Consider the following 127,115-nt stretch of genomic DNA (forward strand, 5'->3'; position numbering starts at 1 on the left):
CATTTGAAGGGGGTTTGTTATCAGTGTTTAATAAACGTGTTAATCGTTATAAAACCCCTTGCCTAACTCATCTATATTATTGTTGCCCGAATACGTAACATAATTATGGGGGCTCGTCCGGGATTGAATTATTTGAGTTTAAAAAGTTTTTTGCATTTTGAATCGGTGTTTTGGTGACGGGGATTGCTCGATTTTTTTTTGTTTGATTGGCTTGTGAGTGGTATTCGGCAACGATGAATATTGATGAGTTTCTGGAATCGCCAGTCGCGGATTTGTTAGCGAAGGCGAAAAAAACTGAAGTCTCTGAACTTGCTAATCGGTTGCATCTTAAAGGGATCTTGCCAACTACATCAAAAGCTGTAATACAGAGAAAGATCGCATCACATTTTGTGGCTTCGGGTCATTTTGAAGAATCGATTTTAGAATCGTTTCCAATAAGTAATCTGGAGATGCAGTTGCAAATTGAACAAATGATGTTAGAAAGGTGTAAATTGGAAGCTGAACAGAAGCAAAGAGATTTTGAATATGCAATGGCTAAATTAAGGTCTGTAGAACAGTCTGCTGATTCTAAAAAACCGTTTGTTGCTAGCCAAGAAATTAAATTGGTCCCTCCATTTAGTGAAACAGAAGTGGAGAGATATTTTCAACATTTTGAAACTATTGCTCGGATGTCAGAGTGGCCGAAAGATAAATGGTCAGTGTTATTACAGAGTGTAATCAAAGGCAAGGCACAACAGGTTTACACAGCTTTAACTGCTGCACAAGCATTAGATTATGATATTGTGAAAGAAAATATTCTCAAATCGTATGAATTGGTCCCAGAAGCGTATAGGGAAAGATTCAGGAGTTTGAAAAAGTCTGTGGAAAAGACTTATGTGGAATTTGCCTATGATAAAGCTATGTGTTTTGAGAGATGGGTTTCTTCTAAAAATGTAAATGAGGACTATGAGACATTGAAAGAGCTGATTTTGATGGAGGAATTTAAAAGAAGCATTCCTGTTGAAGTAAGGACCTACTTAAATGAGAGGGATACTGATAAATTGCAGGACTGTGCTAGATTAGCTGATGAGTATGTTTTAATCCATAAGAATAAATTTCCTCAGGGTAGAATTTTTAAGAGGAAAAATAATATGGAGACTCCAGGTAAATTAGAAATTAAATCAGAGGTTAATGAGAGAGGTAAGGAGGAAGGAAAACCTGTGAAGGAAAGACAGTTTGGTCTTATTTGTAACTATTGTAAGAAGCCTGGCCATGTAATAGCTAACTGTTTCAAATTGAAAAAGAAAGAGAAGGATGCAGTTCCGGATGCTTGTGTGCAACATACTGAAGCACCTGTAAAGTTACAGGGTTTGGTAAACACAAATGAGGATTTGTTAGAGTCTGACAAAGTTAGAAAGGGATATGATCATTTTATAACTGAAGGGTTTGTATCCTTGAAAGAAGGATCTACTCTGGTGCCAATAAAGATTCTTAGGGATACTGGAGCTTCTCAATCACTGATGTTAGATAGTGTGTTGAAGTTTAATGAAGAGAGTGATACTGGTGAGGTAAATTACATAAGAGGTGTTGGAAGTGATTTTATGCCTGTACATTTACATGAAGTAAATTTGAAGTCAGGGTTAGTTACAGGATTTGTTAAGGTAGGATTACAGCATAGCTTACCTGTGAAGGGTATTTCTTTATTGTTAGGTAATGACTTGGCAGGTGGACAAGTTTTTCCTGAAGTGCATTTGACAATGGAATCAGAGGAACCAGAGGTGAATTCTAACACAGATTCTTCCTGTGTTGTGACTAGAGCTATGGCTAAAAAAATTGATGTGCAGAATGAGGTTGTTACTCATGACTGTTCAACTCAGGATTTGAGTTTTGAGGATGTGTCAGAAACTTTCTTACCTTCGTTGTTTGAACAAGATTCTGGGAGTAAGTCTGACTAAGAAGATTTATCTTTGTCTCGGAAGGAGATGATAGCAGAGCAGAATAGAGATCCTGAGATTGTAAAATTAAGGGAACAAGCTTTACTAGGTAGTGAAATTGAGAAGGTGTCAGTAGGATATTACTTGGAAAAAGGAGTGTTGATGAGGAAGTGGAGGTCGCCTACAATTCCTGCAAGTGAGGAATGGAATGTTGTTTACCAGGTGGTTGTTCCTAAAGTTTATCGGAATGAGATTTTGACTTTAGCTCATAGTGTGCCTTTAGGTGGACATCAAGGGGTAAGGAAAACTGTGGACAAGATTTTAAAACATTTTTACTGGCCTGGTTTAAGAAAAGATGTGGCGATGTTTTGTAAGACGTGCCATACTTGTCAAATTGTGGGTAAACCAAATCAGGTTACACCAGTAGCTCCATTACAACCTATTCCAGCATTTGGTGAACCGTTTTCTAAAGTTATTGTAGATTGTGTTGGTCCATTACCAAAGACAAAAACTGGTTATCAGTATTTGTTGACTATCATGTGTACTTCGTCTAGGTTTCCAGAGGCAGTACCACTTAGGAATATAAAAGCTAAAACTGTGACGAAGGCTCTTATAAAATTCTTTACTTATTTTGGATTGCCTAAGGAAATACAAACTGATCAAGGTAGTAATTTTATGTCTGGATTGTTTCAACAGATAGTTTATAAATTGGGAGCTAAGCAAATTACTTCGTCTGCATACCATCCAGAATCGCAAGGTGCCTTGGAGAGGTTTCATTCTACTCTCAAGAATATGATCAGGACATATTGTGTGGAGAATGAAGGTGACTGGGATGAGAGTATAAACTTACTTTTATTTGCAGTAAGGGAATCGGTACAGGAATCTTTAGGGTTTAGTCCATTTGAACTTGTGTTTGGACATAGAGTTAGAGGACCTTTAGCTTTATTGAAGGAACAATGGATTAGTAAGGAAGTGCATACTAATTTGTTGGACTATGTTTTGAAATTTAAGGACAGGTTACATAGAGCTTGTAGCTTAGCCAAGGAAAATTTAAAGTTGGCTCAGGAGAAAATGAAGACTTGGTATGATAAGGAAGCTAGGATGAGGATGTTTAAGCCTGGAGATAAGGTGTTGGTTTTTTTCCCAGTGCAGACAAATCCTTTACAAGCTAGATTTCATGGACCTTATGAAATTGTGTCTAGAGTTAATGATGTGGATTATGTAATAAAAACTCCAGATCGTAGAAGGTCAACACAACTTTGCCACATAAATATGATTAAACCATATTTTGAGAAACAATCTGATACTGTGACTGTTGTGGTTAGTGAGAATGAGTTGGATTTAACTGGGAACATGATAGATGATTCATCTGACTTTCATTCTAAATCTAACATTGTTTCTGTTAGGTTACCTAATTCGACTATTTTGGAAAATATGGATGAGAAATTAGCACATTTACAGCTAGAGCAGAAACAACAGATGAAGGAATTGATTTTTAAGTATAAGGATTTGTTTCCAGATGTTCCGAGAAGGACTACTATAGCTTCACATGATGTAGATGTTGGAGATGCCAAACCTATTAAACAACATCCATATAGAATGAACATGGAAAATGTGAACTTGCTGAGAAAGAAATTGAATACATGTTAGAGAATGATATTATTAGACATTCTAACTCGAATTGGAGTTCGCCATGTGTTATGGTGCCAACACCTGATGGTAGTATTAGGTTTTGTACGGACTATAGAAAGGTGAATGCTGTAACGAAAACAGATGCATATCCAATTCCTAGAGTAGATGATTGTGTAGATAAAGTTGGGAAAGCAAAGTTCCTTACAAAGATTGATTTATTGAAAGGGTATTGGTGTGTTCCATTAACGGACAGAGGTAGAGAGATTTCTGCATTTGTAACTCCATCTGGGTTATATGAGTATAATGTTCTTCCATTTGGGATGAAGAATGCGCCAGGTACTTTCCAGAGGATGATTAATTCTGTGATTCAGGGATTGAAAGATACTGATGCTTATATTGATGATTTAGTGACAGGAAATGATACTTGGGAAGCACACATTATTGCGGTGGAGAAATTGTTTGAAAAGCTTTCAAAAGCTAACTTAACTATTAATTTGGCCAAGAGTGAATTTGGACATGCTACTGTGACTTACCTTGGTTATGTTGTGGGTCAAGGTAAGGTAGCTCCTGTTCAGGCAAAAGTTCAGGCAATTTTGGAAATTCCCACTCCGACGGGGAAAAAAACTCTCAGAAGGTTTTTGGGAATGGTAGGATATTATCGGAAATTTTGTAAGAATTTTGCTAATGTTGCCCTTCCATTAACTAACCTTCTGCAGAAGAATGTAAAGTTTGTGTGGACAGTGTTTTGTCAGGAAGCATTTGAAAAATTGAAAACAATGATATGTGAACAACCTGTGCTTAAGGCACCTGACTTTGAAAAACCTTTTTCATTAGCTGTGGATGCTAGTGATGAAGCTGCGGGAGCAGTATTGATGCAAAGGAATGAGGGTGATGAGGTTGATCATCCAGTAGCTTACTTTTCTAAGAAATTTAATAAGCATCAAAGAAACTATTCAACAATAGAGAAAGAATTGTTATCTCTTGTTTTAGCTTTGGAATATTTTGAGGTATATGTTGGTACAACTCAAAAACCACTTATTGTTTACACTAATCATAATCCGTTAGTTTTTCTGAGTAAGATGAAAAACAAAAACAGAAGATTGTTAAATTGGAGTTTGATGTTACAAGAGTACAATATTGTGATAACTCATATTAAAGGTAAAGATAATGTGGTTGCTGATTGTCTATCTCGATGTTGACTGTACAATGTTTTTTTTGGAGTGGTTTTTTTATTGTAACACTCCTACTGTATTATATATTGTGTATGTTATAATTTATACATTTGTTTTTTTTTGTAAGTAATTGTTAAAAATTTTTGTTCTTGTCAGACCAAAAATGTTTTTTTTTTGGAGGGAGGTGTTACGTACCCGTGACACGTGACAGTGGTACCCTTGTCACGTGACTGGGGTTGAAGTTATACTGGACATGAGGTAATGGTGGAGTGATGTCATTTTCCCGCCAGTAGAGGTCATGTGACAGGTTTTTTCTACAGGGTATAAAAGGAAGACCCACCCTGTCAGGTGGGGCAGTTCGTGGCTGGATTTGCCAAGATGACTTCATATCACTGTGTGATTTAATGTGATGACGCAGTTTAGTTAAAAATGAAGTTTTGTTAATGCCAAAAGTTTAAAAGGTCAGAGCCAACGGTTTCTTTGCTAATGGAGAGTGAAGTTTGGAGATCAAGAAAAATCGATTTTCGATGGATTGACTTCGACCTTGTGTGATCCTCATTCGGAAGGATTTCGTTGACTATTCTCGCTGTTGACCCCTGGGATGACCAGAAAGGGTTTGAGAATAGTGTGGAAGAGAGGTCAGTCACTTTAAGTTGTTATATTTAATAAATTTCGACGTGGGAGTTCGACGCTGGGAATCGAAGGACATCGACGTGGAAGAGAATTTACATCGTTTTAAAAAGTCTCTCCTTTTAAAAGTACCGTGAGCTTTTGAACTGTCGGCATATCGTTTTAGAATGCTGTTTTCTTTCGGCATATCGCTTTAAAGAGCTGAGTTCTTTTCAATACCGCTTTAAAGACTGTTTGGGACTGCAACGCTATTAAGGACTGTTTGAGCAGCTGCCAGCAGCTGGTTTCGGACCATTGTTTGGGTTTGTTTACATTTGATGGGGGTTTGTTATCAGTGTTTAATAAACGTGTTATTCGTTATAAAACCCCTTGCCTAACTCATCTATATTATTGTCGCCCGAATACGTAACATAATTATGGGGGCTACGTCAGGGATTGAATTTGTTTGAGTTTAATATGCTTTTTGAATTTTGAGTCGGTGTTTTGGTAACGGGGATTGCTCGATTTTTTTTTGTTTGATTAGCTTGTGAGTGGTATTCGGCAACGATGAATATTGATGAGTTTCTGGATTCGCCAGACGCGGATTTGTTAGCGAAGGCGAAAAAAACTGAAGTCTCTGAACTTGCTAGTCGGTTGCATCTTAAAGGGATTTTGCAAACTACATCAAAAGCTGTAATACAGAGAAAGATCGCATCACATTTTGTGGCTTCGGGTCATTTTGAAGAATCGATTTTAGAATCGTTTCCAATAAGTAATCTGGAGATGCAGTTGCAAATTGAACAAATGATGTTAGAAAGGTGTAAATTGGAAATTGAGCAAAAGCAGAGAGATTTTGAATATGCAATGGAGAAATTAAGGTCTGTAGAAAAGTCTGCTGATTCTAAAAAACCGTTTGTTGCTAGCCAAGAAATTAAATTGGTCCCTCCATTTAGTGAAACAGAAGTGGAAAGATATTTTCAACATTTTGAAACTATTGCTCGGATGTCAGAGTGGCCGAAAGATAAATGGTCAGTGTTATTACAGAGTGTGATTAAAGGGAAGGCACGACACGTTTACACAGCTTTAACTGCTGCACAAGCACTAGATTATGATATTGTGAAAGAAAATATTCTCAAATCGTATGAATTGGTCCCAGAAGCGTACAGGGAAAGATTCAGGAGTTTGAAAAAGTCTGCGGAAAAGACTTATGTGGAATTTGCCTATGATAAAGCTATGTGTTTTGAGAGATGGGTTTCTTCTAAAAATGTAAATGGGGACTATGAGACATTGAAAGAGCTGATTTTAATGGAGGAATTTAAAAGAAGCATTCCTGTTGAATTAAGGACCTACTTAAATGAGAGGGATACTGATAAATTGCAGGACTGTGCTAGATTAGCTGATGAGTATGTTTTAATCCATAAGAATAAATTTCCTCAGGGTAGAATTTTCAAGAGGAAAAATAATATGGAGACTCAAGGTAAATCAGAAATTAAATTAGAGGTTAATGAGAGAGGTAAGGAGGAAGGAAAACCTGTGAAGGAAAGACAGTTTGGTCTTATTTGTAACTATTGTAAGAAGCCTGGCCATGTAATAGCTAACTGTTTCAAATTGAAAAAGAAAGAGAAGGAAGCAGTTCCGGATGCTTGTGTGCAACATACTGAAGCACCTGTAAAGTTACAGGGTTTGGTAAACACAAATGAGGATTTGTTAGAGTCTGACAAAGTTAGAAAGGGATATGATCATTTTATAACTGAAGGGTTTGTATCCTTGAAAGAAGGATCTACTCTGGTGCCAATAAAGATTCTTAGGGATACTGGAGCTTCTCAATCACTGATGTTAGATAGTGTGTTGAAGTTTAATGAAGAGAGTGATACTGGTGAGGTAAATTACATAAGAGGTGTTGGAAGTGATTTTATGCCTGTACGTTTACATGAAGTAAATTTAAAGTCAGGGTTAGTTACAGGATTTGTTAAGGTAGGATTACAGCATAGCTTACCTGTGAAGGGTATTTCTTTATTGTTAGGTAATGACTTGGCAGGTGGACAAGTTTTTCCTGAAGTGCATTTAACAATGGAGTCAGAGGTACCTGAGGTGAATTCTAACACAGATTTTTCTTGTGTTGTGACTAGAGCTATGGCTAAAAAAATTGATGTGCAGAATGAGGTTGTTACTCATGACTGTTCAACTCAGGATTTGAGTTTTGAGGATGTGTCAGAAACTTTCTTACCTTCGTTGTTTGAACAAGATTCTGGGAGTAAGTCTGACTATGAAGATTTATCTCTGTCTCGGAAGGAGATGATAGCAGAGCAGAGTAGAGATCCTGAGATTGTCAAATTAAGGGAACAAGCTTTACTAGGTAGTGAAATTGAGAAGGTGTCAGTAGGATATTACTTGGAAAAAGGAGTGTTGATGAGGAAGTGGAGGTCGCCTACAATTCCTGCAAGTGAGGAATGGAATGTTGTTTACCAGGTGGTTGTTCCTAAAGTTTATCAGAATGAGATTTTGACTTTAGCTCATAGTGTGCCTTTAGGTGGACATCAAGGGGTAAGGAAAACTGTGGACAAGGTTTTAAAACATTTTTACTGGCCTGGTTTAAGAAAAGATGTGGCGATGTTTTGTAAGACGTGCCATACTTGTCAAATTGTGGGTAAACCAAATCAGGTTACACCAGTAGCTCCATTACAACCTATTCCAGCATTTGGTGAACCGTTTTCTAAAGTTATTGTAGATTGTGTTGGTCCATTACCAAAGACAAAAACTGGTTATCAGTATTTGTTGACTATCATGTGTACTTCGTCTAGGTTTCCAGAGGCAGTACCACTTAGGAATATAAAAGCTAAAACTGTGACGAAGGCTCTTATAAAATTCTTTACTTATTTTGGATTGCCTAAGGAAATACAAACTGATCAAGGTAGTAATTTTATGTCTGGATTGTTTCAACAGATAGTTTATAAATTGGGAGCTAAGCAAATTACTTCGTCTGCATACCATCCAGAATCGCAAGGTGCTTTGGAGAGGTTTCATTCTACTCTCAAGAATATGATTAGGACATATTGTGTGGAGAATGAAGGTGACTGGGATGAGAGTATAAACTTACTTTTATTTGCAGTAAGGGAATCGGTACAGGAATCTTTAGGGTTTAGTCCATTTGAACTTGTGTTTGGACATAGAGTTAGAGGACCTTTAGCTTTATTGAAGGAACAGTGGATTAGTAAGGAAGTGCATACTAATTTGTTGGACTATGTTTTGAAATTTAAGGACAGGTTACATAGAGCTTGTAGCTTAGCCAAGGAAAATTTGAAGTTGGCTCAGGAGAAAATGAAGACTTGGTATGATAAGGAAGCTAGGATGAGGATGTTTAAGCCTGGAGATAAGGTGTTGGTTTTTTTCCCAGTGCAGACAAATCCTTTACAAGCTAGATTTCATGGACCTTATGAAATTGTGTCTAGAGTTAATGATGTGGATTATGTAATAAAAACTCCAGATCGTAGAAGGTCAACACAACTTTGCCACATAAATATGATTAAACCATATTTTGAGAAACAATCTGATACTGTGACTGTTGTGGTTAGTGAGAATGAGTTGGATTTAACTGGGAACATGATAGATGATTCATCTGACTTTCATTCTAAATCTAACATTGTTTCTGTTAGGTTACCTAATTCGATTATTTTGGAAAATATGGATGAGAAATTAGCACATTTACAGCTAGAGCAGAAACAACAGATGAAGGAATTGATTTTTAAGTATAAGGATTTGTTTCCAGATGTTCCGAGAAGGACTACTATAGCTTCACATGATGTAGATGTTGGAGATGCCAAACCTATTAAACAACATCCATATAGGATGAACATGGAAAAATGTGAACTTGCTGAGAAAGAAATTGAATACATGTTAGAGAATGATATTATTAGACATTCTAACTCGAATTGGAGTTCGCCATGTGTTATGGTGCCAAAACCTGATGGTAGTATTAGGTTTTGTACGGACTATAGGAAGGTGAATGCTGTAACGAAGACAGATGCATATCCAATTCCTAGAGTAGATGATTGTGTAGATAAAGTTGGAAAAGCAAAGTTCCTTACAAAGATTGATTTATTGAAAGGGTATTGGTGTGTTCCATTAACGGACAGAGGTAGAGAGATTTCTGCATTTGTAACTCCATCTGGGTTATATGAGTATAATGTTCTTCCATTTGGGATGAAGAATGCGCCAGGTACTTTTCAGAGGATGATTAATTCTGTGATTCAGGGATTGAAAGATACTGATGCTTATATTGATGATTTAGTGACAGGAAATGATACTTGGGAAGCACACATTATTGCGGTGGAGAAATTGTTTGAAAAGCTTTCAAAAGCTAACTTGACTATTAATTTAGCCAAGAGTGAATTTGGACATGCTACTGTGACTTACCTTGGTTATGTTGTGGGTCAAGGTAAGGTAGCTCCTGTTCAGGCAAAAGTTCAGGCAATTTTGGAAATTCCCACTCCGACGGGGAAAAAAACTCTCAGAAGGTTTTTGGGAATGATGGATATTATCGAAAATTTTGTAAGAATTTTGCTAATGTTGCCCTTCCATTAACTAACCTTCTGCAGAAGAATGTGAAGTTTGTGTGGACAGTGTTTTGTCAGGAAGCATTTGAAAAATTGAAAACAATGATATGTGAACAACCTGTGCTTAAGGCACCTGACTTTGAAAAACCTTTTTCATTAGCTGTAGATGCTAGTGATGAAGCTGCGGGAGCAGTATTGATGCAAAAGAATGAGGGTGATGAGGTTGATCATCCAGTAGCATACTTTTCTAAGAAATTTAATAAGCATCAAAGAAACTATTCAACAATAGAGAAAGAATTGTTATCTCTTGTTTTAGCTTTGGAATATTTTGAGGTATATGTTGGTACAACTCAAAAACCACTTATTGTTTATACTGATCATAATCCGTTAGTTTTTCTGAGTAAGATGAAAAACAAAAACAGAAGATTGTTAAATTGGAGTTTGATGTTACAAGAGTACAATATTGTGTTAACTCATATTAAAGGTAAAGATAATGTGGTTGCTGATTGTCTATCTCGATGTTGAATGTGCAATGTTTTTTTTTTGGAGTGGTTTTTTTTTTATTGTAACACTCCTACTGAATTGTATATTGTGTATGTTATATAATTTATACATTTGTTTTTCTTGTAAGTAATTGTTAAAAATTTTTGTTCTTGATAGACCAAAAATGTTTTTTTTTGGAGGGAGGTGTTACGTACCCGTGACACGTGACGGTGGTACCCTTGTCACGTGACTGGGGTTGAAGTTATACTGGACATGAGGTAATGGTGGAGTGATGTCATTTTCCCGCCAGTAGAGGTCATGTGACAGGTTTTTTCTACAGGGTATAAAAGGAAGACCCACCCTGTCAGGTGGGGCAGTTCGTGGCTGGATTTGCCAAGATGACTTCATATCACTGTGTGATTTAATGTGATGACGCAGTTTAGTTAAAAATGAAGTTTTGTTAATGCCAAAAGTTTAAAAGGTCAGAGCCAACGGTTTCTTTGCTAAGGGAGAGTGAAGAAAAGTTTGGAAAATGGAGATCGAGAAGAATCGATTTTCGATGGATTGACTTCGACTTTGTGTGATCCTCATTCGGAAGGATTTCGTTGACTATTCTCGCTGTTGACCCCTGGGATGACCAGAAAGGGTTTGAGAATAGTGTGGAAGAGAGGTCAGTCACTTTAAGTTGTTATATTTAATAAAATTCGACGTGGGAGTTCGACGCTGGGAATCGAAGGACATCGACGTGGAAGAGAATTTACATCGCTTTAAAATGTCTCTCCTTTTAAAAGTACCGTGAGCTTTTGAACTGTCGGCATATCGTTCTTTGAACTGTTTTCATTCGGCATATCGCTTTGGAGAACTGTTTTTTTCCAATACTACTTTAAAGACTGTTTGAGACTGCAAAGCTATTAAGAACTGTCTGACCAGCTGCCAGCAGCTGAGCTCGGACCATTGTTTGGGTTTGTTTACATTTGAAGGGGGTTTGTTATCAGTGTTTAATAAACGTGTTATTCGTTATAAAACCCCTTGCCTAACTCATCTATATTATTGTTGCCCGAATACGTAACAGCGGGAACATGCTTCCTGCCTCCAGCGTGTCCAATCCCTTAATAAGCTTATATGTTTCAATCTGATCCCCTCTCATCCTTCTAAATTCCAGTGTATACAAGCCCAGTCGCTCCAATCTTTCAACATATGACAGTCCCGCTATCCCGGGAATTAACCTTGTGAACCTACGCTGCACTCCCTCAATAGCAAGAATCTCTTGCATTTACAGTCCCTTGTGCCCCTCTTTTCAGGACTTGCCCCTTCAGTTCTGCCGTAGACTGAACCAAGCTCTTCTCTCCGGCTTTATCTATGTTAGACTTGTTTAATGTGTTTCTCATCGCTGCTGTGGGAATGAACACGATTTCTGCTTCACGGAAATGGAACATTCATTCCCGAGACCGCAGCGCCTCTAGTGGACAACCGCGGTACTGCAGGGTTGAGCAGCTCCCCGAAAGTGAATGGACCTTGAACCGGGAAGTACCGGGAGTTAACATGGCTTCGAAAGGAAAGGTCGAGAGTTTAACCGAGGAGGTAACTTGTCCCATCTGCCTGGATTTCTTCACCGATCCGGTTATACTGGAGTGTGGACACAACTTCTGCCGCTCCTGCATCACACGGTGTTGGGAAAGGGAGGAGAGAAACTCCTGCCCGGAATGTAGAGTGGAGATTGCAGACCGCACCCTCAAGGTCAATTGGGCCTTGGCAAATCTGTCTGAGAAAGCTCGAAAACTAAACCTGAATCCCAAAGGGAAGGAAAGTAAACTTCACTGCGAGGAACATGAGGAAGAACTGAAGCTGTTTTGTGAGACGGACAAGACACTGATCTGCCAGATCTGTAGAGATGCGCGGGAACACAAGTCTCACAACGTCATGCCGATTAACGAAGCCGCTGAAATCTACAAGGTAAAACTAACCAGGTTTTGATCAGCTGTTTACTTGGTTGTATATTTTGATCTAATGTCTTCACTCTCTGATTCAGAGAGATTGAGAGATTTCAGTTTGGCTCTGTGAATATGCAGAGTCACACACTGATGCATTTTATCACAAATACTGTAGTTGTAAACTGATTTCCACCATGTAGAACTGTTCAGAATTGTCATTGTCCCAAACCGGCCTCCCAAAACATCTGTACATCACAGGAGAGTCTGCAACCTCCTCGGGAATAAGTTACTCTGATCAGAGCACTGAGCTGGAGATTGTTTCTGTGATTCCCACCTATAATATCCCCGATACTCAGAGTAACGCCCAGTTACAGTCACAGGCTGTGAGTGTGGTTCTGATATTCTCTTCACCACATTTCTTGTGGGATTTATTAACAACCAAATGATGTTTTATCTTTGACTTTTGATCTTACACAAGGAGAAATATTTTCTCCACTCCCACCCCATCAAATCCATTCGGAATGTCAAATTCCTCCATCTGATCCTCCCTGACATCGTATCAGGATAACAATGCACAACCTGTCCAGTCTCTCCTGTACGTTCCATCTTCTCAGTTATGGTATAAATTTCATAAACACTCCTGATACTTTCTCCCGTGGTTCTGTGTCCCTCTTTCTCCATTCGTTTCAATGGGAGAGAGTTAAGTGGGAATTTTCAGCAGCTTGTAATAACTTGGCTCAGATTCCTGCTGTTCGGATGCCGACAGTCAGTCTCAGACAATTGAGATCTGTGTTTTATTTATTTCAGGAGGAAGCTCGGAAGAGGAGGTAGGACATGGTCCTGACTGAAACTCTGGATGGATTTGTAAAATAGTTCAAATATCACTGATGTTCAGTTTATAACCAGATATATAATATTTACAGGGTCAGAGATGAGGCCCAGACATTGTCAGTGACAGATGTCTATCACCCCTATTTGCTCGACACAGCATTGGAAGAAAGGTTGGACAGCATTAATCGAGGTAAAACATACAGATTCACTCCGGCACCAGCCCCACCTGCCGGGAGGCATCACTACCACATGGTCAGCTGGAGATGTCAGACCCTTGAACACACCAAACCACGGGCAAAAATACAACCAATTCACTGGTCTGTTAGGTGGATCACTGCATCCTGATCCCATTTGGACTGGACAAACAAGCCAATGCACGAGTTTGAATCCTGACGTGGTAGCTCTGGAATTAATATTCCATTAATGGCATTAAAGAGGATAAAATCTGGTATCACTGTGGTGACAGGGATTGTCAGAAAAATACACCAGTCCTTCGTGCCCCTCCCCCTGTCTGACCTGTCCGTGACCGCAGTCTGATTGACTCAGCTCTGCCCCCTGCTGGACTCGCCAGTCTCACTGTTGTCATCAAACCACCACATTGAGACTGAGCCCGGACACACCAACCAGCATTAACACTGGTGGACACAGCATAACTGATCTGGCAAATCTCCCTCACACACATTCACAAGAAGGTTCAGCAGATTGTAGTCAGAGCCTCAGCATTGCACATTGTTAGTCCCCTCAGTAACCTGGAAACTATTCTCTTCAGACACAGTGAATGGTTTCTATTTGAACAATTCACACACGTGTCACACATTGTCAACACACACTGGACACGTGAAGACACACTGTAGCATACAAATAGTTCAATGTGCACACTCACCTTCATTGTGCACACACACTCACTGATATTTACCACAACCAACACACACGCACACATTGATACATTTATATATTGATAATATCCAAATGCACCATCAGAGTGGGGCACGTCGTCAGAGACACAGACACTTTTCCGTGTGTTTGTCCCATATCCTTCTAAACACTGCCTATTGTTGTACCTGTCTAAATAGATTTTATAATATTTTAATTTTACCTCTTTCTACGGCTTCCTTTGGCAGCAAATTCCACACGTACCCACTTCCCTCACAGTGGGAATGTTGTCCTGCAGATCCCTTGAAAAACGTTCCCCTCTCACCTTCAGTCTCTGCCCTCTAGTTCTGGACTCCCCTGGAGTTCCCTGGTGTGACCTTTCAGCCCTTCTTACGGCAGCACCTGAGCCACCCTCCAGTCTTCCAGCAGCTCACCTGTGGGGAAATGTGAAGCAAATATATCTGCCAGAGTCTCTGCAAATTCACCCTCTGTCCTAATGTGGGGAGAGGGTTTGTGGGAAAGGAGACCCTTATCACCCATATTCACCCCCCTTCACCTTCTGTTTCCATCTACACACACAGTTCACCACAGGCTTTCCACCCCTCCCCATCTGGTCCTGGTTCCATCTGCCATTCATCTCTCCCCTAATGGTTCCCATTGTCATAAACAGAAAAAAGTCTGCAGATGCTGGAAATCCAAATCACCAAACACAAAATGCTGTAGGATCTCAGAAGGTCAGACAGCATGTATTGTAATGAATAAACAGTTGATGTTTTGGGCTGTGATCCTTCTTCAGGACTGAAATTGAAAGGGGGGTGGGAATGCCAGAATAAAAAGGTGGGGAGAGGGGAGAGAGGCTAGCTGGAAGGTGATAGGTGAAGCCGGGGGTGGGAAAGTAGAAGGGTTGGAGAGGAAAGAATCTGATCGAAGAGGAGAGTGGACCATAAGAGAAAGGGAAGGAGGAGGGGACCCGGGGAGAAGTGATAGGGAGGTGGGAAGACATTATATGCCAGAGTGGGGAATAGAAGAAGAGGGGAGAGGATGAGGAAAATTTTACCTGAAGAAGAAATCAATATTCATGCCATCAGGTCAGAGGGTACCCAGGCAGAATACAAGGTGTTCTCCTCCATCCTGAGGATGGCCCCATCTTGGCGCAAGGGGCGGCCATGGACTGACATTTTGGAATGAGAATTAAAATGTTTGGTCACTGGGAAGTTCCCCTTTGGGCGGATAGAGTGGAACCTCCTTTACTGATCAGATTCCAGCACAGGTTGGCCTTTGAGCTCCTGTTTTTCACCCTCCCACAGCAGTCTCCCTCCTTCCCATCTCCCAACCTTCCCTGCAACCCCGCTCCGACTAGCGATCAAAACTTTCATTGTGTTGGTCTCTACCTGTCATTCATTTCCCAGTGTCTCCCACCTCCACAGTCTGCACTCCCCACCCTTCCGCTACCTGGAGCATCGTGCCTGCCATCTTTCACCAATCTTCAGTCCACAGTCACTTCAGACTCCTGTCTCATCACTCCCCTTCTCCTCTGCTCAATCTAACCCCTCATAACCTTATGTATCTCTGTCAGATCACCTCCCAGTCCATTTACCTGCATTTTGCCCGTATCCTTCTAAATCCTCCCTGTCATCATTTCTCAGTCCCGGGCTTCAACGCCTCTTCTGTGCCAGTTCCACGGGGCCCTCAATTCCCCCGTGTTACAGAAGATGATCGACCTCATTTTCTACCACATTACAGAAGCAAATGTGCTTCAGGTCCTAAAATGCAGAAAGGGAGACAAATCCCCAGGTCCTGATCAAGTGTTTCCCAGGACATTGTGGAAAGCTTAGGAGGAGAGTGTGGAGCCCATTTTGGAGATATGTGTGTCATTGATAACTACGTGTGAGGGGCCAGAAGACTGGAGGGAGACTAATGTTGAACATTTATTGAAGACAGACTGTCGGGAAAAGCCTGGGAAGTACAGACCGGTGAGCCTAACGTCAGTGGTGGGGATTCTGTGAGACAGGATCTACATTCATTTGGAAAGGCGAGGACTAATCAGTGATAGTCAACTTGGATTTCTGTATGGACGTTACGGTAGCATAGTGGTTAACACAACGCTTTACAGTACCAGCGACCCGGGTTCATGTCCCGTCACTGACTGTAAGGAGTTTGTACGTTCTCCCCGTGACCATGTAGATTCCCTCTGGGTTCTCCGGTTTCACAGCCCAAACCCATACCGGTTGGTAGGTGAATTGGTCATTGTAACTTGTCCCGTGGTCAGGCTCGGATTAAATCAGGGGTTGTTGGGTGGTGGGGGGGTCATTGCAGAGATCGTCTCCATTGAGTTTAGCGAGGGATTTGACAAGGTAGCAGAGAGTTAGATCACGTGGGATACTGTACGATCTGAAATAGGATACAGAGTTGTCTGGGTGGAGTCCTGTGACCAGTGGTTGTGCTGCAGGGATCGGTGCTGGGTCCACTGTTTTTCATCATTCATATGAATGATTTGGAGAGAATGTAGGTGACGTGTTTAGTAGGTTTGTGAAGGACCTCAAAACTGGTGGTTTCATGGATAGTGAAGAGGTTATTTATTTATTTGGAGACAGTTTGAAACAGGCCTTCCCAGACCAACGACCCGCTCCACCCAGCACCCCAACTACTTAAAACCAGCCTAATCACGGGTCAATATACAATGACCATTTAACCTACAAACCGTTATGTCTTTGTACGAGCGTCACAGAGTGATAGAAACAAACAGCACAGGCCCTTCAGCCCATCTGGTCTATACTGAAGCATTTAAACTACCTGCTCCCATCGACCTGCACCGGGACCATGGTCCTCCAACTCCGACCATCCCTGGTCCTCCAACTCCGACCATCCATGGTCCTCCAACTCCGACTATCCATGTACCATCCAAACTCTCTTACATGTTTAAATCGAGCTTGCATGCACCATTTGCAATGGCAGCTTGTTCCACACTCTCACAACCCTCTGAATGAAGAAGTTTCCGCTCATGTTCCCCTTAAACTTTTCATCTTTCACCCTTAACCCATGACCTCTGGTTGTAATTCCATACGCCTTCGGTGGAAAAAGCCTGCTTGCATTTACCCCATCTATACCCCTCATAATTTTGTATACCTCTATCAAATCTCACCTCAGTCTTCAATGTTACAGGAATAAAGTCCGAGACTATTCAATCTTTCCTTCTGACTCAGGTCCTTCAGACCCAGCTACATCCCTGTAAATTTTCTCTGTACTCTTTCTAACTTGTTTACATCTCTCCTGTAGGTCGGTGACCGAAATTGCACACAATATTCCAAATTAGGCCTCACCAACATCTCATACAACTTCAACATAACTTCCATCTCCTGTACACAATACTTTGAAGGCCAAAGAAAAGCTTTTATTATGTCCCTATCAACCTGTAACACCACTTTCGAGGTATTCTGGACGTGTGGAAATGCACAAGATCACGGGGAGAAAGTACAAACTCCTTACAGATGGTGTTGGAATTGAACTCTGAACTCCGGAATGCCCCGAGGTGCAATAGTATTGTGTTATCCACTACATAACCCTCTTGCTCATGGTTTATCCAGGATTACAACGAGATCTTGATTAATTGGGTCTCTGGGCCGTTGGATGGAAATCGATTTTAATTCAGAGAGATGAGGGTGTTGTATTTTGGAAGGCAAACCAGCACAGGATTTCCACAGGAATCAGTGGGGCCCTGGAGAGTGTTGTGGGCAGAGAGACCAGGAGGTGATTGCCTTCATCAGTCAGAATACTGAGTACAGGAGCTGGGACGTCACGTTATGAGTGTGCAAGACATTGGGAAGGCCACATTTGGAGCAGAGTAACACACACAAACTGCTGGAGGAGCTCAGGCTTTAAATGCCTCTAGTGATTACTCACCCCATCCACATTGGATCCAGTTGTTGCTGCACCCCTTGCTCATACCCGTTTCACTACTATCTCCCGTCTTTCTTTCCGATCTTGAGGTAAGGTCTCGGCTGAAACATCGACTGTACATCTCCCTTAACACATGCCGCTTGACCCGCTGAGATCCTCCGGAATTTCATGTGTGTTGATCGGGAAAATCCGCTCTCCAGGGCGATGAAAAACCTCGGGAAAATGCTGGTTGGCCATCAGCTGTGTTTGGGTGAAACCCCGGGAAAGGGTCGTGACGCCACCCGACTGCCCGAGTCTCCCCGCCCCCCCCCACCCCAGGTCCCGGGGCCGCGCTGCCCGAGTCTCCCCCCGATCCCCGGGGCCGCGCTGCCCGAGACTCCCCCCGGTCCCGGGGCCGCGCTTCCCGAGTCTCCCCCCGATCCCCGGAGCCGCGCTGCCCGATTCTCCCCCGGTCCCGGGGCCGCGCTGCCCGAGTCTCCCACCGATCCCCGGGGCCGCGCTGCCCGAGTCTCCCCCCGGTCCCCGGGGACTATCTAATTCTCTGCTACTCCCCCAGTCTCTGTCACCCTGGATGTGGAAACGGCGAGTCCGGAGCTCGAGGTGTCCGAGGATCGGAAGAGTGTGAGATGGACCGGGAACCGGATGAATCTCCCTGACACCGGGAAGAAGTTCACAGACCGGCCTTGTGTGCTGGGATCGGAGGGATTCACATTGGGGAGACATTTCTGGGAGGTAGAGGTGATGGGGAATCGGCGCTGGTATCTGGGGGTCGCCGCAGAGTCTGTCGAGAGGAAGGGACGGGTCAGACCGAGTCCGGAGACCGGATTCTGGATCATCGCTCGGCGTGATGACGAGATATGGGTTTACACCTCTCGTTACTCCCGTCTCCGGGCCGATCCCATCCCCGGGAGGGTGGGAGTTTATCTCAGTTACGAGTCCGGGACAGTTTCATTTTACAACGCGGAGACCAAGTCCCTTCTCCACACCTTCACTGGGAATAAATTCACGGGGAAACTTTATCCTTTCTTCTGGACTTGGGATAAAAACCAGTGGCTGAGAATCTGCTCTGGTTCCACTCCGGGTCTGTAAACGGGTCGTGTCCGGGACCAGAGTCAGGAGTAAGTCAGTGTAAATATAAATGTGCGGAGAGTGAAATAAACACGATGTGAGAATTATCGATCCATTAATTTTAACTCGTTCACCGCATCCGTCAACGGAACAGAAACACTGCGGATTCAGCAGCAGCCGCGGGCGGCGGGTCCTGAGCTCCCCGGCTCCCCCGGGTGCTAAATCCACCGGGGCTGACAGGGTAACTGGGGCAAGTGGTGGTGGTGCTGACTGGGAGAGGGAGGTCAGGGCGAATCTTGGTAACACACAAAGCGCCTGGGTCTCCCACCGTGTCAGGTAACATCTGTGTAGGCAAATGGCTAGGTGATGGGTGGATCCAGGTAGATGAGGGAGGGGTGGAGTGTGGAAATAAGTCAGATACGGGGAGGTGAGAGGTGTCAGTGACAAAGGGCTGAAGATTTTGGAATCTGAGGGGAAAGTGGAGCCTGGAGTAAAGGGAGGGATGTGGGGATGAGTGAGTGGGGGATGGGCAGATGGAGAGGGTGGGGAGGAGGGGAAAGAGATGGGGAGCAACTACCAGAAGTTTGAGAAATGGATGTTGATGCCGTCAGGTTGCCGGCCACCCTGGCGGAACATGAGGAGCTGTTCCTCTAATTTACGAGACAAGTAGAGCCGGGATCTCCACATTGAATCAGATATTTATTTTAAGACCAGAAGATACAGAAGCAGAAGTAGGCCATTCGGTCCATCGCGTCTGCTCTGCCATTTAATCATGGGCAGATCCAATTTTTCCAGTCATCCCCATCCCCTGCCATCTCCCGATACCCTTTGATGCCCTGGCTAATCAAGAACATATCTATCTCTGCCTTTAATACACCCAATGACTTGGCCTCCACAGCGGCTCGTGGCAACAAATTCCACAGATTTACCACCCTCTGGCTGAAGTAATTTCTCCGCATCTCAGCTCTAAAAAGATGTCCTTCAATCCTGAAGTCGTGCCCTCTTGTCCTAGAATCCCCTACCATGGGAAATAACTTTGCCAAATCTAATCTGTTCAGGCCTTTTAACACTTGGAATGTTTCTATGAGATTCCCCCTCATTCTCCTGAACTCCAGGGAATACAGCCCAAGAGCTGCCAGACATTCCTCATATGGTAACCCTTTCATTCCTGGAATCATTCTTGTGAATCTTCACTGGACCTTCTCCAATGTCAGTATATCCTTTCTAAAATAAGGAGTCCAAAATTGCACACAATACTCCAAGTGTGATCTCACGAGAGCTTCAGAGCCTCAACATCACATCCCTGCTCTTATATTCTACACGTCCAGAAATGAATGTCAACATTGCATTGGCCTTCTTCACCATCAACTCAACCTGGAGGTTAACCTGTAGGGTATCCTGCACAAGGACTCTCAAGTCCCTTTGCATCTCTGCATTTTGCATTCTCTCCCCATCTACATAATAGTCTGCCCATTTATTTCTTCCACAGAAGTGCATGACCATACACTTTCCAACATTGTATTTAATTTGCCACTTATTTTCCCATTCCTCTAAACTATCTAAGTCTCTCTGCAGGCTCTCTGTTTCCTCAACACTTTCCACTCCTCCACCTATCTTTGTATCATCGGCAGATTTAGCCAAATATCCATGAATCCCATAGTCCAAATCATTTACGTACATCGTAAAAAGCAGAGGTCCCAGCATCGACCCCTGTGGAACTCCACTGGTAACTGGCAGGCAGACAGAATAGGATCCCTTTATTCCCACTCTCTGTTTTCCGTCAATCAGCCAATGCTCCACCCACGCTAGTAACTTCCCTGTAATTCCATCGGCTCTTATCTTGCTAAGCAGCCTCATGTGCGGCACCTTGTCAAAAGCCTTCTGAAAATCCAAGTACATTACATCTATTACATCTACCCTGCTTGTAATTTCCTCAAAGATTTGCAGTAGGTTAGTCAGGCAGGATTTTCAGGTGTAACCCGTCCTTTTTGTACAGGTCGTTCCTCCCCTAGTGATCCAGGAACCCAAAACCCTGCCCGCTACACCAGTCTCCCAGCCACACATTAATATGCCTGTTCATGCTATTGTGCTCGTTAGCACTTGGCACAGGCAGCAATCCTGAGATTACTACCCTGCTTTTCAGCTCCCTACCCAACTCCCTGAATTGTCTCTTCAGGACCTCCTCCCTGTTTCTACCAGTGTCATTGGTACGAACGTGTACCAAGACTTCTGGCTGGTCACACTTTGTCTTCAGAATCCTCTGGACCCGATCCGAGACATCCTGTACCTTGGCACCTGGGAGGCAACACACCATGCGGGTATCTCTAACAGGCTGAAAGACCCTCCAGCCTGTTCCCCTCACTATGGAATCCTCCATGACAACCGCATTCCTCATCTTTTCTCCCTTCTGCACCACAGAACCAGGCTCCAATCGCTGTGGTCATCCCCCTCAACAACATCCAAAATGGATCCAGAACAATCAGGAAATGCAGGAAACAAACAAGAGGTTGGTCAGGATCTGTGGAGAGAGGAACAGGCTTCACGTTCCACGTCGGTGACCTGTCCCAGAATTGATTCAAACACTGCCTGCTCTGTTGTCGGTTTCAACTAATTTCTGTTTTGTTTTAATTCTTCCAGCATCTGATTGAAGAAAAAACGGGAGTGCAGTGTAATTTCCTCCGGAAGGGGGATAAAGGAGGAGGAATGTGATAGGAGGGGGGAGTGGACCATTAGGGAAACCGATGCTCAGGTTGGAACTACCCGGAGAGGTACGGTGAAGGTGAGAGAGACGTGGACATGATATTTTGGAGCCGGAAGTGTGGCAACACATGCCGGCTGATCCCAGCACAATCCTCGGGCAGACTGTGTTGGTCATTGACGCAATGGAGAAATGTAAATGGTGAAGCCCCCTGTGTGTATTTGTGTACGGTGGAGACAGAGAGAGAGACTGAGACTTGCTCCAGGCTCCCAGGTGATGTTTCTGGTAACGGGGGCGTCAGGATGAGGAGGCGCAGTGAGAGGACGACCATTCAGAGGTGAGTAAATGTATTTACACAGCTCACAATCTAACAGGGCTCTGCACACTTTCACAGTAACTATGTTGAGGAGAGACGTGGATAGAGTTTTGGAGACAAAGTGAATCAGTAGAAACAGCATGAGCACAGGGAAGTGGTATTGATCATGTCTAATGGGAGAGCAGGTGAGAGGGGCTGAATGGCCTCCTTGCTTCTGTTTCTGATGTTCTTCAGAGCAGTGTACAGACTGACCAGAGGGAGGATAGAACGGTCCGGAGAATAAATAGAGATGTAAAGCCGGAGGGTGAAAAGGTGATTAAATTTAAATTATTTAAATTGTCAGGAAAATATCTTTGACACTGAAATGGGGGATCTTGATGCAGCAGAAGATTGTGAGGTGTTGGATACACCGGGATTACTCAAACGCGGATGCAGGAAAACTTCCTGACTTCCCCCTGTACAGCCCTGCTCTGATGTGAGGTCCCACTCTTCCGAATGAGACTAATGGAGGTGACAGCACACACACCGGCCCTTCGACGTAACATGTCCCTGACAACCAAGGAGGCTTCCTCAGCACGTCCCACTTGGCCAGCATCCCTCTAAACGTTTTCAGTCAAGAACTTGTCTAAATATCTTAAAAATGTTTCAGTTCTATCAGCGTCTACCATCTCCTCTGGCAGCTCGTCCCATTTACCGACTGTTGTGAGTGAGGAAACAGATTCGAAAGGTCTCACTGACAAGGACTCTGGACACACAGTCTTGGTAGTAAACGATTTTCTTTACAGAAGACAAACGTGGAAAAATGGCAACAGGAGCAACACACACGCAATTTACAGCAGTCGTATCGGCAATAAAACACACGGACAATTAATAACAATCGTGGACACACACACACACACACACACACACACACACACACACACACACACACACACACACACACACACACACACACACACACACACACACACACACACACACACACACACACACACAATACGATACCCACCCTCGTTGACTTTGCTCCAGGGAATCAATCCAGGTCGATCCAGATTCTCCTGAAGCCCTTGAGCCCCGGTAACATTCCTGTGAATCTTTTCTGCACACATTCCAGCTGAATGTCATCCTTTCTACAGCTCGGTGACCGGAACTGCACCCAGTACTCTGAGTGTGGTCTCCCCAATGTCTTGTACAGCTGTAACACGACAAACCATCTCATGTACTTAATCCCCGATCGATGAAGGCCAGCGTACCAGACCCCTTCTTCACTACACTGTCTATCTGTGTCTCTACTCTCAGGAACTATGTACTTGTTCCCCTGGGTATTTCTATTCGACAAAACTCCATACCCTCTATTCCCTGCCTGCTCGTTACCCTGTTTAAATGCCTGTTTAAACCGAAGAAATTCAGAGTTGTAAACTTTGACAATACAATGAACCTTTGACTCTCTTAAACATCACGATTGTGTCTGTTTCCACCACTCCCTATTCTGGCCGTCATTCCAGGAACAAACCACTCATTGTGTCAGGAAACATTCCTTCAACATCCCGATTCCATTTTGAACCTTTACCCTTCACGTGGTGTCCTCAGAGAGATGACACTGATGGGCCGGTCTCAAAATTAGAAGAACAGTACACGTTGGGCTGAATGGCCTGTTCCTGTGCTGTACTGTTCCATGTTCAGTGTTGGAAATATCACAGCCAGGGTCCCAGCAATTTCTTCCCCGATTCCCACCCTGTCAGACGATACACTGGGTCAGACCCCCAGGTTTATTCAGCTTTCTATGTTTAAGCTGGCCAGCCGCCTTTGTAATGTCGGCTTGTTTCAGGACATTCGTATTCTCCTCCCGGAATTCCCCAGCTTCCATCACCTTCTCCACAGCAAATACAGATGAGGCAGGATCTATGAGCATTTGGAAAGACTTAATCTGATTAGAGATGGTCATGGCTTTGTCAAGGGCAGGTCTTGCTTTGCGAGTCTGATTGAGTTCTTTGAAGATGTAACAAAACACGTTGATGATGGTAGAGCAGTGGATGTAGTGTGTATGGATTTCAGTAAAGGATGATGGAGCTGGCTGAGTTTACAACTTTCTGCAGCTTTGTGTGCCTTGACCTGTGAACAGCCTCGACCAAACAACCATCACGTTCCTGTCTGATCCCATCAGCATTCACCTCGATCCAATTCAGGATCCAATACACATCCAATACAGGCATTTCACATTCCCGTCTGATCCCATCAGCATTCACCTCGATCCAATTCAGGATCCAATACACATCCAATACAGGCATTTCACATTCCCGTCTGATCCATTCAGCATTCACCTCGATCCAATTCAGGATCCAATACACAGCCAATACAGGCATTTCACATTCCAGTCTGATCGCATCAGCATTCACCTCGATCCAATTCAGGATCCAATACACGTCCAATACAGGCATTTCCATAGCCATTTAATGTCTAGCAGAATGATGGTCACTGGTCCCAATGTGCCCTCCCCCCACAGTCACGTCAACCACTTGCCCAGAGAGGAGGTCAAGTGTGACCCCTTCTCTGGTTGGGAATCTGAACGCTGCTTGTGAAACCATTCCAGACACACTCACAAATCCTTCCCTGTCAAATTATTATTATTACTATTATTAATGCTTTTTGAGATAGTGATTTAGATGCATATCATATTTTTTACTGAGTTAAGTATTGTATGTAATTAGTTTTGCTACAACAAGTGTATGGGACATTGGAAAAAAAGTTGAATTTCCCCATGGGGATGAATAAAGTATCTATCTATCTATCTATCTATCTATCTATCTATCTATCTATCTATCTATCTATCTATCTATCTATCTATCTATCTATCTATCTATCTATCTATCTATCTATCTATATATATATATATATATATATCTAAACCCCTCGGAACTGTGTCTGTCCCAGTCAATGTTAGGGAAGCTGAAGTCCCTGACTATTACAACCCTGATATTCCAACAGTTATCTGCATTCTCCCTACACATGGGCTCTTCTGATTCTCACTGACATTTGGCATCCTATAGTACAATCCCAGCAAAGTGACCATCTCCATATTTCTAACTCCTACCAATAAACTCTCACTGGCCGTTCCCAACAAGGATCTCTCTGAGTGCTGTGGTGATGTTCTCCCTGATCAGCATCACAACTCCCCCTCCTCTCTGACCCCCCCCTTCTGTCACGTCCTTTGCATCTGTAGCACAGTGAGGTGGTTTTGATCTTATTCAATGGGAGAGCAGGTGTGAGGGGCTGAATGGCACCTTGCTGCTATTTCTGATATTCAGAGCAGTGAACAGACCGAACTGAGGGAGGATAGAAGGGGTCGGGGAATAAACAGAGGTGTAGAACCAGAGGATGGTCCCTAGTAAACAGACATCTGGCAAGTGAGCGGCTTTAAAACAGTTTGGAAGGGTCCAAGATTAGCCTGTCCTTGTTAGAGTGAATAGCGGGACTGGAGGGATGAGGGAACCCTGGCTGACGAGGGTCATTGAGGCTCTCGTTCGGATGGAGTCGTAATTCAGGTGAAACCAGCTGGGGTTCTCGACGGGTAGAAGGGGTGTGGAGAACACTGCAGAGAGAAAATCAGGACAGCAAAGGGATGGAATGAGATAGCTTTAGTAGGTCAGGTAAAGGTGATTCCAATCAGATTCTGAGAGTCTGTGGAAAACAAAAGGGTAACTGGTGAGGGAAAATGTCCCTTGAAGGATCAGTGCGGTCTTCTATGTGTGGAGACACAGCAGATGGGTGAGGTCTGAAATAAATACTTCTCATCTGTATGGTGATGGAAGCTGGGGAATTCCGGGAGGAGAATACAAATGTCCTGAAACATACCAACATTACAAAGGAGGCTGGCCAGCTTAAACACAGAGACATAGAAAATAGGTGCAGGAGTAGGCCATTCGGCCCTTCGAGCCTGCACCGGCATTCAGTATGATCATGGCTGATCATCCAACTCAGAACCCTGTACCTGCTTTCTCTCCATAACCCCTGATCCTTTTAGCCACAAGGGCCATATCTAACTCCCTCTTAAATATAGCCAATGAACCGGCCTCAACTGTTTCCTGTGGCAGAGAATTCCACAGATTCACAACTCTCTGTGTGAAGAGGTTTTTCCTCATCTCGGTCCTAAAAGGCTTCCCCTTTATCCTTAAACTGTGACCCCTTGTTCTGGACTTCCCCAACAGCGGAAACAATCTTCCTGCATCTAGCCTGTCCAATCCCTTTAGAATTTTATACGTTTCAATAAGATCCCCCCTCAGTCTTCTAAATTCCAGTGAGTATAAGCCTAGTCAATCCAGTCTTTCTTCATATGAAAGTCCTGCCAACCCAGGAATCAATCTGGTGAACCTTCTTTGTAGTCCCTCTATGGCAAGAATGTCTTTCCTCAGATTAGGGGACCAAAACTGAACACAATACTCAAGTTGTGGTCTCACCAAGGCCTTGTACAACTGCAGTAGAGCCTCCCTGCTCCTGTACTCGAATCTTCTTGCTATGAATGCCAACATACCATTTGCCTTTTTCACCGCCTGCTGTACCTGCATGCCCACCTTCAATGACTGGTGTACAATGACACCCAGGTCTCGTTGCATCTCCCCTTTTCCTAATCGGTCAACGTTCAGATAATAAACTGTTTTCCTGTTCTTGCAACCAAAGTGGATAACCTCACATTTATCCACATTAAATTGCATCTGCCAGAAATTTGCCCAATCACCTAAACTATCCAAGTCACCCTGCATCCTCTTAGCATCCTCCTCACAGCTAACACCGCCACCCAGATTCGTGTCATCCGCAAACTTGGAGATGCTGTATTTAATTCCCTCATCTAAATCATTAATAACTATTGTAAACAACTGGGGTCCCATCACTGAGCCTTGCGGTACCCCACTAGTCACTGCCTGCCATTCTGAAAAGGTCCCGTTTACTCCCACTCTTTGCTTCCTGTCTGCCAAAAAATTCTCTATCCACATCAATACCATACCCCCAATACCGTGTGCTTTAAGTTTGCACACGAATCTCCATTGTGGGACCTTGTCAAAAGCGTTTTGAAAATCTAAATATAAATATATCACATCCACTGGCTCTCCCCTATCCACTCTACTAGTTACATCCTCAAAAAATTCTATAAGATTCGTCAGACATGATTTTCCTTTCACAAATCCATGCTGACTTTGTCCGATGATTTCACCACTTTCCAAATGTGCTGTTATCACATCTGTGATAACTGACTCTAGCATTTTCCCCACCACCAATGTCATGCTAACCGGTCTATAATTCCCCGGTTTCTCTCTCCCTCCTTTTTTAAAAAAAAGTGGGGTTACATTAGCCAACCTCCAATCCTCAGGAACTAATCCAGAATCTAAAGAATTTTGAAAAATTATCACTAATGCATCCACTATTTCTTGGGCTACTTCCTTAAGCGCTCTGGGATGCAGACCATCTGGCCCTGGGGATTTATCTGTCTTTAATCCCTTCAATTTACTTAACACCACTTCCCTACTAACATGTATTTCCCTCAGTTCCTCCATCTCACTTGACCCTTGGTCCCCTACTATTTCTGGAAGATTATTTATGTCCTCCTTAGTCAAGACAGAACCAAAGTAGTTATTCAATTGGTCTGCCATGTCTTTGTTCCCTATGATCAATTCACCTGTTTCTGACTGTAAAGGACCTACATTTGTCTTGACCAATCTTTTTCTTTTCACATATCTATAAAAGCTTTTACAGTCAGTTTTTATGTTCCCTGCCAGCTTTCTCTCGTAATCTTTTTTCCCTTTCCTAATTAAGCCCTTTGTCCTCCTCTGCTGGTCTCTGAACTTCTCCCAGTCCTCAGGTGTGCCGCTTTTTTTTTTTGCTAATTTATATGTTTCTTCTTTGGACTTGATACTATCCCTAATGTCCCTTGTCAGTCACGGTTGCACTACCTTCCCTGGTTTATTCTTTTGCCAAACTGGGATGAACAATTGTTGTAGTTTATCCATGCGATCTTTAAATGCTTGCCATTGCATATCCACCGTCAACCCTTTATGTATCATTTGCCAGTCCATCTTAGCTAATTCACGTCTCAAACCTTCAAAGTTACCCTTCTTTAAGTTCAGAACCTTTGTTTCTGAATTAACTATGTCACTCTCCATCTTAATGAAGAATTCCACCATATTATGGTCACTTTTACCTAAGGGGCCTTGCACGACAAGATTTTTAACTAACCCTTCCTCATTGCTCAATACCCAGTCTAGAACAACCTGCTCTCTAGTTGGTTCCTCGACATGTTGGGTCAGAAAACCATCCCACATACAAGCTGAATAAACCTGGGGGTCCGACCCAGTGTATCGTCTGACATGGTGGAAATCCAGGGAAGAAATTGCTGGGTCGCTGGCTGTGATATTTCAAACACTGAACACAGAACAGTACAGTACAGGAACAGGCCATTCTGCCCACGCTGTCTGTGCTGACCATGATGTAATCACATTTGCCCGCAAATGATCCATATCCTCCATTCCCTGTCCCTTCACTTCCCTGTTCGTGTGTCTGCTAAACATCACGATCGTATCTGATTCCACCACTCCCCATCCCGGCCGTGCATTCCAGGAAGATACCACACTCTGTCCAAAAACATTCCTTGAACATCCCGGTTCAACTTTGACGATCTTACTTTAAAGCTTTGCCCTTGACGGAAGATTACACTAAGTGAGACTGTCTCATAATTAGAAGAGGTGGTCTCACTGGTACAGACACAGTCTCACTGGGTATTGACAGGGTAGAGGTAGGAATGATGGGGTGTGGAACCAGGGGTCACAGATTCACAATCAGTGGTCGCCTCAACAGGACTGAGATGAGGAAAAAATCCTCTCCCAGTGTGTGGCGAATCTTTGGAATTCTCTACAAAAGATTTCTGGATTTAAGGGGCACAGCGATGATGGGATGGTGCAGGAAATTGACACTGAGGTCAATGATCAGCCATGATCTGAGTGAAGGGCAGAGCAGGAGTAAGGGGCCGAATGGCCACAACTGCTCCTGTGTCTCAATTTCTTGAAACACTAATCGATCTTTGTGTCTTTTAATGTTTTGGTCTTCAGTCTGTTGGATTACACAGGAGAGCGGTAACCAATGCACTCTGTGTAGAGCATCCTCTGTACCCCGTGTTGACTGTATTCACTCCACTGTCCCCAGTGTTTGTAACAGGATGCAGAGTTTGTTGTGTTCATTGTTTTTGTATCCAGTGAGAAACACGTCTGTGTAAACACCCGGGACACTTTATTGCATTTACACAGCGACTGTACCTAAATACCAGTTGTTGTTGTTGTTGTTGAATGCTGTGTCCACAACAGCTGTACATAGAACATTGAACAATACAGCACAGGAACAGGCCATTCGGCCCACAAGTCTGTGCTGTTGTGCCAATTCAATCTCATCCCATCTGCCTGTACGTGGTCCACAACCCTCCATTCCCTGTCTGTTCATGTGCCTGTCTAAATGCCACTGAAATGTTGTTGTTATATCTGTTTCCACCACCTCCCCTGACAGCACGTTCCGGGCACCGACCACCCTCTGTGTAAAAAAAAATCTGCCTCATTAAACTCCTTTAAACCTCTTTACATTTATTCCCTGGGGGAATTGACATTCCCACGCTGAGGATGAAGAGACTCCGACTGTCTATCATGTCTGTGTCAGTTGGTGAGCTGCTGAAGCACCGTGTTCCCAGACTTCTGTACCTTGTGATCCCCTCAGTGTGTGATGACCCCTCCCTGGTAAGGAGAGGGGGTGTGGACTGGACGAAGACTGCTGTAGCGTGTCAAACAACGTCTGCAGAGGCAAAGGGATGGCGGAGATTCACGGTGCACGATTCCCACCTGCTGCTCGAAGGCGGTACTGCAGGGGGAACTGAGAGTCAAGGTTAAATTTATCAAAGTGCATGTCACCATATAGTGTCTTGAGATTCATTTTCTTTCAGGAAAAAACGATACAATGGACTTTATGAAAGACAACTATTCTTAAACAAAGACAGGCAAACAACCAATGTGTAAAAGATGACAAATCGTGCAAACAATAACAATAAAAATATAAATAACACAGAACATGAGATGTAAAGTCTTTGAAAGCGAGTCTCTAGGTTGTGGAGACAGGTCAGTGTTGTTGTGAACAGATATCCACGCTGGTTCACCAATCTGATTGTTGTAGTGTAATAACTACCTGAAATATGATTTGTGGATAGGTGGGTTAATTGGAAACCGTGTATTGTTCCTTGTGTGTGTCTGTGGTAGAATCTGGAGAGAGTTAATGAAATCACAGACAGTATTTTAAAAAGATTCTCCCTATGTATTAATGTCAAATTCATGAAAATAGACACTCCCAAGTCCCTCTGCACAACAGCATGCTGCAATCTTTCACCATTTAAATAATAATAATAATAATAATAATAATAATAATAATAATAATAATAATAATAATCTGCTCTTCTAATATTCCTTCCAAAGTGGATGGTCCCACATTTACCAACATTGTATTCCATCTGCCAGACCTTTGTCCACTCACTTAACCTATCTATATCCCTCTGCAGACTCTCCACATCCTCTGTTCAAATTGCTTTTCCACTCGGTTTAATATCATCAGCAAATTTTGACAGGCATACATCAGGACTTTGCATTGAGGGATGCCCCAAAGCGCAGTGTCCTGGTGGTGTGTGACGGACATACATCAGGACTTTGCATTATGGAATGCCCCAAAGCGCAGTATCCTGGTGGTGTGTGACGGGCATACATCAGGACTTTGCATTGAGGGATGCCCCAAAGCACAGTGTCCTGGTGGTGTGTGAAGGACATACATCAGAAATTTGCATTATGGGATGCCCCAAAGCGCAGTGTCCTGGTGGTGTGTGACGGACATACATCAGGACTTTGCATTATGGGATGCCCCAAAGCGCAGTGTCCTGGTGGTGTGTGACGGGCATACATCAGGACTTTGCATTGAGGGATGCCCCAAAGCACAGTGTCCTGGTGGTGTGTGACGGGCATACATCAGGACTTTGCGTTGAGGATGCCCCAAAGCACAGTGTCTTGGTGGTGTGTGACGGGCATACATCAGGACTTTGCATTGAGGGATGCCCCAAAGCGGAGTGTCCTGGTGAATTCTGACAGGCATACATCAGGACTTTGCATTGAGGGATGCTCCAAAGCGCAGTGTCCTGGTGGTGTGTGACGGACATACATCAGGACTTTGCATTGAGGGATGCCCCAAAGCACAGTGTCCTGGTGGTGTGTGACGGACATACATCAGGACTTTGCATTGAGGGATGCTCCAAAGCACAGTGTCCTGGTGGTGTGTGACGGACATACATCAGGTCTTTGCATTGAGGGATGCCCCAAAGCACAGTGTCCTGGTGGTGTGTGACGGACATACATCAGGACTTTGCATTGAGGGATGCCCCAAAGCACAGTGTCCTGGTGGTGTGTGACGGGCATACATCAGGACTTTGCATTGAGGGATGCCCCAAAGCGCAGTGTCCTGGTGGTGTGTGACGGACATACATCAGGACTTTGCGTTGAGGATGCCCCAAAGCACAGTGTCCTGGTGGTGTGTGACGGACATACATCAGGACTTTGCATTGAGGGATGCCCCAAAGCACAGTGTGCTGGTGGTGTGTGACGGACATACATCAGGACTTTGCATTGAGGGATGCTCCAAAGCACAGTGTCCTGGTGGTGTGTGACAGGCATACATCAGGACTTTGCATTATGGGATGCCCCAAAGCGCAGTGTCCTGGTGGTGTGTGACGGACATACATCAGGACTTTGCATTGAGGGATGCCCCAAAGCACAGTGTGCTGGTGGTGTGTGACGGACATACATCAGGACTTTGCATTGAGGGATGCTCCAAAGCGCAGTGTGCTGGTGGTGTGTGACGGGCATACATCAGGACTTTGCATTGAGGGATGCCCCAGAAGCAGTGTCCTGGTGGTGTGTGACGGACATACATCAGGACTTTGTGTTGAGGGATGCCCCAAAGCACAGTGTCCTGGTGGTGTGTGACGGACATACATCAGGACTTTGCATTGAGGGATGCCCCAAAATGCAGTGTCCTGGTGGTGTGTGACGGACATACATCAGGACTTTGTGTTGAGGGATGCCCCAAAGCACAGTGTCCTGGTGGTGTGTGACGGACATACATCAGGACTTTGCATTGAGGGATTCCCCAAAGCACAGTGTCCTGGTGGTGTGTGACGGACATACATCAGGACTTTGCATTGAGGGATGCCCCAAAGCACAGTGTCCTGGTGGTGTGTGACGGGCATACATCAGGACTTTGCGTTGAGGATGCCCCAAAGCACAGTGTCTTGGTGGTGTGTGACGGGCATGCATCAGGACTTTGCATTGAGGGATGCCCCAAAGCGCAGTGTCCTGGTGGTGTGTGAGCTCAGGCTCCTGTACATCTTGCCCACAGCAGCCTTTGCCTCAGAACGTCAAGACTCAGGTTATATCCTGACATAGTTTGCTGTTTATGTGGAGTTTGCTCGTACACCATGTGACTACCTGTGTATCCCTTGACGCTCGACTTTTTTCCCACTTCTCAAAGACACGTGGGTTGTTGTCAGAGAAACTAATTCATTCACATAAACACTCTAGTCAGTCAGAAGTAATAGAGACACGATATCGTGTGGGGGCCTGATCCTTTAACTATGGGATCCCCACCTGCGAAGACCAAGACAAGCACACCTCTATTTATACAGAAAGAGGAGGCACATTAGGCATGAACAGTTCTACAAACATCCCTGATGTTTAGTTCTAACTCACTGTCGCACGAATACATCTGTTATCGTGCATAGATTGACTTGTCTCCGCAGGCATGCCTGTCCCGTTTTCAGAGCCCAGCTAAAGAATTTATCACAGACGAAAAGCTTCATTAAATCCTTAGATACAGTAAGTCATTTAAGTACAAAGATACATTTTGTTTTTAAGTTAATAGCTAACAGGTGAAGAACAAAGCAGGATAATTTTTAATTCTCAGAAACTTGACAGCCGACAGGGTCCTCCCAACAATCTATGCCCTTCACTGTCTTTATATTATGTATGCAGCTGTGTTAAGCACGAACGCCAGCACTAGACGTGTTGCTAATTAAGTGAAGGTACAGGGGTTAACAATTCAGGTATTTTAACCCTTTCTTCAAAATCTTCTTCCACAATTGTTGATTTTTTTGGATGCCATTGATTACAGCTTGATTGTGTGGTAGAATCTTGATGGAGTTGATGAGAATGCAGGAGGACTCTTCTTAACAAACCTCTATTGTTAGTAATGTAGATGGACAGTTGAGGACTTCTGATATACTGGCTGTTACCAGAGACTCGAGCGTTAACAGCCATCTGCTGTAAGGCATGGTCAGACCACACTGACAGTAGGCTCGGTAATATTGAGTCCCTTGTCTGAGAAGGGTTGTGTTGGCACTGGAGAGAGTCCAGAGGATGTTCACGAGAATGCTTCCAGCTATGAAAGAGTTAAGGCATGAGTAGTGTTTTTATAGCTCTGGGCCTGTGTTCAATGGAGCTTCGAAGAATTTTGAGGGACTTCATTGAAATCTATTGAATGTTGAAAGGCCTAGATAGTGTGGAGTGGAGAAGAGAGGAAGTGTGTGTGTGTGTGTGTGTGTGTGTGTGTGTGTGTGTGTGTGTGTGTGTGTGTGTGTGTGTGTGTGTGTGTGTGTGTGTGTGTGTATGTGTGTGTGTATGTGTGTGTGTGAGCCCGTGCGCACGCGTGGGGGGTGGTGGTGGCGTGCAGAAGTTATGTAGTTCTAGAGCCAGAGACACGTTCCTGTAGTACAGTGATGAAGAATTTCTTCAGCCAGATGGTGGAGAATCTGTGGAACTCATTGCCACAGTCGATAAGTTCCTGATTAGCAAGGACATCAAAGGTTACAGAGAGAAGACGGAAGAATGGGGTTAAGAGGGAAAACAAGCCATGATCGGGATGGTCGAAAAGCCTCATTCTGTTCCTATGGTTTATGATCTATGTGAGATTATCAGCGTACTTTCGATTGCCAAGAAATCTTGTTGGTCTCCTTTGTACTGATTTATGCCACAAGTTTATTGAATTTGTGTTGAATACTACGGACATTCAGATAAAGTGCCCTTACACTAATTGAGCTTTATAAATCCTGTAATCTTCTCTTTTCCACTTGACTTTTCTTCACTCTTACTTTTCTCCTTTTTATCTTTTGCTTTCACTTTATCTTTATCCACACTTTTCTTTTTTACTTTATCCATACTTCTTCAATCGGTTTAACCCTCCCCACCCCCACTATTTAGTGCTGGACAAGCTGAAGGGCTGAGGCTCCTCCAACCCTGTCTCTTGGATCCTCACTACCGCCTCACTCACAGTCACACCCTCTTGTCCCTGACCACAGGCGACTATGAGACAGCTGACCTCCTGAAGCGGAGAATCCAGGTAACTCTCCCCCTCCCTGATGTGCCACAGTGTTTGAAGCTCAGATTCCAGGTCATCAACTTTGAGCCTGAGTTCCTCGAGCAGCCGACACTTTCTGCAGATGTGGACACATCAGGAACCACAGCGGAGTCCTCCGGCTCCCATGTCATGCAGCCACAGCACATCACCTGACCCTGCTTATTCCGACTTTATTTAATCAGTGACTTTTTTATTCAACCACAACAAAAGCTTTACCCGCTACTTACCTGTGCCTCTTCTCCGAAGCCACTTGAGCCAAAGCCTCGAAGTTCCCACTCCTACACTGGTCCACTCACAGAACAGCCACTCCGCTTTGCCCCTGCTTTACTTTCATTTGCTCCTGCTGATGTATGGCGCACCGATTGGTGAGCCGCAATTGCGCCAAGCCCGCGAAACGCTCCTTTAAAAACACATATTGAACCTTGATTAATGTCTCATCACTCGTCTGAGATGAGCTGGAAACAGCCGGGGACGCTTTAGCACAAACAATGAAAGAAAATCTTATTGTTTAGTGCGGCATTCAGCCCCAGGTATTGCAGCACCCCTACTGGACAATGACGGTACTGCGGAGGCTCCGCGATCACTGTCAGCTCAACCCTGGAGTAAGCAATGGATCCGTCTGCCGTTTCTGCTGGGACAGACAGGCGTAGCAAAAAACATCTCGAGGGCGGCAAAAGCCATAAAAACCCTGCTGAAACCGTTTCGTTAAACCGAAACTCACTTCAAACCAAACTAAATATTTATACTAAACAGAAAACACTACGAACAGCAAAAGCGCATGATGGAAACCGGCAAAAATACAGGGAACAACCTGACTGGCTGCAGGCTCCTGACGGCGCCGGTTGCAGAGGAATCAAACGTTAACTAGAACAGATGAGTTTTGGCCGTCTCGTCCCAGGAAGAACGTGAGGGTCCTGAGGGGGTGCTAAAGATTTCAGAGATGTAGCTATGAGCAAAGGGTGAACGACTCTGGCTTCCAAAGAGTTTTATCCAACATCACGCCACCTCTCCTCCCTCTCCTTTCCACGAAGGCTCTCTCCACGAATCTGCTCTGACAAGTAACCTCGGAAGAAGTTTATCGCGCACGGCATGCAGTTGGTTGTCACACAGGAGAAGATTCTAATTGACCGCTCAACTGTTCCCGTGGCCAAGAGACCCCTCCCCTGCGCTACTCGAGATTCGCCCGGATCCCCGGGGACTCTAATTCTCCGCTTCTCCCCACATCCCCCCACCCCCCAGTCTGTCACCCTGGATGTGGAAACGGCGCATCCCGACCGCGAAGTGATTGGAAGAGTGTGAGGTGGACCCGGACACGGAAAGATCGACCTGGCCCCGAGAGGAGTTCGCACTGGAATCGGCTGGATTTCCGTCGGGGAGAAATTACTGGAAAGTGGCGGTGGCGGGAAATCAGAAATGGAACCTGCTTGTCTCCAGAGTCTGTGCAGAGAAAGACAGCGGGAGGACTGATACACGAGACCGGAGTTTGGGCCCTTGAACTGGCGGGTAGCGAGCTCTGTCCTGAATTGCATCTCCCTGCCAGTCCGCTCCCCGGGAAGGTGGGAGTTCATCTCAGTTAGGAGTCCGGGATGGCTTTAGTTTACAACGCGGAGACCAAGCCCCATCCCCATACCTTCACTGCGAATAAATTCAGAGATAAACGTTATCCTGTGGCGACCCACTTCCCAGCGCACTCGAACCGGTTTACAGAGCGGCGCACTCGAACCGGCTCACAGCCGCTACAATCCTTTCTTTTCCTGGACTGTTGATGAAAACAGGTGGCTGAGACTGTAGACATTGGGGGGTGTATCGCCGGTTCTGGGGGCGGGGGGTGTTATGTAGCGACCCAGCAAGGGGAAAAGCCCGCGCACGGGACGGGACCGAGAATACGCGCCCTCTACAGCATTCCTGCACACCGCTACAATCCTTTCTTCTCCTGGACTGTTGATGAAAACAGGTGGCTGAGAATCTGCTCCGATGCTACTCCGGCTCTGGAAACGGGTCGGGTCCCAGGACCGAGACGGTGGGTCAGGAGACACCATTGACAACAAGCTAGCATTGAACGGGTCTCATGTGATTCCCAAACCGGGCAGAGTGAATCAACACGTTTATGCAGGTTGAATGAATGAAATAAAAACTAATTGAATCCAATACTCTCGACTAAATGATTTAATCATGTCATTTGCATCTGTCCGCGAAACCGTAATACTTCAGTGAAAACTTGAAGATCTCACTTTCCGCGGGCTCTGCGAGTTCAGCACCACTGGGGCCTCGCGTCCTACATGCAGAGGAATCGTTGCAATAAGTCAGACGCACTGTACCTTCAAACAGAGTTTTCTTGAAACTAGAAGCGCCGTGCACGCTTACCTGGCCAGACAGAATCTGTGGACCGGGAAAAAGGTGGACATCTCAGGTCAATGTCTTTCCGGCGAAGAGTTGGGATTTGGCAGGAGAGATTATGCGGAAATCGGATAATATAGAGCAACACACACAAAATGCTGGGGGAATTCAGCGGTGGAGGCAGCATCTGTGGAAATGAATAAGCCGTCGACGTTCAGCGCCTAGAGGCTTCAACAGGACACCCGAAAAGACGACAGTTTATTCATTTCTACGGCGAGTTTTGCGTTTCGGGAGAGCGCAGGGAGTGGCGGAGTGAACGTGAGGAAGCTCCGTGCCCGGTGGAGCCCTGTGGCATGCGGTTGACTGACACAAGTAGTCAGTCACAAGAAGAACTGACTCGGGGAGGCATGTGGTGCAGCAGTCAGCGTAACGCTCCGAGAGCGCCAGCAAACTGGATCAACCCTCGCCGCTCCCTGAAAGGAGTTTGTACGGTCTCGGCCTCTCCGTGACCACCTGGAATGCGGGCGGAAGCTGCGATTTCCCGCGCATTCTAAGCTGCGGCATGGTCGGCTCGGGCTTGTTGGTCCAACAGGCCCGTGAGTGTAGTATTTCTATTTCTGATTCAACTGAACACAGATTCACACAGACATTGTAAAATACGAAACAGAAACAGGCCATCGGTCCCTAAAGTCCGTATCAAGCCCTTTACTCTCACTGCGGCCAACGGCATACACAGAGACCATAACCCTCCATCATCCATGTACCTATCCAAACTTCTCTCAAACGTTGAAATCGAGCTCGCATGCACCACCTGCGCTGACACTCTCACTCTCCTCTCAGGGAAGAAGTTACCCCCTCCTGTTCTCCTTAAACTTTCCACCTTTCACACTTCTCCCATGACCCCTACTTGTAGTCTCACCCAACCACAGTGCGAAAAGCTCGCTTGTATGTCCCCATCTACACCTCCCGTAATGGTGTATAGCTCTATCAAAAATTCTCTCAATCCAAGGAAGCATTCAATCTTTCACTCTGCCTCTAACTTTCCAGACCCCGCAACATCCCTGTGGGTTTTATCAGTACTCTTCCAACCTCACTTACATGTTTCCATAGGTAACTAGACACAATACTCCAACTGGGAATCGCCATCTTCACCTTCCCATCTCTTCCACTCGGTACTGTGATTCATGAAGACCAATGCGCCAAAGGCTTTCTTCAAAAGTTTTTACCTGTGACGTCCCTTTCAATGAATTGAGGACCTGTATTCCATAAGGATGCCTAAGGCTGTGTCCTCTGGTCTTAGACACCCCCACCATAGGAAACATTCTCTGCACGTCCACTCTATCAAGCCCTTTACACCATTCGATAGTGTTCAATGATGTCACCCCTCATTCTTCGGAATTTGAGTGAAAACAGGCCCAGAGCCATCAAACGCTCTTCCAATGACAAGCCAGTCAATTGTGGAATTATTTTCGTAAAACTCCTGAACCCTGATCAGTTTCGGCTCACTCTTTCTAAGATAAAGGACCCAAAGCTACTCACAATACTCCAGGTGAGGCCTCACCAGTGTTTTATGAATTTTCAATATTACATCCTTGTTTTCATATCCTAGTACTCTTAAAATGAGTGTTAACATCGCATTTGCCTTCCTCAACACAGACTCGTACTGCAAACTAATCTGCAGGGAATCGTGCACAAGGACTCCCTTGCACTTTGTATTTTCTCTCCATCTAGAAAAAACGTCAACCATTTCTACCAAAGTGCATGACCATACAATTTCCGACACTGTATTCCATTTGACATCTCTTTGTCCACTCTCCTAATCTGTGAGTCTTATGAAGCCTCTCTACTTCCTCAAAACTACTTGCCCCTCAACTGATCTTCACATCGGCTGAACGTAACAACACAGCTATCAATTCTATCTTTGACATAGAACGTAAAAGGTATCAGTCCTAACACAGGCCCGTCTGGAACACCCCGAGACACAGGCAGCCAAACAGAAAACGCTCCCTTTATTCCCACCTTTTGCCACCTGCCAAGCAGCCACTGCTTTATCCAGAATGGAAACTTCCCTCGAAACATAGAAAACCTACAGCACAGTCAGGCCCTTCGCCCACAATGCTGAGCCGAACATGTACTTACTTTAGAAATTACCTCGGATTACCTATAGCCCTCTATTCTTCTAAGCTCCATGTACCTATCCAGGAGTCTATTAAAACACCCTATTGTACCCAGCTCCACCACCGTCACTGGCTCCCTATTCCACGTATGCACCACTCTTTGCGTAAAAAAAACAACTTACCCCTGACATCTCCTCCGTACCTACTTCCAAACGCCATAAAACTGAGCCCTCTCATGTTAGCCATTTCTGCCCTGGGAAAAAAGCCTCTGACTATCCACACGATCAATGCCTCTCATTATAGACCTCTATCAGGTCACCTCTCATCTTCCGTCGCTCCAAGGAGAAAAGGCCACTTTCAGTAAGCCTTTCCTCATAAGGCATGCTCCCCAATCCAGGTAACTTCCTTGTATATCTTCTCTGCACCCTTTCTAGAGTTTCCACATCCTTCCTGTAGTGAGGTGACCAGGACTGAGCACAGTACTCCAAGTGGGTTCTGACCAGGGTCCTATATAGCTGTAACATTCTTTCAGCTCTTGAACTCAATCCCATGATTAATGAAGGCCAATGCACCGTAGCCACAGTCAACCTGCGCAGCAGCTTTGAGTGTCCTATTGACTCAGACTCCAAGATCCCTCTGATCTTCCCCACTGCCAAGAGTCTTAACATTAATACTATATTTTACCATCATATTTGACCTACCAAAATGAGCCATCTCACACTTATCTGGGGTCAAGTCCATCTGCCACTTCTCAGCCCAGTTTTGTATCCTGTCGATGCCCAGCAGTAAACTGACAGCCGGCCACACTATCCACAACATCCTCAACCTTTGCGTCGTTAGCAGATTTACTAACCCATCCCTCCACTTCCTCATCAGGTCATTTATAAAAATCACAAGGGAAGGTGACCCAGAGCAGATCCCTGAGGCACACCACTGGTCACTGTCCTCTAATAGAATATGACCCGTCTACCACCATGCTTTGCCTTCTGTGTGCAAGCCAGTTCTAGATCCACAAAGCAAGGTCCACTTGGATCCCAATCAAGACTCACTGGTCTATAATTTCCTGGGCTATCTCTGCTCCCTTCCTTGAATAAGAGAACAACACCTGCAGCCCTCCAATCCTCTGCATTGATGATGCAAAGATGATTGCCAGAGGCTCAGCAATCTGTTCCCTTGACTCCCACAGTAGCCTGGGGTACATCTCGTCCGGTTCCAGTGACTTATCCAACTTGTTGCTTTCCAAAAGCACCAGCGCATCCTCTTTCTTCATGTCTATTTGCTCAAGCATTTCAGTCTGCTGTAAGGCAATCCTACAATCGCCAAGCTCCTTTTCCGTAGAGAATACTGAAGCAATAGAGAATACTTAAGTACCTCTGCTGTGAGGTGGAGGATGTATGAATAGCTGAGGGATTGGAGCACAGGACAAGGATTCAGATTTCTGGATCATTGAGACCTTCTTTGGGGCAGGTGTGACCTGTACAAAAAGGGTGGTTTGCACTTGAATCCGAGTGGGGGTAGTATCCTGGCAGGGAGGTTTGCTGAGACCATTGGGGAGAGTTTAAACTAGAATTGCTGTGGGGTGGGGATCCAAAATGAAGAGACGGAGGTAGGGGCTGTTGACTCACTTATAGGGAAAGCTTGTAGACAGTGCGAGAGGGAAGATAAGCAGGTGATAGAGGAGGGATACACTCAGACTGATGGTTTGAGATTGTCTGTTTTAACGCAAGAAGCACCATGAACACCCGACCTGCTGAGTTCCTTTTTGTGTGTTTGACGTTGGATTTTCAGCATCTGCAAATTCTATCATGCTTATTATTCTATTACTGCACTGTGAAGTCTCTTCCAGGGATGCCTATGCTGAAGAAGTTTAAACCTTTCAATCGATGGGAATTCAATGAAACACTCTTTCACAGTTCCTCCTTGATGCCCTCCATCCTAATGAAGTGTCTCGGCCCGAAACAGTCACTGTTTATTCAGCTCCATAGATGCTGCCGGACGTGCTGAGTTAATCCAGCATATTCCGTGCTTTGCCTTGGAATTCCGGCATCTGCAGAGTTTGTCGTGTTTGTGCTATCACAACCTCACGTTTCTTGCAACTCTATCTGAGCACTCTACAAATCTGCCCCTCTATATCCGTGGACTGTTTGATGTTCTGCAATACAGCCCCATTAATGTGGTCATACATTTCTTGTTCATCAGTTCAACCTGTAACGACTCATTAGGCGAGTTCTCCAGTCCATCCTGACTGACCATTGTTGTGACATTCCCTGACTAGTAATGCCTCGCCTCCTTTAATCCCTCACACTCTATTGCGTCTAGAACAACTGAATTAAGGAATATTGAGCTGCCAATCCTGCCCTTCCTGCAATCAAGTCTGACTAATGGCTATAATACCACAATTCCATGTGTTGATCCATGTCCTGCGCTCATCTGCCTTTCCTACGATAGTTCTTCCATTGAAATATTCGCAGCACAGGACATTCCTCACATCATGCTCAATGTCTTGATTCCGGAAATTGTCCGAGGTCTTAACAACATCTGTCACCTCAACCTCTCTACTGTATGTTCTGGCACTCTGGTTCCATTTCAGGTGCAAACCGTCTGTTCTTACAAGGCCCACTTTTTCTGGAAGAGAGCCCAACCAATTGATCAAAAATCTGACGCCGTCCATCCCAAGCCAAATCCTTAGCCACATGTTAAACTGTAAAACCTTCCTATTTCTGACCTCACCAGCACTTGGTACAGTACTAATCGTGATATCACGACCCTGGAAGTTCTTGTAACGTAGCACCTAACTCACTGATCTTACTTTGCAGAACCTCGTCACTGTTGCTGCCTGTGTCTTTCATCCATCATTGGATCATGACCTCTATCTGCTCCCCCTCCCACTGAAGAACGCTGAGGACTCGGTCCGAAAATGGCCTATCTGGGACGTGGCAACAACGGGGACGATTAAATTGGAAGTTAAAATATGAATTAAGGAAATAGAATTTCAGGACTGTAGGGTATGAAGAATGCATGGTAACCTGAATGATTACATTTCAATGTTGGGCCCAAGAGCAGCCAGATAAATCCAGATAAAGTTCTCGAAGGTCCATTCAGTTTTACCATAAAAAGTGGTCCAACTCTCTTTTGGCATCTGAAATGCAAAAAAAAAACCCCGAAAAAAAACAGGGAGAGAACTGAATGCAGAGATTGATATTAAAAGGGATACAGTGAAATGGGCGATTCAACTGAAAGGACTGTCCGGGCACTAAATTTTATGGGAGAATCTAGGACCCGAAATGGCTGTGAAAAGTTGTGCTCCAAACACTGCTCCCTGCTGAACTCCGATGTGAACTGGAAATTTCCCGTAAAGGACCCTTTATTATCGCTCGCTACCATTTGCCAGTCAGCCAATCATCTGGCCACGGCAGTGCCTTGCTTCTAACCCACGTCACGTCATTGTCCTCAGCAGCAGATGTGCGATATCTTGTCCGAGGCCCTTTGAAATTTAAGTGAATAATGTTGGCTGGTGTCGGATCGAAAGAGAGAGAATTTGAGCATGTCGATATTAAGAAAGAAGATGTGCTAGAGCTTTTGGAAAGCATCAAGTTGGATAAGTCACCGGGACTGGATGAGATATACCTCAGGGTACCGTGGGAGGCGAGGGAGGAGATTGCTGAGCTTCTGGGGATGATCTTTGCATCATCAATGGGGATGGGAGAGGTTGCGGACGATTGGAGGGTTGCAGATGTTGTTCCTTTATTAAAGAAAGGGAGTAAAGATAGCCCAGGAAATTATAGACAAGTGAGTCTTACCTCAGTGGTTGGTAAGTCGATGGAGAAGACCCTGAGAGGAAGGATTTATGAACATTCGGAGAGGTATAATATGATTAGGAGTAGTCAGCATGGCTTTGTCAAGGGCAGTTCGTGCCTTACTAGCCTGATTGAATTTTTTGAGGATGTGACTAAACACATTGATGAAGGAAGAGCAATAGTGTATATGGATTTAAGCAAGGCATTTGATAAGGTAACACATGCAAGGCTTATTGAGAAAGTAAGGAGGCATGGGATCCAAGGGGACATTGCTTTGTGGATCCAGACTGGCTTGCCCACAGAAGGCAAGGAGTGGCTGCAGATGGGTCATATACTGCATGGAGGTCGGTCACCAGTGGTGTGCCTCAGGGATCTGTTCTGGGACCCTTACTTTTTATGATTTTTATAAATGACCTGGATGAGAAAGTGGAAATATGGGTTAGTAAGTTTGCTGATGACACAACGGTTGGGGGTGTTGTGGACAGTGTGGAGGGCTGTCAGAGGTTACAGCAGGACATCGATAGGATGCAGAACTGGGCTGAGAAGTGGCAGATGGAGTTCAACCCAGATAAGTGTGAAGTGGTTCATTTTGGTAGGTCAAATATGATGACAGAATATAGTATTAATGTCCTGAAGTTGTGCCTTCTTGACCTGGACTCCTCTACCATGGGATATAACTTTGTCAAATCTAAACTGTTCAGACATTTTAATATTTGGAATATTTCTATGAGATCACCTCTCATTCCCCTGAACTCCAGGGAATACAGCCCAAGAGCTGCCAGACATTCCTCATATGGTAAACCTTTCATTCCTAGAATCGTTCTTCTGAATCTTCTCTAAACCCTCTCCAATGCCAGTATATCCTTTCTAAAATAAAGAGCCCAAAACTGCACACAACACTCCAAGTGTGATCTCACGAGAGCTTCAGAGCTTCAACATCATATCCCTGTTCTTATATTCTACACCTCCAGAAATTAAAGTCAACATTGCATTTGCCTTCTTCACCACCGACTCAATCTGGAGGTTAACCTTTAGGGTATCCTGCACAAGTTCTCCCAAGTCTCTTTGCATTTCTGCATTTTGAATTCTCTCCCCATCTAAATAATAGTCTCCCGTTTATTTTTTCCACCAAAGTGCATGACCATACTTTTTCCAACATTACATTTAATTTGCCACTTCTTTTCCCATTCCTCTAAACTATCTAAGTCTCTCTGCAGGCTCTCTGTTTGCTCAACACTACCCACTCCTCCACCTATCTTTGTATCATCGGCAAACTTAGCCACTAATCCATTAATTCCGTAGCCCAGATCATCGACATACATATAGTTATATAGTATGTCTATATATTATATAATATAGTTAATAATGGATTGAGAGGGAAGTGTTTAGCTCTGCACTGTGTACTAGTCTTTTGTACGTCACCTTCCAGATCGCTACCCCTCATACATTGAGCTCCACCTGCCATTTCTCGACTCCCGTTTCCAACTGTTCTACACATTGTTTTTATTGTCACCCCCCCCCCCCCCCCCAGTATCCACAAATCTGTCGCATTCTTCTGTCGAGTTCAAGCTTACAAATATCCCACATTTCTGTGCATATTCTGTAGGAATAATTTCTATTCTATTTAAAACACACACACATATATAGATGTACTATATAGTATTTAATATGTGGTATTTACATATACATATGATATTAAGATATGATCGACCCGGTATAGCGCATTGCTGCCTCGGTTATGTCTACTACGATGATAAATCTAGAGTTGATCCCTTCCCCTAAGAACCTCCTCCGGTTCCGGGGCCGCGCTGCCTTGCTGTCCTCTGGGTCACCGATAAGTAACAAATTCTCCGCTTCTCTCCCCAGTTTCTGTCACCCTGGATGTAGAAACAGCCTCTCGGGAGCTTGAGGTGTCTGAGGATCGGAAGCGGGTCAGATGGTCCCAATACGAGCCGGTACACAGATCGACCTGGAGTCTGTTCGGTTTTCTGAATGACCGGAAGTAGTTCACTGCTCAGCCTTGTGTGCTGGGATCGGAGGGATTCACATCGGGGAGACAGTACTGGGAGGTGGAGGTGGCGAGGAGTCAGAGATGGGGACTGGGAGTCGCCGCAGAGTCTGTGGAGAGGGAGGGAGGGGTCAGACAGAGTCCGGAGACCGGATTCTGGTCATCGGGCGGCGTGATGACGAGATGCGGGTTTACACCTCCCCTGAGGCCCGACTCCCTGCCGGTCCCATCCCCAGGAGGTTGGGAGTTTATCTGCGTTATGAGTCCGGGACAGTTTCATTTTACAATGCGGAGACCAAGTCCCATCTCCACACCTTCACTGGGAATAAATTCACGAGGGAACTTTATCCTTTCTTCTGGACTCTGGGTGAAAAGCACTGGCTGAGAATCTGCTGCCATTACAATTAGGATCGGGAAAACGGCGTGGTCCTGGGACTGGCGTGAGGAGCGCAGCTCATCGGCTGTGGGACGGAAACTGTGCTGAGAACAGGCGCTGAACAGGCTCCATTTAATCCCCAAAGACTGTGCTGTGAGTCTGAAAAGGGTCCGAAGATGACGGGAAGAATTGCATCAGCCATGATCGAATGACTTAATTAAAATAATCGCCATGTCCGCGAATATTGCATTGTGATATAACGAAAATAAAAATGTGATACAGCAACACCCAGAATATATAATTAAATCAGTAGTGTAAAAAGGAAGATAAAATAATCAAAATAGTGAGGTTGTGATATGTAAGATGATATCCAGATGGAGGGCTATGTAGGAGGGAAGGTTTAGTCAATCTTGGAGCAGGTTAAAAGGTTCCTACAGTAAATTGGGCAGAATGGCCTGTTCTGAGTTGTGTTGATCTATGCTCCTAACAGCAGAAAGGACTAGAACTGATTGGCATGTCAGAAATGATCTATAAACCGAGAGCAAGGTCAGCATTTCATGTCAATGACCCTTCGTTGGCGATGGGAAGAGTTGGCAATGAAGCACAATTTTCGTTACAGAACAACATGAGAGAGCCAATGAGAAGATCTGCGATTTGGGGAGATCTGAGAGCTGATGGTGCCGATTGGAAGAAGGAGGCAACAATGAGCCGGGGGGTGGGGGGAGGTGTCAGTGATAAGAGGAAGGGGATGAAATCAGAAATGATCAGGCAGACAATGCAGAGAGACAGAGAAAGTTGTATTCACCATTGGGACTGCAACCTGTACGGGCCTGAGATGAAGTTCTGGAAGTGGAATAAATATTGTGGAGCTAGAAATGCGAGGAAAATACAGTGGAGTTTGCAAGAAGCATGGTGGGGGAAGTTCATTTGTGAAATTACAGGAGTCCGGAGGTTTATAGTGACGACAGTTTGCTGGCTAAAGTTCAAAGTAAATTTTATTAACAAAGTACATACGTCACCATATATAATCTCAAGATTCATTGTCTTGCGGGCATTCTCAGCAAATAAGAAGAAACACAATGGATCCAATGAAAGACCTCAATAAACAGGTCGGTCAAACAACTAATTTGCAAAACCCAATAGAGAATATGCAAATAAAAAAAAACAACACAATAATATTAAGTAACGGAGCTATAACTCTAGAGATCATGAGATAAAGAGACCCTGAAAGTGAGTCCATAGGTACTGGGAACATTTCAGTGACGGGGTGGTTCAGGAGCCTGATGGCTGAGGGTTAGTTAGATAGTGAGGGGGACGGCAGAAATAGTGCATACGACATTGAGAACGTGTTGGAACTGGAGAGAAATGGGCGAAGAAATATGCTACTCCTGTCAGAGGACAACATCAGCACAGCTATTGATGTATCCAGAATATGATTTGAGACCTGAGACCATTCATCGCGAGCTTGATCCAATCTCCGGCCGTCCTGGTGGTGCATCTCTGTACTTCGTTCGAAGGAACAGGCTCGTCACTGCAAATTGAGAATAATGCTAATCGCTTACATCATTCACAGTAGGAAGCAGGTGCAGTGAGTATAGAACTGTTGATCAGGTCTGGCACTGCTTGGAGTAGGGTGGAAAACAGATGGGCAGGGGCTATCACTGTATTCTACGGTGCAGGCATCACTGGGCACAAGTCTGTCTCCCTATAAGAGTAGGGTACATTACATGTAACCTTCGTGCTGTCAGAGGGGTGTGGGTCAAGGTGGAGCCAACAGGCAGAAAGAGGTACAAGAACTCCAAAAACTGCGTCCTTGAACATAACTGAGATGCTAGGCTCATTTCTACGTGTAGTTACGCTGCCTGAGATGGTTGCGGATCAAAATTAAAATGATTGCAGTATCTCATGGTAGCATAAGGCAACACATATGTATTGTGATAATAAATTTTATCTTGAACTTTGAACCTTGACTTTTCTGCCTTTGAAGACTTTCACATCATCAGCATCTTCATTTACAGTATTAGACCATCAGAAATGGGAGAAGCAACTTTCCATCGGAGCTATATTAGTCGTCTACTGTTCGCAAGTGCCAATAAAACCCTGATTTAGATCATCTTTCGGAAGCTCGTGAGACCACACTTGTGAGTACGTACACGATGCTGGAAGAACTCAGCAGGTCAGGCAGCATCCGTGAGAAAGGAGTAGCCAACGTTTCAGGCCGAGACCCTTCATCAGGAATGGAGAGTATTGTGTGCAGTTTTGGGCTCCCTATTTTATAAAGGCTATACTGACATTGGAGAGGACTCAGAGAAGATTCACAAGAATGATTCCAGGAATGAAAGGGTTACCATATGAGGAATGTCTGGAAGCTCTTGGGCTGTATTCCCTGGAGTTCAGGAGAATGAGGGGGATCTCATAGAAACATTCCGAACGTTAAAAGGCCTGGACAGATTAGATTTGGAAAAGTTATTTCCCATGGTAGAGGATACTAGGACAAGTGGGCATGACTTCAAGATTGAAGGACGTTCTTTTAGAACTGAGATGCGGAGAAATTACTTTAGTCAGAGGTGGTAAATCTGTGGAATTTGTTGCCACGAGTGGCTGTGGAGGCCGAGTCATTGGGTGCATTTAAGGGAGAGATAGATAGGTTCTTGATTATAACCATATAACGTATAACCATATAACAATTACAGCACAGAAACAGGCCATTTCGGCCCTCCAAGTCCGAGCCGAATGCTTACTCTCACCTAGTCCCACCGACATGCACTCAGCCTATAACTCTCCATTCATTTCCTGCCCATATACCTATCCAATTTTTTTCTTAAATGACAATATCAAAACTGTCTCTACCACTTCTACTGGAACCTCGTTCCACACAGCTACCACTCTCTGAGTAAAGAAATTCCCCCTCGTGTTACCCCTAAACTTTTGCCCCTTAACTCTCAACTATGTCCACTTGTTTGAATCTCCCCTACTCTCAATGGAAAAAACCTATCCATGTCAACTCTATCCATCCCCCTCATAATTTTAAATACCTCTATCAAGTCCCCCCTCAACCTTCTACGCTCCAAAGAATAAAGACCTAACTTGTTCAACCTTTCTCTGTAACTTATGTGCTGAAACCCAGGTAACATTCTCGTAAACTCCTCTGTACTCTCTCTATTTTGTTGACATCTTTCCTATAATTCGGTGACCAGAACTGTACACAATACTCCATAATTGGCCTCACCAATGCCTTGTACAATTTTAACATTACATCCCAACTCCTATACTCAATGCTCTGATTTATAAAGGCCAGCATAACAAAAGCTTTCTTTATCGCCCTATCCACATGAGATTCCACCTTCAGGGAACTATGCACCATTAGGCAGGGCATCAAAGGGTAGGGGTGAAAACAGGGGAGTGGGGTTGACTGGAAGAATTGGATCGGCCCATGATTGAATGGCGGAGCAGACTCGATGGGCTGAATGGCCTAATTCTGCCCTTATATCTTATGGTCTTATTGTGCATACATTTGTCTAAACGTCCTTTAAATGGTGTAGTTACCTGCCGCGGTCACCTCCTGTGGCAGCTCGTTCGATACACTCACCACCTTCTGTATGTAAACATTGCCCTCAGGGCCCCTTTCATTTCTTTCCCTCTTGCCTCACTTCCACAAACTTACTAACGACGCTCCTACACTCTCATCAAATTCATTAACATGAATAACAAACAGAATGGAGGCAGCAACGATGCCCGTGGTTCAGCACTGGTCACGGACATCCAGTGTGAAAAACAACCCTCCACTACCACCCTCTGCCTCCAACCACAAACCAATTTAGTATCAGCTCACCCAGGACCTCATGTCACAGGGGCTGATGGTGTGGGGTAAAGTTCAGTATTTGATGTTCAAATTATCTCAACAAAGCCCCAGCAACTTCTTCCTTGGTTTCCCCACAAGGTCTGAGGATGGACTTGATCAGGCCCCAGGAGTTCATCCAGCTTTACGTGTTTAAGGCTTCCAGCATCACCTCGTTTGTCGTGTTTCAAGACATTACTATTTATTCTCCTCCCTACATTCACCAGCTTCCATTCCCTTCTCCACAGTAAGCACAGAGGAGGGGAACCAGACCTCACTCGTTCCTCTTTGCTCCACACACAAACAGTGAGGGGAACTCTTCTCTCACTATTTCTCTTCAGATCAATGGACAGACTGAACTGAGGGAGGATAGAAAGGGCCGGGGGTAAGAGGTGTGGAACAGGAGGGTGTTCCCAAGTAAACAGACATCTTGTGAGTGAGGATCCTGAACAGAGTTTGGAGGGGTTCGGGATCAGCATGTTCCTGTTGGAGTGAAGGTCAGCACTGATGGGATGAGGGAACCCTGGCTGACGAGGGTTATCCAGACGCTGATCAAGAAAATGATGGAGTTGTTTGTCAGGTGAAAGTAACTGGGATGAAGCGATTCCCTTGCGAAACAGAAGGAATGTTGGAGTACACTGAAGAGGGGAATCGGGAGGGCAAAAAGAAGACACAAGATTATTTAGCAGATTCTGTGAATCTGTTGGAAGAAAGAATAGTTAGTGATATGTCCATTGATGGATCAGTTTGAACCTGGGGATTTCAGTGAGGAGAATAGTAATGTCCTGAAACAAAACATCCTGTTTCAACTTTGTCCCTCCACTTTAAAGCTTTATCCTCTACGTAGTGTCCTCGGAGAGATTACACTGCTGGGCCTGTCTCAAAGTTAGAAGAATGAGAGGTGGTGTGACTGAGACAGACACAGTGTAACGGGGTACTGACAGAGCAGAGGCAAGAATGATGTTTCACCTGGCTCACCCAGAACGCAGTGAAACTCTGGAATTCTCTCCACAAGGTTTCTCAATTTCTGGGGCTCCGTGATGATGGGGATGGCGCAGGAAAGTGGCTCTGAGGTCAAAGGTCAGACGTTCTGAGTGAAGGACAGGACAGACACAAAGGGCCAAATAGCCACATCTGTTGCTATTTCTTAATACGCATATCTACATTTGTGCTATTTAATATTTTGGCCTTCGGTCTGTTGGATTACACAATGGGAACCAATGCACTCTGCGCAGAACATCCTCTGTCCCCCATGTTCACTGTATTCAGTCCAATGTTCACAGTAAATTTCTTATCAAACTACATATATTTCACCATATACAAACAGAGATTCACTTTCTTGTGGGCATTCTTAATAAATCCAACAACCACAATGGAATCAATGAAAGATTGCACAAACAGGGCAGACAACCAGTGTGCAAAAGACAACAAACTGTAAGTACAAGGAGAACGAAAAACAAGAAATAGTGATAAATAAATAAATAAATAAATAAATAAATAAATAAATAAATAAATAAATAAATAAATATGCAATAAATATCAAGAACATGAGATGAGGTGACTTGAAAGTGAGTCCATAGGTTGTGGGGACAGTTCAGTGCTGGGGCGAGTGAATTTGAAGTTATCTGAACTGGATCATGTGGGTCCTGATGGCAGCAGTGGGAAGAGAGCATGGGCCGGGTGGTGGGGGTTAGGGTTAGGGTGAATCTGAACTGGATCATGTGGGTCCTGATGGCAGCAGTGGGAAGAGAGCATGGGCCGGGTGGTGGGGGTTAGGGTGAATCTGAACTGGATCATGTGGGTCCTGATGGCAGCAGTGGGAAGAGAGCATGGGCCGGGTGGTGGGGGTTAGGGTTAGGGTGAATCTGAACTGGATCATGTGGGTCCTGATGGCAGCAGTGGGAAGAGAGCATGGGCCGGGTGGTGGGGGTTAGGGTTAGGGTGAATCTGAACTGGATCATGTGGGTCCTGATGGCAGCAGTGGGAAGAGAGCATGGGCCGGGTGGTGGGGGTGTGCAGCTTTCCTGCAACAATGGTCTGTGTAGATGTGCTCAGTGCTGGGGTATTGGTGATTCCAGACCAGACTGTGATGCAGCCAGTCAATATGCTCTACACCACTCCCCTATATAAGTTTGTCAAGGTTTTACATGTTGTGCTGAATCTTGGCAAACCCCGGAGGAAGCAGAAACGCTGTCTGCTTTCTTCAAAATTGTACTGAATCGTTCCGGGCCCCGGTCAGTTCCTCCGAAATGACAACACCGAGGAATTTAAAGTGGCCGAACCTCTCCACCTCCGATCCTCCAGTGTGGACTGGCTCATGGAGCTCTAGTTTCCTCTTCCCGAAGTCAATAATCAGCTTCTCAGTCTTGCTGACATTAGGAGGTTGTTGTTCTGGTGCCTCTCAGCCAGATTTTCAGTCTCCTCCGATACGCTGATTCATCACCACCTTTGACTGGCCTGAGAGAGCGGTGTCACCAGCAAACTTAACCCTGGCATTGGAGCTGTGCTCAGCCACACGGTCAGGAGAGTAAATCGAGTTGAGCAGGGTCCGAGAACACAGTGTTGTGGTGCATCTGAGCTGATGGAGATTGTGGAGCAGACGTTGCCAATCTGAAATGACAAGGGTGTGCAAGTGCAGAAATTGAGGATCCAATTGCACAAGGAGTTATTGAGGCCAAGATCTTGCAGCTTAGTGATTAGTTTTGACAGTATTGAAAGCTGAGCTGGCTTTGATAAAGAGCATCCTGATGTGTCCAGGTGTGGCCTGTATCTGGCCACAACCCGCCATTCCCTGACTGTTCATGTGTCTGTCTGAATGCCACTGAAATGTTGTTCAATCTGCTTCCACCCCCCTCCCCTGACAGAACGTTCCGGGCACAGACCATTCTCTGTGTAAAAAAAAATCTTGCCTCATCAATCTCCTTTAAACCTGCTCCTCTCACCTTATATCCACTCCCTGTAGTATTTGACTTTCCCACACTGAGGATAAAGAGACTCTGACTGTCTATAATGTCTGTGTCAGCTCTTGCTGACTTTTGCCTCGACAGCTGCTGCGTCACCGTGTTCCCAGACTTCTGTACCTTGTGTAACGCCCTGGGTCGCGTTTTTCCTGTTCTGCGGTAGGTATTTCATTCAGCAGCTCTGTGAGATCAGTCTGTTCTGCTCTCAGCCTGTTCGGCTCATTGTTCAAGATAAGGGATGATGAGGAATGTGTGTCATCCAGTCAGGATGGTGGAACTAGGGGAGGTTTCTCTGGTGAGGGACACTGAAGTTGGGCTTGGGGCTTTTGTTCGGGGGTAGATGAAGGGAGAAGACACTGGAGAGAACAGGTCGTGAGATTCGATTCGGTGTGGGACCGTGATCCGATGGTCCGGTGCCGAGACCGATTGAGGTTCGGTGAATATGGTGAAATGTTGAGCTCCAACTTGTGAATATTTAACTGTTTAATTAAAATGGCCCTTCTCTTTTTGTTTTTCTTTACTGACCCTTTAGTTCAGATTCATAAATATATTTCCTCTATTCGAATGCAGTGTCCTGTCTGTTACTCCGTGGCACTAATATCTAACAGGGCAGCAAATTACACGGCATCCACACAAACCGGGGTTCGGGATGGAGAACCGTCTCGATCTCACAAGTTTGACGGGACCAGACAGTATCTTCCCGAGACTCACACAGCCAAGGAAACCAGAGGGTTTCGCTTGTGATCCCCTCAGTCTGCAATGCTCCCTCCCTGGTAAGGACCAGTGGTGGGGGGGGGGGTGTATCAGAGTAAATCCCCACAACCCCTGCTGGACAGTGGGGAGCAGCGGGTGTGCACTTGGCATCTGCTGACACACTCCGTCCCGACAGGGTGGGAGCAGAGTGTGAGAGCGAATAACTGGAGCAATTCCCCCACCCGCTGGCCGCACCGGGTATAAAGAAAATGATATTTAAGATTCATTGCGTTATTTTCTGACGCAAGTCAAGTCACTTTTATTGTCATTTCGACCATAACTGCTGGTACAGTACACAATAAAAACGAGACAACGTTTTCAGGACCATGGTGCTGCATGAAACAATACAAAAACTACACTGAACTATGTAAAAAACACAAAAACTAAACTAGACTACAGTCCTCCCCAGGACTGCGTAAAGTGCACAAGACAGTGCAGGCACTACAATAAATAATAAACAGGACCATAGGCACAGTAGAGGGCAGTAGGTTGGTGTCAGTCCAGGCTCTGGGTATTGAAGAGTCTGATGGTTTGGGGGAAGAAACTGTTACACAGTCTGGTCGTGAGAGCCCGAATGCTTCGGAGCCTTTACCCAGACGGCAGGAGGGAGAAGAGATTGCATGATGGGGTGTGTGGGGTCCTTCATAATGCTGTTTGCTTTGCGGAAGCAGCGTGTGGTGTAAATGTCCGTGACGGCAGGAAGAGAGACCCCGATGATCTTCTCAGCTGACCTCACTATCTGCTGATCGGAGATGGTGCAATTTCTGAACCAGGAGTTGATGCAGCTGCTCAGGATGCTCTCAATACAACCCCTGTAGAATGTGATGAGGATGGGGGGTGGGAGATGGACTTTCCTCAGCCTTCGCAGAAAGTAGAGACACTGCTGGGCTTTCCTTGCTCTGGAGTTGGTGTTGAGTGACCAGGTGAGATTCTCCGCCAGGTGAAAACCAAGAAATTTGGTGCTCTTAACGATCTCTACCGAGGAGCCGTCGATGTTCAGCGGGGAGTGGTCGCTCCGTGCCCTCCTGAAGTCAACAACCATCTGTTTTGTTTTGCTCACATTCAGAGACAGGTTGTTGGCTCTGCACCAGTCCGTCAGCTGCTGCATCTCCTCTCTGTAAGCTGACTCGTCGTTCTTACTGATGAGACTCACCACGGTTGTGTCATCAGTGAACTTGATGATGTGGCTCAAGCTGTGTGTTAGAGCACAGTCATGGTCAGCAGACTGAACAGCAGTGGACTGAGCACACAGCCTTGTTGGGCCCCCGTGCTCAGTGTGATGGTGTTGGAGATGCTGCTCCCGATCCGCACTGACTGAGGTCTCCCAGTCAGGAAGTCTAGGATCCAGTTGCAGAGGGAGGTGTTCAGGCCCAGTAGGCTCAGCTTTCCAATCAGTTTCTGAGGAATGATTGTGTTGAATGCTGAACTGAAGTCTATGAACAGCATCTGAACGTACGTGTCTTTCTTGTCCAGGTGGGTTAGGACCAGGTGGAGGGTGATGGGAATGGCATCGTCTGTTGAGCGTTTGGGACGGTACGTGAACTGCAGGGGGTCCAGTGAGGGGGGCAGCAGGGTCTTGATGTGCCTCATGGTGAGCTCAGCTCAGGGTATTCACAAACAAAGGAGATGCTGCACACGTGTTCAAGGCCACGAGAAAACAGCTCATTAGAACCAGCACAAATGCAATACAGACAGAAAAATCAAAAGTCTGCAGTAGCTGCAGTACAGAATCAAAATAGTTCTTATCATTCACTGAGCCGATCTCCGCAATGTCAGAAGGGCGTCACAGCTCCCCATCCCTAGTCCCCATCCCCTCGTCCCGATCTTTTCTAAATCTCAGCACTAACACTGGTGGTGATCTAGCCTCAGACAAAACTCTCCCATTGTACAAAGAAAATGCCCCTTTTTATACCATTTAACATTCCATCAAAGCATAACATAATCATCGCCCCAGTATTTCTCCGTAGCTTGGTGGTTCCAGCTAAACCCTCTTATCTATAACGACCTGCAGCCCAGACACAAAATTACAGAAGAAGCTAACAACGGGGATGTAAGGAGGAAAACATTCTTCATCGGTATTTCATCCTCATGATGTGCATCCAAAATAGGGACAAGACATTGGTGAATCAGAGGGAAAACAGACCATTGACACATCCCAACCTGACACCATTTTGCCTTTGAACTTCCATTTTATTTTGGCATGTCCCAAGGAGGAATCACAATTAACTCTTTCCTCACACAGGGAGGTGTACCTTCTCCAGTGTCTCCCGGAGTTGAGACAGGGGTGTAGTGCACCCGTAAGATCATTGACTCAGTGGAGTATCTCTGAGATCACACTTGAAGTGTTCCCCGATGTTCACGGTAACAGGGTCTGAATAAACTGACTTGTTCCCGAAACTCACCACTGCTGTCTGGCAGGTTCTTTCTGTGCTGTTCCATCTGAACCGTGTTTAAGTGGGAGACGGGTCCCCACACCCACAATCCAACCCCCAGTCCCTCTGTCCCTCGAGCTGCTGTTGTGGACGCTGCCTGATGAAGACTGTCAGACTCAGCGACGTGGAGATTGCAGAGCAACACTCAGGCATTCCACATATCTACCACTCTGTGGGTGAAAAAAGCTTTTCCTCATCTCTGTTCTAAATGGCCTACCCCTTATTCTTAAACTGTGGCCTCTAGTTCTGGACTCACCCATCAGCGGGAACATGTTTCCTGCCTCCAGCGTGTCCAATCCCTTAATAATCTTATATGTTTCAATCAGGTCCCCTCTCATCCTTCTAAATTCCAGTGTAGACAAGCCCAGTCGCTCCAATCTTTCAACATATGACAGTCCCGCCATCCCGGGAATTAACCTTGTGAACCTACGCTGCACTCCCTCAATAGCAAGAATCTCGTGCATTTACAGTCCCTTGTGCCCCTCTTTTCAGGACTTGTCCCTTCAGTTCTGCCGTAATCTGAACAAGCTCTTCTCTCCGGCTTTATCTATGTTAGACTTGTTTAGTGTGTTTCTGATCGCTGCTGTGGAAATGAATGAACACGATTCCTGCTTCACTGAAAAGGAACGTTCATTCCCCAGACTGCAGCGCCCCTAGTGGACAGTCCCGGTACCGCAGCGCCCCGGTGGACAGTCCCGGTACCGCAGGGTTCGGCAGCTCCCAGGAAGTGAAAGGACCCTGAACCCGGAAGTACCGGGAGTTAACATGGCTTCGAAAGGACAGGTCGAGAGTTTAACCGAGGAGGTAACTTGTCCCATCTGCCTGGATTTCTTCACCGATCCGGTTATACTGGAGTGTGGACACAACTTCTGCCGCTCCTGTATCACTCGGTGTTGGGAAAGGGAGGAGAGAAACTCCTGCCCGGAATGTAGAGAGGAGTTTGCAGACCGCACCCTCAAGGTCAATCGGGCCTTGGCAAATCTGTCTGAGAAAACTCGAAAACTAAACCTGAATCTCAAAGGGAAGGAAAGTAAACTTCACTGCGAGAAACATGAGGAAGAATTGAAGCTGTTTTGTGAGACGGACAAGATACTGATCTGCCTGATCTGTGCGACTGCGCGGGAACACAAGTCTCACAACTTCATGCCGGTTAACGAAGCCGCTGAAATCTACAAGGTAAAACGAACCAGGTTTTGATCAGCTGTTTACTTGGTTGCATATTTTGGTCTAATGTCTTCACTCTCTGATTCCCAGGGTCGGGTTAAATCTTCCTTAGACTCTCTCACTAAAAAGAAATCGGACTTCGAGGAGATGGAGCAACAACAGAAAGAGAAGATTTCTGGAGTTCGGGTGAGGCTCCTGAGCAGAATTTACAAATTCGATGTGAAGTTTTGTTCCCTTTAATGCAGAATAGCAGAATATCGCAGCTCCAGTAACCTGGGATTGATCCTGACCCCTGGAGCCGTCTGCGTGGAGTTTGCATGTTCTCCCCATAACCAGTACCTTCCTTTAGCCCACATTGCCTGGTTGAACGGTAAATTTGCCACTGTAATTAACCTTGTGAAGTTGGGTGTCTGTGAATCAGGTCGGAGTTAGTGGGTCAGAGACGGAATGTATGTTTCTGGGAGACGTGGGGGAATGTGATGGAGGGGATTGATCTGAGAACCAGCATAGACTTCAATGGGCTGAATGGTTACCTGCCATGTCAGAAGGAAATACAACACTAATCTGTTATAGTAAACTGGCCTCTCCTTTCATTGACAGGAACAGTCACACAGATTTCAGTCCCACATCACATCCCATTTTGCTGAACTGCGCCGGGTTCTCACCGAGAAAGAGCAGCGCGCACTCCGAGATCTCAGGGAAGAGGAGGAGAGGATTCTGAATCCAATGGAAAAAAATCTTCGAGAGATTCAAGAGAATTTAAATTCTATCTAGGAGGAAATCTCGAAGTTACAGGAACGGATGGGTCAACACGAAAATATCATGTTCCTCATGGTGAGAGATTTCAGTTTGGTTCTGTGAATGTGCAGAGTCACAAAATGATGCATTTTATCACAAATACTGTAGTTGGAAACTGATTTCCACCATGTGGAACTGTTCAGATTTGTCATGGTCCCAAACCGGCCTCCCACAACATCTGTACATCACAGGACAGTCTGCAACCTTCTCAGGAATGAGTTACTCTGATCAGAGGCTGTGATTCCCACGTATAATATCCCCGATACTCAGAGTAACGCCCAGTTACAGTCACGGGCTGTGAGTGTGGTTCTGATATTCTCTTCACCACGTTTCTTGTGGGATTTATTAGCAACCATCTGGTGTTTTATCTTTGACTTTTGGTCTCACAGAAGCAGAAATATTTTCTCCACTCCCACCCCATCAAATCCATTCGGAATGTCAAATTCCTCTATCTGATCCTCCCTGACATCGTATCCGGATAACAATACACAACCTGTCCAGTCTCTCCTGTACGTTCCATCCTCTCAGTTATGGTATAAATCTCATAAACACTCCTTGTACTTTCTCCCGTGGTTCTGTGTCCCTCTTTCTCCATTCGTTTCAGTGGGAGAGAGTTAAGTGGGAATTTTCAGCAGCTTGTAATAACTTGGCTCAGATTCCTGCTGTTCGGATGCCGACAGTCAGTCTCAGTCAATTGAGATCTGTGTTTTATTTATTTCAGGAGGAAGCTCGTCAGAAGAGGAGGTAGGACATGGTCTTTACTGAAACTCTGTGTGGATTTGTAAAATAGTTCAAATATCACTGATGTTCAGTTTATAACAAGATGTGTAATATTTACAGCATCAGTGATGATACCCAGACATTGTCAGTGACAGATGGTGCCCTACTGGCTGAAAAATTCTATCACCCCTATTTGTTCGACACGGCATTGGGAGAAGCGTTGGACAGCATTAAACGAGGTAAAACATACAGATTCATTCCGGCACCAACCCCACCTGACAGGAGGCATCACTGCCACATGGTCAGCTGGAGATGTCAGACCCTTGAACAAACCAAACGAGGGACAATATACAAACAATTCACTGGTCGAATCACTGCATCCTGATCCCATTTGCACTGGACAAACAAACCAATGCACAGGTTTGAATCCTGACGTGGTAGCTCTGGAATTAATATTCCATTAATGACATTAAAGGGGATAAAATCTGGTATCACTGTGGTGACAGGGATTGTCAGAAAAATACACCAGTCCTTCGTGCCCCTTCCCCTGTCTGACCTGTCCGTGACCGCAGTCTGATTGACTCAGCTCTGCCCCCTGCTGGACTCGCCAGTCTCACTGTTGTCATCAAACCACCACATTGAGTCTGAGCCCAGACACACCAACCAGCATTAACACTGGTGGACACAGCATAACTGGTCTGGCAAATCTCCCTCACACACATTCACAAGAAGGTTCAGCAGATTGTAGTCAGAGCCTCAGCATTGCACATTGTTAGTACGCAGGGAACCGTACTCTCTCCGGTCCTGTTCACCCTGTACACATCAGACTTCCAATATAACTCGGAGTCCTGCCATGTGCAGAAGTTCGCTGATGACACGGCCATAGTGGGGTGTGTCAGGAATGGACAGGAGGAGGAGTATAGGAAACTGATACAGGACTTTGTGATATGGTGCAACTCAAACTACCTGCGTCTCAATATCACCAAGACCAAGGAGATGGTGGTGGACTTTAGGAGATCTAGGCCTCATATGGAGCCAGTGATCATTAATGGAGAATGTGTGGAGCAGGTTAAGACCTACAAGTATCTGGGAGTACAGTTAGACGAGAAGCTAGACTGGACTGCCAACACAGATGCCTTGTGCAGGAAGGCACAGAGTCGACTGTACTTCCTTAGAAGGTTGGCGTCATTCAATGTCTGTAGTGAGATGCTGAAGATGTTCTATAGGTCAGTTGTGGAGAGCGCCCTCTTCTTTGTGGTGGCTTGTTGGGGAGGAAGCATTAAGAAGAGGGACGCCTCACGTCTTAATAAGCTGGTAAGGAAGGCGGGCTCTGTCGTGGGCAAAGTACTGGAGAGTTTAACATCAGTAGCTGAGCGAAGGGCGCTGAGTAGGCTACGGTCAATTATGGATAACTCTGAACATCCTCTACATAGCACCATCCAGAGACAGAGAAGCAGTTTCAGCGACAGATTACTATCGATGCAATGCTCCTCAGACAGGATGAAGAGGTCAATACTCTCCAATGCCATTAAGCTTTACAATTCTACCGCCAGGACTTAAGAACTTTTTAAAAGCTATTATTAATGCTTTTTGAGATAGTGATTTAGATGCATATCATATTTTTTACTGAGTTAAGTATTGTATGTAATTAGTTTTGCTACAACAAGTGTATGGGACATTGGAAAAAAGTTGAATTTCCCCATGGGGATGAATAAAGTATCTATCTATCTATCTATCTATCTATCAGTAACCTGGAAACTATTCTCTTCAGACACAGTGAATGGTTTCTATTTGAACAATTCACACACGTGTCACACATTGTCAACACACACTGGATATGTGAAGACACACTGTAACATACAAATAGTTCAATGTGCACACTCACCTTCATTGTGTACACACACTCACTGATAATTACCACAACCTACACACACACACGATACATTGATATATTGATAATATCCAAATGCACCGTCAGAGTGGGACACATTGTCAGAGACACAGACACATTTCCGTGTGTTTGTCCCATATCCTTCTAACCATTGCCTTTTGTTGTACCTGTCTAAATTGATTTTATAATATTTTAATTTTACCTCTTTCTACAGCTTCCTTTGGCAGCAAATTCCACATGTACCCACTTCCCTCACAGTGAGGAAGTTGCCCTGCAGATCCCTTGAAAAACTTTCCGCTCTCACCTTCAGTCTCTGCCCTCTAGTTCTGGACTCCCCTGGAGTTCCCTGGTGTGACCTTCCAGCCCTTCTTACGACAGCACCTGAGCCACCCTCCAGTCTTCCAGCAGCTCACCTGTGGGGAAATGTGAAGCAAATATATCTGCCAGAGTCTCTGCAAATTCACCCTCTGTCCTAATGTGGGGAGAGGGTTTGTGGGAAAGGAGACCCTTATCACCCATATTCATCCCCCTTCACCTTCTGTTTCCATCTACACACACAGTTCACCACAGGCTTTCCACCCCTCCCCATCTGGTCCTGGATCCATCTGCCATTCATCTCTCCCCTAATGGTTCCCATTGTCATAAACAGGAAAAAGTCTGCAGATGCTGGAATTCCAAATCAACACACACAAAATGCTGGAGGAACTCAGCAGGTCAGGCAGCATCTATTGGAATGAATAAACAGTTGATGTTTTGGGCTGTGATCCTTTTTCAGGACTAAAATTGAAGGGGGGAGATGCCAGAATAAAAAGGTGGGGAGAGGGGAGAGAGGCTAGCTGGAAGGTGATAGGTGAAGACGGGGGTGGGAAAGCTGAAGGGCTGGAGAGGAAGGAATCTTATCAGAGAGGAGAGGGAACCCGGGGAGTAGTGGTAGGGAGGTGGGAAGACATTATATGCCAGAGTGGGGAATAGAAGAAGAGGGGAGGGGTGAGAAAAATTTTACCTGAAGAAGAAATCAATATTCATGCCATCAGGTCAGAGGCTACCCAGGCAGAATACAAGGTGTTCTCCTCCATCCTGAGGATGGCCTCATCTTGGCGCAAGAGGCGGCCATGGACCGACATTTTGGAATGGGAATTAAAATGTTTGGTCACTGGGAAGTTCCCCTTTGGGCGGATAGAGTGGAACCTCCTTTACCGATCATATTCCAGCACAGGTTGGCCTTTGAGCTCCTGTTTTTCACCCTCCCACAGCTGTCTCCCACCTTCCCTGCAACCCCGCTCCGACTAGCGATCAAAACTTTCATTGTATTGGTCTCCACCTGTCATTCATTTCCCAGTGACTCCCAACTCCACAGTCCACACTCCCCACCCTTCCACTACCTCGAGCAACCTGCCTGACATCTTTCACCAATCTTCAGTCCACAGTCACTTCAGACTCCTGTCTCATCACTCCCCTTCTCCTCTGCTCAATCTAACCCCTCATAACCTTATATATTTCAGTCAGATCACCTCCCAGTCCATTTACCTGCATTTGGCCCGTATCCTTCGAAACCTCCCTGTCATCATTTCTCAGTCCCAGGCCTCAACGCCTCTTCTGTGCCAGTTCCACAGGGCCCTCAATTCCCCCGTGTTACAGAAGATGATCAACCTCATTTTCTACCACATTACAGAAGCAAATGTGCTTCAGGTCCTAAAATGCAGAAAGGGAGACAAATCCCCAGGTCCTGATCAAGTGTATCCCAGGACATTGTGGAAAGCTCAGGAGGAGAGTGTGGAGCCCATTTTGGAGACGTGTGTCATTGATAACTATGGGTGAGGGGCTAGAAGACTGGAGGGAGACTAATGTTGAACATTTATTGAAGATTGACTGTAGGGAAAAGTCTGGGAAGTACAGACTGGTGAGCCTAATGTCAGTGGAGGGTACATTAATGGAGGGGATTCTGAGAGACAGGATCTACATTCATTTGGAAAGGTGAGGACTAATCAGGGATACCCAGCTTGGATTTCTGTATGGACGTTACGGTAGCATAGTGGTTAACACAACGCTTTACAGTATCAGCGACCCGGGTTCATGTCCCGTCACTGGCTGTAAGGAGTTTGTACGTTCTCCCCGTGACCGTGTGGATTTCCTCTGGGTTCTCCGGTTTCACAGTTCAAACCCGTACCGGATGGCAGGTTAATTGGTCATTGTAACTTGTCCCATGGCCAGGCTCGGATTACATCAGGGGTTGCTGGGTGGTGGGGGTTATTGTAACTTGTCTCATGGTCAGGCTGAGATTAAATCAGGGGTTGCTGGGTGGTGGGGGTCATTGTAACTTGTCCCATGGTCAGGCTCGGATTAAATCAGGGGTTGCTGGGTGGTGAGGGTCATTGTAACTTGTCCCATGGTCAGGCTCGGATTAAATCAGGGGTTGCTGGGTGGTGAGGGTCATTGTAACTTGTCCCATGGTCAGGCTCGGATTAAATCAGGGGTTGCTGGGTGGTGGGGGTCAATGTAACTTGTCCCATGGTCAGGCTCGGATTAAATCAGGGATTGCTGGGTGGTGGGGGTCATTGTAACTTGTCCCATGGTCAGGCTTGGATTAAATCAGGGATTGCTGGGTGGTGGGGGTCATTGTAACTTGTCCCATGGTCAGGCTCGGATTAAATCAGGGGTTGCTGGGTGGTGGGGGTCATTGTAACTTGTCCCATGGTCAGGCTCGGATTAAATCAGGGTTTGCTGGGTGGTGGGGGTCATTGTAACTTGTCCCATGGTCAGGCTCGGATTAAATCGGGTTGCTGGGTGGTGGGGGTCGAAGGGCTGGAAGGGCCTATTCCGTGCTGTATCTCAATAAATAAATTACAGCTGATGGAAGTGCAGTAGTCATCGTCTCCATGGAGTTTAGGGAGGGATTTGAGAAGGCAGCAGAGAGTTAGATCACATGGGATACAGTACGATCTGGAATAGGATACAGAGTTGTCTGGGTGGAGTCCTGTGACCAGTGATTGTGCTGCAGAGATCGGTGCTGGGTCCACTGTTTTTCATCATTCATATGAACGATTAAGAGAGAATGTAGGTGACGTGTTTAGTAGGTTTGTGAAGGACTCTAAAATTGGTTGTTTCATAGACAGTGAAGAGGTTATTTATTTATTTAGAGACAGTGTGAAACAGGCCTTCCCAGACCAACGACCCGCTCCACCCAGCACCCCAACTATTTAAAACCAGCCTAATCACGGGGCAATGTACAATGACCATTTAACCTACAAACCGTTATGTCTTTGTACGAGCGTCACAGAGTGATAGAAACTAACAGCACAGGCCCTTCAGCCCACCTGGTCTATACCGAAGCATTTAAACTACCTGCTCCCATCGACCTGCACCAGGACCATGACTCTCTAATTCTCTGCTTCTCCCCCCAGTCTCTGTCACCCTGGATGTGGAAACGGCGCATCCGGCACTCGAGGTGTCTGAGGATAGGAAGAGTGTGAGACGGACCGGGACCTGGAGGTATCTCCCTGACACCGGGAAGAGGTTCACAATCCGGCTTTGTGTGCTGGGATCGGAGGGATTCACATCGGGGACACATTACTGGGAGGTGGAGGTGATGGGGAATGGGGGCTGGTGTCTGGGAGTCGCCGCAGAGTCTGTGGAGAGGAAGGGAGAACTCAGAAAGAGTCCGGAGAACGGTTTCTGGATCATCGAGCGTATTAATGACAAGATGCGGGTCTACACCTCCCCTGGGTTCCGTCACCCGGCCGGTCCCATCCCCAGGAGGGTGGGAGTTTATCTCAGTTATGAGTCCGGGATAATTTCATTTTACAATGTGGAGACCAAGTCCCATCTCCACACCTTCAGTGGGAATGAATTTACGGAGAAACTTTATCCTTTATTGGAGACTTGGGATATAAACAAGTGGCTGAGAATCAGCTCCGGATCCGCTCCGGGTCTGTAAACGGGTCAGGTCCGGGACCAGAGTCAGGAGTAAGTCAGTGTAAATATAAATGTGCGGAGAGTGAAATAAACACGATGTGAGAATTATCGATCCATTAATTTTAACCCGTTCACCGCATCCGTCAACGGAACAGAAACACTGCGGATTCAGCAGCAGCCGCGGGCAGTGGGTCCTGAGCTCCCCGGCTCCCCCGGGTACTAAGGTCCACCGGGACTGACAGGGTAACTGGGGCAAGTGATGGTGCTGCTGACTGGGAGAGGGAGGTCAGGGTGAATCTTGGTAAGACACAAAGCGCCTGGGTCTCCCAGCGTGTCAGGTAACATCTGTGTAGGCAAATGGCTAGGTGATGGGTGGATCCAGGTAGATGAGGGAGGGGTGGAGTGTGGAAGTGAGTCAGATACTGGGAGGTGTCAGTGTCAGGGACAAAGGGCTGAAGATTTTGGAATCTGACAGGAGGGGAAAGTGGAGCCTGGAGTAAAGGGAGGGAGGTGGGGAGGAGTGTGTGGGTGGTGGGCAGATGGAGAGGGTGGGGAGGAGTGGGTGGGGGATGGGCAGATGGAGAGGGTAGGGAGGAGTGTGTGGGGGGATGGGAAGATGGAGAGGGTGGGGAGGAGTGTGTGGGTGGTGGGAAGATGGAGAGTGTGGGGAGGAGTGTGTGTGATCGGCAGATGGAGAGGGTAGGGAGGAGTGTGTGGGTGGTGGGCAGATGGAGAGGGTGGGGAGGAGTGTGTGGGTGATGGACAGATGGAGAGAGTGGGGAGGAGTGTGTGGGTGGTGGGCAGATGGAGAGGGTAGGGAGGAGTGTGTGGGGGGATGGGAAGATGGAGAGGGTGGGGAGGAGTGTGTGGGTGGTGGGCAGATGGAGAGGGTGGGGAGGAGTGGGTGGGGGATGGGCAGATGGAGAGGGTGGGGAGGAGTGTGTGGAAGATGGGCAGATGGAGAGGGTGGGGTGGAGTGTGTGGGTGATGGACAGATGGAGAGAGTGGGGAGGAGTGTGTGGGTGATGGACAGATGGAGAGAGTGGGTGGGGGATGGGCAGATGGAGAGGGTGGGGAGGAGTGTGTGGAGGATGGGCAGATGGAGAGGGTGGGGTGGAGTGTGTGGGTGATGGACAGATGGAGAGAGTGGGGAGGAGTGTGTGGGTGATGGACAGATGGAGAGGGTGGGAGGAGTGTGTGGGGGATGGACAGATGGAGAGAGTGGGGAGGAGTGTGTGGGGGATGGACGGATGGAGAGGGTGGGGAGGAGTGTGTGGAGGATGGGCAGATGGAGAGGGTGGGGTGGAGTGTGTGGGTGATGGACAGATGGAGAGTGTGGGGAGGAGTGTGTGGGTGATGGGCAGATAGAGAGGCTGGGGAGGAGTGTGTGTGATGGGCAGATGGAGAGGGTGGCGTGTGGGGCATGGGAAGATGGAGAGGGTGGGGAGGAGTGTGTGGGGGATGGACAGATGGAGAGGGTGGGGAGGAGTGTGTGGGGGATGGACAGATGGAGAGGGTGGGGAGGAGTGTGTGGGCGATGGACAGATGGAGAGGGTGTGGAGGAGTGTGTGGGTGATGGACAGATGGAGAGGGTGGGGAGGAGTGTGTTGGTGGTGGGCAGATGGAGAGGGTGGGGAGGAGTGTGTGGGTGATGGACAGATGGAGAGGGTGGGGAGGATTGTGTGAGTGATGGGCAGATGGAGAGGCTGGGGAGGAGTGTGGGGGTGTTGGGAAGATGGAGAGTGTGGGGAGGAGTGTGTGTGATCGGCAGATGGAGAGGGTAGGGAGGAGTGTGTGGGTGGTGGGCAGATGGAGAGGGTGGGGAGGAGTGTGTGGGTGATGGACAGATGGAGAGTGTGGGGAGGAGTGTGTGGGTGATGGGCAGATGGAGTGAGTGGGGAGGAGTGTGTGAGGGATGGACAGATGGAGAGGGTGGGGAGGAGTGTGTGGGTGGTGGGCAGATGGAGAGGGTAGGGAGGAGTGTGTGGGGGGATGGACAGATGGAGAGTGTGGGGAGGAGTGTGTGGGGGGATGGACAGATGGAGAGGGTGGGAGGAGTGTGTGGGTGATGGACAGATGGAGACAGTGGGGAGGAGTGTGTGGGTGGTGGGCAGATGGAGAGGGTAGGGAGGAGTGTGTGGGGGGATGGACAGATGGAGAGTGTGGGGAGGAGTGTGTGGGGGATGGGAAGATGGAGAGGGTGGGGAGGAGTGTGTGGGTGGTGGGAAGATGGAGAGTGTGGGGAGGAGTGTGTGTGATCGGCAGATGGAGAGGGTAGGGAGGAGTGTGTGGGTGATGGGCAGATGGAGAGGGTGTGGAGGAGTGTGTGGGGTGATGGACAGATGGAGAGGGTGGGGAGGAGTGTGTGGGGTGATGGGAAGATGGAGAGAGTGGGGAGGAGTGTGTGGGGGGATGGACAGATGGAGAGGGTGTGGAGGAGTGTGTGGGGTGATGGACAGATGCAGAGGGTGGGGAGGAGTGTGTGGGTGGTGGGAAGATGGAGAGAGTGGGGAGGAGTGTGTGGGGGGATGGACAGATGGAGACGGTGGGGAGGAGTGTGTGGGGTGATGGACAGATGCAGAGGGTGGGGAGGAGTGTGTGGGTGGTTGGCAGATGGAGAGTGTGGTTGGGGTGATGGACAGATGGAGAGTGTGGGGAGGAGTGTGTGGGGGATGGGGAGATGGAGAGGGTGGGGAGGAGTGTGGGGGGACGGGCAGATGGAGAGGTTTGGGAAGGAGGGGAAAGAGATAGGGTGATGGTGCTGGTGGATCAGGAGGGGAGAGTCAATTAAACAGGAAAAGTGACGGAGAGGGAGCGACCACCAGAAGTTTGAGAATTCGATGTTGATGCCGTCAGATTGCCGGCCACCCTGTCGGAACATGAGGAGCCGTTCCTCTAATTTACCAGACAAATAGAGCCGGGATCTCCACATTGAATCAGATATTCAGTTTAAGACCAGAAGATACAGAATCAGAAGAAGTTTGCTGCCTGACCTGCTGATTTCCTCCAGTCGTCCCCATCCACTGCCCTCTCTCCATTCCCTTTGATCTTCTGGCTAATTAAGAACCTATCGATCTCTGCCTCCACAGCCGCTCATGCTAACAGATTCCAGAGATTTACCATGCAGATTTTCTCCGCATCTCAGTTCTGAATGGTCATCCTTCAATCCTGAAGTCGTGCCCTCTTGTCCTAGACTCCCCTACCATGGGAAATAACTGCCATAACTAATCTGTTCAGGCCTTTTAACATTTTGAGTGTTTCCATGAGATCCCCCCTCATTCTCCTGAACTCCAGGGAATACAGCCCAAGAGCTGCCAGACATTCCTCATACGGTAACCCTTTCATTCCTGGAATCATTCTTGTGAATCTTCTCTGAGACCTCTCCAATGTCAGTATATCCTTTCTAAAATAAGGAGCCCAAAACTGCACACAATACTCCAAGTGTGATCTCACGAGAGCTTCAGAGCCTCAACATCACATCCCTGCTCTTATATTCTACACGTCTAGAAATGAATGTCAACATTGCATTGTACTTCTTCACCACTGACTCAACCTGGAGGTTAACCTTTAGGGTATCCTGCACAAGGACTCACAAGTCTCTTTGCATCTCTGCATTTTGAATTCTCTCCCCATCTACATAATAATCTGCCCATTTATTTCTTCCACCAAAGTGCATGACAATACACTTTCCAACATTGTATTTAATTTGCCACTTCTTTTCCCATTCCTCTAAACTATCTAAGGCTCTCTGTTTCCTCAACACTTTCCACTCCTCCACCTATCTTTGTATCATCGGCAAATTTAGTCAAATATCCATGATTTAGCCTAGTCCCTGTTTCTACCAGTGTCATTGGTACAAACGTGTACCAAGACTTCTGGCTGGTCACACTCTGTCTTCAGAATCCTCTGCACCCGATCCGAGACATCCCGTAGCCTGGCACCTGGGAGGCAACACACCATGCGGGTATCTCTATCAGGCTGACAGAACCTCCAGCCTGTTCCCCTCACTATGGAATCCCCCATGACAACTGCATTCCTCATCTTTTCTCCCTTCTGCACCACAGAACCAGGCTCCAATCGCTGTGGTCATCCCCCTCAACAGCATCCAAAATGGATCCAGAACAATAAGGAAATGCAGGAGAAACTCAGCAGGTTGGTCAGGATCTGTGGAGAGAGGAACAGGCTTCACGTTCCACGTCGGTGACCTGTCCCGGAATTGATTCAAACACTGCCCGCTCTGTTGCGGGTTTCAAGTAATTTCTGTTCTGTTTTAGTTCTTCCAGCATCTGACTGAAGAAAAAACGGGAGTGCAGTGTACTTTCCTCCGGAAGGGGGATAAAGGAGGAGGAATGCGATAGGAGGGGGGAGTGGACCATTAGGGAAACCGATGCTCAGGTTGGAACTACCCGGAGAGGTACGGTGAAGGTGAGAGAGACGGAAGGGGGATAAAGGAGGAGGAATGTGATAGGAGGGGGGAGTGGACCATTAGAGAAACCGATGCTCAGTTTGGAACTACCCGGAGAGGTACGGTGAAGGTGAGAGAGACGTGGACATGTTATTTTGGAGCCGGAAGTGTGGTAACACATGCCGGCTGATCCCAGCACAATCCTCGGGCAGACTGTGTTGGTCATTGACGCAATGGAGAAATGTAAATGGTGAAGCCCCCTGAGTGTATTTGTGTATGGTGGAGACAGAGAGAGAGAGAGACTGAGACTTGCTCCAGGCTCCCAGGTGATGTTTCTGGTAACGGGGGCGTCAGGATGAGGAGACACAGTGAGGGGACGACCATTCAGAGGTGAGTAAATGTATTCACACAGCTCACAATCTAACAGGGCTCTGCACACTTTCACAGTAACTATGTTGAGGAGAGACGTGGAGAGAGTTTTGGATACAAAGTGAATCAGTAGAAACAGCATGAGCACAGGGAAGTGGTATTGATCATGTCTAATGGGAAAGCAGGTGTGAGGGGCTGAATGGCCTCCTTGCTTCTGTTTCTGATGTTCTTCAGAGCAGTGTACAGACTGACCAGAGGGAGGATAGAAGGGTCCGGGGAATAAGTAGAGATGTAAAGCAGGAGGGTGACAAGGTGATTAAATATCAATTATTTAAATTGTGTGGAAAATATCTTTGACACTGAAATGGGGGATCTTGATGCAGCAGAAGATTGTGAGGTGTTGGATACACCGGGATTACTCAAACACGGATGCAGGAAAACTTCCTGACTTCCCCCTGTACAGCCCTGCTCTGATGTGAGGTCCCACTCTTCCGAATGAGACTAATGGAGGTGACAGCACACACACCGGCCCTTCGACGTAACATGTCCCTGACAACCAAGGTGGCTTCCTCAGCACGTCCCATTTGGCCAGCATCCCTTTAAACGGTTTCAGTCAAGAACTTGTCTAAATGTCTTAAAAATGTTTCAGTTCTTTCAGCGTCTACCATCTCCTCTGGCAGCTCGTCCCATTTACCGACTGTTGTGAGTGAGGAAACAGATTGGAAAGGACTCACAGACAAGGACTCTGGACACACAGTCTTGGTAGTAAACGATTTTCTTTACAGAAGGCAAACGTGGAAAAATGGCAACAGGAGCAACACACACGCAATTTACAGCAGTCGTATCGGCAATAAAACACACGGACAATTAATAACAATCGTGGACACACACACACACACACACACACACACACACACACACACACACACACACACACACACACACACACACACACACACACACACACACACACACACACACACACACACACACACACACACAATACGATACCCACCCCTCGTTGACTTTGCTCCAGGGAAACAATCCAGGTCGATCCAGATTCTCCTGAAGCCCTTGAGCCCCGGTAACATTCCTGTGAATCTTTTCTGCACACATTCCAGCTGAATGTCATCCTTTCTACAGCTCGGTGACCGGAACTGCACCCAGTACTCTGAGTGTGGTCTCCCCAATGTCTTGTACAGCTGTAACACGACAAACCATCTCATGTACTTAATCCCCGATCGATGAAGGCCAGCGTACCAGACCCCTCCTTCACTACACTGTCTATCTGTGTCTCTACTCTCAGGAACTATGTACTTGTTCCCCTGGGTATTTCTATTCGACAAAACTCCATACCCTCTATTCCCTGCCTGCTCGTTACCCTGTTTAAATGCCTGTTTGAACCGAAGAAATTCAGAGTTGTAAACTTTGATAATACAATGAACCTTTGACTCTCTTAAACATCACGATTGTGTCTGTTTCCACCACTCCCTATCCCGGCCGTCATTCCAGGAACAAACAACTCATTGTGTCAGGAAACATTCCTTCAACATCCCGATTCCATTTTGAACCTTTACCCTTCACGTGGTGTCCTCAGAGAGATGACACTGATGGGCCGGTCTCAAAATTAGAAGAACAGTACACGTTGGGCTGAATGGCCTGTTCCTGTGTTGTACTGTTCCATGTTCAGCGTTGGAAATATCACAGCCAGGGACCCAGCAATTTCTTCCCTGGATTCCCACCCTGTCAGAGATACACTGGGGCAGACCCCCAGGTTTATTCTGCTTTCTATGTTTAAGCTGGCCAGCCTCCTTTGTAATGTCAGCATGTTTCAGGACATTCGTATTCTCCTCCCGGAATTCCCCAGCTTCCATCACCTTCTCCACAGTAAATACAGATGAGGCAGGATCTATGAGCATTTGGAGAGACTTAATCTGATTAGGGATGGTCATGGCTTTGTCAAGGGCAGGTCTTGCTTTGCGATTCTGATTGAGTTCTTTGAAGATGTAACAAAACACATTGACGATGGTAGAGCAGTGGATGTAGTGTGTATGGATTTCAGTAAAGGATGATGGAGCTGGCTGAGTTTGCAACTTTCTGCAGCTTTGTGTGCCTTGACCTGTGAACAGCCTCGACCAATCAACCATGTCATTCCCGTCTGATCCCATCAGCATTCACCCCGATCCAATTCAGGATCCAATACACGTCCAATACAGGCATTTCCATAACCATTTAATGTCTAACAGAATTATGGTCACTGGTCCTAATGTGCCCTCCCCCCACAGTCACGTCAACCACTTGCCCAGAGAGGGGGTCAAGTGTGACCCCTTCTCTAGTTGGGAATCTACACGCTGCTTGTGAAACCATTCCAGACACACTTCACAAATCCTTCCCTGTCAAATCCCTCGGCACTGTGTCTGTCCCAGTCAATGTTAGGGAAGCTGAAGTCTCTGACTATTACAACCCTGATATTCCAACAGTTATCTGCATTCTCCCTACACATGGGCTCTTCTGATTCTCACTGACATTTGGCATCCTATAGTACAATCCCAGCAAAGTGACCATCTCCATATTTCTAACTCCTACCAATAAACTCTCACTGGCCGTTCCCAACAAGGATCTCTCTGAGTGCTGTGGTGATGTTCTCCCTGATCAACATCACAACTCCCCCTTCTCTCTGACCTCCACTTCTGTCACGTCCTTTACATCTGTAGCACAGTGAGGTGGTTTTGATCTTATTCAATGGGAGAGCAGGTGTGAGGGGCTGAACGGCCTCCTCTTGCTGCTATTTCTGATATTCAGAGCAGTGAACAGACTGAACTGAGGGAGGATAGAAGGGGTCGGGGAATAAATAGAGGTGTAGAACAGGACGGTGGTCCCTAGTAAACAGACATCTGGCAAGTGAGCGGCTTTAAAACAGTTTGGAAGGGTCCAGGATTAGCCTGTCCTTGTTAGAGTGAATAGCGGGACTGGAGGGATGAGGGAACCCTGGCTGACGAGGGTCATTGAGGCTCTCGTTCGGATGGAGTCGTAATTCAGGTGAAACCAGCTGGGGTTCTCGACGGGTAGAAGGGGTGTGGAGAACACTGCAGAGAGAAAATCAGGACAGCAAAGGGATGGAATGAGATAGCTTTAGTAGGTCAGGTAAAGGTGATTCCAAACAGATTCTGAGAGTCTGTGGAAAACAAAAGGGTAACTGGTGAGGGAAAATGTCCCTTGAAGGATCAGTGCGGTCTTCTATGTGTGGAGACACAGCAGATGGGTGAGGTCTGAAATAAATACTTCTGTATTTACTGTGGAGAAGGTGATGGAAGCTGGGGAATTCCGGGAGGAGAATACAAATGTCCTGAAACATACCAACATTACAAAGGAGGCTGGCCAGCTTAAACACAGACACATAGAAAATAGGTGCAAGAGTAGGCCATTCGGCCCTTCGAGCCTGCACCGGCATTCAGTATGATCATCGCTGATCATCCAACTCAGAACCCTGTACCTGCTTTCTCACCATACCCCCTGATCCCTTTAGCCACAAGGGCCATATCTAACTCCCTCTTAAATATAGCCAATGAACTGGCCTCAACTGTTTCCTGTGGCAGAGAATTCCACAGTTTCACCACTCTCTGTGTGAAGAAGTTTTTCCTCATCTCGGTCCTAAAAGGCTTCCCCTTTATCCTTAAACTGTGACCCTCGTTCTGGACTTCCCCAACATCGGAAACAATCTTCCTGCATCTAGCCTGCCCAATCCCTTTAGAATTTTATACGTTTCAATAAGATCCCCCCTCAGTCTTCTAAATTCCAGTGAGTATAAGCCTAGTCGATCCAGTCTTTCTTCATATGAAAGTCCTGCCATCCCAGGAATCAATCTGGTGAACCTTCTTTGTAGTCCTTCTATGGCAAGAATGTCTTTCCTCAGATAAGGGGACCAAAACTGCACACAATACTCAAGTTGTGGTCTCACCAAGGCCTTTTACAACTGCAGTAGTACCTTCCTGCTCCTGTACTCGAATCTTCTTGCTATGAATGCCAACATACCATTCGCCTTTTTCACCGCCTGCTGTACCTGCATGCCCACCTTCAATGACTGGTGTACAATGACACCCAGGTCTCGTTGCACCTCCCCTTTTCCTAATCGGCCCCCATTCAGATAAAAATCTGTTTTCCTGTTCTTGCCACCAATGTGGATAACCTCACATTTATCCACATTAAATTGCATCTGCCAGAAATTTGCCCAATCACCTAAACTATCCAAGTCACCCTGCATCCTCTTAGCATCCTCCTCACAGCTAACACCGCCACCCAGATTCGTGTCATCCGCAAACTTGGAGATGCTGTATTTAATTCCCTCCTCTAAATCATTAATAACTATTGTAAACAACTGGGGTCCCAGCACTGAGCCTTGCGGTACCCCACTAGTCACTGCCTGCATTTCTGAAAAGGTCCCGTTTACTCCCACTCTTTGCTTCCTGTCTGCCAACCAATTCTCTATCCACATCAATACCATACCCCCAATACCGTGTGCTTTAAGTTTGCACACGAATCTCCTGTGTGGGACCTTGTCAAAAGCGTTTTGAAAATCTAAATATACCACATCCACTGGCTCTCCCCTATCCACTCTACTAGTTACATCCTCAAAAAATTCTATGAGATTCGTCAGACATGATTTTCCTTTCACAAATCCATGCTGACTTTGTCCGATGATTTCACCTCTTTCCAAATGTGCTGTTATCACATCTTTGATAACTGACTCTAGCATTTTCCCCACCACCAATGTCATGCTAACCGGTCTATAATTCCCCGGTTTCTCTCTCCCTCCTTTTTTAAAAATGGGGTTACATTAGCCAACCTCCAATCCTCAGGAACTAATCCAGAATCTAAAGAATTTTGAAAAATTATCACTAATGCATCCACTATTTCTTGGGCTACTTCCTTAAGCGCTCTGGGATGCAGACCATCTGGCCCTGGGGATTTATCTGTCTTTAATCCCTTCAATTTACCTAACACCACTTCCCTACTAACATGTATTTCCCTCAGTTCCTCCATCTCACTTGACCCTTGGTCCCCTACTATTTCCGGAAGATTATTTATGTCCTCCTTAGTCAAGACAGAACCAAAGTAGTTATTCAATTGGTCTGCCATGTCTTTGTTCCCTATGATCAATTCACCTGTTTCTGACTGTAAAGGACCTACATTTGTCTTGACCAATCTTTTTCTTTTCACATATCTATAAAAGCTTTTACAGTCAGTTTTTATGTTCCCTGCCAGCTTTCTCTCGTAATCTTTTTTCCCTTTCCTAATTAAGCCCTTTGTCCTCCTCTGCTGGTCTCTGAACTTCTCCCAGTCCTCAGGTGTGCCGCTTTTTTTTTGCTAATTTATATGTTTCTTCTTTGGACTTGATACTATCCCTAATGTCCCTTGTCAGCCACGGTTGCACTACCTTCCCTGGTTTATTCTTTTGCCAAACTGGGATGAACAATTGTTGTAGTTTATCCATGCGATCTTTAAATGCTTGCCATTGCATATCCACCGTCAATCCTTAAAGTATCATTTGCCAGTCTATCTTAGCTAATTCACGTCTCATACCTTCAAAGTTACCCTTCCTTAAGTTCAGAACCTTTGTTTCTGAATTAACTATGTCACTCTCCATCTTAATGAAGAATTCCACCATATTATGGTCACTTTTACCTAAAGGGCCTTGCACGACAAGATTTATAACTAACCCTTCCTCATTGCTCAATACCCAGTCTAGAACAACCTGCTCTCTAGTTGGTTCCTCGACATGTTGGGTCAGAAAACCATCCCACATACAAGCTGAATAAACCTGGGGGTCCGACCCAGTGTATCGTCTGACATGGTGGAAATCCAGGGAAGAAATTGCTGGGTCGCTGGCTGTGATATTTCAAACACTGAACACAGAACAGTACAGTACAGGAACAGGCCATTCTGCCCACGCTGTCTGTGCTGACCATGATGTAATCACATTTGCCCGCAAATGATCCATATCCTCCATTCCCTGTCCCTTCACTTCCCTGTTCGTGTGTCTGCTAAATATCACGATCGTATCTGATTCCACCACTCCCCATCCCGGCCGTGCATTCCAGGAAGATACCACACTCTGTCCAAAAACATTCCTTGAACATCCCGGTTCAACTTTGACGATCTTACTTTAAAGCTTTGCCCTTGACGGGAGATTACACTAAGTGAGACTGTCTCATAATTAGAAGAGGTGGTCTCACTGGTACAGACACAGTCTCACTGGGTATTGACAGGGTAGAGGCAGGAATGATGGGGTGTGGAACCAGGGGTCACAGATTCACAATCAGTGGTCGCCTCAACAGGACTGAGATGAGGAAAAAATCCTCTCCCAGTGTGTGGCGAATCTTTGGAATTCTCTACAAAAGATTTCTGGATTTAAGGGGCACAGCGATGATGGGATGGTGCAGGAAATTGACACTGAGGTCAATGATTAGCCATGATCTGAGTGAAGGGCAGAGCAGGAGTAAGGGGCCGAATGGCCACAACTGCTCCTGTGTCTCAATTTCTTGAAACACTAATCGATCTTTGTGTCTTTTAATGTTTTGGTCTTCAGTCTGTTGGATTACACAGGAGAGCGGTAACCAATGCACTCTGTGTAGAGCATCCTCTGTACCCCGTGTTGACTGTATTCACTCCACTGTCCCCAGTGTTTGTAACAGGATGCAGAGTTTGTTGTATTCATTGTTTTTGTATCCAGTGAGAAACACGTCTGTGTAAGCACCCGGGACACTTTACTGCATTTACACAGCGACTGTACCTAAATACCAGTTGTTGTTGTTGTTGTTGTTGTTGTTGAATGCTGTGTCCACAACAGCTGTACATAGAACATTGAACAATACAGCACAGGAACTGGCCATTCGGCCCACAAGTCTGTGCTGTTGTGCCAATTCAATCTCATCCCATCTGCCTGTACGTGGTCCACAACCCTCCATTCCCTGTCTGTTCATGTGTCTGTCTAAATGCCACTGAAATGTTGTTGTTGTATCTGTTTCCACCCCCTCCCCTGACAGCACGTTCCGGGCACCGACCATTCTCTGTGTAAAAAAAAACCCTGCCTCATTAAACTCCTTTAAACCTCTTTACATTTACTCCCTGGGGGAATTGACATTCCCACGCTGAGGATGAAGAGACTCTGACTGTCTATCATGTCTGTGTCAGTTGGTGAGCTGCTGAAGCACCGTGTTCTCAGACTTCTGTACCTTGTGATCCCCTCAGTCTGTGAGGACCCCTCCCTGGTAAGGAGAGGGGGTGTGGACTGGACGAAGACTGCTGTAGCGTGTCAAACAACGTCTGCAGAGGCAAAGGGATGGCGGAGATTCACGGTGCACGATTCCCACCTGCTGCTCGAAGCCGGTACTGCAGGGGGAACTGAGAGTCAAGGTTAAATTTATCAAAGTGCATGTCACCATATAGTGTCTTGAGATTCATTTTCTTTCAGGAAAAAACGATACAATGGACTTTATGAAAGACAACTATTCTTAAACAAAGACAGGCAAACAACCAATGTGTAAAAGATGACAAATCGTGCAAACAACAACAATAAAAATATAAATAACACAGAACATGAGATGTAAAGTCTTTGAAAGCGAGTCTCTAGGTTGTGGAGACAGGTCAGTGTTGTTGTGAACAGATATCCACGCTGGTTCACCAATCTGATTGTTGTAGTGTAATAGCTACCTGAAATATGACTTGTGGATAGGTGGGTTAATTGGAAACCGTGTATTGTTCCTTGTGTGTGTCTGTGGTAGAATCTGGAGAGAGTTAATGAAATCACAGACAGTATTTTAAAAAGATTCTCCCTATGTATTAATGTCAAATTCATGAAAATAGACACTCCCAAGTCCCTCTGCACAACAGCATGCTGCAATCTTTCACCATTTAAATAATAATAATAATAATAATAATAATAATAATAATAATAATAATAATCTGCTCTTCTAATATTCCTTCCAAAGTGGATGGTCCCACATTTACCAACATTGTATTCCATCTGCCAGACCTTGGTCCACTCACTTAACCTATCTATATCAGTCTGCAGACTCTCCACATCCTCTGGTCAAATTGCTTTTCCACTCGGTTTAATATCATCAGCAAATTTTGACAGGCATACATCAGGACTTTGCATTGAGGGATGCCCCAAAGCGCAGTGTCCTGGTGGTGTGTGACGGGCATACATCAGGACTTTGCATTATGGGATGCCCCAAAGCGCAGTGTCCTGGTGGTGTGTGACGGGCATACATCAGGACTTTGCATTGAGGGATGCCCCAAAGCGCAGTGTCCTGGTGGTGTGTGACGGGCATACATCAGGACTTTGCATTGAGGGATGCCCCAAAGCGCAGTGTCCTGGTGGTGTGTGACGGACATACATCAGGACTTTGCATTATGGGATGCCCCAAAGCGCAGTGTCCTGGTGGTGTGTGACGGGCATACATCAGGACTTTGCATTATGGGATGCCCCAAAGCGCAGTGTCCTGGTGGTGTGTGACGGACATACATCAGGACTTTGCGTTATGGGATGCCCCAAAGCGCAGTGTCCTGGTGGTGTGTGACGGGCATACATCAGGACTTTGCATTGAGGGATGCCCCAAAGCGCAGTGTCCTGGTGGTGTGTGACGGGCATACATCAGGACTTTGCATTGAGGGAAGCCCCAAAGCGCAGTGTCCTGGTGGTGTGTGACGGGCATACATCAGGACTTTGCATTGAGGGATGCCCCAAAGCGCAGTGTCCTGGTGGTGTGTGACGGGCATACATCAGGACTTTGCATTGAGGGAAGCCCCAAAGCGCAGTGTCCTGGTGGTGTGTGACGGGCATACATCAGGACTTTGCATTGAGGGATGCCCCAAAGCGCAGTGTCCTGGTGGTGTGTGACGGGCATACATCAGGACTTTGCATTGAGGGAAGCCCCAAAGCGCAGTGTCCTGGTGGTGTGTGACGGGCATACATCAGGACTTTGCATTATGGGATGCCCCAAAGCGCAGTGTCCTGGTGGTGTGTGACGGGCATACATCAGGACTTTGCATTGAGGGATGCCCCAAAGCGCAGTGTTCTGGTGGTGTGTGACGGGCATACATCAGGACTTTGCATTGAGGGATGCCCCAAAGCGCAGTGTCCTGGTGGTGTGTGACGGACATACATCAGGACTTTGCATTGAGGGATGCCCCAAAGCGCAGTGTTCTGGTGGTGTGTGACGGGCATACATCAGGACTTTGCATTGAGGGATGCCCCAAAGCGCAGTGTCCTGGTGGTGTGTGACGGACATACATCAGGACTTTGCATTGAGGGATGCCCCAAAGCGCAGTGTCCTGGTGGTGTGTGACGGACATACATCAGGACTTTGCATTGAGGGATGCCCCAAAGCGCAGTGTCCTGGTGGTGTGTGACGGGCATACATCAGGACTTTGCATTGAGGGATGCCCCAAAGCGCAGTGTCCTGGTGGTGTGTGACGGGCATACATCAGGACTTTGCATTATGGGACGCCCCAAAGCGCAGTGTCCTGGTGGTGTGTGACGGGCATACATCAGGACTTTGCATTGAGGGATGCCCCAAAGCGCAGTGTCCTGGTGGTGTGTGACGGGCATACATCAGGACTTTGCATTGAGGGATGCCCCAAAGCGCAGTGTCCTGGTGGTGTGTGACGGACATACATCAGGACTTTGCATTGAGGGATGCCCCAAAGCGCAGTGTCCTGGTGGTGTGTGGCCTCAGGCTCCTGTACATCTTTCCCACAGCAGCCTGCGAAGACCAAGACAAGCACGCCTCTATTTATACAGAAAGAGGAGGCACATTAGGCGTGAACAGTTCTACAAACATCCCTGATGTTTAGTTTTAACTCACTGTCGCACGAATACATCTGTTATCGTGCATAGATTGACTTGTCTCCGCAGGCATGCCTGTCCCGTTTTCAGAGCCCAGCTAAAGAATTTATCACATACGAAAAGCTTCATTAAATCCTTAGATACAGTAAGTCATTTAAGTACAAAGATACATTTAGTTTTTAAGTTAATAGCTAACATGTGAAGAACAAAGCAGGATAATTTTTAATTATCAGAAACTTGACAGCCGACAGGGTCCTCCCAACAATCTATGCTCTTCACTGTCTTTATATTATTTATGCAGCTCTGTTAAGCACGAACGCCAGCACTAGACCTGTTGCTAATTAAGTGAAGGTACAGGGTGTTAACAATTCAGGTACTTTAACCCTTTATTCAAAATCTTCTTCCACAATTGTTGATTTTTTTGGATGCCATTGATTACAGCTTGATTGTGTGGTAGAATCTTGATGGAGTTGATGAGAATGCAGGAGGACTCTTCTTAACAAATCTCTATTGTTAATAATGTAGATGGACAGTTGAGGACTTCTGATATACTGGCTGTTACCAGAGACTCGAGCGTTAACAGCCATCTGCTGTAAGGCATGGTCAGACCACATTGACAGTAGGCTCGGTAATATTGAGTCCCTTGTCTGAGAAGGGTTGTGTTGGCATTGGAGAGAGTCCAGAGGATGTTCACGAGAATGCTTCCAGCTATGAAAGGGTTAAGGCATGAGTAGTGATTTTATAGCTCTGGGCCTGTGTTCGATGGAGCTTCGAAGAATATTGAGGGACTTCGTTGAAATCTATTAAATGTTGAAAGGCCCAGATAGTGTGGAGTGGGGAAGAGAGGAAGTGTGTGTGTGTGTGTGTGTGTGTGTGTGTGTGTGTGTGTGTGTGTGTGTGTGTGTGTGTGTGTGTGTGTGTGTGTGTGTGTGTGTGTGTGTGTGTGTGTGTGAGCCCGTGCGCACGCGTGGGGGGTGGTGGTGGCGTGCAGAAGTTATGTAGTTCTAGAGCCAGAGACACGTTCCTGTAGTACAGTGATGAAGAATTTCTTCAGCCAGATGGTGGAGAATCTGTGGAACTCATTGCCACAGTCGATAAGTTCCTGATTAGCAAGGACATCAAAGGTTACAGAGAGAAGACGGAAGAATGAGGTTGAGAGGGAAAACAAGCCATGATCGGGTTTGTCGAAAAGCCTCATTCTGTTCCTATGGTTTATGATCTATGTGAGATTATCAGCGTACTTTCGATTGCCAAGAAATCTTGTTGGTCTCCTTTGTACTGATTTATGCCACAAGTTTATTGAATTTGTGTTGAATACTACGGACATTCAGATAAAGTGCCCTTACACTAATTGAGCTTTATAAATCCTGTAATCTTCTCTTTTCCACTTGACTTTTCTTCACTCTTACTTTTCTCCTTTTTATCTTTTGCTTTCACTTTATCTTTATCCACACTTTTCTTTTTTACATTATCCATACTTCTTCAATCGGTTTAACCCTCCCCACCCCCACTATTTAGTGCTGGACAAGCTGAAGGGCTGAGGCTCCTCCAGCCCTGTCTCTTGGATCCTCACTACCGCCTCACTCACAGTCAGACCCTCTTGTCCCTGACCACAGGCGACTATGAGACAGCTGACCTCCTGAAGCGGAGAATCCAGGTAACTCTCCCCCTCCCTGATGTGCCACAGTGTTTGAAGCTCAGATTCCAGGTCATCAACTTTCAGCCTGAGTTCCTGGAGCAGCCAACACTCGCTGCAGATGTGGTCACATCAGGAACCACTGCGGAGTCCTCCGGCTCCCTTGTCATGCAGCCACAGCACATCACCTGACCCTGCTTATTCCGACTTTATTTAATTAGTGACTTTTTATTCAACCACTACAAAAGCTTTACCCGCTACTTACCTGTGCCTCTTCTCCGAAGCCACTTGAGCCAAAGCCTCGAAGTTCCCACTCCTACACTGGTCCACTCACAGAACAGCCACTCCGCTTTGTCCCTGCTTTACTTTCATTTGCTCCTGCTGATGTATGGCGCACCGATTGGTGAGCCGCAATTGCGCCGAGCCCGCGAAACGCTCCTTTAAAAACGCATATTGATCCTTGATTAATGTCTCATCACTCGTCTGAGATGAGCTGGAAACAGCCGGGGACGCTTTAGCACAAACAATGAAAGAAAATCTTATTGTTTAGTGCGGCATTCAGCCCCAGGTATTGCAGCACCCCTACTGGACAATGACGGTACTGCGGAGGCTCCGCGATCACTGTCAGCTCAACCCTGGAGTAAGCAATGGATCCGTCTGCCGTTTCTGCTGGGACAGACAGGCGTAGCAAAAAACATCTCGAGGGCGGCAAAAGCCATAAAAACCCTGCTGAAGTCACATCGTTAAACCGAAACTCACTTCAAACCAAACTAAATATTTATACTAAACAGAAAACACTACGAACAGCAAAAGCGCATGATGAAAACCGGCAAAAATACAGGGAACAACCTGACTGGCTGCAGGCTCCTGACGGCGCCGGTTGCAGAGGAATCAAACTTTAACTAGAAGAGATGAGTTTTAGCCGTCTCGTCCCAGGAAGAACGTGATGGTCCTGAGGGGGTGCTAAAGATTTTAGAGATGTAGCTATGAGCAAAGGGTGAACGACTCTGGCTTCCGAAGAGTTGTATTCAACATCACGCCACCTCTCCTCCCTCTCCTTTCCACGAAGGCTCTCTCCACGAATCTGCTCTGACAAGTAACCTCGGAAGAAGTTTATCGCGCACGGCATGCAGTTGGTTGTCACACAGGAGAAGATTCTAATTGACCGCTCAACTGTTCCCGTGGCCAAGAGACCCCTCCCCTGCGCTACTCGAGATTCGCCCGGATCCCCGGGGACTCTAATTCTCCGCTTCTCCCCACATCCCCCCACCCCCCAGTCTGTCACCCTGGATGTGGAAACGGCGCATCCCGACCGCGAAGTGATTGGAAGAGTGTGAGGTGGACCCGGACACGGAAAGATCGACCTGGCCCCGAGAGGAGTTCGCACTGGAATCGGCTGGATTTCCGTCGGGGAGAAATTACTGGAAAGTGGCGGTGGCGGGAAATCAGAACCGGAGCCTGCTTGTCTCCAGAGTCTGTGCAGAGAAAGACAGCGGGAGGACTGATACACGAGACCGGAGTTTGGGCCCTTGAACTGGCGGGTAGCGAGCTCTGTCCTGAATTGCATCTCCCTGCCAGTCCGCTCCCCGGGAAGGTGGGAGTTCATCTCAGTTAGGAGTCCGGGATGGCTTTAGTTTACAACGCGGAGACCAAGCCCCATCCCCATACCTTCACTGCGAATAAATTCAGAGATAAACGTTATCCTGTGGCGACCCACTTCCCAGCGCACTCGAACCGGCTCACAGAGCGGCGCACTCGAACCGGCTCACAGAGCGGCGCACTCGAACCGGCTCACAGCCGCTACAATTTTTTCTTTTCCTGGACTATTGATGAAAACAGGTGGCTGAGACTGTAGACATTGGGGGGTGTATCGCCGGTTCTGGGGGGCGGGGGGTGTTATGTAGCGACCCAGCAAGGGGAAAAGCCCGCGCACGGGACGGGACCGAGAATACGCGCCCCCTACAGCATTCCTGCACTCCGCTACAATCCTTTCTTCTCCTGGACTGTTGATGAAAACAGGTGGCTGAGAATCTGCTCCGGTTCTACTCCGGCTCTGGAAACGGGTCGGGTCCCAGGACCGAGACGGTGGGTCAGGAGACACCATTGACAACAAGCTAGCATTGAACGGGTCTCATGTGATCCCCAAACCGGGCAGAGTGAATCAACACGTTTATGCAGGTTGAATGAATGAAATAAAAACCAATTGAATCCAATACTCTCGACTAAATGATTTAATCATGTCATTTGCATCTGTCCGCGAAACCGTAATACTTCAGTGAAAACTTGAAGATCTCGCTTTCCGCGGGCTCTGCGAGTTCAGCACCACTGGGGCCTCGCGTCCTACATGCAGAGGAATCGTTGCAATAAGTCAGACGCACTGTACCTTCAAACAGAGTTTTCTTGAAACTAGAAGCGCCGTGCACGCTTACCTGGCCAGACAGAATCTGTGGACCGGGAAAAAGGTGGACATCTCAGGTCAATGTCTTTCCGGCGAAGAGTTGGGATTTGGCAGGAGAGATTATGCGGAAATCGGATAATATAGAGCAACACACACAAAATGCTGGAGGAATTCAGCGGTGGAGGCAGCATCTGTGGAAATGAATAAGCCGTCGACGTTCAGCGCCGAGAGTCTTCAACAGGACACCCGAAAAGACGACAGTTTATTCATTTCTACGGCGAGTTTTGCGTTTCGGGAGAGCGCAGGGAGTGGCCGAGTGAAAGTGCCTGGTGGAGCTCTGTGGCATGCGGTTGACTGACACAAGTAGCAGTGGAACTGACTCGGGGAGGCATGTGGTGCAGCAGTCAGCGTAACGCTCCGAGAGCGCCAGCAAACTGGATCAACCCTCGCCGCTCCCTGAAAGGAGTTTGTACGGTCTCGGCCTCTCCGTGACCACCTGGAATGCGGGCGGAAGCTGCGATTTCCCGCGCATTCTAAGCTGCGGCATGGTCGGCTCGGGCTTGTTGGGCCAACAGGCCCGTGAGTGTAGTATTTCTATTTCTGATTCAACTAAACACAGAGTCACACAGACATTGTAAAATACGAAACAGAAACAGGCCATCGGTCCCTAAAGTCCGTATCAAGCCCTTTACTCTCACTGCTGCCATCGGCATACACAGAGACCATAACCCTCCATCATCCATATACCTATCCAAACTTCTCTCAAACGTTGAAATCGAGCTCGCATGCACCACCTGCGCTGACACTCTCACTCTCCTCTCAGGGAAGAAGTTACCCCCTCCTGTTCTCCTTAAACTTTCCACCTTTCACACTTCTCCCATGACCCCTACTTGTAGTCTCACCCAACCACAGTGCGAAAAGCTCGCTTGTATGTCCCCATCTACACCTCCCGCAAGGTGTATAGCTCTATCAAAAATTCTCTCAATCCAAGGAAGCATTCAATCTTTCACTCTGCCTCTAACTTTCCAGACCCCGCAACATCCCTGTGGATTTTATCAGTACTCTTCCAACCTGACTTACATGTTTCCATAGGTAACTAGACACAATACTCCAACTGGGAATCGCCATCTTCAACATCCCATCTCTTCCACTCGGTACTGTGATTCATGAAGACCAATGCGCCAAAGGCTTTCTTCAAAAGTTTTTACCTGTGACGTCCCTTTCAATGAATTAAGGACCTGTATTCCATAAGGATGCCTAAGGCTGTGTTCTCTGGTCTTAGACACCCCCACCATAGGAAACATTCTCTGCACATCCACTCTACCAAGCCCTTTACACCATTCGATAGTGTTCAATGATGTCACCCCTCATTCTTCGGAATTTGAGTGAAAACAGGCCCAGAGCCATCAAACGCTCTTCCTATGACAAGCCAGTCAATTGTGGAACCATTTCCGTAAAACTCCTGAACCCTGGTCAGTTTCAGCACACTCATTCTAAGATAAAGGGCCCAAAGCTACTCACAATACTCCAGGTGAGGCCTCACCAGTGTTTTATGAATTTTCAATATTACATCCTTGCTTTCATATCCTAGTACTCTTAAAATGAATGTTAACATCGCATTTGCCTTCCTCAACACAGACTCGTACTGCAAACTAATCTGCAGGGAATCGTGCACAAGGACTCCCTTGCACTTTGTATTTTCTCTCCATCTAGAAAAAACGTCAACCATTTCTACCAAAGTGCATGACCATACAATTTCCGACTCTGTATTCCATTTGACATCTCTTTGTCCACTCTCCTAATCTGTGAGTCTTATGAAGCCTCTCTACTTCCTCAAAACTACTTGCCCCTCAACTGATCTTCACATCGGCTGAACGTAACAACACAGCTATCAATTCTATCTTTGACATAGAACGTAAAAGGTATCAGTCCGAACACAGGCCCGTCTGGAACACCCCGAGACACAGGCAGCCAAACAGAAAACGCTCCCTTTATTCCCACCTTTTGCCACCTGCCAAGAAGCCACTGCTTTATCCAGAATGGAAACTTCCCTCGAAACATAGAAAACCTACAGCACAGTCAGGCCCTTCGCCCACAATGCTGAGCCGAACATGTACTTACTTTAGAAATTACCTCGGGTTACCAATAGCCCTCTATTCTTCTAAGCTCCATGTACCTATCCAGGAGTCTATTAAAACACCCTATTGTACCCAGCTCCACCACCATCACTGGCTCCCTATTCCACGTATGCACCACTCTTTGCGTTAAAAAAAAACTTACCCCTGACATCTCCTCTGTACCTACTTCCAAACACCATAAAACTGAGCCCTCTCATGTTAGCCATTTCTGCCCTGGGAAAAAAGCCTCTGACTATCCACACGATCAATTCCTCTCATTATAGACCTCTATCAGGTCACCTCTCATCCTCCGTCGCTCCAAGGAGAAAAGGCCACTTTCAGTAAGCCTTTCCTCATAAGGCATGCTCCCCAATCCAGGCAACTTCCTTGTAAATCTTCTCTGCACCCTTTCTAGAGTTTCCACATCCTTCCTGTAGTGAGGTGACCAGGACTGAGCACAGTACTCCAAGTGGGGTCTGACCAGGGTCCTATATAGCTATAACATTCTCTCAGCTCTTAAACTCAATCCCATGATTAATGAAGGCCAATGCACCGTAACCACAGTCAACCTGCGCAGCAGCTTTGAGTGTCCTATGGACTCAGACTCCAAGATCCCTCTGATCTTCCCCACTGCCAAGAGTCTTACCATTAATACTATATTTTGCCATCATATTTGACCTACCAAAATGAACCATCTCACACTTATCTGGGGTCAAGCCAATCTGCTACTTCTCAGCCCAGTTTTGTATCCTGTCGATTCCCAGCTGTAAACTCTGACAGCCGACCACACTATCCACAACATCCTCAACCTTTGCGTCAATAGCAAATTTACTAACCCATCCCTCCACTTCCTCATCGGGTCATTTATAAAAATCACAAGGGAAGGTGACCCAGAGCAGATCCCTGAGGTACACCACTGGTCACTGTCCTCTAATAGAATATGACCCGCCTACCACCATGCTTTGCCTTCTGTGTGCAAGCCAGTTCTAGATCCACAAAGCAAGGTCCCCTTGGATCCCAATCAAGACTCACTGGTCTATAATTTCCTGGGCTATCTCTGCTCCCTTTCTTGAATAAGAGAACACCTGCAGCCCTCCAATCCTCCTCATTGATGATGAAAAGATGATTGCCAGAGGCTCAGCAATCTCTTCCCTCGCCTCCCACAGTAGCCTGGGGTACATCTCGTCCGGTTCCAGTGACTTATCCAACTTGATGCTTTCCAAAAGCTCCAGCGCATCCTCTTTCTTCATGTCTATTTGCTCAAGCATTTCAGTCTGCTGTAAGTCAACCCTACAATCGCCAAGATCCTTTTCCGTAGAGAATACTGAAGCAAAGTATTCATTAAGTACCTCTGCTGTGAGGTGGAGGATGTATGAATAGCTGAGGGATTGGAGCACAGGACAAGGATTCAGTTTTCTGGATCACTGGGACTTCCTTTGGGGCAGGCGTGACCTGTACAAAAAGGGCGGGTTGCACTTGAATCCGAGTGGGGGCAGTATCCTGGCAGGGAGGTTTGCTGAGACCGTTGGGGAGAGTTTAAACTAGAATTGCTGTGGGGTGGGATCCGAAATGAAGAGACGGAGGTAGGGGCTGTTGACTCACTTATAGAGAAAGCTTGGAGACAGTACGAGAGGGAGGATAGGCAGGTGATAGAGAAGGGATACACTCAGACTGATGGTTTATGTGTCTGTCTGAACGCAAGAAGCACCATGAACACCCGACCTGCTGAGTTCCTTTTTGTGTGTTTGGCGTTGGATTTTCAGCATCTGCAAATTCTATCATGTTTGTGATTCTATTACTGCACTGCGAAGTCTCTTCCAGGGATGCCTATGCTGAAGAAGTTTAAACCTTTCAATTGATGGGATTTCAATGAAATACTCTTTCACAGCTCCCTCTTGATGCCCTCCATCCTGATGAAGTGTCTCGGCCCGAAACAGTCACTGTTTATTCAGCTCCATAGATGCTGCCGGACGTGCTGAGTTAATCAGCATATTCCGTGCTTTGCCTTGGAATTCCGGCATCTGCAGAGTTTGTCGTGTTTGTGCTATCACAACCTCACGTTTCTTGTAACTCTATCTGAGCACTCTACAAATTTGCCCCTCTATATCCGTGGACTGTTTGATGTTCTGCAATACAGCCCCATTAATGTGGTCATACATTTCTTGTTCCTCAGTTCAACCTATAACGACACATTAGGCGAGTTCTCCAGTCCATCCTGACTGATCATTGTTGTGACATTCCCTGACTAGTAATGCCTCGCCTCCTTTAATCCGTCACACTCTATTGCGTCTAGAACAACTGAATTAAGGAATATTGAGCTGCCAATCCTGCCCTTCCTGCAATCAAGTCTGACTAATGGCTATAATACCACAATTCCATGTGTTGATCCATGTCCTGCGCTCATCTGCCTTTCCTACGATATTTCTTCCATTGAAATATTCGCAGCACAGGATATTCCTCACATCATGCTCAGTGTCTTGATTCCGGAAATTGTCCGAGGTCTTAACAACATCTGTCACCTCAACCTCTCCACTGTATGTTCTGGCACTCTGGTTCCATTTCGGCTGCAAACCGTCTGTTCTTACAAGGCCCACTTTTTCTGGAAGAGAGCCCAACCAATTGATCAAAAATCTGACGCCGTCCATCCTAAGCCAACTCCTTAGCCACATGTTAAACTGTAAAACCTTCCTATTTCTGACCTCACCAGCACTTGGTACAGTACTAATCGTGATATCACGACCCTGGAAGTTCTTGTAACGTAGCACATAACTCACTGATCTTACTTTGCAGAACCTCGTCACTGTTGCTGCCTGTGTCTTTCATCCATCATTGGAGCATGACCTCTATCTGCTCCCCCTCCCACTGAAGAACGCTGAGGACTCGGTCCGAAAATGGCCTATCTAGGACGTGGCAACAACGGAGACGATGAACTTGGAAGTTAAAATATGAAGTAAGGAAATAGAATTTCAGGACTGTAGGGTATGAAGAATGCATGGTAACCTGAATGATTACATTTCAATGCTGGGCTCGAGAGCAGCCAGATAAATCCAGATAAAGTTCTCGAAGGTCCATTCAGTTTTACCATAAAAAGTGGTCCAACTCTCTTTTGGCATCTGAAATGCAAAAAAAAAGACTGGGGCGAGAACTGAATGCAGAGATTGATATTAAAAGGGATACAGTGAAATTGGCGATTCAACTGAAAGGACTGTCCGGGCATTAAATTTTATGGGAGAATCTAGGACCCGAAATGGCTGTGAAAAGTTGTGCTCCAAACACTGCTCCCTGCTGAACTCCAATGTGAACTGGAAATTTCCCGTAAAGGACCCTTTATCATCGCTCGCTACCTTTTGCCAGTCAGCCAATCATCTGGCCATGGCAGTACCTTGCTTCTAACCCCATGCAACGTCGTTGTCCTCAGCAGCAGATGTGCGATATCTTGTCCGAGGCCCTCTGAAATTTAAGCGAATAATGTTGGTTGGTGTCAGATCGAAAGAGAGAGAATTTGAGCATGTCGATATTAAGAAAGAGGATGTGCTGGAGCTTTTGGAAAGCATCAAGTAGTGGGAGATGTTGCGGACGATTGGAGGGTTGCAGATGTTGTTCCTTTATTTAAGAAAGGGAGTAGAGATAGCCCAGGAAATTAAGGCAAGTGAGTCTTACCTCAGTGGTTGGTAAGTTGATGGAGAAGACCCTGAGAGGAAGGATTTATGAACATTCGAAGAGGTATAATATGATTAGGAGTAGTCAGCTTGGCTTTGTTAAGAGCAGGTCGTTCCTGACAAGCCTGATGTAATTTTTTGAGGATGTGACTAAACACATTGATGAAGGTAGAGCTGTAGATGTAGTGTATATGGATTTCAGCAAGGCATTTGATAAGGTAACACATGCAAGGCTTATTGAGAAAGTAAGGAGGCATGGGATCCAAGGAGACATTGCTTTGTGGATCCAGACTGGCTTGCCCACAGAAGGCAAGGAGTGGCTGCAGATGGGTCATATTCTGTATGGAGGTCGATGACCGGTGGTGTGCCTCAGGAATCTGTCCTGGAACCCTTAATTTTCATGATTTTTATAAATGACCTGGATGAGGAAGTGGAAAGATGGGTTAGTAAGTTTGCTGATGACACAAAGGTTGGAGGTGTTGTGGATAGTGTGGAGGGCTGTCAGAGGTTACAGCGGGACATCGATAGGATGAAAAACTGGACTGAGAAGTGGCAGATGGCGTTCAACCCAGATAAGTGTGATGTGGTTCATTTTGGTAGGTCAAATATGATGGCAGAATATAGTATTAATGTCCTGAAGTTGTGCCTTCTTGACCTGGACTCCTGGACCATGGGATATAACTTTGTCATATCTAAACTGTTCAGACATTTTAATATTCGGAAATTTTCTATGAGATCACCTCTCATTCCCCTGAACTCCAGGGAATACAGCCCAAGAGCTGCCAGACATTCCTCATATGGTAACCCTTTCATTCCTAGAATCGTTCTTCTGAATCTTCTCTAAACCCTCTCCAATGCCAGTATATCCTTTCTAAAATAATGAGCCCAAAACTGCACACAATACTCCAAGTGTGATCTCACGAGAGCTTCAGAGCCTCAACATCACATCCCTGCTCTTATATTCTACACCTCCAGAAATTAAAGTCAACATTGCATTTGCCTTCTTCACCACCGACTCAATCTGGAGGTTAACCTTTAGGGTATCCTGCACAAGTTCTCCCAAGTCTCTTTGCATCTCTGCATTTTGAATTCTCTCTCCATCTATATAATAGTCTGCACGTTGATTTCTTCCACCAAAGTGCATGACCATACACTTCCCAACATTGTATTTAATTTGCCACTTCTTTGCCCATTCCTCTAAACTATCTAAGTCTCTCTGCAGGCTCTCTATTTCCTCAACACTACCCACTCCTCTACCTATCTTTGTATCATCGGCAAATTTAGCCACAAATCCATTAATACCGTAGCCCAGATCATTAACATACATATAGTTATATAGTATGTCTATATATTATGTAATATAGTTAATAATGGATTGAGAGGGAAGTGTTCAGCTATGCACTGTGTACTAGCCTTTTGTACGTCACCTTCCAGATCGCTACCCCTCATACATTGAGCTCCACCTGCCATTTCTCGACTCCCGTTTCCAACTGTTCTACACATTGTTTTTATTGTCACCCCCCCCCCCCAGTATCCACAAATCTGTCGCATTCTTCTGTCGAGTTCGAGCTTACGAATATCCCACATTTCTGTGCATATTCTGTAGATATAATTTCTATTCTATTTAAAACACACACACACATATATAGATGTAGATAGATAGATAGATAGATAGATAGATAGATAGATAGATAGATAGATAGATAGATAGATAGATAGATAGATAGATAGATAGATAGATAGATAGATACTTTATTCATCCCCATGGGGAAATTCAACTTTTTTTCCAATGTCCCATACACTTGTTGTAGCAAAACTAATTACATACAATACTTAACTCAGTAAAAAATATGATATGCATCTAAATCACTATCTCAAAAAGCATTAATAATAGCTTTTAAAAAGTTCTTAAGTCCTGGCGGTAGAATTGTAAAGCCTAATGGCATTGGGGAGTATTGACCTCTTCATCCTGTCTGAGGAGCATTGCATCGATAGTAACCTGTCGCTGAAACTGCTTCTCTGTCTCTGGATGGTGCTATGTAGAGGATGTTCAGAGTTATCCATAATTGACCGTAGCCTACTCAGCGCCCTTCGCTCAGCTACCGATGTTAAACTCTCCAGTACTTTGCCCACGACAGAGCCCGCCTTCCTTACCAGCTTATTAAGACGTGAGGCGTCCCTCTTCTTAATGCTTCCTCCCCAACACGCCACCACAAAGAAGAGGGCGCTCTCCACAACTGACCTATAGAACATCTTCAGCATCTCACTACAGACATTGAATGACGCCAACCTTCTTAGGAAATACAGTCGACTCTGTGCCTTCCTGCACAAGGCATCTGTGTTGGCAGTCCAGTCTAGCTTCTCGTCTAACTGTACTCCCAGATACTTGTACTATATAGTATTTAATATGTGGTATTTACATATACATATGATATTAAGATATGATCGACCCTGTATAGCGCATTGCTGCCTCGGTTATGTCTACTACGATGATAAATCTAGAGTTGATCCCTTCCCCTAAGAATCTCCTCCGGTTCCGGGGCTGCGCTGCCTTGCTGTCCTCTGGGTCACCGATAAGTAACAAATTCTCCGCTTCTCTCCCCAGTTTCTGTCACCCTGGATGTCGAAACAGCCTCTCGGGAGCTTGAGGTGTCTGAGGATCGGAAGCGGGTCAGATTGTCCCAATACGAGCCGGTACACAGATCGACCTGGAGTCTGTTCGGTTTTCTGAATGACCGGAAGTAGTTCACTGCTCAGCCTTGTGTGCTGGGATCGGAGGGATTCACATCGGGGAGACAGTACTGGGAGGTGGAGGTGGCAAGGAGTCAGAGATGGGGGCTGGGAGTCGCTGCAGAGTCTGTGGAGAGGGAGGGAGGGGTCAGACAGAGTCCGGAGACCGGATTCTGGTCATCGGGCGGCGTGATGACGAGATGCGGGTTTACACCTCCCCTGAGGCCCGACTCCCTGCCGGTCCCATCCCCAGGAGGTTGGGAGTTTATCTGCGTTATGAGTCCGGGGCAGTTTCATTTTACAATGCGGAGACCAAGTCCCATCTCCACACCTTCACTGGGAATAAATTCACGGAGAAACTTTATCCTTTCTTCTGGACTCTGGGTGAAAAGCACTGGCTGAGAATCTGCTGCCATTACAATTAGGATCGGGAAAACGGCGTGGTCCTGGGACTGGCGTGAGGAGCGCAGCTCATCGGCTGTGGGACGGAAGCTGTGCTGAGAACAGGCGCTGAACAGGCTCCATTTAATCCCCAAAGACTGTGCTGTGAGTCTGAAAAGGGTCCGAAGATGACGGGAAGAATTGCATCAGCCATGATCGAATGACTTAATTAAAATAATCGCCATGTCCGCGAATATTGCATTGTGATATAACGAAAATAAAAATGTGATACAGCAACACACAGAATATATAATTAAATAAGTAGTGTAAAAAGGAAGATAAAATAATCAAAATAGTGAGGTTGTGATATGTAAGATGATATACAGATGGAGGGATATGTAGGAGGGAAGGTTTAGTCAATCTTGGAGCAGGTTAAAAGGTTCCTACAATAAATTGGGCAGAATGGCCTGTTCTGCGTTGTGTTGATCTATGTTCCTAACAGCAGAAAGGACTAGAACTGATTGGCATGTCAGAAATGATCTATAAACCGAGAGCAAGATCAGCATTTCATGTTAATGACCCTTCGTTGGCGGTGGGAAGAGTTGGCAATGAAGCACAATTTTCGTTACAGAACAACATGGGAGGGACAGAGAGAGCCAATGAGAAGATCTGCGATTTGGGGAGACCTGAGAGCTGATGGTGCCGATTGGAAGAAGGAGGCAACAATGAGCCGGGGGGTGGGGGGAGGTGTCAGTGATAAGAGAAAGGGGATGAAATCAGAAATGATCAGGCAGACAATGCAGAGAGACAGAGAAAGTTGAATTCACCATTGGGACTGCAACCTGTACGGGCCTGAGATGAAGTTCTGGAAGTGGAATAAATATTGTGGAGCTAGAAATGCGGGGAAATACAGTGGAGTTTGCAAGAAGCATGGTGGGGGAAGTTCATTTGTGAAATTACAGGAGTCCGGAGGTTTATAGTGACGACAGTTTGCTGGCTAAAGTTCAAAGTAAATTTTATTATCAAAGTACATACGTCACCATATATAATCTCAAGATTCATTGTCTTGCGGGCATTCTCAGCAAATAAGAAGAAACACAATGGATCCAATGAAAGACCTCAATAAACAGGTCGGTCAAACAACTAATGTGCAAAACCCAATAGAGAATATGCAAATAAAAAAAAACAACACAATAATATTAAGTAACGGAGCTATAACTCTAGAGATCATGAGATAAAGAGACCCTGAAAGTGAGTCCATAGGTACTGGGAACATTTCAGTGACGGGGTGGTTCAGGATCCTGATGGCTGAGGGTTAGTTAGATAGTGAGGGGGACGGCAGAAATAGTGCATACGACATTGAGAACGTGTTGGAACTGGAGAGAAATGGGCGAAGAAATATGCTACTCCTGTCAGAGGACAACATCAGCACAGCTATTGATGTATCCAGAATATGATTTGAGACCTGAGACCATTCATCGCGAGCTTAATCCAATCTCCGGCCGTCCTGGTGGTGCATCTCTGTACTTCGTTCGAAGGAACAGGCTCGTCACTGCAAATTGAGAATAATGCTAATCGCTTACATCATTCACAGTAGGAAGCAGGTGCAGTGAGTATAGAACTGTTGATCAGGTCTGGCACTGCTTGGAGTAGGGTGGAAAACAGATGGGCAGGGGCCATCACTGTATTCTACGGTGCAGGCATCACTGGGCACAAGTCTGTCTCCCTATAAGAGTAGGGTACATTACATGTAACCTTCGTGCTGTCAGAGGGGTGTGGGTCAAGATGGAGCCAACAGGCAGAAAGAGGTACGAGAACTCCAAAAACTGCGTCCTTGAACATAACTGAGATGCTAGGCTCATTTTTACGTGTAGTTACGCTGCCTGAGATGGTTGCGGATCAAAATTAAAATGATTGCAGTATCTCATGGTAGCATAAGGTAACACATATGTATTGTGATAATAAATTTTATCTTGAACTTTGAACCTTGACTTTTCTGCCTTTGAAGACTTTCACATCATCAGCATCTTCATTTACAGTATTAGACCATCAGAAATGGGAGAAGCAACTTTCCATCGGAGCTATATTAGTCGTCTACTGTTCGCAAGTGCCAATAAAACCCTGATTTAGATCATCTTTCGGAAGCTCGTGAGACCACACTTGTGAGTACGTACACGATGCTGGAAGAACTCAGCAGGTCAGGCAGCATCCGTGAGAAAGGAGTAGCCAACGTTTCAGGCCGAGACCCTTCATCAGGAATGGAGAGTATTGTGTGCAGTTTTGGGCTCCTTATTTTATAAAGGCTATACTGACATTGGAGAGGACTCAGAGAAGATTCACAAGAATGATTCCAGGAATGAAAGGGTTACCATATGAGGAATGTCTGGAAGCTCTTGGGCTGTATTCCCTGGAGTTCAGGAGAATGAGGGGGATCTCATAGAAACATTCCGAACGTTAAAAGGCCTGGACAGATTAGATTTGGAAAAGTTATTTCCCATGGTAGAGGATACTAGGACAAGTGGGCATGACTTCAAGATTGAAGGACGTTCTTTTAGAACTGAGATACGGAGAAATTACTTTAGTCAGAGGTGGTAAATCTGTGGAATTTGTTGCCACGAGTGGCTGTGGAGGCCGAGTCATTGGGTGTATTTAAGGGAGAGATAGATAGGTTCTTGATTATAACCATATAACGTATAACCATATAACAATTACAGCACAGAAACAGGCCATTTCGGCCCTCCAAGTCCGAGCCGAATGCTTACTCTCACCTAGTCCCACCGACATGCACTCAGCCTATAACTCTCCATTCATTTCTTGCCCATATACCTATCCAATTTTTTTCTTAAATGACAATATCAAAACTGTCTCTACCACTTCTACTGGAACCTCGTTCCACACAGCTACCACTCTCTGAGTAAAGAAATTCCCCCTCGTGTTACCCCTAAACTTTTGCCCCTTAACTCTCAACTATGTCCTCTTGTTTGACTCTCCCCTACTCTCAATGGAAAAAACCTATCCATGTCAACTCTATCCATCCCCCTCATAATTTTAAATACCTCTATCAAGTCCCCCCTCAACCTTCTACGCTCCAAAGAATAAAGACCTAACTTGTTCAACCTTTCTCTGTAACTTATGTGCTGAAACCCAGGTAACATTCTCGTAAACTCCTCTGTACTCTCTCTATTTTGTTGACATCTTTCCTATAATTCGGTGACCAGAACTGTACACAATACTCCATAATTGGCCTCACCAATGCCTTGTACAATTTTAACATTACATCCCAACTCCTATACTCAATGCTCTGATTTATAAAGGCCAGCATAACAAAAGCTTTCTTTATCGCCCTATCCACATGAGATTCCACCTTCAGGGAACTATGCACCATTAGGCAGGGCATCAAAGGGTAGGGGTGAAAACAGGGGAGTGGGGTTGACTGGAAGAATTGGATCGGCCCATGATTGAATGGCGGAGCAGACTCGATGGGCTGAATGGCCTAATTCTGCCCTTATATCTTATGGTCTTATTGTGCATACATTTGTCTAAACGTCCTTTAAATGGTGTAGTTACCTGCCGCTGTCACCTCCTGTGGCAGCTCGTTCGATACACTCACCACCTTCTGTATGTAAACATTGCCCTCAGGGCCCCTTTCATTTCTTTCCCTCTTGCCTCACTTCCACAAACTTACTAACCACGCTCCTACACTCTCATCAAATTCATTAACATGAATAACAAACAGAATGGGGGCAGCAACGATGCCCGAGGTTCAGCACTGGTCACGGACATCCAGTGTGAAAAACAGCCCTTCACTACCACCCTCTGCCTCCAACCACAAACCAATTTTGTATCAGCTCACCCAGGACCTCATGTCACAGGGGCTGATGGTGTGGGGTAAAGTTCAGTATTTGATGTTCAAATTATCTCAACAAAGCCCCAGCAACTTCTTCCTTGGTTTCCCCACAAGGTCTGAGGATGGACTTGATCAGGCCCCAGGAGTTCATCCAGCTTTACGTGTTTAAGGCTTCCAGCATCACCTCGTTTGTCGTGTTTCAAGACATTACTATTTATCCTCCTCCCTACATTCACCAGCTTCCATTCCCTTCTCCACAGTAAGCACAGATGAGGGGAACCAGACCTCACTCGTTCCTCTTTGCTCCACACACAAACAGTGAGGGGAACTCTTCTCTCACTATTTCTCTTCAGATCAATGGACAGACTAAACTGAGGGAGGATAGAAAGGGCCGGGGGTAAGAGGTGTGGAACAGAAGGGTGTTCCCAAGTAAACAGACATCTTGTGAGTGAGGATCCTGAAGAGAGTTTGGAGGGGTTCGGGATCAGCATGTTCCTGTTGGAGTGAAGGTCAGCACTGATGGGATGAGGGAACCCTGGCTGACGATGGTTATCCAGACTCTGATCAGGAAAATGATGGAGTTGTTTGTCAGGTGAAAGTAACTGGGATGAAGCGATTCCCTTGCGAAATAGAAGGAATGTCGGAGTACACTGAAGAGGGGAATCGGGACGGCAAAAAGAAGGCACAAGATTATTTAGCAGATTCTGTGAATCTGTTGGAAGAAAGAGTAATTAGTGATATGTCCCTTGACGGATCAGTTTGAACCTGGGGATTTCAGTGAGGAGAATAGTAATGTCCTGAAACAAAACATCCTGTTTCAACTTTGACCCTCTCACTTTAAAGCTTCATCCTCTACGTAGTGTCCTCAGAGAGATTACACTGCTGGGCCTGTCTCAAAGTTAGAAGAATAAGAGGTGGTGTGACCGAGACAGACACAATCTCACAGGGTATTGACAGAGCAGAGGCAAGAATGATGTTTCACCTGGCTCACACAGAACGCAGTGAAACTCTGGAATTCTCTCCACAAGGTTTCTCAATTTCTGGGGCTCCGTGATAATGGGGGTGGCTCTGAGGTCAAAGGTCAGACGTTCTGAGTGAAGGACAGGACAGAAACAAAGGGCCAAATAGCCACATCTACTGCTATTTCTTAATACACCTATCTACATTTGTGCCATTTAATATTTTGGCCTTCGGTCTGTTGGATTACACAGGGGCAACCAATGCACTCTGTGCAGAACATCCTCTGTCCCCCATGTTCACTGTATTCAGTCCAAAGTTCACAGTAAATTTCTTATCAAACGGCATATATGTCACCATATACAAACCTGAGATTCATTTTCTTGTGGGCATTCTCAATAAATCCAACAATCACAATAGAATCAAGGAAAGATTGCACAAACAGGGCAGACAACCAGTGTGCAAAACACAACAAACTGTAAATACTAGGAGAAAGAAAAACAAGAAATAGTGACAAACAAACAAGCAAACAAACAAATAAATAAATAAATAAATAAATAGATAAACAAACAAACAAACAAACAAATAAATAAATAAATATGCAATGAATATCAAGAACATGAGATGAGGTGTACTTGAAAGTGAGTCCATAGGTTGTGGGAACAGTTCAGTGATGGGGCGAGTGAATTTGAAGTTATCTGAACTGGATCATGTGGGTCCTGATGGCAGCAGTGGGAAGAGAGCATGGGCCGGGTGGTGGGGGTTAGGGTTAGGGTGAATCTGAACTGGATCATGTGGGTCCTGATGGCAGCAGTGGGAAGAGAGCATGGGCCGGGTGGTGGGGGTTAGGGTGAATCTGAACTGGATCATGTGGGTCCTGAAGGCAGCAGTGGGAAGAGAGCATGGGCCGGGTGGTGGGGATTAGGGTGAATCTGAACTGGATCATGTGGGTCCTGATGGCAGCAGTGGGAAGAGAGCATGGGCCGGGTGGTGGGGGTTAGGGTGAATCTGAACTGGATCATGTGGGTCCTGATGGCAGCAGTGGGAAGAGAGCATGGGCCGGGTGGTGGGGGTTAGGGTTAGGGTGAATCTGAACTGGATCATGTGAGTCCTGATGGCAGCAGTGGGAAGAGAGCATGGGCCGGGTGGTGGGGGTTAGGGTTAGGGTGAATCTGAACTGGATCATGTGGGTCCTGATGGCAGCAGTGGGAAGAGAGCATGGGCCGGGTGGTGGGGGTTAGGGTGAATCTGAACTGGATCATGTGGGTCCTGATGGCAGCAGTGGGAAGAGAGCATGGGCCGGGTGGTGGGGGTTAGGGTTAGGGTGAATCTGAACTGGATCATGTGGGTCCTGATGGCAGCAGTGGGAAGAGAGCATGGGCCGGGTGGTGGGGGTTAGGGTTAGGGTGAATCTGAACTGGATCATGTGGGTCCTGATGGCAGCAGTGGGAAGAGAGCATGGGCCGGGTGGTGGGGGTTAGGGTGAATCTGAACTGGATCATGTGGGTCCTGATGGCAGCAGTGGGAAGAGAGCATGGGCCGGGTGGTGGGGGTTAGGGTGAATCTGAACTGGATCATGTGGGTCCTGATGGCAGCAGTGGGAAGAGAGCATGGGCCGGGTGGTGGGGGTTAGGGTTAGGGTGAATATGAACTGGATCATGTGGGTCCTGATGGCAGCAGTGGGAAGAGAGCATGGGCCGGGTGGTGGGGGTTAGGGTTAGGGTGAATCTGAACTGGATCATGTGGGTCCTGATGGCAGCAGTGGGAAGAGAGCATGGGCCAGGTGGTGGGGGTTAGGGTGAATCTGAACTGGATCATGTGGGTCCTGATGGCAGCAGTGGGAAGAGAGCATGAGCCGGGTGGTGGGGTTTAGGGTGAATCTGAACTGGATCATGTGTGTCCTGATGGCAGCAGTGGGAAGAGAGCATGGGCCAGGTGGTGAGGGTTAGGGTTAGGGTGAATCTGAACTGGATCATGTGGGTCCTGATGACAGCAGTGGGAAGAGAGCATGGGCCGGGTGGTGGGGGTTAGGGTTAGGGTGAATCTGAACTGGATCATGTGGGTCCTGATGGCAGCAGTGGGAAGAGAGCATGGGCCGGGTGGTGGGGGTTAGGGTTAGGGTGAATCTGAACTGGATCATGTGGGTCCTGATGGCAGCAGTGGGAAGAGAGCATGGGCCGGGTGGTGGGGGTTAGGGTGAATCTGAACTGGATCATGTGGGTCCTGATGGCAGCAGTGGGAAGAGAGCATGGGCCGGGTGGTGGGGGTTAGGGTGAATCTGAACTGGATCATGTGGGTCCTGATGGCAGCAGTGGGAAGAGAGCATGAGCCGGGTGGTGGGGGTTAGGGTTAGGGTGAATCTGAACTGGATCATGTGGGTCCTGATGGCAGCAGTGGGAAGAGAGCATGGGCTGGGTGGTGGGGGTTAGGGTGAATCTGAACTGGATCATGTGGGTCCTGATGACAGCAGTGGGAAGAGAGCATGGGCCGGGTGGTGGGGGTTAGGTTTAGGGTGAATCTGAACTGGATCATGTGGGTCCTGATGGCAGCAGTGGGAAGAGAGCATGGGCCGCGTGGTGGGGGTTAGGGTTAGGGTGAATCTGAACTGGATCATGTGGGTCCTGATGGCAGCAGTGGGAAGAGAGCATGGGTCGGGTGGTGGGGGTTAGGGTGAATCTGAACTGGATCATGTGGGTCCTGATGACAGCAGTGGGAAGAGAGCATGAGCCGGGTGGTGGGGGTTAGGGTTAGGGTGAATCAGAACTGGATCATGTGGGTCCTGATGACAGCAATGGGAAGAGAGCATGAGCCGGGTGGTGGGGGTTAGGGTGAATCTGAACTGGATCATGTGGGTCCTGATGGCAGCAGTGGGAAGAGAGCATGGGCCGGGTGGTGGGGGTTAGGGTGAATCTGAACTGGATCATGTGGGTCCTGATGGCAGCAGTGGGAAGAGAGCATGGGCCGGGTGGTGGGGGTTAGGGTGAATCTGAACTGGATCATGTGGGTCCTGATGGCAGCAGTGGGAAGAGAGCATGAGCCGGGTGGTGGGGGTGTGCAGCTTTCCTGCAACAATGGTCTGTGTAGATGTGCTCAGTGCTGGGGTATTGGTGATTCCAGACCAGACTGTGATGCAGCCAGTCAATATGCTCTCCACCACTCACCTATATAAGTTTGTCAAGGTTTTACATGTTGTGCTGAATCTTGGCAAACCCCGGAGGAAGCAGAAACGCTGTCTGCTTTCTTCAAAATTGTACTGAATCGTTCCGGGCCCCGGTCAGTTCCTCCGAAATGACAACACCGAGGAATTTAAAGTGGCCGACCCTCTCCACCTCCGATCCTCCAGTGTGGACTGGCTCATGGAGCTCTAGTTTCCTCTTCCCGAAGTCAATAATCAGCTCCTCAGTCTTGCTGACATTAGGAGGTTGTTGTTCTGGTGCCTCTCAGCCAGATTTTCAGTCTCCTCCGATACGCTGATTCATCACCACCTTTGACTGGCCTGAGAGAGCGGTGTCACCAGCAAACTTAACCCTGGCATTGGAGCTGTGCTCAGCCACACGGTCAGGAGTGTAAATCGAGTTGAGCAGGGTCCGAGAATACAGTCTTGTGGTGCATCTGAGCTGATGGAGATTGTGGAGCAGACGTTGCCAATCTGAAATGACAAGGGTGTGCAAGTGCAGAAATTGAGGATCCAATTGCACAAGGAGTTATTGAGGCCAAGATCTTGCAGCTTAGTGATTAGTTTTGACAGTATTGAATGCTGAGCTGGCTTTGATAAAGAGCATCCTGATGTGTCCAGGTGTGGTCTGTATCTGGCCACAACCCGCCATTCCCTGTCTGTTCATGTGTCTGTCTGAATGCCACTGAAATGTTGTTCAATCTGCTTCCACCCCCTCCCCTGACAGAACGTTCCGGGCACCGACCATTCTCTGTGTTAGAAAACTTGCCTCATCAATCTCCTTTAAACCTTCTCCTCTCACCTTATTTCCACTCCCTGTAGTATTTGACTTTCCCACGCTGAGGATAAAGAGACTCTGACTGTCTATGATGCCTGTGTCAGCTCTTGCTGACTTTTGCCTCGACAGCTGCTGAGTCACCGTGTTCCCAGACTTCTGTACCTTGTGTAACGCCCTGGGTCGCGTTTTTCCTGTTCTGCTGTAGGTATTTCATTCAGCAGCTCCGTGAGATCAGTCTGTTCTGCTCTCAGCCTGTTCGGCTCATTGTTCAAGATAAGGGATGATGAGGAATGTGTGTCATCCAGTCAGGATGGTGGAACTAGGGGAGGTTTCTCTGGTGAGGGACACTGAAGTTGGGCTTGGGGCTTTTGTTCGGCGGTAGATGAAGAGAGAAGATGCTGGAGAGAACAGGTCGTGAGATTCGATCCGGTGCGGGACCGTGATCCGATGGTCCGGTGCCGAGACCGATTGAGGTTCGGTGAATATGGTGAAACGTTGAGTTCCAACTTGTGAACATTTGACTGTTTAATTAAAATGGCCCTTCTCTTTTTGTTTATCTTTACTGACCCTTTAGTTAAGATTCATAAATATATTTCCTCTATTCGAATGCAGTGTCCTGTCTGTTACTCCGTGGCACTAATATCTAACAGGGCAGCAAATTACACGGCATCCACACAAACCGGGGTTCGGGGTGGAGAACCGACTCAATCTCACAAGTTTGACGGGACCAGACAGTATCTTCCCGAGACTCACACAGCCAAGGAAACCAGAGCGTTTCGCTTGTGATCCCCTCAGTCTGTGATGCTCCCTCCCTGGTAAGGACCAGTTGGGGGGGGGGGTGTATCAGAGTAAATCCCCACAACCCCTGCTGGACAGTGGGGAGCAGCGGGTGTGCACTTGGCATCTGCTGACACACTCCGTCCCGACAGGGTGGGAGCAGAGTGTGAGAGCGAATAACTGGAGCAATCACGCCACCTGCTGGCCGCACCGGGTCATTGTGTTATTTTCTGACGCAAGTCAAGTCACTTTTTATTGTCATTTCGACCATAACTGCTGGTACAATACACAGTAAAAACGAGACAACGTTTTCAGGACCATGGTGCTGCATGAAACAATACAAAAACTACACTGAACTATGTAAAACACACAACAACTACACTAGACTACAGACCTCCCCAGGACTGCGTAAAGTGCACAAGACAGTGCCGGCATTACAATAAATAATAAACAGGACCATAGGCACAGTAGAGGGCAGTAGGTTGGTGTCAGTCCAGGCTCTGGGTATTGAAGAGTCTGATGGTTTGGGGGAAGAAACTGTTACACTGTCTGGTCGTGAGAGCCCGAATGCTTCGGAGCCTTTTCCCAGACAGCAGGAGGGAGAAGAGATTGTATGAGGGGTGTGTGGGGTCCTAGTGTGTGTGATAGTGTTGGAGATGCTGCTCCCGATCCGGACTGACTGAGATCAAGTGTTTAAGTGGGAGACTGGTCCCCACACCCACAACCCAACCCCCAGTCCCTCTGTCCCTCGAGCTGCTGTTGTGGACGCTGCCTGATGAAGACTGTCAGACTCAGCGACGTGGAGATTGCAGAGCAACACACTCAAAATACTGGAGGAACTCAGGGGGTCAGGCAGCAGCTGTGGAGAGGATAACAGTCGTCGTTTCAGACCCAGACCCTTCAACGCTGTTTATTCCTCTCCATATGCTGCCTGACCGGCTGAGTTCCTCCAGGATATTGTGTGTGTTGCTCTGGAATTCCAGCATCTGCAAAATCTCCTGTGTTTGTGAGTGGAGATTCCAGCCCAGTGCCCCTGCTCTCTGGGGCTGACGGGGTTTAGAAGACAGGCAGGGGGAAATCATTTCCACACGTGGGCCCTGTTCAGAACAAGTGAGACCGGACCTATGGAGCCGGGATGTATATGGTGATGTCAAGAGGGAAATGGAAATCAGGAGATGAATGTTTTCCACACTGTGACGTGCAATGTCCAGTCCTGTGGTGATTCCTGCAGACACATCTTTGTCATCGCCACAGCATCAGTCTCCTCACAGCAGATTCCCTCCACTTCCCGGGCCAGGCAGCATCTGTCCATCTTTGTCATCGCCACAGCATCAGTCTCCTCACAGCAGATTCCCTCCACATCCCGTGTCCCATAGCATTAACTGATTCAATAGTTGCTATAAATTTACATTAACCACCGTTTTTACACCTCAGTCTGACCATCTTCAGTCCTCGAGGTGAACAAAATGAGCTTTTGAGGAACACCAAGGGTCAGGCAGCATCTGTGCAGAGAAATGGACAATCGACATTTCCGGTCGAGATCCTTCACCTGGACTGTCTCAACCCAGAATATCTTCTATTTTTCTCCACAAATGCTGTCTGACCGCTGAGTTCCTTCCAGACTATAGACAATAGACAGTAGGAGCAGGAGTAGGCCATTCGGCCCTTCTAGCCAGCACCGCCATTCACTGTGATCGTGGCTGATCATACACAATCAGTACCCCGTTCCTGCCCTCTCCCCATATCCCTTGATCCCGCTATCTATGAGCTCTATCTAACTCTCTCTTGAAAGCATCCAGAGACTTGGCCTCCACAGTCTTCTGAGGCAGAGCATTCCACATATCCACCACTCTCTGGGTGAAAAAGATTTTCCGCATCTCTCTTCTAAATGGCCTACCCCTTATTCTCAAACTGTGGCCTCTAGTTCTGGACTCACCCATCAGCGGGAACATGCTTCCTGCCTCCAGTGTGTCCAATCCCTTAATAATCTTATATGTTTCAATCAGGTCCCCTCTCATCCTTCTAAATTCCAGTGTATACAAGCCCAGTCGCTCCAATCTTTCAACATATGACAGTCCCGCCATCCCGGGAGTTAACCTTGTGAACCTACGCTGCACTCCCTCAATAGCAAGAATCTCTTGCATTTACAGTCCCTTGTGCCCCTCTTTTCAGGACTTGTCCCTTCAGTTCTGCCGTAAACTGAACAAGCTCTTCTCTCCGGCTTTATCTATGTTAGACTTGTTTAATGTGTTTCTCATCGCTGCTGTGGGAATGAACACGATTCCTGCTTCACTGAAAAGGAACATTCATTCCCCAGACTGCAGCGCCCCTGGTGGACAGTCGCGGTACCGCAGCGTCCCGGTGGACAATCCCGGGACTGCAGCGCCCCTGGTGGGCAATCCCGGGACCGCAGCGCCCCGGTGGACAATCCCGGGACCGCAGCGCCCCTAGTGGACAGTCGCGGGACCGCAGCGCCCCGGTGGACAGTCCCGGTACCGCAGCGGCCCTGGTGGGCAATCGCGGTTCCGCAGGGTTCGGCAGCTCCCCGAAAGTGAAAGGATCCTGAACCCGGAAGTACCGGGAGTTAACATGGCTTCGAAAGGACAGGTCGAGGGTTTAACCGAGGAGGTAACTTGTCCCATCTGCCTGGATTTCTTCACCGACCCGGTTATACTGGACTGTGGACACAACTTCTGCCGCTCCTGTATCACTCGGTGTTGGGAAAGGGAGCAGACAAACTCCTGCCCGGAATGTAGAGAGGAGTTTGCAGACCGCACCCTCAGGGTCAATCGGGCCTTGGCAAATCTGTCTGAGAAAACTCGAAAACTAAACCTGAATCCGAAAGAGAAGGAAAGTAAACTTCACTGCGAGAAACATGGGGAAGAACTGAAGCTGTTTTGTGAGACGGACAAGACACTGATCTGCCAGATCTGTAGAGATGCGCGGGAACACAAGTCTCACAACTTCATGCCGATTAACGAAGCCGCTGAAATCTACAAGGTAAAACTAACCAGGTTTTGATCAGCTGTTTAGTTAGTTGCATATTTTGGTCTAATGTCTTCACTCTCTGATTCCCAGGGTCGGGTTAAATCTTCCTTAGACTCTCTCACTAAAAAGAAATTGGACTTCGAGGAGATGGAGCAACAACAGAAAGAGAAGATTTCTGGAGTTCGGGTGAGGCTCTTGAGCAGAATTTACAAATTCGCTGTGTAGTTTTGTTCCCTTTAATGCAGAATAGCAAAGTATCGCAGCTCCGGTAACCTGGAATCGATCCTGACCCCTGGAGCTGTCTGCGTGGAGTTTGCATGTTCTCCCCGTGACCAGTACCTTCCTTTAGCCGACATTGCATGGTTGAACGGTAAATTGGCGACTGTAATTAACCTTGTGAAGTTGGGTGTCTGTGAATCAGGTCGGAGACGGAATGTAAGTTTCTGGGAGACGTGGGGGAATGTGATAGAGGGGATTGTTCTGAGAACCAGCATAGACTTCAATGGGCTGAATGGTTACCTGCCATGTCAGAAGGAAATACAACACTAATCTGTTATAGTAAACTGGCCTCTCCTTTCATTGACAGGAACAGTCACACAGATTTCAGTCCCACATCACATCCCATTTTGCTGAACTGCGCCGGATTATCACTGAGAAAGAGCAGCGTGCACTCCGAGATCTCAGGGAAGAGGAGGAGGGGATTCTGAATCCAATGGAAAAAAATCTTCGAGAGATTCAAGAGAATTTAAATTCTATCCAGGAGGAAATCTCGAAGTTACAGGAACGGATGGATCAACACGAAAATATCATGTTCCTCATGGTGAGAGATTTCAGTTTGGTTCTGTGCATGTGCAGAGTCACAAAATGATGCATTTTATCGCAAATACTGTAGTTGGAAACTGATTTCCACCATGTGGAACTGTTCAGAATTGTCATTGTCCCAAACCGGCCTCTCACAACATCTGTACATCACAGGACAGTCTGCAAGCTTCTCAGGAATGAGTTACTCTGATCAGAGCACTGAGCTGGTGATCGTTTCTGTGATTCCCACGTATAATATCCCCTGAGACTCAGAGTAACACCCAGTTACAGTCACAGGCTGTGAGTGTGTTTCTGATATTCTCTTCACCACATTTCTTGTGGGATTTATTAGCAACCATCTGGTGTTTTATCTTTGACTTTTGGTCTCACACAAGCAGAAATACTTTCTCCACTCCACCCCATCAAATCAATTCGGAATGTCAAATTCCTCCATCTTATCCTCCCTGACATCGTATCCGGATAACAATACACAACCTGTCCAGTCTCTCCTGTAAGTTCCATCCTCTCAGTTATGGTATAAATTTCATTAACACTCCTTGCGCTTTCTCCCGTGGTTCTGTGTCCCTCTTTCTCCATTCGTTTCAGTGGGAGAGAGTTAAGTGGGAATTTTCAGCAGCTTGTAATAACTTGGCTCAGATTCCTGACGAAGGGTCTCGGCCCGAAACGTCGACAGCGCTTCTCCCTATAGATGCTGCCTGGCCTGCTGTGTTCCACCAGCATTTTGTGTGTGTTGTTGTTCAGATTCCTGCTGTTCAGATGCCGACAGTCAGTCTCAGACAACTGAGATCTGTGTTTTATTTATTTCAGGAGGAAGATCGTCAGAAGAGGAGGTAGGACATGGTCTTGACTGAAACTCTGTATGGATTTGTCAAATAGTTCAAATATCACTGATGATCAGTTTATAACGAGATGTATAATATTTGCAGGGTCAGTGATGATTACCAGACATTGTCAGTGACAGATGGTGCCCTACAGGCTGAAAAATTCTATCACCCCTATTTGTTCGACACAGCATTGGGAGAAGCATTGGACAGCATTAAACGAGGTAAAACATACAGATTCATTCCGGCACCAACCCCACCTGCCGGGAGGCATCACTGCCACATGGTCAGCTGGAGATGTCAGACCCTTGAACACACCAAACCAGGGGCAAAAATACAACCAATTCACTGGTCTGTCAGGTGAATCACTGCATCCTGATCCCATTCGCACTGGACAAACAAGCCAATGCACGGGTTTGAATCCTGACGTGGTAGCTCTGGAATTAATATTCCATTAATGTCATTAAAGAGGATAAAATTTGGTATCACTGTGGTGACAGGGATTGTCAGAATAATACACCAGTCCTTCGAGCCACTCACCCTGTCTGACCTGTCCGTGACCGCAGTCTGATTGACTCAGCTCTGCCCCCTGCTGGACTCGCCAGTCTCACTGTTGTGATCAAACCATCACATTGAGACTGAGCCCAGACACACCAACCAGCTTTAACACTGGTGGACACAGCATAACTGGTCTGGCAAATCTCCCTCACACACATTCACAAGAAGGTTCAGCAGATTGTAGTCAGAGCCTCAGCATTGCACATTGTTAGTCCCCTCAGTAACCTGGAAACTATTCTCTTCAGACACAGTGAATGGTTTCTATTTGAACAATTCACACACGTGTCACACATTGTCAACACACACTGGACATGTGAAGACACACTGTAACATCCAAATAGTTCAATGTGCACACTCTGCTTCATTGTGTACACACACTCACTGATATTTACCACAACCAACACACACGCACACATTGATACATTGATATATTGATAATATGCAAATGCACCATCAGAGTGGGACACATTGTCAGAGACACAGACACATTTCCCTCTGTTTGTCCCATATCCTTCTAACCATTGCTTATTGTTGTACCTGTCTAAATTGATTTTATAATATTTTAATTTTACCTCTTTCTACGGCTTCCTTTGGCAGCAAATTCCACACGTACCCACTTCCCTCACAGTGAGACAGTTGCCCTGCAGATCCCTTGAAAAACTTTCCCCTCTCACCTTCAGTCTCTGCCCTCTAGTTCTGGACTCCCCTGGAGTTCCCTGGTGTGACCTTCCAGCCCTTCTTACGGCAGCACCTGAGCCACCCTCCAGTCTTCCAGCAGCTCACCTGTGGGGAAATGTGAAGCAAATATATCTGCCAGAGTCTCTGCAAATTCATCCTCTGTCCTAATGAGGGGCTGTGGGGAGAGGGTTTGTGGGAAAGGAGACTCTTATCACCCATATTCATCCCCCTTCACCTTCTGTTTCCATCTACACACACAGTTCACCACAGGCTTTCCACCCCTCCCCCATCTGGTCCTGGTTCCATCTGCCATTCATCTTTCCCCTAATGGTTCCCATTGTCATAAACAGGAAAAAGTCTGCAGATGCTGGAATTCCAAATCAACAAACACAAAATGCTGGAGGAACTCAGCGGGTCAGGCAGCATCTATTGGAATGAATAAACAGTTGATGTTTTGGGCTGTGATCCTTTTTCAGGACTAAAATTGAAGGGGGGAGATGCCAGAATAAAAAGGTGGGGAGAGGGGAGAGAGGCTAGCTGGAAGGTGATAGGTGAAGACGGAGGTGGGAAAGCTGAAGGGCTGGAGAGGAAGGAATCTTATCAGAGAGGAGAGGGAACCCGGGGAGTAGTGGTAGGGAGGTGAGAAGAGGTTAAAGGCCAGAGTGGGGAATAGAAGAAGAGGGGAGGGGATGAGAAAAGTTTTACCTGAAGAAGAAATCAATATTCATGCCATCAGGTCAGAGGCTACCCAGGCAGAATATAATGTGTTCTCCTCCATCCTGAGGATGGCCTCATCTTGGCACAAGGGGCGGCCATGGACCGACATTTCTGAATGAGAATTAAAATGCTTGGCCACTGGAAAGTTCCCCTTTGGGCGGATAGAGTGGAACCTCCTTTACTGATAAGATTCCAGCACAGGTTGGCCTTTGAGCTCCTGTTTTTCATCCTCCCACAGCTGTCTCCCACCTTCCCTGCCACCCTGCTCCGACTAGCGATCAAAACTTTCATTGTGTTGGTCTCCACCTGTCATTCATTTCCCAGTGACGCCCAACTCCACAGTCCACACTCCCCACCCTTCCCGCTACCTCGAGCAACCTGCCTGACATCTTTCACCAATCTTCAGTCCACAGTCACTTCAGACTCCTGTCTCATCACTCCCCTTCTCCTCTGCTCAATCTAACCCCTCATAACCTTATATATTTCAGTCAGATCACCTCCCAGTCCATTTACCTGCATTTGGCCCGTATCCTTCTAAACCTCCCTGTCATCATTTCTCAGTCCCAGGCCTCAGCTCCTCTTCTGTGCCAGTTCCACAGGGCCCTGAATTCCCCCGTGTTACAGAAGATGATCGACCTCATTTTCTGCCACATTACAGAAGCAAATGTGCTTCAGGTCCTAAAATGCAGAAAGGGAGACAAATCCCCAGGTCCTGATCAAGTGTATCCCAGGACATTGTGGGAAGCTCAGGAGGAGAGTGTGGAGCCCATTTTGGAGATTTGTGTGTCATCGATAACTACGGGTGAGGGGCCAGAAGACTGGAGGGAGACTAATGTTGAACATTTATTGAAGATCGACTGTAGGGAAAAGCCTGGGAAATACAGACCGGTGAGCCTAACGTCAGAGGTGGGTTCATTAATGGAGGGGATTCTGAGAGACAGGATCTACATTCATTTGGAAAGGTGAGGACTAATCAGGGATACCTAGCCTGGATTACTGTATGTATGGTACGGAAGCATAGTGGTTAGCACAATGCTTTACAGTGCCAGCGACCCGGGTTCATGTCCAGTCACTGGCTGTGAGGAGTTTGTACGTTCTCCCCGTGACCATGTGCATTCACTCTGGGTTCTCAAGTTTCACAGTCCAAACCCGTACCGGTTGGCAGGTTAATTGGACATTGTAACTTGTCCCATGGTCAGGCTCGGATTAAATCAGGGGTTGCTGGGTGATAGGGGTCATTGTAACTTGTCCCATCGTCAGGCTCAGATTAAATCAGGGGATGCTGGGTGGTGGGGGTCATTGTAACTTGTCCCGTGGTCAGGCTGAGATTAAATCAGGGGTTGCTGGGTGGTGGGGGTCATTGTAACTTGTCCGATGGTCAGGCTGGGATTAAATCAGGGGTTGCTGGGTGGTGGGGGTCATTGTAACTTGTCCCATGGTCAGGCTCGGATTAAATCAGGGGTTGCTGGGTGGTGGGGGTCATTGTAACTTGTCCCGTGGTCAGGCTGAGATTAAATCAGGGGATGCTGGGTGGTGGGGGTCATTGTAACTTGTCCCATGGTCAGGCTCAGATTAAATCAGGGGTTGTTGGGTGGTGGGGGTCATTGTAACTTGTCCCGTGGTCAGGCTGAGATTAAATCAGGGGATGCTGGGTGGTGGGGGTCATTGTAACTTGTCCGATGGTCAGGCTGGGATTAAATCAGGGGTTGCTGGGTGGTGGGGGTCATTGTAACTTGTCCCGTGGTCAGGCTGGGATTAAATCAGGGGATGCTGGGTGGTGGGGGGGTCATTGTAACTTGTCCGATGGTCAGGCTCAGATTAAATCAGGGGATGCTGGGTGGTGGGGGTCATTGTAACTTGTCCCGTGGTCAGGCTCAGATTAAATCAGGGGATGCTGGGTGGTGAGGGTCATTGTAACTTGTCCCGTGGTCAGGCTGAGATTAAATCAGGGGATGCTGGGTGGTGGGGGTCATTGTAACTTGTCCCATGGTGAGGCTCAGATTAAATCAGGGGATGCTGGGTGGTCGGGGTCATTGTAACTTGTCCCATGGTCAGGCTGGGATTAAATCAGGGTTTGCTGGGTGGTGGGGGTCATTGTAACTTGTCCCATGGTCAGGCTCGGATTAAATCAGGGGTTGCTGGGTGGTGGGGGTCATTGTAACTTGTCCCGTGGTCAGGCTGAGATTAAATCAGGGGATGCTGGGTGGTGGGGGTCATTGTAACTTGTCCCATGGTGAGGCTCAGATTAAATCAGGGGATGCTGGGTGGTCGGGGTCATTGTAACTTGTCCCATGGTCAGGCTGGGATTAAATCAGGGTTTGCTGGGTGGTGGGGGTCATTGTAACTTGTCCCATGGTCAGGCTCGGATTAAATCAGGGATTGCTGGGTGGTGGGGGTCATTGTAACTTGTCCCATGGTCAGGCTCGGATTAAATCAGGGGTTGCTGGGTGGTGGGGGTCATTGTAACTTGTCTCATGGTCAGGCTCGGATTAAATCAGGGGTTGTTGGGTGGTGGGGGTCATTGTAACTTGTCGCATGGTCAGGCTCGGATTAAATCAGGGGTTGCTGGGTGGTGGGGGGTCATTGTAACTTGTCCCATGGTCAGGCTCTGACTAAATCAGCGCCTGCTGGGTGGTGGGGGTCATTGTAACTTGTCCCATGTTCTGGCTCGGATTAAATCGGGTTGCTGGGTGGTGGGGGTCAAAGGGCCGAAGGGCCCATTCCGTGCTGTATCTCAATAAATAAATTACAGCTGATGAAAGTGCAGTAGACATCATCTCCATGGAGTTTAGCATGGGATTTGACAAGGTAGCAGAGAGTTAGATCACATGGGATACAATACGATCTGGAATAGGATACAGAGTTGTCTGGGTGGAGTCCTGTGACCAGTGGTTTTGCTGCAGGGATCGGTGCTGGGTCCACTGTTTTTCATCATTCATATGAATGATTTGGAGAGAATGTAGGTGAAGTGTTTAGTAGGTTTGTGACGGACTCTATAATTGGTGGTTTCATGGACAGTGAAGAGGTTATTTATTTATTTAGAGACAGTGTGAAACAGGCCATCACAGACCAATGACCTGCTCCACCCAGCACCCCAACTATTTTAAACCAGCCTAATCACGGGGCACTGTACAATAACCATTTAACCAAAAACCGTTATGTCTTAGTACGAGCGTCACAGAGTGATAGAAATTAACAGCACAGGCCCTTCAGCCCACCTGGTCTGTACCGAAGCATTTAAACTACCTGATCCCGTCAACCTGCACCGGGACCATGGTCCTCCATCTCCGACCATCCATGGTCCTCCAACTCCGACTATTCATGGTCCTCCAACTCTGACCATCCATGGTCCTCCAACTCCAACCATCCATGGTCCTCCAACTCCGACAATCCATGGTCCTACAACTCCGACCATCCATGGTCCTCCAACTCCGACCATCCATGTACCATCCAAACTCTCTTAAATGTTTAAATCAAGCTTGCATGTACCACTTGCACTGGCAGCTCGTTCCACACTCTCACAACCCTCTAAATGAAACAGTTTCCCCTCATCTTCCCCTTAAACTTTTAATCTTTCACCCTTAACCCATGACCTCTGGTTGTAATCCAAAACACCCTCTGTGGAAAAAGCCTGCTTGCATTTACCCTATCTATCCCCCTCATAATTTTGTATACCTCTATCAAATCTCCCCTCAGTCTTCTATGTTACAGGAATAAAGTCCGAAACTATTCAATCTTTCCTCATGACTCAGGTCCTCCAGTCCCAGCAACATCCTTGGAAATTTTCTCTGTACTCTTTCAAACTTGTTTACATCTTTCCTGTAGGTCGGTGACCGAAACTGCACACAATATTCCAAATTAGGCCTCAACAACATCTCCTACAACTTCAACATAACATCCATCTCCTGTACTCAATACTTTGAAGGCCAAAGAAAAGCTTTATTTATGACCCTATCTCCCTGTAACACCACTTCCGGTGTATTCTGGACCTGTGTTCCCAGATCTGCTGTAGAACAGAGTCCTCAGTGCCCGACCATTCACTGTGAAAGACCTACACTGGGGTCCTACTGAAGGGGAACAGCTCACACTTGTCTGCATTAAATTCCAGCTGACACTTTTCAGCCCATTTTCCCAGCTGCCCCAGATCCCACTGCAAGTAATGATGGTCTTCCTCGCTGTCCACTCCTCCCCAATCTGAGGGATGAATCGGGAGCACCCGGAGGAAATGCACGAGGTCCCGGGGAGAAAGTACAAACTACTTACGGATGGTGTCGGAATTGAACTCTGAACTCCGGATCGCCCCGAGGTGCAACAGGATTGTGTTATCGACTACATAACCCATTGCTCATGGTTTATCCAAGATTGCAACGAGATCTTGATTAATTGGGTCTCTGGGCCGTTGGATGGAAATTGATTTTAATTCAGAGAGATGAGGGTGTTGCATTTTGGAAGGTAAACCAGGACAGGATTTACACATCAATCGGGGGCCCTGGAGAGTGTTGTGGAACAGAGAGACCAGGAGGTGATTGCCTTCATCAGTCAGAATACTGAGTGCAGGAGCTGGGACGTCACGTTATGAGTGTACAAGACATTGGGAAGGCCACATTTGGAGCAGAGTAACACACACAAACTGCTGGAGGAACTCAGCAGGTCAGGCAGCAGCTCTGGATATGAATAAACACTCAATGATTTGGGCCAAGGTTTTGTGTGTGTTGCTTTGGATTTCCAGCATCTGCAGATTTTCTTGTCTTTATGATTTGGATCACACTGTCCAGTGCTGGTGATCTTTCTACAGGAAGAATGTCATTAAACTGAGAGGGTATAAAGCAGATTTACAAGGATGTTACTGGGACTGGAGGGGTTGGGTTATAAGGAGAGGCTGGATTATCTGGATCTTTTTCCTGGAGCTCAGGAGGCTGCCAAAGGAAACTGCAGATCTGGGTACAGTTACAATGATTTAAAACACATCTGGACGGGTTCGCTCTCCCTGGCGAGGAAAAATCTCGGGAAGATGCTGGTTGTCCATCCACTGTGTTTGGGTAAAACCCCAGGGAAGGGTCCTGTCGCCACCCAACTGCCCAAGTCTCCCCCCGGTCCCGGGACCGCGCTGCCCGAGTCTCCCCCCGATCCCCCGGGCCGCGCTGCCCGAGTCTCCCCCCGGTCCCGGGACCGCGCTGCCCGAGTCTCCCCCCGATCACCCGGGCCGCGCTGCCCGAGTCTCCCCCTGATCCCCGGGGGCGGCGCTGCCCGAGTCTCCGCCCGATCCCCGGGGGCCGCGCTGCCCGAGTCTCCCCCCGGTCCCGGGACCGCGCTGCCCGAGTCTCCCCCCGATCCCCGGGCCGCGCTGCCCGAGTCTCCCCCCGATCCCCGGGGGCCGCGCTGCCCGAGTCTCCCCCTGATCCCCGGGGGTCGCGCTGCCCGAGTCTCCCCCCGATCCCCCGGGCCGCGCTGCCCGAGTCTCCCCCCCCCCCCCGATCCCCGGGGGCCGCGCTGCCCGAGTCTCCCCCGATCCCCCGGGCCGCGCTGCCCGAGTCTCCCCCCGATCCCGGGACCGCGCTGCCCGAGTCTCCCCCCGGTCCCCGGGGCCGCGCTGCCCGAGTCTCTCCCCGGTCCCCGGGGCCGCGCTGCCCGAGTCTCCCCCCGGTCCCCGGGGCCGCGCTGCCCGAGTCTCCCCCCGGTCCCGGGACTGCGCTGCCCGAGTCTCTCCCCGATCCCGGGGCCGCGCTGCCCAAGTCTCCCCCCGATCCTCGGGGACTCTCTAATTCTCTGCTTCTCCCCACAGTCTCTGTCACCCTGGATGTGGAAACGGCGCATCCGTATCTCGAGGTGTCTGAGGATCGGAAGAGTGTGAGACGGACCGGGACCCGGAGGGATCTCCCTGACACCGGGAAGAGATTCACAAACTGGCCTTGTGTGCTGGGATCGGAGGGATTCACATCGGGGAGACATTACTGGGAGGTGGAGATGACGGGGAATCGGTTCTGGTGTCTGGGAGTCGCAGCAGAGTCTGTGGAGAGGAAGGGAGAGGTCAGACAGAGTCCGGAGACCGGATTCTGGGTCATCACGCGGGATGGTGACGTGTTACATCGGGATTGTGACGTGGTCCATTTCCCCTTTCGCGTGATCCGTCTCCTCTTCCCTGACCTGGTTCCCCCCTCCCCCGAGTCCCGTCTCGCTGCCGATCCCATCCCCCGGAGGGTGGGAGTTTATCTCAGTTACGAGTCCGGGACAGTTTCATTTTACAACGCGGAGACCAATTCCCATCTCCACACCTTCACTGGGAATAAATTCACGGAGAAACTTTATCCTTTCTTCTGGACTGTATATCCAAACGAGTGGCTGAGAATCTGCTCCGGTTCCGCTCCGGGTCTGTAAACGGGTCGGGTCCGGGACCGGAGTCAGGAGTCAGTCAGTGTAAATATAAATGTGCGGAGAGTGAAATACACACGATGTGAGAATTATCGATCCATTAATTTTAACTCATTCACCGCATCCGTCAACGGAACAGAAACACGGCGGATTCAGCAGCAGCCGCGGGCGGCGGGTCCTGAGCTCCCCTGTTCCCCCGGGTGCTAAAGTCCACCCGCCCCGGGACAGGTGAAGTGGGACAAGTGGTGATGCTGACCGGGAGAGGGAGGTCAAGGTGAATCTTGGGGAGGTGGGACACGTGACGGTAACAGGCTGGAGAATCTCAGCGTGTCAGGCAGCATCTATAGAGGGAAATGGATAATTGACGTTTTGGCTCAATGTCCTCCCACTGGACTGAAAGTGAGAGCGGAGATGACCGGTGTAGGATTTGGATGGAAAGCCAGGGTAAGAGCTGGCAGGTGAGGGGGTGATAAAGACACGAGGGAGGGGTGGAGTGTGGAAATGTGTCAGAAGCTGTGAGGTGAGAGGTGGCAGTGACAAAGATGATGGGCAGATGGAGAGGGTGGGTGAGGAGGGTAAAATGTCGGAAGCATTCACCCGGTCAGTCACAATCCATGGAGTTCATATTTCACACCGATTATCTCTCCCGAAATCTCCACCTATCACCCGTCACTTTGTACTTCTTCCTCCCCTCCCCCACCTTTCCCCTTCCTTTCCTGCCCTGATGAAGGGTCACAGCCTGAATCGTCTACTGTTTACACTTCTCCACAGTCGCTGCCTGGCCTGCTGAGTTTCTCCAGCATTTTGTGTGTGTTGCTCTCGATTTCCAGCATCTTTTATTCAAACACCACCCGTCCTGTGGATTCTGATATTTTCTGTTTTTGATTTAGTTTCTCGAGCGTTTAACACGAGATTCTGCAATGAGAGATTGAGTTGATGTAGGAGGTCACCAAGAAATGGTGCATTTTGAGGCGGATGGAGTGAAAGTGCTCGACAAAGTAGTCCCTCCATCTGAGTTTAAGGGGTTCGGTGCTAAGTTCCAGGACAGGACCCGGGGTTCTGATCCCAGGATTGCTGCCCGTACCACGTGCTAGAGAGGCCAGAAACAGGAAGATCATACAGTTTAACGCCTGGCTAAGGAGCTGGTGTAGGAAGGAGGCTTTCAGATTTCACCGTTTAAAGTACATTTATTATCAAAGTACGTATACATTATGGAACCATGAGGTTTGTCTCCTTACAGGCAGCCACAGAACAAAAACCCAACAGAACACATTTTAGGAAAAGACATTGAACACCCAATGTGCAGAGAGAGAAAACAAATCACGCAGACAACAATAGTATTATTTACGAGTGATGAGGCTCTGCACAGGGAGTTCACTGATAAGTTAAAGGGCAGGACATCCAGTGTTGTGATCTCAGTATTGCTACACATGTCACGTGCTGGTGAGGTCAGAACTAGGAAGATTATGCAGTTTAACACCTGGCTAAGAAGTTGCTGTGTTAAGGAGGGCAGAGGTTTTTGGATCATTGAACTCTCTTCCAGGGAAGGTGGGACCTGTACAGAAGGGACAGTTTGCACCTGAACTGGAGGGGGAATAATATCCTGGCAGGAAGGTTTGTTAATGCTATACAGTGGGGTTTAAACTAGAGTTGCGGGGGAATGGGAACCAGAGTGTCAGAACAGTTCGTGGAGAGGTTGTGGAGGCAGATGCTGGTAAGACCTCAAAGTCAGGAATGAAAGGCTGGACATTGTGCATCCAGTGTCCTGAGCTGCCTGTATTTCAATGCAAGAAGTGTCGTAGGAAAGGCAGGTGACAGGGCTGAAGATGAGGTGGCTGGTTTACAAACAGAGGCAATGTGTAGTGAGGGGAGGCTGTTGATAAGGCACAACTAAAATCAACTGGATGAGTTGTAATGTAAAAGGCAGACAAAACTGAAAAGGATCCAGGACTGAAAGTGTTATATTTGAATGTGTTCAGTATACGGAATAAAGGAGATGAACTTGTAGCACAGTTACAGACTGGCAGGTATTGGCATTACTGAATCACGGCTGAAAGAAGATTGTAGCTGGGAGCTTAATGTCCAAGGGTACAGATTAAACAGACATGAAGGCGTGGGGGGGGGGGTGTCACTCTGTTGGTAATAAAAACTGAAATCAAATCATTAGAAGGAGGTGACATGGTGTCGGAAGGTGTTGAATCAGTGGGGACGGAGCTAAGGAACGGCAAGAGTAAAAAGACCCCGATGGGAGTTGCATACAAACCCCAAACAGTGGTAAGGATACGGTCTACAAATTACACAGGAGACTGAAATGCATGTCAAAAGGGCAATATTACGATCGTCAAAGGGGTTTCAATATGCAGGTATATTGGTGTTGGATTCCAGCAGGGAAATTGCTGGAGTGTCAGCGAGATGATTTTTTACAGCAGCTCATGGTCGAGCCCACTTGGGTCTCAGCAATTCCGCATTGGGTGTTGTACACTGAACCAGGATTGATTAGAGAGTTTCAGATAAAGTGACCATAATGTGATCGAATTCACCCTGAAATCTGAGAAGAAGCTAAATCAGACTTATCAGTAAAAGCCAAAGAGAGGGTATATTAGTGAGAACAGCCTCCCGGACAGTCACATCTGCACCAGGTACGTCGAGCTGCAGCTCCTTAGGGACCGGGTCACGGAACTGGAGATGCGGCTCGATGACCTTCGTCTGGTCAGGGACAGTGAGGGAAACTGGTCCAGGAGCCCGATGGCCACAGGCCGTAGCCACGGGGTGAGTTCAGTGCTGAGGAGAGTGTCGATGGTTGAAACTCGTTACAGACAGCGGCAGGAATTGAACCCAGGTCACTGACACTGTGAAGCATTAACACTAACCACCGTGCTACCATGCCCCCCCGTACTAAAACCATTCTGTGTTCTAAAATCAGCTCGTTGGGAGGATTCAGAGGGTGAGAGTGGAGGTTTGTTTCTCAAACTAGAAGCCTGTGACCCGTGAAGCCTGTACCACAGGATCAGTTCTGGGTCACCGTTGTTACTCGTGTCCTGTATATTAACGATGAGAGTGAGAATGCAGATCGCCTGGTTAGTAAGTTTGCCGATGACACCAAATCAGCCGCCCATCATCAATCAATGTGAGAGTCGATACTGACGTTCAAAGCCCAAACGGTCTTTGGGAAGTCCAGAAGTTGCAACTGGATGGGCAACTCCTGGACAGGAGGCCCAGAGGCCGGTCCTGTACTTGTCGGACTTTGTGTGTGAGAGGGTGAATGGGAGAGCAGCAAGGGGCTTGTTTTGCTGTTGTTGTTTGTTGTGTCGTGTTGTCTCTGTGGTCTGTGTAGCTTTACTGAACATTGTGGACATGCAAATGCTGAGTTGGTGCTGGGATGTGTGGTGACTCTTGCGGGCTGCCCCCGGCACATCCTGAGGTTGTGTTGGTTGTTAATACGAACAACGTATTTCACTGTATGCTGCCTTTTACATGTGATAAATAAACCCAATCTGAAACTGAAAAAAATCTTCAGATCTCAGTCTGAAATGTCGACTCTTTATTCCTCTCCATGGATGCTGCCTGACCTGCTGAATTCATCCAGCATTTTGTGTGTGTTGCTCTGGATTTCCAGCATCTGCAGAATTTCTGATGACTCTGATCCAACTGCTATTCAAAACCCCGACACACCCCTCGCACCATGCACCACCAGGGCAAATATCCTCTCAGTATTTAACCTGTCAGGTCAACACAGCGTCTGAAATGTTCCAAAAAAAGATTTCCTCTCAAGTTCAAGTTTATTGTCATCCGACTGTACAGATATAGAACCAAATGAAACAACATTTCTCCAGACCACAAGCACCCACATGTATCGTACACAAAATGGCTCATATTACCATAAATAAGTTAATAAAATATAATTAAAATGTGTGTCAGTAGTGGAGAGGCGCCCAGTGGGCCCAGAGGCACGGGAGTCGGTGGAGTGCTCACCTTCCACTCGCTCCTGCTTTAACCGTTCTACCCATCTCTAATTATGTCCCGTTCCTCCACCAGTTAAACCTCATTCCCAAATCCCAGCAGAAGGGTCACCGGGTCACTGGTCCACTGGAGAGACCGATGGTGGGAGAGGGGCGTTGCTTTGGTTATGGGAAGGTCTAGGCCCAGGCCGAGGCTGCGGGTGGCCTGTGGCAGTCGCTCAGGGGAGGAGACGCTGAGGCAGTGCTGCCCTCCTGTGTTCACTCATTTCTGTCCTACCCTCAGGTGTTCCTGACCTATGATTAATTTTCTTGCGGGCATTCACTGTAAGTACGCAGAAACTCAATAGAATGAGAATCCACACAGAGACTGATAAACAACCAATGTATTGTGAAAATAATAAATGAATAAATAAATAATCCTGAGAACATGAGTTGTCGAATCATTGACGGTGAATCCTGAGGTTGTGGAATCGGTTCAGCGCCGAGTTGAGATCATTGCATTGCCATTTGTAACCAGACGGTGGCGATGGCGAGCGGCACAAAGATCTGTGCAGATTCACGGTGCAGGATCGCCACCTGCTGCTGGACACCGATACTGCAGGAGGAGTCGGAACAAAATGTTGCAGACTGACGACTGGGAAAGGGATTCGCGTAGAGACCGATTCCTACAGGAAACTGATGTTCTGCTGTTGTGTGGACATTTATGTTAGTTGGGCACGGCAACCTGGCGGTAGTGCAATCACTTTACAGCGCCGGCGATGATTGATCGGAGTTTAATTCCCGCGTTGTCTGTGAGGTATTATTCCCGTTACCGTGGGGAGTTCCTCTGTGTGCACCGGTTTCCTCCCATATTCCAACCACGGATGAGAGACGAGCTCTGTTTTGGCCGACTGCAGATTTTTCAGCGACACTCAGGGGGCTGGGGCCTCAGGCTGTCGGGTGGCGTGTTTTCAGCCGCTGGAGGGGAGGCGTTCGAACCATCGCTCTCTACCGGGGCCGGAGTAGCGCATTAGTAGCGACTGAAGATTTTAAATGAACTAAAGGGTCTGGACCATATAAATATATATTTGTCTGCTTGCGTTTTACTGATATCTCATATGTGCTTGTATATGCGAGGACTGGGCCTCAAAGCCACGGATATGTCCAGCAGGCGTCAGGGATTGGAGCGAGGATGAGGCTCAAATCCATGATGTCGCCTCGCGGGCGTCGGAGTCCAGGCGACAGATGAGATCCATAAGACCACAAGACAGAGGAACAGAATTAGTCCATTTAACCCATCGAGTCTGATACACCATTCCATCATGGCTGATCCCGGATCTCACTCAACCCCACACACCTGTCTTCTCGCTATATCCTTTGATGCCCTGACCAATCAAGAAACTATCACTTTCCGCCTTAAGTATACCCACGGACTTGACCTCAACCACAGTCTCTGGCAGAGTACTCCACAGATTTACAGTCTGGCTAAAAACAGAATCCTCTTTGCTCCTATTTTAAAGAGTTCCCCTCAATTCTGAGTATGTGCCCTCTAGTCCTGGATACCCCCACCAGAGGAAACATCCTCTCCACATCCACCCTATCTAGTCCCTTCAACATTCAGCAGGTTTCAATGAGATTCCCCCCCGCCCCCCGACCCTGCATTCTTCTAAATTCCGTGAGTACAGGCCTAAAGCTGCCAAAACGCTCCTCGTATGTTAACCCCTTCATTCCCGGAATCATCCTGGTGAATCTTCTCTGGACTCTCTCAAATGACAACACATCCTTTCTGAGATAAGGGACACAAAACTGTTGACAAAACTCCAAGTGCAGTCTGACTAGAGTCTTATAAAGGCTCAGTATTACTCCTTGTTTTTATATTCTATTCTCCCTGAAATTAATGTCTACATTGCATTTGCCTTCTTTACCAGAGACTGGGCCTGTAAAATTAACCTTCTGGGAGTCTTGCACGAGGACTCCTCAGTCTGTTTGCACCTCTGATGTTTAAGTTTTCCTCCCCATTTAGATAATAGTCTGCACCTTTTTTTCCTTTTACCAAATTGTATTATCATACATTTTCCAACACGGGGTTCCATCTGCCATTTTCTGCCCATTTGTCTAAGTCCTGGTGCAATCACATTGCTTCCTCAGCACTACCTACCCCTCCACTGATCTTTGTATCATCTCCAAATTCTGCCACAAAGCCATCAATTCTATTCTCTAAATCACTCACACTCTCACTGTGAAAAGTAGCGGTCCCAATACTGACCCCTGAGGAACACCACTATTCACTGACAGCCAATCAGAAAAGCCCCTTTTATTCCCACTCTCTGCCTCCTGCCTGTCAGCCGTTCTGCTATCCATGCCAGTGCATTTCCAGTAACACATCGGATTTTATCTCGTTAAGCAGCCTCATGCGTGGCATACCTGAATCAAGTGATTCTTGAAAGATCAGAACCAACGCATCTGGTATCACTTCAGCGACCTCCCTCAGAACTCTGGGATGTCGTCCATCCGGCCAAGGGGACTTATCCATCTGTTGTGATGGAAATAACTGGTTCTTTGAGTCTCAACAGTAGAGGCCTGGACACACACAGTTTTAATGATAAGGAATTTATTTACAAGGGGAAGTCGGGTCAACACAAGCAACTACAATACACAGGAAGCGGTGTGGGGACAGGGTACGGTTACACAAAGAACAAGGGAAAAACACTACAACAGCTATCCCCCTTGACCTTGGATAGCTGCGGCTCCCTTACCAGGACAAACGATAAAACTTCCCAAACATAAATCAATGCACTTACCTTCAATGTGGTGGTCTGTAAGAGAGAGCGAGCCAGGGACAAGTCTCACCTTTTATAGCATGGGGCTGGGCGAGATAATCCAATTAAGGTAACCAATAATTTAGGTGTGCATTGATTAGTTGGGAGGGACCAAATGTTGATTGGCATGTGGTGTGTCCTCCGACCAGCCAGGTGGCAGTGCGTCTGTCACGTGGCCGGTATCTCTGGATACACCATCTTAAGAACTTTCAGTTTGTCTGGCACTTTTTCCTTTGTAATATCAATGGCACTCACTCCTGCTCCCTGACACTCACGGACGTCTGTCACACTGCTAGTGATTCCACAGTGAGGACTGACGTAAAGTACCCATTAAGTTCATCCGCCATTTCTTTGTCCCCCATTACTACCTCACCAGCATCATGATCCAGTGGTCCAATATCAACTCTCAGCTCCCTTTTACTCTTTTATTGAATAAAAAAAACTTTTGTTATCCTGCTTAATATTATTTCGTAGACTGCCCGCATATTTCATCTTTTCCCTTCGTACAGCTTTTTTTAGTTGCCATATCGGTGGACTGGGGCGTCTAGACGACATAAACATGCATATTATGGACTGCCGTAGTTTACTGATATTCTGTGTGGATTTGTTGACGTGTACGCATCGAGCCGCGGTGTCGAGATGGGAGGGGAGGGCGAGGGGGAGGAGGGCCTCGCGACTCTTTTTACGTGATTGTGGCCTTGTGTGTGTTTACTGTGTCTGACTGTTGGTATGTGTCCTTACACCTTGTCCCCGTAGTAACATCGTCTTGTTTGGCTGTATTCATCAGTATTCATATGTGGTTAAACTAGAATTGAGATGAAGAGGACAGATTCCGATATTCGGGGCCTTCACCAATCAGAGGGCATCGGCAAGGAGAGAAACACAAAACAGGATTCCGAGGGGAGAGAGAGAGAGAGGAAAATGGTTGGTCGGTGAGAATTTTCTTGGGTGTAGAGGTGAGGAGAGACATTTGCATTAATAGTGTTATGTGTGCTGGACAAACCTGATGGAAATGGGGTCCAGAGCTGACCCCCCCCCCCCCCCCACCTCCGGGAACTATGCTGCTAATGAGAGAGTGAGATGAAGAACAGAGGGAGAGGCATCTGCCACAGATAAGAGAAAGAGAGAGTCGGATGATTTAGTATTATGGCTTCTTCACTGATGGAACGGTAAACAATCTTTTGCTACAAGGACACTTCTTTGCTCGTTAACATTCCTGCTGGGACAGCAGGGAGTGGACTGGTTTGATGGACATGTGGAGTTGATGGATAGCTGATACCCCATCAGTGGGGATAAAAGACGGATCTGGGGAGACACACCAGTGGACACTGAAAGAGTGTTGTGCACCCACAGGAAGGTGGGGGCCTGGAGAATCGGTCCGGAGCACGGTGGATGAAGGCAGACCGGTGGGGACTTGTGTGTGTGTCCGCCCTTGCCTGGGTGACGAGTCCATCACTGAACAACAGTCTAGCCTGGAACGGAAGGGTCATCACCGGTGACCCCCAACGGTACAACGGAACAAGATGACGGAAAGTTTGCCTGCAGCAGCTGCTCATCTCTTTCTCTCCCTCCCTCTCCCTCTCCCTCTCCCTCTCCCTCTCCCTCTCCCTCTCCCTCTCCCTCTCCCTCTCCCTCTCCCTCTCCCTCTCCCTCTCCCTCTCCCTCTCCCTCTCCCCTCTCCCTCTCTCCCTCTCTCATTGCAACACAACAACTTCGGTGGCACTAGAGGATGCCAGAAAGTTGGAATTGTTGAATATTGGCGAGGACGGTTGAATCTCTGGGCGGTGAAACCGGCGATGCGAAAGTCGGAGGTGCAGAGAGCAATAGCCGCGTATTCCGTATCCCAGAAAGTGTTCCAGGTAGAGGTGTTGGAGCTGTTCCCGGAGAGTAAACCAGACGGGGGGTGAGCTTCAGCCTCAGATGGAAAGATTAAGGTTGGATGAGGAGGAAAGGAAAAGGGAGCATGAGTTCCGGATAAGGAAGCTGGAGGCAGAGAGAGAAGAAGCCGAAAAGCAGAGAGAAGAAAGGGAGAAAGAGAGGCAGTTTGAGAAAGGTTAAAGGGCAAGGCAGGGAGGGGATCAGGCACGAGACCCAAACAGGGGGTTCAAGATTGGTCAGGAGGTTAGGTTAGTACCCCTGTTCGAGGAGATGGATGTCGATAGGTACTTCCTCCATTTTGAGAAAGTGGCTGTGAATCGGGACTGGCCTAAGAGGAAGTGCGCTGTTCTGTTACAGAGTGTACTTAGGGGGAAGGCTCAGCAAGCCTATTCGGCATTGTCTGTGGATGAGGCTAAAGATTATGATGAAGTAAAAAGGGTTATACTAAGGAGTTACGAGTTGGTTCCAGAGGCATACTGGCAGAAGTTCTGGAATTTGAGAAAGCCGTGTGATCGCACGTATTTAGAGTTAGCATCTAAGCGCTTTGCTCCGAAGGAGGAGACAGGAAAAGGAAAGACGACAACCCCGACTGGTTGCATTGAGCCGGTCAACAGACCGATGAGGAGGGCGAGGTTAGATAGACCCAAGAGGGCGCGAGAAGTTTATTTCGGAAGGGATGGTATCTGTGAAGGAGGGAGAAACCCCAGTTCCCGTGCAGATCTGGAGAGATACTGGGGCTGGTCAGTCATTGATTCTAAGGAAGGTGTTAGACTTCGGTGCTGAGACCGAGACTGGGAAGGTAAATGTGATAGAAGGGGGTTGGAAAAGGGACTGAGGCCGTACCGTTACATAAAGTACTTTTGAAATGTGATTTGGTATCCGGACCAGTTACGATAGGGGTACGGTCTGCACTCCCGATAGCCCATGTAGATGTTTTACTCGGGAATGACCTGCGGGGCGGGCGGGGAGGGGGTGTTCTCTGCAGTTCAGCTCTCGAGTAAGCCTGCCGGGACTGAGGACCCGCCCGTAGTTTCTGAAGTTAATCCCGCAGGCGCAGTCACCAGAAGAACGTCGAGGAAAGCTGCCAAGACAACCGCTGATTTAGCTGAGACGTTTTTTACCAGCCCTGTACCAGGAGAGGTTAGAGCATGGTAAAACGCAGAATAGTGGAGCTAAGGGAGGTAAGAGAGACGAAGCAGATTTAGCGTTGTCAAGGAACGGAATTTTGAACCTTGCCCATAAGCTACCCCGAGGTGGACATTTTGGAGTGAGGAAGGAGGTTATGGAGGCACAGAGACAAGATGAGAAACAGATGTGGCAGCTGGAAGGTCCAGGGTTGGACACTGGTGATTTATGTAGCTTGAAAGAGCTTGTTGTAGTTGAAGAATTTAAGTGTCTTCCCGATGATGTAAGGGCATTCCGAGAGGTAAAGGATGCCGCTACCTTGAGGGAGTCTGCTGGGTTAGCAGACGAGGTTGCTTTAACCCGCAAGGTTGAGTTTACTCCAGATGGGAGTTGCCCAGAGAGTAACTGGGAGGATCAGGGGGAACTTGGAATTTGAAAGGGGGACTGGTATTGAACGCCTAGGAGAGGCAGATGTCCCGTTTGCCTGTGTTCAGGTTGTGAAAGTATCTGTGGATGCACAGGGTACTGAACCTTGTGTGGAGACTCAGGAAAAGTCTGAGGGGTCTGACTTAGTTAAAAAGAAATGCAGTCCTTTTATGTCAGATGGACTTTGTTCAGTGCAGAAAGGGTTAACCCTGGCACCAGTAGAAAGTGGGGCTTCTCAGTCACTTGTGTTAAAAGTTAGTGAGGAGATGAAAGCTGGTGATGTGAATATTATTGAAGATATTGAGAAAAGACTTTTGAATAAGGAAAATTTAAAGTCTGTATTGGTTTTAGAAGCATTGACCATGCTGAAGGGTCAGTGGCCTGGTAACAAGGTGCTTGCAAATCAATTACAGTTTGTTTTGAAATTTAAGGACAAGCAACTTGATGTTCAAGTATGTGATTTGGAGAGGCAGAACTTGAAGTGTTGTTTTGACCAAAAGGGATCATCTGCAGGTGTTAAACTGGAACCAATAGAATTAAAGATCCTGAAGATAAAAGTAATGACCTGCTTAAAATTAATGAGTGGTGTGGAAGTTCAGCAAATGGGCTTAGTTTGGGAAAACCGTGGTGATATGCTAGCACCTGTGAAGGCCTAATCTGGGCTGGTCAGCCAGCTAACCACGTGAGAGTTAAGTGGAAAAGGGGCAAGGGTTGACCAAATGCCACTTTGAATAACAGCATCTGGTTTTGCGGAAATTTGACCTTTTTTTGTAACAAAGCTTGTGAAAGTTAAAGACAATATCATGGAAGGTTGACTGAATGTTAAGTTTAAAAGTAAAATAGAGAGTTAGTATTTGTACAGACTTCTGTAACGTACTACATTATAATCACATATGTATTGGTTCACACTTTGTAATATACACCTAAGCTAAGAATTACTCCACTGTAGAAAAAGAATTACTGGCACTTATCCTGGCGTTACAGCATTTTGAGGTTTACATTTGTCCAGCACAGAAACCATTCATAGTTTATACTGATTACAACCCCTTGGTATTTTTGACTAACATGAAAAATAAAAATAGACAGTTATTAAGTTGGAGTCTGTTGTTACAAGAATTCGATATTAAAATACAACATGTAAAGGGGACTGACAATGTAATTGCTGTCTGTTTATCCAGGTGTTAATTTGAAATCATATCTGTGTTACCCTGTTGATTAATGACCACTTCTGTATTATATTAGATTCTGTAATGTGCCTTACTAGTTAATTTTCAACCCCGGTGAAAATTCTTTGAAGGGTGGGGGCGTTATGTGTGCTGGACAAACCTGATGGAAATGGGGTCCAGAGCTGACCCCCCCCCCCCCACCTCCCGGAAACTATGCTGCTAATGAGAGAGTGAGATGAAGAACAGAGGTAAAGGCATCTGCCACAGATAAGAGGGAGAGTCAGATGATTTAGTATTATGGCTGATACCCCGTCAGTGGGGATAAAAGACGGATCTGGGGAGACACCCACAGACACACCAGTGGACACTGAAAGAGTGTTGTGCACCCACAGGAGGTGGGGGCCTGGAGGATCGGTCTGGCGCACGGTGGATGAAGGCAGACCGGTGGGGCCTTGTGTGTGTGTCCGCCCTTGCCTGGGGTGACGAGTCCATCACTGAAGAACGGTCTAGCCTGGAACGGAAGGGTCATCACCGGCAACCCCAACGGTATAATGGAACAAGAAGATGACGGAAAGTTTACCTGCTGCAGCTGCTCATCTCTCTCTCTCCTCTCTCTCTCTCTCTCTCTCTCTCTCTCTCTCTCTCTCTCTCTCTCTCTCTCTCTCTCTCTCTCTCTCTCTCTCTCTCTCTCTCTCTCTCCCCCTCCCCCTCCCCCCATCCCCCCCCCCCTCCCCCTCTCTCCCCCCAACATTGCAACACAACAACCAACTACCTCAGCACGAACCGAACTCTATATTCTCTTATGACAATTCATTTACCCCTAGACTTTGATAGAGCTTGGTTTTGATTATTATTCCTGCATTTCTGTATTTTTCATTGCTAACCTGTTTTATATGTATAATTGGCGTTTATGATACTGTATTGCTTAGTTTACTAATAAACACCTTTAGTACAGTACCACCAGACTCCAACATATCAGTCCATTTCTGCTGGTTGTTAACCCAGTTTACGGGGGTGCGTAACAATAGTCACGTTAATTATCCAATAACTTCATCTGTTGATAGAATATTGACCTTAATAAACATTATTTAACGTTATTGATCAGAAATTGATTTAAATGGATGACACGACACGGACTGTAGCAGCTTGAGTCGCTCATTTCAAGGACAGTCGGTGACAGTAAATGTTGGTCCTGCTGTCGACGCCCACATTCCGTAAACAATAAACTCTTGCCCCTGTTTTTATACTTTGACAATAAATTTACCCTACAATTATGCCCCCTGAACCGGTGTCGGTAACTTCACTCACCTCAGCTCTGAACTCTTTCCACGGGCTACACACCAGCTTTCCAGCACTCCAGCGTTTATTTAATTATTTGTATCTCTGACTGGACGCCTGTGACTAGTAATGTGCCCCAGGGATCGTTCTGGGTCCATTGTTGTTTGTCTTCAATATCAACGATCTGGACGATAGTGTGGTGACCAGAGTCATCACAGTGGACAGCGAGGCAGACTATCAAAGCTTACAGCGAGATCTGGTCCAGCTGGAGAAAATAGACTGAAAATGGTGGATGGAGTTTAATACAAACAAGTGAGGTGTTGCTCAGGCATCAAACACAAAATGCTGGAGGAACTCAGCAGGCCCGACTGTACTCTTCTCCATAGATGCTGCCTGGCCTGCTGAGTTCCTCCAGCATTTTGTGTGTGTTACTGGGACTTACCGGGTGAATGTTCGTGCTCTGAGGAGTGTCGTATAACAGAGGGATCTGGGAATACAGATCCAGAACTTCCCTGGAAGTGGCGTCTCAGGTACAAAGGTTGTAAAGAAAATGTTTGGCACAGAGTCCGTTCATAAATCAAAGTAGCCTTTGAGTACTGGAGTTGGGATGTTATGTTGAAGTTGCATAAGATATTGGTGAGGCCTAATTTGAGTATTGTGTGCCCTCCTGGTCACCTGCCTACAGGAAAGATATTAACAAGACCGAAAGAGAACAGAGAAAATTGACAAGGATGTTGCCAGGACGTGAGGACCTTAGTCATAGGGAAAGGTTGAATAGACGAGGAGATAATTCCCTGGAGCCCAGGTGAATGAGGAACGATTTGATAGAGAGATTATGAGAGGAACAGTATATATCGGGTAAATAGATACAGGCATCTCCACTGTTTATGGGTGCGTCTACAACTG

The 127,115-nt window shown here is 46.9% G+C and overlaps 1 protein-coding gene across 1 annotated transcript; it reads left to right on the forward strand.

The window, feature by feature from the left end:
• The first annotated feature begins 11,721 nt into the window (after nucleotides 1-11,721).
• LOC140722036 (uncharacterized) lies at nucleotides 11,722-113,672 on the forward strand. Its single transcript, XM_073036848.1, has 15 exons — nucleotides 11,722-12,315; nucleotides 15,644-15,791; nucleotides 18,451-18,626; nucleotides 55,741-56,238; nucleotides 56,317-56,412; nucleotides 56,827-56,993; nucleotides 57,865-57,983; nucleotides 90,587-90,651; nucleotides 102,799-103,017; nucleotides 103,114-103,626; nucleotides 103,705-103,800; nucleotides 104,201-104,434; nucleotides 105,244-105,266; nucleotides 105,363-105,481; nucleotides 112,993-113,672. The coding sequence occupies exons 1-15, from the start codon at nucleotides 11,722-11,724 to the stop codon at nucleotides 113,583-113,585; spliced, it is 3,660 nt and encodes a 1,219-aa protein (XP_072892949.1). The 3' UTR covers nucleotides 113,586-113,672.
• Nucleotides 113,673-127,115: the final 13,443 nt, after the last annotated feature.

This window comes from Hemitrygon akajei, chromosome 2, assembly GCF_048418815.1.
Source record: "Hemitrygon akajei chromosome 2, sHemAka1.3, whole genome shotgun sequence".
NCBI classification, from domain to species: Eukaryota; Metazoa; Chordata; class Chondrichthyes; order Myliobatiformes; family Dasyatidae; genus Hemitrygon; species Hemitrygon akajei.

What these genes read in the sequence shown, in the direction of transcription:
- LOC140722036 (XM_073036848.1), top strand. Translation starts at nt 11,722, where the DNA reads ATGTTAGACTTGTTTAATGTGTTTCTCATCGCTGCTGTGGGAATGAAC. An exon ending in GTTGGACAGCATTAAACGAG is followed by an intron (nt 57,984 to 90,586) that starts GTAAAACATACA and finishes TTCTCTCCCCAG; the next exon opens with TTTCTGTCACCCTGGATGTC. An exon ending in AAGCCGCTGAAATCTACAAG is followed by an intron (nt 103,627 to 103,704) that starts GTAAAACTAACC and finishes TCTGATTCCCAG; the next exon opens with GGTCGGGTTAAATCTTCCTT.